Raw genomic sequence first — 141,629 nt, forward strand, 5'->3', positions numbered from 1 at the left:
CTAAATGTATTTTTAAAGGAAAAAAATCCCTGTTGGATGAAGGTTTTCCCAGCTCCCTTTGCTGCTTGGATTTCTTGCATTCTGAGGGCTGCTTTGCAGGATGTGGGCAGGCAAGGACAGACGAAGCTACAGTTGGGGGGTCTCAAGAACAGGGTCCAGGCAGTGTCATCACTGGGTAAAGATGGGTGAGGCTTTGTTCTTTGGATTCAGAGCCTCAAACTTCAGAGCCGGAGATAGAAAGGGTAAAAGAGTAAAGAGCCCTGAAATCCTTGCCTTCCTTGTGGCGCCCCCAATCCTGTGAAATGAGAGAGCCTCCACCTTCCCCATCCCCATGCCGAGGGAGAGAGAGGGGATTGTCTTTCCAGGCCCAAAGTAGAGAGAAGGCTGCAGGGTGGACCAGAGGGAGGGACTTGGGTACGGGAGCAGGGGCGGCTGCAGGTGACAGGTGCAGGGGCTTTGGGAAGGGGCAGGGATTTCCCTCGCAAAATGCATTCAAACAGACAGAGAGGGAACCTGATCCCAGGGAGGGAATTGAAGAGCAGGAGGTACCAGAGGGGCCCCCAGAGGGGTCCAAGGCTGGAGGGATGAGGGAGGAGAGATGAGAGACAGCAGAGCTTAGAGGGAGGGCAGGGCGGCTGAGTCCTGAGGGCACAGGGCATGGCAGCATGGAGGATTCCCAAGCTGCTTCCACAGGTTCAGTCAGGCCTTGCTCCAGGATCCACCCTGGTGGTCTTAGAATCATTTTTTCAGGGCTTATTTTTGTGCTAGGAACCCCCTCAGTTCCAACCCCTAGAGGCCCCCATCCTCCTGCCCTGGGCTGGACTGGCCATCAGAGGCAGTTCTAGGGCCTGGGTGAGGGTCCTGTTGTTGTCAGGGTGTGGCACAAATGTCCATGTTGGGACCTGGAACAGAAAACCGGGCCCTGAGAGGGGAAGGAAGTCCGGGGCAGAGCTCCCGGCTCCCCCAGCTGGGTTAAGAAGGGTGAGAGCAGATTAGGCAAGAGGAAGTGGGCTGGGCTGGACTGGGCTGGGACTGAGCTCCCGGGCCAGGGCCGGAGCAGAGTTAGGGCCATGAGCCCTGAGCAGCACCGTGAGCTGAGGCCCCTGCGAGCAGCCCTCCTGCCCCAAGCGTTCTCTCCCACAGGCCCCAGCACAGGGCAGAGGAAGGAGCCTGGCAGGACAGCAAGGTGGAGGCTGGTGGCTGAGGGGTGCTTGAAGCAGCGGTGTGTGTAGTGGCGGCTGGTCAGTGAGGTTTCAGGCCTCGTCCAGGTCCGGAGGGCCAAGAGGAGGGAGTCACGTGTGACGCGGGTGAGGGGCGCGATTGCCTCACTTGCACCTCATTTTCATGGGGAGGAAGCACCGAGAAGGAGGGGCTGGGTGTTCAGCAAACTTTGCTTATTCAAAATGCTCAGTCCCAGCTGGACCCTGCTTCTCCCTCAGCTCCCACCTCCAGGGTGGTCCCAGGCTCCTCGGCCTCTGAGAGTGACCCCTGTGCTCTGGGACCCCACCTCTGGGGGGGTCCCTTCCCCTCGTGAGCTCCTTGCTCGCCCCCCTCAGTGTCCACCTGGGCAGCAGTATCCCCAGCTGGCCCCTTCCCACATCTGACCAGGCATGACCCCTGGGATGGAGAGGCCCCTGCTCCAGGGCGGCCAGGCCTCCAGGACCTGCTTCTCAGTGCTGAGCAGCACAGAGAAGGAAGCCCTGAGCAGGAAGTGCTGAGGCACCGGGTGAGGGCGGGGGGCTTTGCAGAGGGGAGCCCGGCCTCCCTGGGCAGGAGCAGCGACCACAGCCCCCCACTGTGGGCAGGCGGGATGAGGTTGATTTAAAAGGCAGATGGGCCTCTGGCCGAAGCACTCAGCTCTGCACCCAGCTACTGCCCCCCGCGGGCTGTAAGAGCGCCCAGACTTCCGGACTAGCTGGGGCGGGTGCCATGTGAGCCCAGCTAGTCCCCCCCCAACCCCGCCCTCCTTCCTCCCCTCCTCCTGCGCGCTGTGTCTGCCCAGCCTCTCCTAAGACGGACGCTTGGCACTATGTCTCTGCTTAACCCTGTCCTTCAACCCCCCGGGGTGAAGGCCTATCTGAGCCAAGGGGAGCGCTTCATCAGATGGGATGATGTGAGTGGGGCTGGGCGGAGGGCTGCGGGGGTGGCGGCTGCGCTGCTTGGGGCTTTGCAGGGGGGTGGGCGCTGGCTTGGTTTATGTCTGCCAGGACTCAGGCGCCTCTGTGGCTTGGCCAGGCAGCTGACACAACTACCCAGATAAACAAACCTGGGTGGGAGGGTGTGTGCCCTGAGCCTGTGTCCCTGGGCTGCTGGGGCTAAGGCTCTGTGTCTGGATGTGGGAAGACGATAGCTGCCTGGGTGGTCATAGGAGGAAATTTCTTTGGGTCTGGGTCTTCCTTTCCCCAAAGCCCCCAAGAAGAGAAGGGTGTGTTGCTCCCGGTCTGGGCAGTGGGAGGAAAGGTGTCCCAGAGCTGAGCCAGGCCCCTACTCCCAGCACAGATAGCCCATTCCAGCCCCAGCCGGACGCCTGGACTGGAATCCTCGCCCCTCCCAACTCGGTCCCGGCCCTGTCCCTGTCCCTGGGATGCCCTGCTCTCCCCCAGCTGCTGTGGGGTGGCCACGAAAGGCTCCTGGACCCCAAGTGAGAACTGGAGGCTCTCCTCCCAGGGGCCTGGGAGGGAACGGATAGACTTCTGCTTCCGCCAGCTGCTCTCAGCCTGGCTCCCTGACGCCGGCCCGTCTGCAGGGAAGGGGAAACCACACTTTGCCCTGTACCTCTGTCTCCACTGTGTCTGCTGCTTCCCAAACTGGGCCTGCTTCCCAGCCTCCAGTCCTCCAGGAGCCTGAAGATGTGTGTGTTGCCATAGGCCAGGGATTCTCCTGGGCGGGTGAGAGGAACAACTTGGGGCCCCTCCTTCAGGGAGGTAAGACGGCTGGGCTGGCCCAGCATGACAGTCAGCACTGGCTGCTCCCAGGAAGGGAACCTGAAGCCTCTGGACTGGCTGCGGGGGGAGGAAGGGCCCTTAGGGCTGGTTCCTTCTCCTTACAGGTGGGATGAGGGAGCTCTGAGTCTGTGAGTTAAGGCTCTCAGGCCTTTGGGGCTGGGCTAAGCTGAGTAATCTGGTTGCCATGGCTCTGGGGAGTGGGCCTGTGGTGAGAGGCTTTCTGCTTCTCCACGAGTGGTGTGGTCACTGCAGCATGGTGGAGCCATGTCCCAGGAGCCCGTGGAATGAGGGAAGTGGCTCAGAATGAAAAGTGAAGCGGCCTCTCTCCGTTCCTCTGGGAAGTGCGTGTAACCTGACTGGGCAGAGGGTCACCAGGGATGGGGACGTGCTATGTGGCCTTCTCTGCAAGCCAGCATCCGTGTACCTGGCAGGCCCGCTGCCCTCCCCAAGGCAGGGCACTGCAGGGTCCTGGATCCTGCCTCCCACGAGCAGGAATCTTCCCCGTCACGGGGCACACACACCTGCCAGACGAGGCTCTGCTCTCAGACTGCCTTTGGCCCAGTAGGCAGATGACCTGGGTACTGGAAAAGCACAATGCACAGGATGTAATCAACTCCCAGCTTACTTTTGTGTCCCACAGCCCGTTTACAATGTATTCTGTGGGAGAAGCTCCCCCATGACCCATGGAAAGAAACTCAGCCAGTCATGAGATGTTCCATTTGCTCCTGGGGAATAGACAAGCCTAGGACACTTTTCCTCACAAAGCCCAGTCTTACTTCAGAAACTAGTTATAACTCACAACTCCAGTCTTAATTTAGAATGACATCTTCTGCCCCACCTCCAAGAATGGTTTCAGGTGGGCTGCAGGCCCTGTGGAAAGGCCTGTGGAAGGGTTCCCTGATCTTCCTCTATGCCCACTAGGGGTGGGGTGCCGTGAGGAAGGAGGGAAAGAGGTACCAAAGTTCTTAACTGAGCAGCTGCTATCACGAAGTGGGCCTGGCGGAAGTGTAAGGCTTCTTCTTTCTCTCAGGCGCATTTTTGAGGATTCTTAGGAGACCCTCCCACTGAGCTGGGGATCTCCTATTTAGGGTCCTCCTGCCATCTCTGTTTCAGGAGCTCACTTGAAATTACTTCTTTAGCCCCGCAGAATCCAGTTACCACCCTCAGCTTCCTGCACCTTCGGCTTTGCCCCTTTCTCCCACAGGCCCACTCTGGACCCAGAAAATACTCACGAGTTCATTGCCCCACAGACTCTGGGGGTTCAGGCTCACCTAGCACACCAGCATCTCTCTCACCCGCTCAGTTTCCTGGGCAGGAGTCAGACCCCAGTTTGCCACGCACCACAACTGCAGGGGTGACGAAAGCTCTCCAGGTGCGAGCTTAAGGTGAGGGGTCAGGTACCCCGACCCTCCCTTCGGGAGGGAAGGGAGCTCACAACACAGCTTTCTCCAAAATTAGGTTCCTCACACAGTATTCTCTTTCCCCCCATATCCTAACTGCCCCTGATCTGAGAACCTTTTTCTGGGCCATCTCCTTTGTAAATTCTGCATTTGGTCTGGTTTGGTGTGCAGCCAACTATCAGGCCTTGTTGGAAACTTCGATTTTAGTATCTTGTTATTTGTGCACACAGAGACCATTTAAATAAAAGGTAGGCTGTGTGCTCTGTGAGCGGAGCAGGAACTCAGAAGCGAGTTCATTTTTCATTCACTTGCTCCTTCAGCAAACATGGCGCATGCAACTCATGGTCTAGTACAGGCTTGTTTCCCGGGAGTCCGGGAGCCCCTTGGGGATTTCCTGGAGGGGCTTCCAGGTCTGAGAACTGGCCCCCGCCCTGTTGTTGCAGCATGCTTCAGGAAAGGCTTTGCAGAAGCTAGTCTTTGATGGTATTTTAGGCAAGAGGGGCTGGGTGCTGAGGCTGGGAGGTGGGAAGGCACTTGGGACAGCTGGGGGGTGGGGCAGTGGAGGTTCATGGATGGAAGGGCTGGGCAGGCAGGAAGCTTAGGCAGCTTTGCGGGAGTTGGGCTCTCAGCTCTCACCGTGTTCAGCTCTTCTGGGGGTAGCATGGAGTCTTGGTGAGGGACATTCTACCTCTTTGGCTGAGCTGTGGGCCTTGAAAATAGTGTGAGGTGGGGGCCAAGACCCTGCTTGGGGTCTAGAGGGAGATCTTCTGTTTGGGATTTAGAGGGAAACCCTCTTCTCTTCCAGAAATGTCATCTCCAATCCTCTACCCCTCCCCACCCCTGGTTCAGAGCTTTTAAGGCTTATACCCAGACCTTAGCTCTGGAGAACAAAGAGAAATGCCTGCAGATCCCTGGGATGGCCACCTCCTAGGCAGATGGTGAGCTCTGAAACCCCTGGCCTGGGCCAGGAAAGCTCGGCCTGAAGTCTCAGAGCAGGGAGCTGACTCCTTCTCTCTGCAGGAAACAACAATAGCCTCCCCGGTTATCCTCCGTGTGGATCCCAAGGGCTACTACTTGTACTGGACATATCAGAATAAGGTGAGGCGGCCCCTACCTACCATGGCCCTGAGCTCCTGCTGTTCCATTGAGTCCAAGCAGCCTCCCGATGACACAGGGGTGGAGGTGTGGATGCCAGGAGTATAGAGTGACCCAGAAGGGTGGCTCTGGGGGGATCTCCTGTGGGCAGGGGCTATTTGCTTTGTGGGGGAGGATGCAGTCACTCCATCCATGGCTGCCTTGGGCCCAGATGCTTCAGCTTTAGTGTCCCTTGGAGAGAGAGAGAGAAAGGAATTAGAGCTACTGCTGAAGGCTGATTCCCTGCCTGTGGTTCTGGGTAAACTTGAGGGCTCAGAGAGATCAGAGAAGGTCCTCGGCACCTGGGCGGAAGGAAGGGAGGGGGAACCTGGGGAGAGTCCAGGATGGTGGAGGGGAGGCTGGAGGTCACAGCTCCCAAGTAACTGAGTGGCCAGGGAAGGAGTGGCCAGAGGGGAAGGGAGGAGCGTCACCATGAGGAAGGAGAGCCCGATCGCTGAGGAGGGAAGGCTGGGGTCTGGGAAGCCCCACAGTCCTGGCATCTAGAGAAGGCAGCTGGCCAAGGTGTGAAGGGCTGTGAAGCTCCCTCCTCGCTGCCCTTCATTCTTGACCTGATGTCTTTGTCCACATCCTGTCTTTGCTCCTACCAGGAGATGGAGTTTCTGGATATCACCAGCATCCGGGACACCCGCTTTGGGAAGTTTGCCAAGATGCCCAAGGTAAGTGGGCCCAGTAGCAGCCCAGGCTCAGCAAGGCCACCAGCTCCACGGGGCTGGGGCAGGAGTCCCTGTGGGGGCAGGGAGCCTGATCTCTGGAGCCAGGGAAGGGTCTGTGGGCTGAGCAGAGGGTCTCTCCCTGAGCTGAGGAAGGGGTATGACTGCTCCCTGGCTTGCTGGGGCTTTGGTATCAGGGCACAGTGGATGGAGATGTTGCGTGGCCACCTACTGCCCCTAGAGCACCCCAGGCTGTCTGAGAGGTGTTGCTTGCATCCTCTCCCCCTCCACCCCGACTGCTTTGCCTATATTTGCCTAATGCTGGTAGGAAAATTGGAGGAAGGGATTGGTGGAAAGCAGGATTCCCTGAGACTGGGGACTAAGAATCTGTCTTCAAATGAAAAATGGCAAACAAAATCCACAGAACTCCCAGGCCCCAAAGTCTTGGTTAATCTCTTCCTGTGGGCCTCTCCCTCCCATGGCTCCTAAGATGGGCATGGATGGGATGCCACCCCCGTGGGCCAGATTTCAAGTGGCTGAGAGGGAAAGACAGGGAGAGCCACAGTGGGCAGGGATGGGGGCACACACCTCTGATCCTAACTGTGTCACGACCTGCTGCAGAGCCAGAAGCTCCGGGATGTCTTCAACATGGACTTTCCTGACAACAACTTCCTGCTGAAGACGCTCACCGTGGTGTCTGGCCCCGACATGGTGGACCTCACCTTCCATAACTTCGTCTCCTACAAAGAGAACGTGGGCAAGGTGCACCGGGGGCGCCTGGTCTGGGGCTGGGCACCTGGGACAGCCTGAGAGACGGGCCGGGGCCACGACGTGGGGCGGCACCTTTGTGGTTGGGGGCCTGACTGCTGTGCCCTGGGGTCCTGCAGGACTGGGCTGAAGATATCCTGGCTCTGGCCAAGCACCCGCTGATGGCCAACGCCTCCCGCAGCACCTTCCTGGACAAGAGGTAAGTGCCTGCCTGCCTGGCCTAAGCGCATGGGGCTAAGTGTGTCAGCCCGGGCCTTGACGGGCTGCTTTCTGCCCACCAGCCTGGTGAAGCTCAAGATGCAGCTCAACCCTGAAGGGAAGATTCCTGTGAAGAAGTGAGTCTCCCCTCCCCCCTCCCCACATGTCCTCTGAGCTCCCCAAGGCCTTCCCTCTCCAGGCCTGACCCCTCTCTTGGCCTGGTGCTTTTCTCTGCTTCTTCAGTTTTTTCCAGATGTTTCCTGCTGACCGCAAGCGGGTGGAAGCTGCCCTCAGCGCCTGCCACCTCCCAAAAGGCAAGGTGAGTGGTTCTCCCCTCCCCAGCCCACCCCCAGCATTCTCCTTCTCATCTGAGTTGCCTTGGACTGGAGGGCACCCTGGGCAGGCCTGGTGGGGATGGGGAGGGCAGGAATGACAGTTCAGTCCCAGCCAAGAGCCCGAAAAGTCAGTTCACTCTAGAGCCACCGGTTCCTGATACAAGGCACAGTGACAGAACCGGGGCAGGGAGTTGAGGTGCCGGGTTCAGAGCAGGTTCGTCTATACCTCTTCAGCTCCAATAGGAAAACATTTTTCCTTTCTTTTTACTTAAGTAATTTTTAATTACAACTCGTATGCTGGGTCACCCCATGAGATGCCTTATGTGACTTACAAAAAGGAGCCCTCTGGGCAGATGCAGCCCTGAGCCAGGGTTCCTGCCTGGCGGGGGTAGATCTCAGGCCCCTGTCCTCCCTTGGCCGGTGCCTTTGTGGATTCCATGGAGTCTTTTCTCCTGGTAAGAATTTGGAATGTTATAAATAAATAAAACTAAGGCCTCATAGATCACTTCTCCACATGAATCCCAGAAGGAATACTTCCCCCACACTCAACTCTACGGAGCTGGTGACCCCTTGGTGCAATGAGCCACAGGGGATGCAAGCTTGGGGTTGGGGAGAGGGTGGGAATGGGCTGCTGCTGAGGGCACCACTTGGGCTGTCACATCCAGCCTCCTTTTCTCCTGCCTCCTGAGTTCCCACCTTGGCTAAGTCCTCCTTATTTATCAGCTCTCCTGCATCCCGGTAGGAGCCGTTGAGCCATCTTTGCTTGCAGCTGATGGGTCCAAGATTCGGTCTAGCTATCCTGCTCAGAGCCTCTGTTCCAAACTAAGACTGATGATGGCTTTCCAGAATGATCCTGGAAAACATTTGATGGGTTTTTCTGGAATGGAATGCAAAGGCACAGAATCCCTGAATGCCACCAAATCTACTTTCTGTTTCTGTTTCTATGGATTTGTCTATTCTGGACATTTCATGTAAATGGAATCATACAATATGTGATCTTTGATGTCAGGCTTCATTCATTTAGCACAGTGTTTTCAAGCTTCATCCATGTTGTAGCATGTATCAGTAGTTCATTCCTTTTTATTGTAGAATACTATTCCATTGTGTGGATATACCACATTTTGTTCAACAGTTGATGGACATTTGGGTTGTTTCCACTTTTGGGCTATTATGAATAATGCTGCTATGAATGTTTCTGTCTGGACGTATGTTTTCAAGTCACTTGAGGACATACCTAGGGGTGGAATTCTTCGGTCATATGGTAACTCTATACTTAACATTTTGAGGAAATGCCACACTGTTTTCCAAAATGACTATACCATTTTACAATCCCACCAGCATTGTATGAGGGTTCCAATTTCTCCACATCTTCATCAACACTTGTTATTGTCTGTCTTTTTTTTTTCTTTTTTTTACTTTAGTCATCCTGTGAGTGTGATGTGGTATCTCATTGTGGTTTTCTGTTATTTATTTATTTATTTTGGCCACGCCACCCATCTTGCGGGACCTCAGTCCCCCAGTAAGGGATCAAACCCGTGCCCCCTGCAGTGGAAGTTCAGAGTCCTGACCGTTGGACCGCCAGGGAATTCCCCTCATTGTGGTTTTGATTTGCATTTCCCTAAGGACTAACGATGCTGACTGAGCATCTCTTCATGTGCTTCTTGGTCATTCGCATATCTTCTTTGGAGAAATATCTATTCAAATTCATTGCCCATCTTTCAGTTGGGTTTTCTTTTAGTGTGAAGTCGTCTACTACTGGATATCTGATTTGCAAATATTTTCTCCCATTCTTTTTACTTTATTGACAGTATCCTTTGGAACACCAAAATTTTTAATTTGGATGAAGTCCAATCTGTCTATTTTTTGTTATTGTGCCTTGTGCTTTTTGGTGTCTCCAACTATGGTTGTTGAATTGTCTATTTCTCCCTTCAGTTCTGTCAGTTTTGCTTCGTGCATCTTGGGGTTCCGTTGTCAGGTGCATTGTTTATATGCAAATTGCTTCTTTTTGAAAATTTATCCTCCATTTAAAAAGAAAAAGATAGCCCACAGCTCTGGCAAACAGCGAAGCTTGCTTCTGAGCTCTTTTCTTCCCAGTTCTGGTCATTCTTAGTTTGAATCCTGTCCCAGCCAAGAGACTAGCCAGTATCAATCCAGGGGCAAAGCAAACCAGCTAAGATGCTCTCTGCTCAGCAACCAGGGCCTTGAAAAGTGGGGGCTCAGGGTGCCCTTGATGCTCTTCTGTCTGTCCTGAGCCCTCTCTCTCCCCGGGCTGCCTCGCGCAGGGCTGGGCCTAGTCTGTAGTGCTGGAAGGTGGGGGCAGGAGTCATCAGGTGACTCTCTATCCCCCAGAATGATGCCATCAATCCCGAGGACTTCCCAGAATCCGTCTACAAGAGTTTCCTCATGAGCCTTTGTCCTCGGCCAGAAATAGATGAGATCTTCACCTCCTAGTGAGCTTCTTGGGCTGGGCTGGTCTTGGGGAAGGGGTGGTGGCTAAAATTCCCACCTGCCATGCTGACAATTAGGTAGCATTGCTGGAGAAGGGGGTTGTCCTAGCTCCCACCACCCACACCCCAGCCCCCAGCCCAGGGGATACAGAGGAGACCTGTGCTCCTCTCTTTGGCCTGCAGCCACGCCAAGGCCAAACCCTACATGACTAAGGAGCACCTGGCCAAATTCATCAACCAGAAACAGCGCGACTCCAGGCTCAACTCCCTGCTGTTCCCGCCTGCGCGGCCTGACCAGGTGCAGGGCCTCATCGACAAGTACGAGCCCAGAGGCATCAACGTGCAGAGGGGTGAGGACTAAGGGAACTTCTGATCCTCCACGGTCCTCTCCGGTCCTGGCAGCCGGGCTGCTGCCCTGACAACCACCCCTGTCCCCCAGGCCAGCTGTCCCCCGAGGGCATGGTGTGGTTTCTCTGCGGGCCAGAGAACAGTGTGCTGGCCCAGGACAAGCTGCTGCTGCACCACGACATGACGCAGCCGCTCAACCATTACTTCATCAACTCCTCCCACAACACCTACCTGACAGGTGGGCCCTGGCGACCTCACTGCCAACCTCTCCTTTTACGGGGGCTGTTCCTGCTCCCTGAATCCCCTGCAGGGGTTGCCCACAGGGCTGCCCCATGATGGAGTGGGGCGGGGCAGAGCTGGACTGCCCTTGAGTGAAGCCCCCGCCCCTCGCCCCTCCTCTGGCTCAGCCGGCCAGTTCTCAGGCCTTTCCTCTGCCGAGATGTACCGCCAGGTGCTGCTGGCGGGCTGCCGCTGCGTGGAGCTGGACTGCTGGAAGGGGAAGCCTCCTGATGAGGAGCCCATTATCACCCACGGCTTCACCATGACCACAGACATCTATTTCAAGGTGAGACTCGTCGTGTGGAGGCTGGTGGCAGTGGCACTAGGGAAGGGCCCTGGGCCATGAGCTTTTTGGGGTTGGGGGGAGTGAGGCCTGAGAGGAGGGATGGCTGGGAGGCCTTGGACCAGTGTGGGTCCAGAGAGGACCAGAAGAGACACGGGGCCAAGAGTGGCCCTCCAATTCTATGTGTGTGTTGAAACTGGGGAGTGGGGAAGGATGCCGTTGAGGGAGGCGAAGCCTGGAGGCACAGCACTGACCTCCCCATGGGGTCTCCTTCTCCTCCAGGAAGCAATTGAAGCTATCGCAGAAAGTGCCTTTAAGACCTCCCCTTATCCGGTCATCCTGTCGTTTGAAAACCACGTGGACTCGTGCGTATCCAGGCCATCCAGCCTCATTCTCTACCCTGTCCCCATCTCCCGCCTGCAGCTGCCCTCCCCACAACTGTCCCCAGCCTCTAGCCATGCCTTCTGGCTCTCTCCCGGGTCTCAACACAATCTCCTTGGGACCCCAGGCTCTCCTGCCTGTGTCCCTGCCTCCCCAACATCTTGAGCCCCTGATCTGGGTCATCAGGGGGCACAAAAGGATGGACAAGAGGGTGGAGTGGAGCTGCTGAACCACATCCACTTCTGCTCCCTGCAGACCCCGCCAACAGGCTAAGATGGCCGAGTACTGCCGAACGATATTTGGGGATATGCTGCTCACAGAGCCACTGGAAAAGTTCCCAGTGAGTGGACTTCACTGTGGGGCATCTGGGTCTGAGGGCTGGGGAGCCAGAGCAGGGTGCCAGATTAAGGAGGCAGATGTCCCCAGAGGATGCTGGGGTTCATTTGGGAGGACTGGGGCTGGGGTCCTATCATCTACCACGTGTTAGGCACTGTGCTGGGCTTGGGGGGTATGTCAGTAGCAGAGGGGCAGTCCCAGCCTTCAGATCACTTACCCTCTAGTCAGGAGGCAGACAAGTAACCAGGCCATTACCACCAGTGGCTGCTACGAGAGCACCTGGGGCTTCAGATCTGGTCTTGAGGATCAGGGAAGGCTTCCTGGAGGAGGTGATGGCTAAGCTGAAACCTGAGGGAAAGAATGGATTTATCTTGGTGAGAGTGGGGAAGGGTGTTCTAGGCAGGCTGAGTAGTTGAGAAAAGATCACTGAGGAGCTGGGATAAGTTGGGTCAGGCAGGGGTTTAGCGCACGAGGTGGGAGTGATGAGGGGAGAGGATGGAGAGTTAGGCCGGGGGCAGGTGCAGCGTAGCTTGCCATGCAGGAGCTTGGGCTACACCCTGAAGGTGCGGAGATAGTGCTGAGGACCCTCTCTCCTCTCCCACAGCTGAAACCAGGCATCCCCCTGCCCAGCCCTGAGGATCTCCGAGGCAAGATCCTCATCAAGAACAAAAAGAACCAGTTTTCTGGTCCCCCAGCCCCCAGCCAGGAGCCGGGTGGGGAGGCTGAGGGGAGCGGCCCACCCAATGTCCCTGTGGGTGAGGACACAGGTGAGTCCGCCTGGGAGGAGTGGGGGTGGCCGTGGAGGAGCATCTGGAATGGGAGAGAGGGGCTGGGCCTGGAGGGGAGAGCCAGCCTGGTGTGGGGGTCTCCCCCGCCCCCAGTGCTGATGGAGCTGTATGTGGCAGTGTGGGCTGGTGAGGAAGGGGCTGAGCTGGAGGAGGAGGAGGTGGAAGAGGAAGAGGAGGAGTCGGGAAGCCTGGATGAAGAAGAGATGAAGAAGATGCAGTCAGATGAGGTGTGTGGGGAGCCCCGAGGCCCTTCTGCCAGCTCCACTGCAGAGCCCTCCAGGCGGGGGCATGGGACCGGGTCCCTGGGCTCTGAACTGGCCTCTTCCCCATCCTCCCCCCTTCTCCCTAGGGCACAGCGGGCCTGGAGGTGACGGCTTACAAGGAGATATCCAGCCTAGTCAATTACGTCCAACCCACCAAGTTCATCTCCTTCGAGTCCTCTGCCCGTGAGTTAGCATGCGGTGGTGGTAAGCTGGAAGTTAGGCTAGATTCAGGAGAAGGCCCTTAGGAAGCGTGTCCAGATGCCACAGCAGCCTGATGGGTGGGGGTGAGGGCGAGGCGGGTCCTCCCTCTCCTTGGGCTGGGGGCCCTGTTTATAAATACCCAGCAGAGGAGCCAGGCAAAGGCATGTTTAAGTGGCAGTGGCTCCCAGTGTCCCATCACTGTACTGAGAACTTGGCACCAAGCAGAATGCTCTGGAGTGTGTCGGTGACAGGCAGGTCATTTACCAAGGGCCACCTCGGCCGGGCGGCCTGGGGCTCCTGCAGCTTCCTTCTGTGGCTGCCTGGGCATGAGAACTCCTGGGATGGGGAGGAAGGCAAAGAAACCAGCCAGCGCACATCTGCCCCTTGTTCCCTTCCCTTTCTGAGCGCGTCCATGCTGTTTACCTTTATCTTCTCCGGACGTGCGCGCTAAGAGTTCCTCTCACCCTCTGTGCACAGCCCCGACACGAACACCTTTTTCTGTATGCGCTCTGCAGCACTGGCTCCTCATCCCTGAAGCCCCAGCCTGCACCCCCTCCTGTGCACCACCCTTGCTGTGTGCCTCTTACCCCTGCACCCTGCTCCCTGGGCATCACAGCGTGTTCCTGACCCCCTGGGCTCATTGCTGTGTGTTTCCCACACCCTCTGCGTCCACCCAGGGCATGTACCCCACCCTTTAGGACTCTGGCACGCACACCCCATCCCTGTGCGTATGTATCCACTGTGCGTACCCTTTACCTCCAGCACACACTGCTACCCACACAGATCTGCACATTCCCCACCCCAGGGGTGGCCCCTCAACCCTCAGCCCTCGGTGGAAACGCTAGGTTGGAGGCATCTCTGTGCTGGAGGGAGCCGCACCACAGGGGAGGGCAAGTCTGTGGGAGGGGTCAGGCTGACGCGGACTCTCCTTCCTCTTTCTCCCCTACACAGAGAAGAACCGAAGTTATGTCATTTCCTCCTTCACGGAGCTCAAGGCTTACGACCTGCTCTCCAAGTCCTCAGTGCAATTTGTGGAGTATCCTTGAGACCTCAGTGCCAGGGTCCCCGGTGGGGTGGAGGGAAGGGGGAGGCCTGGGACGGGGCTCGCAGGGGGTCTGTGGGTCTTCGCGGTGCAGGTGGCTTTGCTGGCTCCTATACCCTGCGGCAGCTACAACAAGCGCCAGATGAGCCGCATCTACCCCAAGGGCACCCGCATGGATTCTTCCAACTACATGCCCCAGATGTTCTGGAATGCTGGTTGCCAGATGGTTGCCCTCAACTTCCAGACGATGGGTGAGGGCATGCTCAGGCCCTTAAGAACCTTCCCCTGCCCCTCCCACCTTTACCCCTTCCCTGGGGAGGGGGTGTCTTTGGAACAGACCTGGGGGCCGGGGGGCTGATGTTCATTTAGGCTCTGGGCGCATGTGCATGTGTGTGAGCGTTTAGTGCATCCCCTCATGCCTATGTGACTGCACGTATACGAGTACGTCTGTGATGATGCCAGGGTGCTGGCATGGGTTCTGGCTGCTCGGCCTGAGTGGGTCTGTGGGAACACCTGCTCCACTGGCCTCAACTCCCACTGTGAGCTTGAGGTCCGGTTGTGGCTTTGCTCCTGCTGACTCCAGGTTGCGGGCCCTTCCTGAGAGATGAGACCCTAAGGAACCAGGCTGGGACATGAGAAACCCTCATCCTCACGGTCCACCCAACCTCCCCATTTGCGAGGCTGGGAAATGTGGAAAGAGAGGCTGCGTGCAGACCCAGAGCTGGGCCGCCCTTCCTGAGTGCCCTTGTCCCCCCAGACCTGCCCATGCAGCAGAACATGGCGCTCTTTGAGTTCAACGGGCAGAGTGGCTACCTCCTCAAGCATGAGTTCATGCGTCGGTTGGACAAGCAGTTCAACCCCTTCTCGGTGGACCGCATCGACGTGGTGGTAGCCACCACCCTTTCCATTACGGCAAGGCCCTGAGGTGGACAAGTGGCCGGGAGGGCTGGGGTCTTGAGGAGAAAGACACAGGAGCCCCACTCCTCCATTCCCAACCCCCTCCCCGATATCCCGAAAACTTCAGCCCCAGCCAGTTCGTGCAGTAGCAAGTTGCCTTGGAAACTGCCTCCTCCTCAGCACTGGAGGCTGCCTCTTGGTCCCCATGGAAACCAAGGGGAAGGGCTGAGGCTGGGGTGGGGGAGGGGAGAAGAGTGGGGCAGCAGGAGCCCCAGGCCCCGGGGGCAGGGCCGTGCTCCTTCCTCGCTGGGGAGGGAGGTGGGGAGTCCCACACCTCTTCCCTAAATGCTGGAAGCACCCTGGGTGCCAGAGCTTAGCTGTAACCCTTAAGCCACACAGCCTCTACTCTGTGGCCAGACGTGAATGGGGCTCTTCACAGTATCCAAGAATGGATGTTTCAGCTAGGGGGGCTGGAGGCCCTAAGTTCTGGGGAATGGCCTGGGTGGGGGAGCTGATGCTGGTCTCCCATGGGCCCCAAACTCCAGGTGATCTCTGGGCAGTTCCTGTCAGAACGCAGTGTGCGCACCTATGTGGAAGTGGAGCTGTTTGGCCTTCCTGGGGACCCCAAGAGGCGCTATCGCACCAAGCTGTCACCCAGTACCAATTCCATCAATCCTGTCTGGAAGGAGGAGCCCTTTGTCTTTGAAAAGGTGGGGTGGCTAGATCAGGGCAGGGGCTGGGATCTGTCCCTGGTTCTTTGTCTCTACTTGTAGAAGAGAAAACACATAAAGGGATTTCCTTGATCCTCCTCCTCTCCCCACCCATCTGTGCCCTCCTGAGTTTCAAGAGTCCAAAAACCAAGTTTACAGAAATTTACTTTGTGGGCAAGTTTTGTATGCGTGTGTACATGTGTGTATGTGCATGCTTGTCCATGTTACGATTAGAGGCAGAAATGTGAACTCCCAGACCAGGGTGCAGGGACCCAAGGAATCATGGGGGCCTTTTGCTCCCATTGGATACTTGTTGACAAAGCTTCCAAGGGCTGTCTGCACCAGGCCCCCTGGAGCCCTGGGCTGCACATCCAGCTGTCTGCCCTGTGTGGACCAGCCATGACATGAGCCGTTAGGATGTCTATGTGTGTGGCTTAGAGTGGGCCCTCTGTCCACACCAAATCCAGTAAAGCCTGCCATGTTCTCACACTGACCCTAGATTTCTGGAATCAGGGAAGGGGGGCAGCTTGGCCACTCTCTCCCTTCTCCAGCTTGTCCTGTCCTGAACTCTCCCCAGATCTTGATGCCTGAGCTGGCCTCCCTCAGGGTGGCTGTGATGGAGGATGGCAACAAGTTTCTTGGACACCGCATCATCCCCATCAATGCTCTGAATTCTGGTAAGGATAGGGGTTCTTCTTTGCTGTTCCCAGTGGGTCTGAGACCAAGACCAGCATCAGGATCCCGTCCAGAGTGTGAGGCAGCTTCAGGGAGGTGGCCTTGTCATGTTATCAGCCCGGGAAAGTGGGGCAGGAATAGGACCTCTCCAGGAAACTGACAGAGGTGGGGACTCTGCCCACCCAACACAACGTCTCTAATTCTCTGGAACTACTGGGGCGGTTTCCCAAGTAGCTGACACTTATTGGGCACTTAAAATGCTTTACGGGCTTATAACACTTTCTCACTTAATCCTAACAATAACCACATGAGGTAGAGCCAGACTGAAGCCAGAAGTGTCGAGCACTGGGCTGCTGGTGAGCAGTGCTGGGCAGCAGTGGGTTCTGCCTCACTGGCCACCCGGTCATGCCCCACAGGATACCACCATCTGTGCCTGCACAGTGAGAGCAACATGCCGCTCACCATGCCTGCACTCTTTGTCTTCCTGGAGATGAAGGACTATGTACCTGACACCTGGGCAGGTGGGAGGCCCGTGGAATGTTGGAAGCCCCAGGGTGTCCATCCCCCCGCCCTCCGCAAACCAGCCTCCAGAGCGGGGCAGGACAGGGTATCCTGGCATAGGTGAGGATGGGGGAGGCTCCCAGGTACATCTCCTTATCAGGCCCACCATGTCCCTGTGCACCCAGATCTCACGGTGGCCCTCGCCAATCCCATCAAGTTCTTCAGTGCCCATGATAAGAAGTCTGTGAAGCTCAAGGAAGCCATGGGAGGCCTGCCTGAGGTCTGTGTTGTTAGGTCCACTGCCAGGGGCCCCCATGAGCTGCACCCTCTCTGTGGGAAGATGAGGGAGGGGGCAGAGTCCAGGGCTCAGGGAGAGAAGCACCTTCCTAACACGCCCTCCCTACACAGAATCCCTTCCCTCTTGGGAGTCCAATTGCCCGCCAGGTCAATGGGGCATCGGCTCCAACAAGCAACGGGTCAGCAGGTACGCACTGCGGGGTCCCCCCACCTACCAGAAGGGTCTTGATCTCTCCGCTGCACCGGTAGGTACATCCCAGACAGGGGCAGATCTCTATAAAAACAAAAACAAAAACAACCCCGAAAACTTTCACCTGGGGAGGGAACGGCTGCATGTGAAGCCTCGGGCTAGGCAGTGCGCAGCAGGGGGCCCACACCGACACCCCCGGGAGGCGCGGGAGCGGCCGAGCCGAGGGCACCGGAGAGCCTCTCCTTTGGCTCTTGCAGCAGCCGGGGCCAAGGCCAGGGAGGAGGCCACGAAAGAAGCTGCGGGTAAGGCCTGCTGAGACCGAGGGACGTTGGGGTCGAGCCCGGGGAGGGTCCGGGACTCGGGGTGGGGGGCGGTTCCCGGGGGGCGCGCGCCTCACCCCTGCCCCAGCAGAGCCGCGGACCGCCAGCCTGGAGGAGCTGCGGGAGCTGAAGGGCGTCGTGAAGCTGCAGCGGCGGCACGAGAAGGAGCTGCGGGAGCTGGAGCGGCGCGGCGCGCGGCGCTGGGAGGAGCTGCTGCAGAGGGGCGCGGCGCAGCGGGCCGAGCTCCGGCCGCCGGGCGCTGGGGGCGGCGGCGAGGGTCGGGGCCGCAAGCTCGGCCCGGGGAAAGGCTCCCGCAAAAAGAGGTAAGGGCGGCGGGGGCATCCGGCCCCCCGCGGCTCGGGCGCGGGCGGCCTGGGGCTCACGGCTTGTTTCCACACGGCCTCCGCAGGACCCCGCCGGGCGAGGACCCCGCCGGGGCGGCGCCGGCCGAAGGCCCCGAGGGTGCGGACGCGCGTCTGCGAGAGCTGAGGGACAGGCTGGAGCTGGAGCTGCTGCAGCAGGGCGAGGAGCAGTGCGAGTGTGTCCTGAGGCGCAGGGCGCAGCAAGTGGCCGAGGTACCAGCGTGAGGGAGGGGAGGCAGCGAGGGCCCGACCGACCCCACACCCTCTGCACAGCCAAGGGCATCTCTTCCGTCTTAGCTCAGCCGGTCCTTCCTCTCCCTCAGCAAATAACCAAGATGATGGAGCTGGCCAGAGAGAAACAGGCTGCAGAGCTGAAGACCCTCAAGGAGACTTTGGAGACGTACGTATGCCTGCCTCCCTTCTACGCCTGACTCTTACCTCCCAGGAGGGCCCAAGTCTCAGGAAGCATCTTCCTGATGCCTGTTTCTCTGCAGTGACACCAAAGAGGTGAAGAAAAAGCTGGAGGCCAAGAGGCTGGAGCGGATCCAGGCCATGATGAAGGTCACCACAGACAAGATGGCTCAGGAGAGGTGAGCCCTGGAGGGGAGGCGCAGGACTCAAACTCCAGGCCCGGTGCTGAGCAGGAACCACACTGGGTGGGAAGGGGCCTTCCTACACGTGGGTCCTGACTTGCTTCCCAGAGATGTGCCTGTCTCCTGGTTCTGGAAAGTTAATTCTACTTCCGTCACCTCTGATCAGAGAATGTCCTCCTTAGGCAAAACACAGATGCCACCACTATTTGAGGAGAGAGAAGAATTTAAGGGAAAATCAAGTGTGTAAAGAGGGAGGTGAAACCTTGGGAGAGCTGATTCCCACCTGCACTTTCCCATGCATACCTTGAAGAACAGTGCATTTTAGTGAGGAAGCCCTTCCCTTAAAGGGCCCCCAGGGCTGCCAATATCTCCTTAGGATCCTCCTTGGGTCCCCATGTTTACCCCTCTGGCTGGTTCCCAGACCAGACATAGATGCATGCCAGCCACAGAGGGTTCTACGATGGAGTTCTCATGTTGCCTACACCCTGTGGAGGCTTTGTCTCATCCAGCTCTTCCCAGGGGCCTCCTGCCCTCTTTGAAACTCTGATCACCCCAACAGGTTGAAGAGAGAGATTAACAACTCCCACATCCAGGAGGTGGTGCAGGTCATCAAGCAGGTGTGTAAGAGCTGTGCCCTTCCCAAACACACTCTCTCTCTCTCTGAGGGAAGGAGTGGCCCCAAGGCCTTTACTTTGCCCTTACTGAGATGCACTCAGCTGATGGGCTGAGTGGCCCATCAGCTAGGGATGGGGGGAGAGGCAGTAGAGGGGAGGGGCTTCCCCTAGGCCATCCAGGGTTCTGACCTTTGTGCAGAGGTTGGGATACCAGCCTAAAGGAGTCTGTCTTTGGCCAGCTGCCCTCGATGGAAATGATATGGGCCAGCTGGCCAAGGGGAGGTGGGATTGGGGTGGGTGAGTAAGAGGGAGCAAGGGGGCTTCCAGAGTCAGGCTTCCAGGGAGTCAGAAGAGGAAGGAAAGCCCTGTGGAGAATGTCCCTAAAGCTCCCTGGGGATTACTAACAACAGTAACAGAGCTACCAGCTCCTGAGTCCCGCCCTTGTGCAGGCACTAAGCCGGGTGCTTCACAGGAACCGTCTCATATAATCCTTCATAATCCAGCAAGACAGGTACTATTATCCTCATTTTACAAATTAAAAAACAAAACAAAACAAAAAACCCAACTTTTCAAAGGTTAAGGAATTTGTCAAAAGGCTCACAGCTGGTTGACTGGGATTGTAGCTGGATTTCACCCCAGATTGCCTGCTTATGCTGTCCTGATTCTCTGTCTCTCACTCCTGCCCAGATGACAGAGAACCTGGAGAGGCACCAGGAGAAGCTGGAAGAGAAGCAGGCAGCCTGCCTGGAACAGATCCGGGAGATGGAAAAGCAGGTGACGGGGGGACCACTACCCTGGCCCACAGCAGAGCTGGCTTGGCTCCAGGGTGTAAAGGGACCCAGCTCTGGGGAGCTGCCAGTCAAGAGGTGGATGGTGGTGGGGGACTCGCCCCTCTCCAGGGGGTCAGGGCTCTGATTCCCAGGGGATCATGAGGCAGCTCTGCAGATCTCTTTGCTTGATTGGAATTCCCTCTCCTGAAAGACCCCCTGATGGGCTCCACTACTCCCACCACCCCCCCTGATCTCCTGGGAGGTCTGAACAAACCAGGCATCTCCTGGTTCCACTGTTCAGGTGAGGAAGAGTGGGCAGGTGGCCCATCCTGAGCCAGGGGGTGGTCCTTGCTGTCCCCACAGTTCCAGCAGGAGGCGCTGGCAGAGTACGAGGCCAAGATGAAGGGCCTGGAGGTGGAAGTGAAGGAGTCGGTGAGGACCTGCCTCAGGGCCTGCTTGCCCTCTGCGGAGGAGGACAAGCCTGAGAGGCCCTGCCGGGTCTCCAGGGAGCTGTGTGAGCAGGATGCACTCACAGAGAACACAGATGCCCAGGAGAGCCTCCTCTGATGCCCTCATGCCCTTGGGACATTCTGCAAGGACATTCACCCTTCTCTGGGACGTGGGTCCATTCCCCCTGGAGGAAAGGGCCCCAGCACCGTGAAGCTGCGGGAAGCTGGAGCTCCCTTGGACACTGGAGCCCCTTTCTCAACAGCCAGGCTAAGTAGGAGGCAGGAAGCAGGCCAGCTGGGGCCCATCTGGGGCCTGAGGTCCTCTCCATCCAACATCCTGCCCCTCCTGCTTCCGCTTCCCTTCTGAACAAGCGTCTGTCACATGTTTGTTGAGGGCAAAAGAATATGAACTTGGAGGCATGAAATGGGGCCCTGGCCCCACTCTGCATTTCCTAGTGTGCCACTCTGGACTCAGTTTCCTCACCTGGAGGGTTAGGCCCGGCCACCTGGAACCTCCACTCCATCACGTGTAGTTCAAGCAGGTCCAAACTCCAAACTCTCCTGCCATAAGGCGGGCAGCTCACCCTGGCTTCTAGGCCCCATCTTGGGCTTGCCCTGAGTTGGCCTCATGGTCAGCTCCCTGATACAGAGTCCAGCTCTTCCTTCCAGCTCCCTGGGGACAGCTGCTCCCAGGATCCCAGGCTAAGGTGCCTTCCCTGCCTCCTGCCCTTGGGGGATGGCAGGCTGATGTGGAAAAGCTGCCTCAGCTGTGTGGCCCTCAGGCCACTGAGACAACTGGGGCTGGGGGTGAGGGGAGAAGGACGGCCTTTTGGGCACTCTCCCACCCAGAGCCCAGCCACCCCTTTTCCTAGGCCTGGGGGGTACTTCCCAGCATGTGCCTCCGCTCAGGCTGTCTGACAAGGTCAGCACCATTTTCTCTCCTGACTTTATGAGGTTTATTTATTTTTCTCTTTCTTACTCCTACTAAAGAACCCTGTCTCAAGATTTCCTGCCTAAGCCTGGCCTCTGTTCTACAGCTAAGAAAGAGGGGGGTGGGCAGGGCTTCACTGGTGCCGCAGTGGTTAAGAATCCACCTGCCAGTGCAGGGGACATGGGTACGAGCCTTGGTCCAGGAAGATCCCACATGCCACGGAGCAGCTAAACCTGTGTGCCACAACTACTGAGCCTGCGCTCTAGAGCCCGTGAGTCACAACTACTGAAGCCCGAGCACCTACAGCCTGTGCTCTGCAACAAGAGAAGCCACTGCAATGAGAAGCCCACGCACCGCAACTAGAGAAAGCCCGTGCGCAGCAACGAAGACCCAACCCAGCCAAAAATAAATAAAAGAAATGGGGGGGGGGGCAGCAGAGTAGAGTGCCCCCCAAATGAAGTGGGCTGGGGAAAAAGTCCATGAGAATTGACCCGGACACGAGGTCCCTTCTAGAGCCCAGTGGAATGGCCCTGCCTCTCGGCTTGAAGAGGATTCACTTCCCCATCTGCCGGCCCTGATGCCACAACCACTGGAAAGTGATGTCACCCTTCTGCTCCACTCCTCCAGATGTGGCCCTTCCTTGTCTCCACCCTCAGGGCTGGAGCAGAAGAACCTCCTGCAGAGGTGCCCCCCACCCTCTTGGGGAGTCGCAAGCTGTCAGGCCACCTGGGCCCCTTTAGGCAGACTTAGAGCGGTGGTATTCTCAGGCTCCTGTGGCAGTTATGGTTGACCCAAACACAGGCTGTAGAGAGGCTTCTGGGCAGCCATTCACTGCACCTATTGACATAGTCCCAAATCCCAAGTGAAAACAGACACTGGCTTTGGAGAGGCAGGGTGGGCGTTGATTCTGGGAAGAGGCTGTTTTCTTATCAGAGTTATAGCAAATGCCATTAGCCCCTCCCCCCATCCCTCTGGGGGCTTGATCTCTGGGATGCTAGCAGTCCCTGGCTGCAGGGTGAGGCTAGGGGGCCTGCGCATTCACAGGAGTAAGGCCTGTCATTGGTCAGCCTGCATACACACTGGAGACAGCGGAGGGCGGGACACCTACACCCCAGGGCAGTGCCCTGTCTTCAGCACTCCAGCTGAGCACTCAGCTACCCCATCTCCTCCCCAACCCAGGGGTATAACCTCACAGGGATGAGGATCCAGGTCTAGAGGAACTCACTGACCTGGGCATGGGGCATAAGCCAGAGCCAGTGCCAAATAGGGCCCACTGGGCAGTCCCCAGCTTTGACCAATGACCGCTCAGGGGAAGAAGACTGCCTTCTCTTTGCCCCTCAGTCAGGCTGGGCAGAGCCTCTAGGCCTCCAGTCTGGGGCTGAGAAGCCCAGGAATGGGGAAGGGGATGCAATCCTCCCTCCTGGAGAGGCCTCTGCACAGCAGGCTGGGGGCTTCCCAGGAGGACAGGGCAAATACCCACCTCCCTGCTTTCTGTCCTCTCCCAGGGGCAGGGTGCCCCTGGGAAAATGCCATAGTCCTTGGGCCCTGGACGTGAATTAATCTCTGGCCTCAGGGGATGTGCAGAGGAAGAACTGATGCCCTCCCTCAGGGCTCTAGAGCAAGGGAAGAGCACGTGGCTTCCACTCCTGCCACAGATCTGTGGGGCTGGGGCCAGCTTCCCTATCCACTTGGCATGCCTCAGTTTCACCTTTTGCATAAAGAGAAGGGTCCCTACCCCCTTCCCAATCCCACTGCTGACTCAGACGCCAGAGTCCCCTGCTGACTCACCCCCCTCCCCAGCTCTCTGGATCTCCCAGCCACGTGCCACCAGGCCCAACCCTGCTGAGCTGGTGCAACGTGACAGGGTGAGGGGGCTGGTGACACTTGAGGAAGAAAGAAGGGGGCCTGGGAAGGGGGGCAGCTGCAGACAGAGTGACAGACTGCAGACCTGAGCCGCCTCTGGGAGGAAGCCCTTTTGCCAGCCTGGGGCCTGCAAGGGGGAGGCTCAGCAGGTGGGGGGGAGGGGAGTGTGGCGTGCCTGCCTGCCCCCTGCCTGCCTCAGCTCCATCGCCTGTCAGCCTTCAGCTCCCTAAGCGACAGCTTCTAATTCCGGCTGTTGGTGCCTCGGTGCTCCGCAGCAGAGTCTCAGCTTTTTTTCATCGTTGCTATTTCTTTTCTGCTCAGAACATGCTGAGCCCACTGGGAAGTCAGAGCAAAGGCTTTAGGGCATGAGGCGTGGCCCTGCCCCCCCTCCCCCCATCCCACCTCAGGCCTGGCTGGGTTGGTAGTACCAGCTGGGGCAATGGAAGGGCCGCTCCTTCCAGAGAGTACCCAGCACAGCACACTCTGACGGGCCAGGGTGAGGCCCTGATTCGGCTCCTCTCCTTCCCTGGAACTCTCTCCATCCACCACAGAGAAAAAGCACAAAAATGAGGCTGAGCTGGCTCGGGGAGGAGGGGCAGGGCTCTTTGGGACCGGTGCCCCTTCGTGTTCCTGCTGCTTCTCTCCTCCACCTGGGGGTGTCACTGCCTGGCTTGTTGGGCTGGCCTGCCACACAGCTTCCTGGGATACCCCCTCCCCTAACCCTGGAAACAGAGAAAGAAGAGAATAAAGCAATTTCCTTCATGCTGCAGAAAAGGGAAATTGAGTCATGAAGAGAAGAAAACCTTTCTTCTGCTACCTGAGTAAACAGGGAGAGCATTCCTGCGTCCTTACTAGGCTTGGCGAGTCTATTCCTACTCCAGGTGATACCCCTGGTGGGGCTCGCAGGTCTGGGTGTGGGATTGGGCTTTCTGCACTCTGAATAACTGTGCAGCTCTTTCCCTGACACTCTCTAGCTTGCTGTTGCTTGCAGCAGGCAGGGTTGGTGTTCTTGGCTTCCTTTTGCAGATGAGAGTATGCAGGCCTGGAGCCACACTGCTAGTAAATGCCTTCAAGCTGGGACTTAACTCTGCTGTCAAATACGGTGCCCTTTCTGTGACACCATGAGAGAAAAGTGGCAGATCTCAGAGTAGGGGGGGTAAAAAAAAGTCAGAAGGGGGGGCTTCACGGTGTGCACAGGCATACATCACATGCTCTGCCCAGGAGAGAGGGAAGTGGGAGTCCCTGCTTCACGGCTGGCCCCGATGCCATGTGGGCATCCCTGAAGCCTGGGAGCTGGAGAGAGGTGAGAAGCTCAGGGTGCAGAGCTATGTGCCCACTTTGCCACTCCCCCATCTGGGCCCACGGGCTTTTCCCAGAGGCAAATCCTCTCCTTGCCCATACCTTTCCCCAGGCAGAGCCTGCTGCAAAGCTTCTGGTCACTGCTTTGCCCAGGCTGAGGACACCTTTATTCTTCCCTTAATTTCCTGTCTTTCATATAAAGGGACCCTTTAAAGCAGCCCTCAGCACTAAAGGTGTTTTTCCTGCTTACGTGCCCTTGCTTCTTAGCAGCCAGATCCTACACATCCTTGAAGACCATCTCAGAAGCCCTATTCTCAGAAGACCCTAGAATCCGCCTTTCCCCACAACTCCGTTTTCTCCTCCAGGGACTGTCTCCGTTTTGTATTTAACATACGTATTCAGCCCCCAGGCGATAAACTCGACTTTTTATGTCCCGATCTTGTTTTCCCGCTTGAGAGGGGAGGTTTCTTCCATCCAGAACCGAATTTCCGCCTCTGTATTTCCCACGGCTGGGAACACACAATACCTAGCTCACAAAAAGTCTCAGTAAATTCTGTAGTCGATACCTGACTCACTTCTTTTGTCACAAATATCCATTCCAACCCTACACACCTTCCCACCCTCTGCAGCTCTTAGGTGCTCTGACTCCCCTCCTCCGAGGCCTGCTCCTCCCCCCCCCACCCACCCAGGGCGGAGCAGCGGGCCGGAGGGAGAGGGGATGCGGTAGTTTTCTCACACTCTGTTGACTCGTGCTCTCTTCTTATCTCGGAAGGGTTCAGCTAGTGGTCAAGGTCAGAGCCCTGTGGTCTGGGGGTGGTTTTGTGCTCAAGAGGGAGACGGGGACCCTGGGGGAGGTTTGCATGTCCCCTCGCTCTTTCCGGGGTGGCGATGGGTCCTGAAACAGCGGGGAGGCGGCGCCGAGGAGTTGCTAACGCGGCTTCAGTACTCCCGAATCTTAAGGCGCCCGCTCCGGTCGCCGCGTCTCCGCACCGCCAGCTTCTCAGCCCCCCGGGAGCTGGCAGGCGGGCGCGTTGTCTCGGTTGGAGACGTCCGAGATACGAGAGCGCACTCCCCCACCGCCACCCCCGCGCCGAATCAGCGTGTGCGGGAGGAACAATTGTGTGTGCGTGCGTGATTCGCTACACTTCCAGTGGCGGTTCCCAGCCAGACTGAGGGCCCCCAACCCCGCGCAGCGTAGGTACTCCCCTCCCCCGATTTGGGGAGTGATTTACTCCCCGCCTGCCTTTCGCCACCACCCCCAGCTCGCTTATGGTCCACTTCTGCCCTCATGGGGTCCCATTTCCTTCCAGCTGCACCGATGGGGGCAGCCCTCGTCTTCTCCGACGGGCTCAGGGTCCCGCCAGTTTCTAAGGAGCCCCGGGCACCGACTCCGGTGGGGGCGGAGGGTGGGGAGAGAAGACTGTGACTGGGATTGGCCCGGTCGGGTGCATGTGGCCCCCTGCGAGCAGCCCCCGCCCCGCCCCCGCTGCCGCAGCCCTAGGGAAGCGCGGAGGAGAAGCTGCTCCCCGACGTCGTGGCCCACCGAGAGGTGGGTGAAGGTCAGGGGCGGTCTCCGCCGCCCCGTCAGTTTCGGCCCTGACGGCTCAGCCCGCTTCCTGAGTAGCCATAGCCATGCAGACCCCCGAGACTATAAAACCAGGTATCTAAACGGGCGGCGACTCCCGCGCCGCCAAGCCCCCCAAGTAAGGAGCAAGCGCCCTGGCGTGGCCCGGCCCCCGCGAGAGGGGAGGAGGCGGAGGAGCGGCGCCGGCAGATTGAGGAGCGGCGCGCCCCGCCAGGGCTAGAGGCAGGCGCGCACGGCGGGCGCCACCGTCTCAGCAGGGGAGCGGTGCTGCCCCGGGTGTGGGTGAGTGCCGCGGCTCCCAGCCACGACGGACTGAGGGGCACCGGACACTGGGAAGGCAGCGGGAGAGTCAGGAGGGGCCCGAGCTTCGGCTCCCGTCGTCTTGTGGCGGGCCAGGCGCGGAGCCCGGAGTAGCGAGCAACCTACACCATCAGGCGGGAAGCCCAGGAAAGGAGCAGCGAGACGCCGGGCGTGCGGCCCAGGAGCGGCGGGGCAGCTGGAGGACAGAGTGGGAACCTCAGGACCCTCGGCCGCAGCCGCCCACGCGCGGAGGGAGCCATACCCGAGCGCCTGCGGGGGCCGGAGCCCGGCGGGGCTCAGGAACAGGGGCGCCCCCGTGCGGAGCTGCCGGGCCGCCTGGGCGCGGCGGCCGAGGCCATGCTCAAGCCCAAGGACCTGTGCCCCCGAGCGGGTACGCGTACCTTTCTGGAGGCCATGCAGGCGGGCAAAGTGCACCTGGCCCGCTTTGTGCTGGATGCGCTGGACCGCAGCATCATCGACTGCCGCGCGGAGCAGGGCCGCACGCCGCTCATGGTGGCCGTGGGCTTGCCAGACCCCGCGCTGCGCGCGCGCTTTGTGCGACTACTGCTGGAGCAGGGTGCAGCAGTGAACCTGCGGGACGAGCGCGGCCGCACGGCGCTCAGCCTGGCGTGCGAGCGCGGCCACCTGGACGCCGTGCAACTGCTGGTGCAGTTCAGCGGCGACCCCGAGGCGGCCGACTCGGCGGGCAATAGCCCGGTGATGTGGGCGGCAGCGTGCGGCCACGGGGCGGTGCTCGAGTTCCTGGTGCGCTCTTTCCGCCGCCTCGGCCTGCGCCTCGACCGCACCAACCGGGCGGGCCTCACGGCGCTGCAACTGGCCGCCGCCCGCGGCCACGGGACCTGTGTGCAGGCCCTCACCGGGCCCTGGGGCCGCGCAGCCGCCGCCGCCGCGGCCCGGGGCTCCAACTCCGACAGCCCCCCTGGCCGTCCGGCTCCCGCGCCCAGCCCGGAGCGCAGAAGACCCAGCCCCCGCCGCCTACCGCGGCCTCTCCTGGCGCGCTTTGCTCGAGCGGCCGGCGGCCATGGTCACGGCGGCGAGGCTGGCTCAGGGGTTAAGGGCTTCGGTCGGCACCGGGCGCAGGGCAGCGAGCGGCCGGAGCTGGGCCGGAGCATGAGCCTGGCGTTGGGTGCCGTGACCGAGGAGGAGGCGGCTCGACTGCGGGCGGGAGCCCTGATGGCACAATCACACTCGCCCCAGTCTTCAGGCGTTGGGCGGTGGCGTTCGCAGGAGGTGCTGGAGGGAGCGCCCCCAACCTTAGTGCAAGCCCCCGTCGGCCTGAGCCCCCACCCCGAGGGCGGCCCCGGCTCTGGCCGCTTGGGTTTGCGCCGACGCTCTACAGCTCCAGACATCCCCAGCCTGGTCGGGGAAGCACCTGGGCCCGAGAGCGGCCCAGAATTAGAGCCCAACGCTCTGCCCCATTCGGTGCCTGGGCCTCAGCCTTGGCAGGCGGGCACGGAGGCCGTGGTGCTGCACGCTCAGCGGTAAACAGCCTCGAGGCCGAGCCCTGCTCCCCCCACCTTCCCCTGTCTGCTCCACTGGGGTTTCTTTTTCCCAGGTCCCTCACTTTCCTGGCAGTTTCCCACCCCCAGATCCTAGCACCTGTCCCTACTGCCAAGGTGAGACCTCCCTCAGCCCTCTCTCCGAAACGGACCCCTATCTTATTTCTTTTTTGTGCTTGTTGGTATTCCCTGCCCGAGTCTCTCACCTTTTCTAAAGGCCCGCCATTTCTGTCATGGAAGCGAGGAGTAGAAGACTGGATCCATAGGCTACAGCTTTCCAGCTGGACCCCCTTCCCTGAGCGCTAAGGCGCACTCCTGCGTCTTTCAGGCTCCTGCCGGGTTTCCTTCCCCTTGCCGGGTTTTCCCACACCCTAGTCAGCCAGGCAGGCAGAAGAGTTGTCCTGTAGAACAAAGGCCTAGTCTCCCTACCCCCCCCTCCCCCAACCCCTGCCCCTCTACCCCAGTGACGCTGACAGTAATGCCCCACATGACCTAAGTATCCCTTCCCCTTGTGTTGGAGTGAAGGAGAAGGGGAGCCTGGAGATGGGCCTCGGAGCCTTTCTGAACGGGAGGGAAGGAGTCTGGAGGTTAAATTTTTGGGGGGAGAAACTCCTGCCTCAAGACATTGAAAGCATAGTTTGGGGGTGGGAGGAATGCTAGTTGTCCCTTGAACCAGCTTCTGGGTAATTCCAGCTCCTGCCTCAGCCGGAGGCAGACCCAAGATTCAACTTCATCGGCAATGTGGGGTCATTCCCCCCACCCCGCTCACGCGCCCCCCTCGCCCCCCTTGCCCAGCCCAGCTCTGGGCTCTTGAGCCTATTTCCTCTCACTCTCAGAGGCCTGAAATGGAAAGGACTTATCACTTCCCCTGCCCCCACCGCCTCGCAGCTCCCGGTCTTGCACGTGGGTGCTCCCGCAGGGGGGAACGGTTGCGAAGGCTTTGATTAATTGTATTTCTTCCAATCCTCAAAGAACTCGTGTTTTGAGTCTTTGTATGTGAAGCAGAAAGCAGCGGGTCTGATCCGAGGCTTAAGAACCTGACAATGTCTCTTTAAATAGAAGCTCCGCGAGGGGGATAATTGACTGAAGTGTTTGCCACGTTAAAGGCGGCGGCGCGCGGGAGTCTGAAGCCCACACGAGCCGCAGGTCCGGGTTTAAATTATATCAGACTCCTTTGAGAGCTGGAAGAGGGCTGTTAAACGGTTCCTGCTTCTCTCTGGGCCGTTAATGGAGGGCAGGGTGGATGATGGATGCTAGAGCTCGAGACCAAGGACCCCTGCGTCTGCCCCAAAGCGTGGGACGCAGGCCCGGCTCAGCTTCAGTACTGGGCAGATTAGTGAGGCAGAGGCAACTGCGGAGAGGTGGTTAAAGGCCTTTTCCTAGCCTGGCCCTTCGTCCCCATCCCTCCTCGGCCCCGCTCTCATCTTTGTGCCGGCCTAGCGAGAGGGGTCTGGAGGGTCTGGCGAATCGAGTGCCCTGGGATCCTGCTGAAGCGCCAGCACACGAACCTGTGTGCCCAGCCCGTGGGGTGTCGGCACGTGGGGAGTTTTTTGTGAACCCCGAAGGTTGAGCGTGCAGCCTCTCAGCTGCCGGCCGTGGGGTCTTTTCAAGACGTCGATCTATTCATCTTTGCAGAACGGAAGGTTTCTCACCAATAACTCTAAGGGAACTGCCCAGAGCGAGAATGACCTGTGATGAGAAATTGGGCCTGGGGTGAGGGATGGGTGATCAGGGGCCGGCCTCGTGTAAGTGTCAGACACCTCCCCAATGCTTCCACCGCTCCAGGGTCCGCGAGGCCGCGAGGGCCCAGACACTGGACGTGATCTCTGGTGCCCCCTGGTGGCAAAGTTACGCTCTCGCTGCGCCCAGGCTCGGAGTTCAGCCTTGTGGTTTTATTTGGAGCCACCGCTGTGTACTTCTCCCTCCCTGTGCACTTACCCATGGAATCCTCTTCCTCTTGTAGTGTATTAAATCCGGATACTTGAAGTCATTTCACAGCAGTGAAGTGAGGGAAAATGAACAAAAAACTCGCATTTAGAGTAGCAGGAGGCCAGACCCTTTACTTAGGACACCAAGATCTTCCAGGTTAAGGCTCCATATAGAGAGCTCCTGCTGTCTTCTGAGAAACTGGAGCTTCCAACCCATCCCTTATGATTTCTGAACCTTGAGACCTGCTGATTATGCATTATGCAAAACATATGCATTATGTTTTTTTCTGATGCGATTTGCTTTCGTTTCTGGGGTGTTTTGCCCTTCCCCCATTTTTCTCTCCCCAAATATCTGCCTCTCCTCAGTCCCACTGTCTGGGTGGCGGCTGAACTGAAAAGTTCTGAAAAACGCCCGAAAAGCCAGAAGGAGAGGATCTGGGGTGGGATGGGTGGTAATTGGACGCCCCAAGTGCAAACTCCTTTTTTCTGATCCTTGCTTGCTCACTTACCCTTTTCCAACTGTGTTTAATTTTTATGGTTTAATTTTAATGGTGTAAGAATACAAGTACTTTGGCTTCTTCAAAATACCACATTGAAGACATGGGTCTGGGTTGCACGTTGTGTTGAAGGTGCTGTCATGTTTCAAGTGTTGCTGACGTGGGGCTTTCTGGTCGAACGTCACCTTGGGCCCTCTTTATTGGATAAACAACCACGAGGGCTCCTCTCTGGAACTGCCAAGGGTTTGGTGGTTGAAAGTGATGTCTCTAAAAAACCACAGCAGATCTTTCCTGTCTGAACTGAATTGTGTGTTTGACTGCCTTGCTGTTCTTGCAGATTTCTTACCAGGCCCAGCTCTGTGCAGAACTTAGATGTTTCACCACATTTCACTATCCTGAACTTCCTCTTATTGTCAGCCCCAAGGCATTGAGGCTGGGGTCCCCTCGAGCTCAATCTGGTTTAGAAGAGACTTTTCTAAACATTTTGTTTTTCCAATTCTTGTTGCTTTCATCATTGTGAAGTCACCTGTGCCACTGGAGCTGGTACTCTCGGGTCAAGCTCAGAACCGGTCTCTGTGTGAGGCTAAATGACATACGCACATGCTTTTGGAATGACACTGTGCAGTGGAAGGACTCTTAGAGCTCAAAAGAATAGTTAATAAATCCAGTGTTATTCAGTTGCAAGAACTGGCCTCTTTTTGCCTTGCCAACCACTCCTGACCGTGGGCTTCGGTTGGGAGGTGGAAGGTTCCGCCTTCCCTCAGCCTCCATCCCTGCCCAGCCCACTGTGGCTGCTTCCTGGAGGTAAGACTCAGGTGCTGTTTCAGGCTGAACTGGTGGGACAGGGGCCCTTAGACCAGGGCAGCTGTCTAGGTGGGGAGCTGTGGGGAGGAGGTCTGCAGGACTCCTGGGTAGAAGGTTTCAGTGATCCTGACAGAGAGGGGGTGGAATGAGACCTCAGGAAGTAAGTGCTGGAATCAGTGTCAGAGCTGGAAGTTTAAAGACCCAGGTCTCTTGGTTTCCAGTTGCGCTCTTTCACAGCTCCTCACGGTCGCCCTCTGTTCTGAGAACCGAAGCAGAGACTGCTTTCTCACTGGAAGCAGTTCCAGGCCACTTCCTATGGACAGTGTGAGGAGAGCAGCCTCTGACTTTCCGGGGAGGTGAGGGGGGAGCAAACGGGGGGAGGGAGATGCTGCTGCAGAAAGTGGTCATCAGCCCTGGTGGCTGCCCCAGAGCCCCTGTGGTGCCAGCAAGCACAGCCCCTGGCCCTGGCTTTCTGGGTTGGGTTCTTCTGCCCTGGGAAGGAGCCCTGTCTATTTCTCAGCTCTTTCAGTCCCGAAGGCCTTTCACTTCCTGTTTCCCTTCTTCTCTGCCCTCATTTCAGGCCCACATGCCACCAGGGAGTAGGATTTTCTGCGGATCAGAATGACCGTCGGGGGTCTCACAGCAGGGAAGAGGGAGGGCCACCCTGGACACCCACTACAGCGTGTCCAGTTTGAAAACAGCCTGGCTCCACTCCCAGGGACAACAGGAAGGCCAGAGGTTTTGAACACTCCGTTTAATTTAAAACAGGCACAAGTGCAAACAATTCACAAAAGGGACAATGCTTTTGTTTTTAAAACTCTGACCCTTAAAAAAAGTCTTTTTTTTTTTTTTTTTTTTTTTTTTTTTGCCCCAAAGCAGGCCACTAGGGATAGAGGAATCTAAAAATATTATCTAGATAGGGTCCAGACACCTGGAGTTCTTCCCTGGGATTCCCTGTCTCACAACAGCCCTGAAGGTGGAGAGGGGAGGGGGACAAGGAGACAGGTGTCTGAGGAGGCAGCTAGGGGCAGGTGGTTCGCACAAATGGGGTACCCATTCCAGTGACGTGATAGAATCGGGAGCTGGTTCACCTCCCCCAGACCAGGATTTTGAAAAGAACAGGTCCCCCAAGCACACAAAAGAAGAGCAGGTCCCCAATGACCTGGTTGTTGAGATGAAGCTCACAGGTAAAACAAGTTTGTTCCCTCACCATTCTGGTCCCTGGCTCTCAGATTCCACAGTACAGGAGAAACTCGGAAACCGGCCAGGCCCCCAGATGTGTTCGACTCAATACAGACCTCTTCACTGGTCAGGTAGAACCCCGGGACTTAAGAGGTGGGAAATCGGGCCAAGGAAGCAGGTCACCTTCAGAGCAGAGTTTAGTGGAAGAGAAGATGGAGAAGCCTAACTGAAGACAGTCGTGGGTGACCTTCCTCCACACCACACACACACACACACACGTGTGCGCGCACACGCATCCTGTAAAGTGAGACCACTTTACCACCAGCTGCCTTCTTCCTCTTTCACCCAGAAAGTTCCCCTCCCCCTCACAGCCTCTGAGCAGGCTGTTCACAGTTGGGCGCGGGCTGTGCAGGGAGTGTGTTGTCAGCTCAGGTGGGTCGGGAAGCAGGTGCAGGTGGGACTGTGCCTTCAGGAAGTCAGACACCAGGGAGGAAGATGGAGTCAGGCAATAAACACCTTCCAGACCCCAGGATTTGGAATTGGAGCTGAGAACAGCAAGCATCCTGATGAAGACAGGCAGTCTGCCTCTTGCGTGACCTGGGATGCTCGTGTACTACTACTTTAAAAAAAAAAAAACCGCAGCAGCCTTTTCTGCTGTGTTGGCCACAGTGGCCAGAAGCACTGGTCTCCATGTTTCATAGAAATATCCCTGTGCAAATAACAAAGGGTCATCCTGCAGAAGGGGTCTCCTCATCCCAAAGGCAACTGGGGACTCTTGGGAGGGAAAGTGACTGAGGGGCAGGTCCGGCCTGGCCCAGTGGGCTGAGGGGCAGGAGGGCAGGGTCGGGGCTTCACATTCAATCTTTGGAGAGAATACTGAGAGAATGAGGCAGGCAGCCAGGCCCTGTTGGCAAGTTGGTGGCCCAGTGTCCCCTGCCTGTGGGCACAGGTGGCAGGCGCACTCAGGCTGGGCTCAGCAGGTGGAGGTCTGCTTGCGGTAGAGCTGGATCAGGGGCACCAGGCACTCGGGCAGCCCCGTCTGCAGCAGGAAGGGGTGGTCCAGGAGCTCCTGGGCCGTGGCTCTCTCCTGGGGGTCTCGCACCAGCATCTGTTCCAGGAAATCTCGCAGCACTGGGGAGACCTGTGGAGGCAGGGCAGTGAGAGGAAGCCACAGTTTGCAGCCACTTTGGGGTGACCCAATCTGCCTGGCCCCACTGTCATTTGAAAGTCTTAAATTCTCGTTTCTTACTTCCTGTTTCCTCCCAGGCTCAGTACTTTCTGGACTATCAGGTAGGTAAAGAAAGTCAGCATCAGTCCGGGAAAGGTGGCCAGTTCACCTATAGGGGGTGCTGGTGAGCCATGGAATTAGGATACCAGGAGAGTTGGGGAGCTGGGCTCCAAATACAGCCCATGCACCACGCTGCTTCTCAGGGCTCTCAGTGTTCAGGCTCTGTGAAAAGGGGCACGGGATTGGTACCCAGTGATCCAGTCCTGGGTCTATCCCTAACCTCCAGTAAGTTGTACTTTTCTCTAGAGCTCAGTTTTGTCATCTGTAAAATGGGCTAATGATAAAATGTGCTTTCCCTGTCTGCTACATAGGGCTTTAGTGAAGATAAAAAAAGAGGTCAGGGAGGAAGGAGTGTTTTGAAAAATAGAAAAGAACAAAGTGGGACCTGATAAAGGAAGATTCCTTTATTTCTCTAAGCCTTAGAGTCTAAGTCAAGGGCTTACCCTGGTTCAGTTTTAGTCAATATTTTGGGATAAGGCTGAGTCTTAGGCTGTAACGGAAGGCTTCATCCTCTGGGGAATTAGCCAATTAGAAATATCTGCTAGTCTAGGGGGTCAGGAGTGTGGGTTCCAAGGACCAGCTGTCTTAGAAAGTGTTTCCTGTCTCTCCTCGCATCCAGCAGGGCTACAGAACTATTTTGCATTTAGAGACTGAGCTTCAACCCTCTGGGACATTTCTCACTCTGGCCACCAGATGGCAGTGCCATTCTGCAGCCCTGTGCTGAGCTGGCTACCAGCAGGGGGTGCCCACAGGTAAGGACTGTGGGTTTGGGTGGATTTGGCAGAAAAGTGTTACACACACACACACACACACACACACACACACACATTGGTTTTAAGGGAAAAGCTGGCTCAGATGTGGTTAGGATGTACATTGATGGAGGGCAAGCTAATTCTCTGTGATGGACTGGAACACTGTGCCTTGGTATGCCTTCCCTGACAGATGGGGTAGAGGCGTTACTGCTCAGTTAACTTCTCTAGATTCTTTCCCAGGGCATCAGGGACTCCCACCGGCCTTGCTTTCCCTTCTTTCAGGCTCCTGTCAGTTATCTGCAGGTGGAAACTTGTTGGAGTGACCATGGGAGTTTGTGACTAGGCTCCACACCAAGGTGCGGAACTTGTGTGGAGAAAGACGAGCCTCTTCCGGGACCCCGGGCCCTCTGGTTTCTGTGGGAGGGAGAGGCTGGGCCTGACAGCCCAGACTCTGATCCTTGAAGCCTCAGGAAGAATGGGGCCCGCAGGGTCACACCCTGTGTACCGACTGACCTTGTGAGAGTTCCTCAGCTTGGGTGGGGGGCTGTCCCGGAGCCTCTTCATGGCTTGCACTGGAGAGTCACTGAAGTAGGGTGGCTCTCCATCTACCATCTCAATCACCATGATGCCCAGAGACCAGATATCCACCTGCAGGAGGAGAATGTCCCTGACTCCACCGGCCAGAGTCTGGCCCCTTGGTAGCAACATGCTGCAGGGGGAGGGGAGCAGCTGGTCCCAGGTTTCCTTGGTGAGTCGGCCTCCTTCCTGGTCACCTCCCCTGTGGTCAGTTACTACCTGCATGAGTGACCACTGACTGCAGGGACACAGCTGTCAGCCACTCTCTTAGAAAGGCCACCACACATGGGGAAGCCTGGCCATACCCCAACCTGCCCTTGTGCTTGGGGGAGAGCCTTTTGGGGACCAGTTTGTGGCAGCAAAGTCACAGGCCAGAGAAGATCCGACCAAGAGTGGGAAGGGGGCAGTGGACGTTGGCGTAGGGTATTGACTTAGTGGGAACCCGACAAACGGGGCTATTCGGGGTGGAGGGCTCTGGAGAAGACCACAAGTAGAAGAGCTGTGTGTTCCCAAGCCTCTTCTGGGAGGACTGGGTGATGGAGGGAGCCGTTACCTCAGTCGCATACAGACACCTGGAGATCACTTCGGGAGCCATCCAGTAGGGGGTTCCCACCAGGGACTTCCTCTTAGGGACATCTTTGCTGATCTGTGCACAGAATCCGAAGTCCGAGAGTTTCACCTGAGGTTGGGGTGAGAGGGAGAAAGGGGAGTGATGGCGAACTAGGGAGGAGGAGCCGTGAAGTGGGGTCGTGGGTGTGCCAGGGTGGGAAGGGCCCTACCCTGCCGTCGAGGGTCAGCAGGATGGAGTCGCTCTTGATGTCCCGGTGGATGACACCCTGGGCGTGCAGGTAAGCCAGGGCCTGCAGCACGGCCTCGCACACGGTGGCGATCTGCTCCTCATTCAGCCTGGACGGGGAAGTCAGGGCCACCAGCGGAAGAGCATGTTAGCTTTGGCGGGGCTGCAGGGCAGACGGGCTGGGCAGAGTAGGTGCCCCTGGTAGGGGGCCCCACAGCTCCTGGACGATGTGTGCGGGAGCCCAGTCAGGCCAGAGCCCTGGTGGAAACGGGCCTGGGCCTAGGCTGGAGACCTCGTGTCTTCCCCACTGCCCTCAGACCCCTGGGTCTGTTAACCCGAACAGATGGGGGTGGGCAGGGTGGCTCAGGACCACGTGATGGGCACCCCAATCATCCGGGCCTGAGGCTGCCTAATATCCCTGCCAGGGCAGTGGCGGGAGCAGCCAGCGCTGGGTCCCAGCCCTCCCAGCTGCCCACCTGACTTGGGAGATGATGTCCGTGAGGGCCCCGCCCTGCAGGAACTCCATAAGCACCCACAGCTCCTCGCCCACCAGGTAGCTCTTGTACATCTCCACCACGTTGAGGTGCTGGTAGTCCCGCATGATCACCACCTGGGGGCAGGAGGGGACGCCTGAGTGCCGGGCACCCTCCCCACTGCCCCTCCTTGCAGACGTCCAGCCTGCCTCTGCCATCACTGCCCATCCCAAATGCCCCGCCACGCCCTCTCCTCCCACCTCATTAAAGAGCAGCTCCCTGCGCTGCTGCTTCCTGAGGTCCATCATCTTGACGGCCACCTGGCGGCCCGAGTGCTTCTCCCGGGCCAGGCAGACGATGCCCGTGGAGCCCTCGCCGATCTTCATGTAGCTGTCCAGCAGTAGCCGGGGGTCACCCTGGTCCACCACCATCCTGAGTGCAGCCTTGAACTGCTCGTGTGTCACAACGCCCGTTTCCTCACCAGCCAGGGCACCCTTGGCCACTGCGGGGTCCTGGGGCAGGTACAGGTTGCTGGTGCTGATCTGGGCATGCCGGTTGCGGGGGGAGCCTGCCGGGGAAGACCGTCCTGGAGGAGGGCAGGCAGCTGGGGCTGTGCGGAGGGACTTCTGGGGGCTGCTGGTATCCGAGGTGGCCAGAGGGCTGAAGGTCCCCACGGGCTGGTCTGAGGGCAAGGACTGGGCCTTGGCCACCAGGCTTGGGGGGCGGTCTTTCTGCAGTGGTCTGAAAGAGGAGTTGGGCTGCAGGGAGAAAGGAAGAAACAGAAAGGGGTTTGGCTGTGGGAGCATCTGGAGTACCCTTCCCAGAGGCAGGGGGTGGCTGCCGCGACCTCTGGACACTGACAGGGTTGGGCAGAGCCGGGCTAGGTATCAGACTAATGTGGGAGGTGCCGCAAGCAAAGATTTTCAAATGGAGCTGAAGCCAAACCATAGTCCTGCTTGAGAAGTCAACCCCCAGTGTTCCCAGGTGAGCAGACAAAACAACAGCTCTTTATATCCACACTGTCCTTCCTGCGAAGACAAAGCCGAGTCCCTGGGGTGTCCTGGGCCGGTATTTCTTCCTTGGGTGACTGACAGCCAGACCCCAGGGAGGCCACCAGGAGGCAAGCTGGGTCAGAGGCGATCACAACTGTGGCTACCCTACCCAAGGGCCCATGCGGGCAGAAGAGGCCCTGGGCCTAGGGGTGGGGGCTGCAGTGAGGCAGCTGTGACTGACTCCCAGGACAGGGCGGGGAAGCCACGGCACAGGGCTGCCGTCTGATAGTCCTGCTTGTTCCTGACAACGGGGAGTCTGCGTGTCTGCAGTGAGATTAGGTCCCCAACAGAGGACCACAGAGCCATGTTACCATCTTGGGAGGTCCTCAGGTGTCTCCTGGGCTGGGGATCTGGTGCTAGACAGATCTGGAATCAGGAAGGTAGGTCCAGCCAAACCCAAGCCTTGGGGCCAGGGGTGAGAGAGTTTCCTCAGGGCTCCCCAGAGCAGCTCCTCCACTAGCCACATGGAACTCCTGGCTGATGACCCCCAAGAAGGAAGAGAAGGCAGGGGGCCTATCTTTCTGGTCTCTGGCAGGGAGGGAGGGAGGGAGGGAGGGAAGGTGGAACTGAGCAGCAGGCTTGGCCCCCAGTGAGTCTTGCTCAGGCCCAGCCCTCCGGGCAGCCCAAGCAGGAAAGGGTCCCATCCCTGGGTTTCCCCAAGGGGCTGGTGAAGTGCAGCGGGACCCTTCCCAGGGACTGTGTATGTTTAAAAGGGCCACCTGGAGAGGGCCATATGCGACCTAACGGGGGACACCTGAGGAGCTCGAGAGAGGCCTTCCTGGAACATCTCAGAGCCCATCTCATAGGCGGTTGTCTAGGTGCCCAGAGGGTGCTTGCTGGTCCTCAACCTCAAAACTGAATCAGCTTCCAGGGAATCTACTCAAGCATTCAGCTTGGGCTGGGCTGCTTGAATCTGGGCCTTGGGCGCTATCAGGCTCAGCCAGAGCCTTTTCAACCTCTTCAGCACCCCTTACCCCCTAGACTTCGGGGTCCTCATCCCAGTCCCTGGCCTTGCCTAGGATAGGGCATGTGCACGGTGCCTCTTCTGGCAGAGAGCCATGCTGTGGCGGGCTCCGCCACCCCCAGCCCCGCAGGACCACTGAGCGTGCTCCAGCCTCTGCCAGGCCGTGCCTTGCTCGTGCTCAGCCCTCGAGGTGAAGGAGCCAGGAAAACCTCCCGGGACTGCCGAGACTACTCCATCCCTGCCCGGCAAGCACATCTGTGCAGTAAATGGATTGTCCCTGCCAGCACCAGCACCCAACTTCACCGCCCTTTCCCTACTCTTTCGTGGCGGAGCAGTGGGAACTCCAGACTGGGGGGTCAGGACCTGGGTTCCAGTCCTGCTCCGCTCTGACTTGTGATAAATCTTAGGCCATTACCCCTCTCTGAGCCCCAGTCTCCTCTGTGAAGGCACAGTGATCTGGGGAGCTGGATAAAATGCAGATTCCCTGGCCTTGGAAACGGCTTCAGCAGGTCCCTAGAGCAGGGGCTCCGCATTTTAACAAGGCCCCTGGCTTTGGATGTGGGAGGAACCTTGGACCACAATTTGAGCAGCTCTGCAATTCCATGGCCTTGGGGAGCCTGTGGGAGGGCTGGGACTCGGGGTGGAGGGAGCACGGCCACCACCAAGGCTGTGAGGCCACAACCAGGAGCAGAAGGACCATGAGATGTCACCTGGTAGCAGCCTCCAAGGCTCTATGAAAAGCCTGCCCGCTGGCCTGCGAGGCAGGGACCTAACACAGAAAATGTGCTCTCTGAGCATCTGTGTGGGGCTGGGCAGAGACTGGGGATCCGAAAAGCTCCTAAAGCTGCTCTTGAGATTGCTCTCACGGCCCTTGACCTCTCTCCACTCTGGATTTCTAAGGAAGACGGTAAAACAGTTTCCCTCTCCTTCTGGCCTCCTGGCCTCCCGCATGAGCTCTCTGCTCTGAGGATGAGTGGACACGGGGAGGGTGGGGACAAGTCAGGCAGAGGGGCTGAGGAGGTGGGTTCGCTTCCCCCCTGCTGTCGAGGCCCCCGTGGAGACCCTGACGCAGGTGCTGGCTGAGCTCAGGGGCCGAGGCTGCAGCAGGTGGATGGAAGCAGCAGACGGGTCTGGGGGTGGTGGGCAGCACTGACGTGGCCTGGGACATGGGACATAGGACACGGGGGTGGTCGGGCCAGGCTTGGTCTTCACCTCAGCATGGCCTGGTCCCAAGTGTCCCTTTGTGGGCCTTGCTGCCTGTCTCCACAAGGAGGGAGATTTTACTTAACGTAGCCACAAGAAAGGACCAGATGAAATGTGTTAAACCACTCCAAGAAAGGGAAAGGGGGACAAAAGGTGGAATTAATTGTTAGGGGCTCTGGATTAATTCTGGAGTTACTTGTGTGACTGAGGCCTCTTCTTGGGCAGGAAGTCACTAGAAAGAAGAGTTGTACATGGAGTTACGATGATGCCTCATGTTCCCTTCCCAGGCTAAGAAGACAGGGCCAGGCTCTCCAGCTGTGGGCTCAGGAGGCTGTTCTGTTCTGTTAGTGCCGCCCAGGCAGAGGCCATTTCATAATATTTAAGAAATACTAAAGCCATTTTATTGAGGGCTTACCACTTTGACAAGGGCCTTAAATGCATTATCTCATTTAATTCTCATAGCCCTGTGGACTGTTTTATTAGCCCATGGGTAATATTATTATCTACATTGGTAGATGAGGAAACAGGCTCAGAGAGGTTAAGTAACTTGCCTAGAGTCACTAAGCAGTAAGGGACAAGGCCAGACTTCAGCCCTGGTCAGCTTAACCTCTGATCCCTATGCAGTGGTCCTGTTGGGGATCCTTGGCATGTAACCGAGTACATGGTACACAGTAGGTGCTTAACCAAGGTTTGCTGATTGTTGAGGTCTTTCTGATGTGGCCTTTCTGCCGCTAAGTGGGACCACTTTTAAATCTCCCAAGGTCCTAACTGTCTTACCTCTTTGGCCTCTCTGTCCCCACTTGAGGTCTCCTTTTGCTCTTTAGCCAAAGCGAGTCAGTGCAGGCCAAGCTGCCTGGGGCTGAGTACAAGAGCTCTAGGGTCACAGACCCTCCTGCAGCCATGCCTGGCACGCTGTGGCTATTGGTGGCCTGCCCTCCCAGGGCACTAGTGCATGGACTGCTGCTTTAGGAGTTGCTGTGAGTGTCCAGAGCCAACCTCTGGGATGTGCTGAGTGCGGAGGGCTGGCTGCTGGCTTGGTCTGGGTTCCCAGGGCCCAGGCCTTGGGGGAGGAGGAGGAAACTGAATGCTTCCCAACCATACGGTAATTTGCTGAGAGCAGTGGTTCTCAACTGGGGGTGATTTCTTTTTCCCTCAAGGAACATTTGGCAATGTCTGTAGGGATTTGGGGTTGTCCCATCTGAGGGGTGCTACTAGCATCTAGTGCGTAGAGGCCAGAGATGCTTCTAAATAGCCTTCAACACTCAGAAGAGCCCCTGCAACAGAGGATTATCTGATCCAAACGTCAGTAGTACAGGGTTGAGAAGCCCTGGCCCAGAGCGGTTGTGGGGTAGTCTCAGCCCCGCCTTTCAGAGGCCTGGCTTGAGAACATCCATCTAGAAAGGTGTGCCCAGGGGGCCAAGAAGGAAACCACTCCCCTGGACTTGGAACTGTGGTGTTTCTGAGCCACGGATGAGCACCAACTGCCTCCTCAGCTGCAGGGGAGACCTCGTACAGCCCACAGCAGTGGCCCACAGTAGGTGCTTTGTGGGTGCGCAGGGATAGGGGCGGTTGGCCTGCCCCCTGCTGTGGGGTGCTGGCAGGAGCCCAGGACCATGCATACCAGTTCTGACATCCCCTTTCTCTAAATCCCTGAAACCACCCCCCACCCCAGCAGGACTCTCGAAGTGCACTTCCTGGCAGGGTGCACTGTCCTGCTCCCACCTTAGTTTTCTGGGGAATGTCTCCCCAGGGGTACAGCCTTCCAGAGACCCCTCGGCTCACAGGCACTCATGTTTTCTCACGGGCATATCAAGCCACGTCTCATCTGTTCCTCCCTAAAGCCCCCGCCCCACAGGGGATCCCAGCCTACCGTCCTTTGTCCCAGTGGGGACTGGAGGGCACAAAGCCCAGAACCTTCCCTGGGTGCCTTGGGCTGGCAGTGACTTATATGGGGTTGAGGGTCCAGGACACCCCTCAACCCCCCACCGCCCCTCCACGATTGGGCTGGACACACTGACGCCATCCCGGGAGGGGGGACTCCATTACTCATGCTGCTGTCGGTGGCGGTTTCTTAGGTGAGACTTAACAACCCTTGTGCTGCAGCCTAAGCTCATTTCTGCCTGACCCTCAGGGAGGAGCTAAAAGATGCCTTCATGGAAAAGCCTTCCCTCCCACCTTCGGCTGACCCGTTCGTGACACCAGGGGGTTGTCCCACGCTCTCTGAGTCAGTCTTCTCATCTGCCAAATGGGAAAGGATGTTACTGTCACCACGGACAGGATGTCATAGGGCACGTAAGAAGCAAAAATGTTCTCCTCGGTCTGCTAAAAAATGTCACCATTAGGGCTCCCTTCACTGTTTCCTTTTTTACAAGAAAAATATGTGCATTTGAGGCTGTCACACACCAAAAGTCAGCTCTCCTGTTGCTCCCAGACCCAGGCAAATTCAATCCTCTAGCTTTTCATATGGCACACAGTATGAGAATAAATAATTACAGGAATGTCAAACAAAGCAAGAACTACTAGAAAAAGGGAAGGAAGGAAGGGAGGGAGGGAGGGAGGGAAGAATCCTCACTAGAGAAGGGGTAACATAAGCCTATGGGAGAAGCAGGGCAGAGAGGCTGTGCGTGACCTCAGGAGAGCACTGGGACAAGCTGGGGGTCCAGGCAGAAAAAAGATCAGAAAAGGGAGCCAGAGAGACCCTGCCCCGCCTCCCTGCCCCCCAGGGCTGGAGCACCTACCTCTGCTGGGGCCTGGGTGGGGTCGCTGGGTATTGGGGGCAGGGGAGGGTCTGGGCTTGTGGTTAAAGGTTCTGCTTTTTCAGGGGTGCCTGCCTCCCCGTGTGGTCCGCCTAGACACACCCCAGAGGGCAGGAATGTCAGCTGAGGCGTACCATAGCCCCTCAGAGGCCCCCGGAAAATGACCTGGCTTGCAACATCTGACTCACACGTGTGGAGCCTTTGGAGCACTAGGGCTCAGCTGGTTCAGGGTAGAATCCTCAGCTGATGATCTGTTTGCCTCATGCTTTCCCCAACCCGACCGTGTAAGTGGGGAAGGCCGGGCAGGGCCTGTGTCCCCAGTGGATGCTGCTGGGCCAGGCTCCCTGCCCTGTCAAGAGTGGCCCCAGCGGGGGCCGTGGCCTGACCTACCTTGCTCTGTGGTGGAGGGCCTGGCTTGCTGCTGCTTGGAGGAGCGGCGGCAGGAGCAGACAGGAACATGCTTCGGAACAACCTGCGCTTCAGGCTGCTCTCCAGGGTCTTAGGGCTGGGGCTGCCCTCCCCCCCCGGCCTGCCTGCAGCCGAGCCCACCAGGCAGGACTGTGGCCGGGCCTCCTCAGAGCCATGCCCGGCAGTCTTGGGCCCCCGCCTGCCCACAGCCGTGGAGGCTGAGGTGCCGGTTGGGGAGCTCTGTAGGCGGTGCTGCGGGGCACCCTGGAACTCGGTGGGGCCCAGGGACTGTGCCTTGGTGGCCAGCCCACTGGGCAAGACCCGCGGGCTCTGTGGCTCGGGCCATGGCACGTGCCTGCGCCCTGCTGGTGCGGCCCCGTTGCAGCTGAGGTAGAGGCCGTGGGGGTCCCTGCGCTCAGACTGGGGGCTCTGCAAGTACATGTCCGGGTCGGCGGCCCACTGCTCATCCCCTAGCAGCCCCAGGGACTGTGCCCGCCGCCGGCTGGTGGGGCTGCGGCCACGCAGGGTGTTGGAGCTGATGACTGACAACTTCTGGATATCGTTGAGCAGCCCCGAGATGTAGCCGTCCGTGGGCACCGCGCTGCCCCGCACCACTGTCTGCAGGGGAGGGGGAAGAGCGTGGTGAGCCTCCTGTCGTGGCAGGGAGGGGGCGCTGGGCGGGGACCAGGTCAGAGAGCCTCCCCGGGGGGCCTGGGGGAGGACCTCGCTTGCTGTGTCATCCATCTATTCTTAATTTTTCAGCCCCTTCCCAGGGCCCACAGCAGGCCAGGCCTGTGCTAGCGGACGGATACAGGGAGAAGCCTCATTTTCACGGGCCCACAGTCTAGCAGGGCAGACAGGTGAGTAGCCATGGCGTTCAATCCAGCGTGCCTGATGGTGCGGGCAGCTGAGCTTCGGGAGCTGGAGAGACTGCAGGCCCTGCCTGGGGCCCGCTGCCGTTCTCCAGCTCTGTCTGTGTGTGGCCTTCCAGGGGACACGCACCAGTCCAGGGCTCTCCTCCACACGTACTGGCTTTGTGGCCTCCAAACCCTGACAGGGCCCTGACCCCAAGCCCTATCAGGCTCTTGCATCAACCCCTCCTGACCCACACAACTTAATCCCCCGGGTCTGTGAGAGCCCCCAGCCCCACAGGGGCTACATGTCCAAATTTTGCATGGGACATACTTAAAGATTATTTGTTATCTGAAACTCACATTGTATTGGGCATCCTGTATTTTTATTTGCTAAATCTGGCAACCCTACCACCCTGTGGAGAGGGACTCCCCAGGATCCTCCTCCCTGGGTCACCCAGGGAGAGAACGAGAGGCTGATTAGCAGGGAATGAAGACATCCTGGCTAATTGATAGCTGGTAATCAGGTGGTTCTTCAGGTGCCTGTGTGGTCTTGCCAGCAGCCCTCTGTGAAGGGGGATGGTCTGAATCCTCCCCCTCCGCCATCCCTGATGCCCCCCTCACCTTCATGGGCTGGAGTTGCACCCGGGTGATGCGTGAAGGGTCCACCACGGGCTTGGGTCGCCGCAGTGTGTCCAGGATGTTCTGCCATTGTGGGGGGAGGCCCACGAACTTGCCTTCTTTGGGGTCGAAGGAGGTGTGGACGCGGTGCTGGAAATTCTGTGGGGCCGAGATCTCAGGGCGTTTCTTTTTTTTCTTGCGGAACATGGTGCCTGCGTGGGGAGGGTCAGACTGAGTTCCAGGGGGCGCTTCACAGGAGCCTGGACCCGGGAAGGACAGGTGGCCGCAGTGGGTGCTGGGGCCCCAGGCTCCCTCCCCCGCTTCAACCCCCTGCGCTGGCCCACCTCTCAGGCCTACTCCCTCAGGGAAATGGCTAGCTCCCCGCAGAGCGGTCCCAGAAGCAGCAAAAGACCCATAAATAAGCCAACACAGACTACAAAGGAGGAAAAGAGGTGTCTGTCTTCTCATCTGCGCCAAGTCCCCTGCTGAGGAGGCAGACCCTGGGGGTGTGTTTTTATAAGATCCAAAGCCCATGACAAATAACATTCCACCGTTGAAGAATTAAAAGGGGGTGGGGAAGAGGGAGGAAAGCTGGCAAACTCATTTTATGAAGTATGATCTTGATTCTTAAACCAGATAAGAATAGTACAAGGAAGCCCCCGGTGGCGCAGTGGTTAAGAATCTGCCTGCCAATGCAGGGGACACAGGTTCGAGCCCTGGCCTGGGAATATCCCACATGCTGCGGAGCAACCAAGCCCGTGCGCCACAGCTACTGAGCCTGTGCTCTAGAGCCTGCGAGCAACAACTACTGAAGCCCACGCACCTAGAGCCTGTGCTCTGCAACAAGAGAAGCCGCTGCAATGAGAAGCCCGCGCACTGCAACAAAGAGTAGCCCCCGCTTGCCACAACTAGAGAAAGCCCACGTGCAGCAACGAAGACCCAACACAGCCAAAAATAAATAAATTAAATAAATTTAAAAAAAACAGTAAAAGGAAAGGAAAATTTGAACCAATTTCACTTCTGAACATAAATGAAAATCCTAAACAAAATTAGCAAATTGAATCCAATTGTTCGTTAAAGGGTTGTTTTTGTTCGTTTGTTTCTTTCTTTTATATCACAGTCAACTCGGGTTTGTCCCAGGATGGTTCAAAAACAAAAACTGTTAATGTGACATACAACGTCATAAAAAGTCAAGCTGCTGATTCAGAGACATGTTGCCCCATCAGGGACCAAACTAAAAGGGCCTTCATGGTCCCCAGGTGCTCGGCCCTAATTCTGGAAAGGCCCTGAGCTAAGGCACTGCTGCGGGGGGTGAGGGCAGCTATCTTAGGGGAAAAGCTCTCCAGGAAGAGAGAGCCCACCTCCCTCTGGGTCCCCTTCTCTCTGGTCTCAGAACTCTGATTGTACAAAACATCACCTGCAGTCAAACCTCCATCCCTCGCCTTGCTGGTTTGGGTTTGCCTTAGGTCCTATTAAGCTCTAACAACAGCTCTGAGTGACACCGGCATGCAGATCTGAGAGAGGGAGACTGGAGACCCAGGAGGCAGTGACTCTTCCAAAGTGCTGCTCTGGCCTCACCTTCAGGGAGCCCTGGGCTGGGACCACATGGAAGACAGGGTTGGGGGTACCCACTAGAATGCTATTGTATTTGAAGTGGCTCAGAATAGCTCAGTGCATTTGTGTGGGGCGATGGGTGCTAAGGACACTCGGGCTCTTGTGTCAGCTGGAAAAGTCACTTCTAGGTTTGTTTCAACAAGACACTTTTTTTTTTTTTTTTTTTTTTTTTGCGGTATGCGGGCCTCCCACCGCTGTGGCCTCTCCCGTCGCGGAGCACAGGCTCCGGACGCGCAGGCTCAGCGGCAATGGCTCACGGGCCCAGCCGCTCCGCGGCATGTGGGCTCCTCCCAGACCGGGGCACGAACCCGCGTCCCCTGCATCGGCAGGCGGACTCTCAACCACTGCGCCACCAGGGAAGCCCAAGACATGTTTGTTTCTTGAATTGAATGCTTGGATCATTCATCTATCTACAGAACTGGATAGATCTGTGCCACGGCACTCTCTTTTTTTTCCTGCTCCAGAGAGAGAATTTTCCTGGTCACATTCACAGGTTTGGAGCAGGTCACAGATCTGGGAGGCAGCTGGTGCCACTCGGGAAGGCAGGGGGCTCAAACAGCCAAGTCTCTCCACTAGGCATTCACCAAGCATGAATCAATTTGAATCCATGTCATACCTCTTGGAATGGCAGCCACCTTTTGGGACCTTGAGGTTCAGGAAATCTACCAAACATTCCCACCAGGCAAAGCCACATGTGCAGGAGCCCCAAGGACCAAGGACTTGGGAATGAAATATAACTGTTTGAGTTACAGGTGAGTTGCAGGGAGTCTTCCACTAATTTGGGGAGACTTTGAGCGAGCTACCTAATGATTTGAGCCTCAGTGTTCTTCATCTATAGAATGGGGTTAATAAAAAATAATGCACAGAGTTTAGGGAGTTTTAAGTGAGTGAATTCCCAGGAAAAAGGGGCTGTTTCTCTTGCTATGTTACCTCTCCGTGCATCCTGTCTCTCAGCTCAGGTCCCTGCAGACATCAGAACGTGAGCAGATCCAAGTCTGGGAGTGACGCCCAACTCCTGTCCTCTCGGAGTCACCTGGCAGGGGTCATGCCTGATTTCTCATTCTGGGGCCCTCGTCACCTCTCCACGACACAGACTCTTCATGGCTTGGTAAAGCTTGACCTCCTCCCTGTAGTCTTTGGCTACAGAAGAGTCTCAGTTCTGCAATTCTGTCCTGACAGACCCTCTATCTCTGGATTAGCTCAGCTGATGGTTTCACTCTCCTCCCCACTCTGTAAACCCTTCTGGAGGTGTAGGGACACAGCCTAGAGTTGCAAAAGAGGTGGCTAATACTTCCCTTTCCCCCCACCGGAACATCCCTGGCCCCAGCTCCCCAGACGCACCCAAAGGCCCAGCGTTTGCTGCAGGAATGCACGGGGAAAGCATCTTTTTTGTTTTTGGTTTTTTTTTGGTTTTTTGTTTTTGGCTGCACCGCAGCATACGGGATCTTAGTTCCCCGACCAGGGATCAGTGGAACCCTCGCCCCCTGCAGTGGAAGCATGGAATCTTAACCATTGGGCTGCCAGGGAAGTTCCTGGAAAGCATCTTTAGCAAATGGTCTACATGACTCTGGGATGCCCCTCCTGAGTCCACCCTAACAGCAATTCCAGAATAAGTTCTTCCCACAGGCAGCAGGAAGGGCCTGAGGAGAAAGAAGGACAGTGCAGAGTCCTAGGATCCAGGGGTTACAGGGGAGGTGGGGAGCTGACAGAAGCAATGAACTGAGCTCAGGCTTTGGGGGAGGGGGAGTAGAGATTTAGAAATCAGAGCCAGCCACTTAGCTAGCGGGAAATCCACACCTAAAGGGAGGCTGCCAGGACTTGCCCAAAACCATGGTGAGGCCAACACTGCCTGGGACAATATGACTGTGTACATAGAAAAATCTACATACAAACTTTTGGGATTAAATGTGAATTTTAGAAGTCCCCAATTCAAGGTCAATATAAAAAAAATTGTATTTTTGCATACCAGCAACAAACAAGTAGAAAATGAAATTTAAAAACAGATTCTGTGGTACAATGGGAAATAGACGTTTGGTCATTGTACACCCCACACCCTGCCCCCTATTCCTGGCACAGAGCTCTTAAACCTCTTGGAATCCCCAGAGGGACAAGAATGTTGGAACTTTCAGCCTCCCCATTCCCACCTCTGGGGTGGGAAGAGGGGCTGGAGATTGAGTTAATCATCAATAACCAATGATTTAATCAATTGTGCCTACTTAATGAAACCTCCATAAAAACTCCTCAGAGATAGGATTCAGGGCTGGTGCACGCCTCAAGGTCCTGAGAGGGTGACGCGTCTGGGGAGGGCATGGAAGCTCTGCACCCTTCCCCCATACCCTGCCCTATGCGTTATGCATCTCTTCCATTTGGCTGTTCCTAAGTTGCATCTTAATGAACTGGTAATAGTAAAGTGCCTTCCTGACTTCCACCAGCCATCCTAGCAAATTATCAAATGTGAAGAGGGGGTCGTGGGAACCTCAATTATTAGCCAGCTGGTCAGAGGTACAGGGACCTGGGCCTTGGAACCTGAGTCCAAAGTGGGGGGCAGTTTGTGGGGCTGAGTCTGAGGAGTCTGTGCTAATCCAGGTAGTTAGTGTCAGAATCAAATTGAATTGTTGAACGCCCAGTTGGTGTCAGAGAGTTGGAGAAATGATCTCAGGAGGAGAAAACCCCTCTCATTTGCTGTCAGAAGTGTTATTAGGGAAAAACCCCTCAGACACCCTTTCCCGCTTTACATTAAAAATATCAGATACCTAGGAATAAATCTAATCAAAGATGCGCGAAGTCTGTAAATTGAAAACTATCAAACATTAAAGATAATAAAGAACGTTCATAGATTGGAAGCCTCAATATTATAAAGATATCAATTATTCCCAAATTAACCTACAGAGTTATTGCAATCTCAATCAAAATCCCAGCATACTTCTTTTGGTAGAAATTGACAAACTGATTCTAAAATGTACAGAGAAACATAAAGAATCAGGAATAGGGCTTCCCTGGTGGCGCAGTGGTTGAGAGTCCGCCTGCCGATGCATGGGACACGGGTTCGTGCCCCGGTCCGGGAGGATCCCACATGCCGCGGAGCGGCTGGGCCCGTGAGCCATGGCTGCTGAGCCTGCGCGTCCGGAGCCTGTGCTCCGCAACGGGAGAGGCCACAGCAGTGAGAGGCCTGCGTACCGCAAAAAAAAAAAAAAAAAAAAAAAAAAAAAATCTTGAAGAACAAAGTTGGAGGGTTACACTACTAGATATCAAGATTTATTATAAAGCAACCACAATTAATACAGTGTGAAATTGGCACAAAGACTGATGAGTAGGCCAGTGGAACAGAAGAGAGACTCCAGAAATAGACCCACTCGCATAAGGTCACTTAATTTATGACAAGGTGACACTGCAATATGGTAGGGAACAGATGATCTTTTCCATAAATGTAGCTGGAGCAATCAGATATCCATACGAAAAAAAAAGCAGTCTGGAAAAATGAATTCATATCATATCCCCAAACTAATTGGATCTAAATGTGAAAGGTAAAAATACTAAAGCTGGTGGGAGTGATGGTGGGGGGCAGGAGAGAGGGTAACCCCTAGTCTGGCCATCCCCTGCCCCAGGTCTGGTGTGAGTGACTATGGCGAGCCCAAATTTGATGGGCTCTCCTGGAGCCCCTGACCTGCTAGGGCCCAAACCTATTCACACCCATGGGTCCCGAGGACAAATTAAACTATCAAGGTTTTCTTTGTCCAAAGCAGGCCTAGGTTAGGAGTAGGAAATTCTTTCTAAAGATTTCACCTAGACTAATTTGTAAATGCAGTATGAATATAATGAATATTTGAAGGAAATACAGCAAAACATTCATTGTTGTTGTGTTTGACTGGTGGGGTTCCAGGTGACTTCCTCCTACCCCATCTTTCTACTCTTCTGAACTTTCCTTAAAGATGATGGGCTGCCTTTCTAAAGAAAACAAACTATCTTTAAATAAAGAAAAGAGTGATCCACGAGCAGAGCTTCCTAAGAGATACGCACCCACTTAAGTATCCGATGTTGCCAGGTCACAGGGTGTCAATCACCTGAGACCCAATCTTCCCCTACATCTCTCCAGCTCCACGTCCTGGACACGCACACGAATGCCGAGACAGGGGCCCTCACTTGCCATTCCTAGGTCTCCATCTTCCACCCAGCTTCCCGCCTTCTGACAAGCCCAAGGACCCCGGGGCTGAGGGAGAGGGGGTGCTGAGTCAGCCGTGAGGTTAAATCAAATCAGGCCATGCCCGCCTTTAAAACTGCCATCCGAGAAGCACCACCTCTGTGCATCCACACTCCACTCACCTAGTGGAAGAGCTTCCCCTAAAGAAGGTACTCTGGAGGAGGAAGGAGGATGCTGTTCCCTCAGAGAGCCAGTCCCTGCCTTTCCCTCTGCCTGACAGAAATGATGTGGGCCTTGGCCACTGAAGTAGAAATGGGCAGAGGCAGGGCGCCAGCTCTGGCTCAGGGTGACCTCCGCTGCCCGAGCCCCTCCAGCGCAGTGCGGGGAGGTGCTGAGGAGTCTTTCTCAGGCTGGGATGCACCTTTATGATTGAGGAATGCTTTGAACATTCCTCTTCTGAGAATGGCCGAGGACATCACCTTCCAGCCAGCAGGCTGGCCCATGACTGGACCAGAGAAGGATGCCCATCACTGGGGAGGGGAGGGGAGGGGAGGGGCAGGGAGGGGCAGGCTGCCCCAACCAGCTTTAGAAGGAAGCTCCCCCCCACCGGCACAGCTCCTGCTGAGGCTGCTTCCTCCAGCCAGAGCCTGGCAGATGGGGAGCAGGTCAGTTCCTGGCAGAGGCTTCTGGAGGAAATGCTGTCACACCCAGTAAAACTGAGGGTGGAGGTGGTGGGAGAGTTCAGGGAGCCACAGGCCTGGGGTCACTGAGGGGTGGGACCATCATGTCAGAGGAGCAGGAGACTCCAGAGAGAAAGGGAAGTAACTTTTCTTGAGCACCTACTACATGCTAGGCCCTTTCCAAGCACCAACTAATTTAATCCTCACAACGAGCCTGGGAGGTAGGAGCTATTATTATTATCCACAAATTCAGATGAGGCTCAGGGAGGTTGAATAACTTACCCAGGGTCACAGAACCAGGAAATGACCGAGTTGGTGTTTAAACCCAGATCTGGTTCCAAAGCCCTGCTGCGTCCACCATGCCCACTCAGAGGGACTCAGGCTGTTGTTAATCTCCTTCCCAGGGGTCTCTGTGAACAGGAAGGGGGCTGGGCAGTCTGTGTACAAGGGGATGGGCCAGGGCCAGCTCCCTCAACCAAGATTACTAGGTGCTTTCCTGGGCTGATCTGTGAGTCAGAGGCCAAGGGAGACTGGCGCTGTCTTGACTTGCAGGCTGACCCTTACTTTGTTTGGAACCAGGGCTTGTTTGTCTGTTTTCTTTGCCCTGCAGTGGTGGTGGTGGGGTGTTCTAAGGAGCTTGCCTTGGCAGCTATGATGTCAGGGCCTGGCACACATGGAAAGAGCCGCAGAAACAGCAGGAGGGTATTTTCTCCAGCACAGGTCCACGTCCCCTCAGTAGGGTCTCAGCCCCAAGTCAGGCAACCAGCAGGCCTGGCTTGAGGAGTGGTGGGCAGAGCTTTGCGGCTGATGCTAGTGTTCCACGGTGCCATGGGGTCTGGGTGGTGAGGGCCCCCAGACCAGGCACTTTGGCTCAGCTGGTCCAGGGTCTACAACAGGGACAGCAGACAGCTGTGCTGGGTGGGTCACCCCCTCAAACTGCTTTTCCTCTGGGGGAGGAGACACCCGTCTGCCAGGGCCTGGGGCTCCAGGGCCACCAAGCTGTTGGTTCCCCAGCCAGAACCATGGAGAAATGAGTCTGCACTTAAACCTCAAACCAGAGCACAGACTTTCCAGTGAGCACTGCCATTTGAGGCAGACCCTTGGGAGTGAAACTGCCTGTTGCAGACGTGCTCCAGGACTTCCAGAAGTCCTCTTGGGAATCAACTTTGGGGCCCATCTTGGGCCAGCATCAAGTGTTTTCCTAACCTGTGGCCTCTGCTTTTCACCAGAAGAGCTGGTGTCCAATGTGGTTGCCTTGCCACCTAGACCTGGCTTCCAGTGAGTTTTGGCTGTTCCCACACATCGAATTCCTTTCAAGGAAAGGACACTCAGCCCACTGAAGGGAGTCACAAGAACGCACTACAGGCTGGGAAGGTGGTTTCCAGAAAGCAAGTCTGAAGGAGCTTGCTGCCACTCTGAGGGGAGGAGGATGTGGTTGGTTGTGTGAGTTCTGGGATGTAAACTTTCTGTTAGGATGAGGCTGGTGAGATTCCCCTCCATTTCCAGACGAGTGGGAAGAGAGAAGGCAGCTGCATCTGGGGCCCTGTTCCCTCTGAGGGCCAGAGAGTGAGTGTGGGGTGCACGCCTAGGCTCCCCTTGAGGGAGGCACGGTCGGCTTGTCAGGGCTGAGTGCGGGCTCAGCATGGACCTGGGGCGTGGCGTTCCTAAGTTCCGCTTGTGATCCTGGCCCACTCTTCCTTTCTAAGCCTCAGCATTTCCGGGGCCAACAGGGGTACGGACTTACTCACTTCTGCCAGCTTCTCCAGGTACAGTGAGGAAAGAAACAGCATCTGTCCTAGTTGGAGGGGCTGTTTTGGGTATTTTTAGTAATTGTCACTCAGGGAGTGCCTAGTATAAGCACCAGGCTCTGGGCTGAGCATTTCACACACAGAATCCTCGCCACAAGCCGGTGAGGTGGGCCTATTATTGTACCCATTATGCAGATGAGGAAACCCTTGTTCAGAGAGATTAAGTGATTTGCCCAAGTGGAGCAGCAAAGAAGGGGAAGACCCCTGTTAATCTGATCCAGATGTGAACAAGGCTGCAGTTAGCTGTCACCTCCCACCACCCCAGCCTGTCATTCTCAGACCCACGCAAGACGCTCTGTGACATCGAGATAGAGGTAAGCCCCTGAGTCCTAGAGCACTTACAAAGGTACCCCCACTACTGCCACCATCCAGTCACAGAGGGGCTGATGGAGGACCTGCCACCTCCAGAGCCGGGCCCTTTCACCCCGAGGTCTGCCGCCCAGCCCCTTCATGACGGCCTTTGGGAACTGACATCCCACACCCTTCCGTGAAGAGGCATGTCCTCGAAGGCCCCTGGTTGAGAAAATCCTGGACAGAAGCCAGTCTTTCATTGGAATATTCTCATGAGCCAGGAAGATCTTTCTCAAAGTTTAGTTTCTGGAGTTAGTTTAAATATGACATTATATTATTCATTCGCTTATTTGATAAATGCATTTGTTGTGCATCTGCTCTGTTCCAGGCTCTGGGGACCATGGTGAACAAGACAAAATCCTTGCTCTCGTGCAGTTTAGCTGGCTTTTCCAAACAGATGTTGCCAAACCCCACCCTGACCTGCGCCACCCACCTGTGGGACTTACTGATGGGGTATGGCCTCCCCTTTGCCCCTGCCCAATTTTCAATCCCTCGGTGGCATTCCCGACAGGAGCTGGTCCACGCCCTGCTCGCCTTGCTCCAATGAATTCAGTGATGGGGGCTCCTCCCCCTTTCGGAGGCCCCTGCCCTCTGTCTCTCTGTCCCCTCACAGCTCATCCTTCATGTGGGGCTGAGCTCTGTTCTCCCTCAGCTTCCACCAGGGGTCCAGGCCTGCCATCTACCCTCTTCACGTGACATGAGAGGTGGCACCCCAGCACTCTTCCTGTCCCCTAGAAATACACCAGGGGAAGGGCCTGTAGAGAATTTCATTCGCTCTTCTGCCCAGCTGTCCCGTGTAGGGTGGATGGGTCCTAGACCCAGGCTGTGGCCCTTACTGCCACTGCCCACAGGCACTATTTAAGATCTGCCCAGGGCCGCTGTGTGGAAGTGTGGAGCATCCCCGGGATGTACAGCAGTACCCTGAGGTTCTGACACACTCGAGTGGCCCAGAGAGAAGCTGAGTGTGCAGGGCAGGGGGCACTGTGCACAGAACGCGCCCAAATGTCCGGGCTCCCCACCCTTGTTGTCATTCCCACACTACAGGTCCCAGTGAATCCCCAGGGGAAAGATAATGGGGCTGTTGTTGAAAAGAATATGATAATAAGTCTCATTCAATCACTTGTGTCAACACTCCAGCTGAATGAGAGGCCGAAGAGCTAGGCTGGCCAGCCAGGGAAGGTCAATGTTGACTCAGGCCTGCCTTTTGGGCCCAGCTCCAGCCTGCAAGTGCTGTGCTGCCGCCGCCCAGCAGCAGCTCAAGCCAGAGCAGCCCTCTGACCTCTGTTCACTGTACTTAGAATCCTAACCGCTTCCCCAGTCCACAGCACTGGGGTTTCCTGGGCATGGCATAATCTCCAAGGGAGGAGTGAAGACTGGGAGAGCTGCAGGCCAGGCACCTCTTCACTACCCCAGATTTTCTTTCTTTCTTTTTTTTTTTTTTGCGGTACACGGGCCTCTCACTGTTGTGGCCTCTCCCGTTGCGGAGCACAGGCTCCGGACGCGCAGGCTCAGCGGCCATGGCTCACGGGCCCAGCCGCTCCGCAGCATGTGGGATCTTCCCGGACCGGGCATGAACCTGTGTCCCCTGCATCGGCAGGCGGACTCTCAACCACTGCACCACCAGGGAAGCCTACCCCAGATTTTCAACAGCTTCCACATATAGAGGCTCGAGACCTCATCACAGAACCCTCAGTGCCTAGCCAGAAAGAATCTCCAGAGTCCCCAAGTCACAGGATTAAGTCCCCTAGTCACAAAAAGATTATGTTTTTACAGGCCTTAACCTTCTGTATCACTATATTGTCCCCCTCGTCACTCCAACTTCACAATACTGCAGTGACATGGGCCAAACCTGTTTTACTGGGTGCGTTGTTTTTTTTTTTTGTTTTGTTTTGTTTTTGCGGTACATGGGCCTCTCACTGTTGTGGCCTCTCCCGTTGTGGAGCACAGGCTCCGGACGCGCAGGCTCAGCAGCCGTGGCTCACGGGCCCAGCCACTCCACGGCATGTGGGATCTTCCCGAACCGGGGCACGAACCTGTGTCCCCTGCATCGGCAGGCGGACTCTGAACCACTGCGCCACCAGGGAAGCCCTGGGTGCGTTTTAAGAATGGCAAGTGACTGGGGAGAGGAAGGAGGAGCTGAGAAAGGGAAGCGACACATACACGTGTATAAAGTGCCTAGCATGTGTCAGACACTGTACTAGGTGATTTTCACTAGTGCATTTAATGGTCACAACTCTATGAGGTAGGTTTTATGAGCTTAATTTTACAGGTGAAGAAACTGAGGCTGAGAGAGAAGTAATTGTCTGATATGGTGAGTGTGTAGCTGGGAATCAAATCCAAGCTCCAAGCTCTTGCACCATGCCTAGTGCACCCAGAGAAGTCAAATGACCTGCCCCAGATCACACAACTACTCTGGGCAGCGATAGGACTGGAAGCCTCAAGCCAGAGTCTCTCTCTCTGCCCCAGGCTGCGCAGGTGGTAACAGTGTGTCCAGGGTCACCTACGGACAGGTGAAGCCGTGTGATGTGTACAGAGCACGCTGCTGTTTCTGCTTCCGAAGCGGGATTCCCTTCCAGAAATGGACCCTTCTCTGGGGCCACCTTACTACCCACCCTGCCAGACCCTCTGCCGTTACTTTATTCCCATTGCTTTGCTCTAATGTCCTCCACAATCTCTTGCCACACAGCCAGACCATTCTCAAAGTTCTCCAAGAAAGGAGGGCTCGGGGAGCTTAACCTTTCCCAGAACTGGAGGCTAGGCAGGTAGCCTCCTGCTGGGGCTGTTCTCCTTTATCAGTTATCATTGTGACTTCTCACAACTGCCCTACGAGGAAGGCATGATCACCCCCATGTTATAGATAAGGACATTAAAGTTGGGAGAGAAGTAAAGCAACTTGCTTAAGGAATCAAAGGCAAAATGTCAGAATTCGAACCTAGCTCTTTCTGGTTCCAAATGTGTTCTCTACCACTGTCCTATCTATGGCCTGAGGAGAACTCACAGCAGAGCTCGCACCAGAATGGGGCAAGATACAGAAAACGCAGCCTACACCCTGGGAACTCCTCATGTCTTAGCCCTTGGTGCTCCCAGCAGCATCTCCCTCCCAGGGTGGATGCCACTCACTGGGTGTGGGCAAAGCTGGAGAGATTTTAGCAGGTTGGACAGCTGGGGAATGAGCTGACGGCAGGCTGGGATCTGCCCAGCAGCACCTCTGGCTGGGGCTGCCTCCTGGCCTGCTCAGCACGGACGCTGGGCCTGCTTCTGCCCTTCCTGTTGGGAGCCTCTTTCCCAAACAAGAATTTAGTGCACTGGCCTTGGTGACATTGCCTCGGCCCCTGACCGGCAGCGGATGGGAGGACAGGCGGAGGCTGGGCCAGGAGCCAGGGCGGGGAGTTTGAAGCCATGTGCGCCTCCAGTGGGCCGAGGCGGCTGAAGTAACAAGGCACATCCACTAAGGACTGAGAAATGGCACCTAGTAGGGACCACTGCCTAGGTCCCTAGGGGGACGGGCCAGCCCAGGAGGGCCACCTGCCCGCCCACTGTCCCAGCCTGTCCCTCACGGAGGTCCCGAGGGGGCCCCTGGAACCCTCTCAGGGCTACTCACCTCCAGGCCGCCTTCCCTGCCTCCTCTTTCTCCGGACTCCTCACTCTTCAGTGGGCAGAGCTCTCAGGCACCGAAGAGAGGGAACTGGGGACCTTCGCGGGCCAGTCCTCCGAGGCCTGGGTGGAAACAGGTCAGAAATTCATTATGACCGATGTAGTAAGGGTCCCCGCGGATTTCACGACTGGCCGGAATCCAGAGCATTCGGAACCCGCCCCCCACCCCCCACCCCGGCCGCCCGCCTCCGGCTGAGCCACCTTCTCAGGTGCGAGCGAGCGGAGGCGGCGGGCTCCCCGCAGGGCGCACGGGGACAAGGGGACAGCGGGCTCAGCGCTTCTGGCCCCTCTGCTCTCCTAGCTCCGACCCAGCGCGGCCACCGGCCCCGCCTCGGCCGCCCGAGTGAGGCGCCCTCTGGGACGAACCCCCCGCCAGCCTGGGCGCGAGGGCCGGGCGCCCACGCGGAGCGAGGTCCGCTGCCGGCGCTGCCGACTCCCCTCGGCCCGCGCCGGCGGCCCCGCACTTCGGGGAATGAACACCCGAGAAGCGGGAGCCGCGCGTGCGGGGAGGCCTGGTCCCCCGTCCCGGCCCCTACCCGGGCAGGGCTTGCAGCACCCCGGTGGTCGGGGCACCCACCTGCCGAGCGGGAAGCCCCCGGAGCTCTGGGAGAGGCCGCGGGAGCCCGGCCCGCCCTCCGCCGGGAGGCGCCGGGAACGACGAGGGGAGGCCGCGCTTACATGTTTGTGCAGCGCCGGCTTCACCTGCCGCGAGTTTGATTTCGGGGTGTGGCCTCAGGTAGGACGCCGCGAACGCAGAGCCCGGGAAAAGCCGCCGAGGGGCGCAGGGGCCGCGGCCAGGAGCTTCTCTGCCCGAGGGGCGCCCCCTTTCTCAACCCTTTCCCCCTACCCGCTCGGCTCCGGCTCCCGCCGGCCCTTTGCCTTCCGGTGCTGGCCCCGGCCGCCCGCTGTGACGTACACGTGGCCCCTCGGACCCTGGGCTGCGGCCTAAAGGCCTGACCTGGACTGTCCGCCGAGCGCCTCTGTGTAATTAGCTCCTTAATTTGCACTGCAGACGCACACTCGGGCGGCGCGTCCCACCCGCCCACCCTGGAGAGCCCGACTGGAATCCTGAAACCTACCACCTTGGCCTGTCCTGTCCCATCGCGCGACAAGGCCCTACGGCTGTCTTGGGGTAGCCCCCTTGTGCAGGCAGAAAAGTGGTGTTTAAAGAGATTCCAATTCCCTTGTCAGACCCTGCTCAGTTCTGAGAGCCCTCGGGCCTCAGGATTATAAGGGACCTCTAGGGAAAGAAAGCTTCCAGGAGCCCTGCACCCCCAAACAGAGGATAAGGCACGGTTCCAGAGTCAGCATCTCCTAGCTGTCCCCAGCAGTGTCCTGGCCTAGGATTAGGATGGCTGTCCCAAGTGGCTCATTCTGGGCTGCCCTTTGCCCTGCTGCTTCTGGATTGGAGGGTGGTTTCTCCTGCGTTTATTTGTGGAGGAGGGCAGGGGCCATCTGTCTCTTCCCCAAACAAGGAAGTGGGAAGACTTCCAGGTCCCCAGGGAGGGCTGTGTCCACCCGAGTGCTGAGGGGTGTCTGGCATGGAAATTCAGTATATCTAGACCTCAAATGGCTGCCCTGAAGGAGGAAGTGGAGCAATTTCTGTCATTGTTGGGCACCTCAAACTTTAGGTACTGAGGTCACTATTGCCATGTATTGTTTTTATTCACTGATTCTTTAGACATATCAGCGCAATTTATGGATAAAGATTTTGCATTATAGGCTCAATTGTTTATGCACAGTTTACTCTAGGCTCCCACCAAACAGAGCTGAGGTGGTCAGTGGGAATTCACTACCCCAAACAGGCCTGCACCCTGTCTGGCTGCATCCAAAACCCTGATGTCCTCAGCCTTCCGGGGAAGGTGTGGTGATGCCAGGTGGAGACGCTGGCTATGGGAAGGAGGTTGTGCTGGGTTGGGGGGTGGGTATGGGAATTGGTTGCTGAGGATTTGAAATGAACCAAGAACCAAAGCTAGAATGAAATGCATTACTTTATTGAACCTAGAATCAACACCCTAAATTATTTTTTACCGACACACATGAATGATTTCCTTTTGATACAAATACCTTATATACCAAAACCACGGCTCCAAGCAGTACTTTTGAACTGTTAAACTACAATGAAGTGTGAACATTAGAAGATTATCAGAAATGAACTGGTATTTAATTTGGTTTAATTCAGGCTTGGGTATCCCAAAAAGGCTACACACCCAGTCCCCTCCTTACCCCAAAGGGAGAGAGTCTAGGGTACCTTGGGGGGCCTCTCACCTTTGAGAGCTGCAGTGGCATTTGGTGCCTTGAGAGAGACAGGACTCCCAAATAAGACTGACTGAGGAGGTAATGAATCCCCCATCACTGAACGTATTCAAGAAGCAGATAACTGTCAGTCAGATATGCTAGAGAAAAGGTTCCCATAGTGGATACCAGACTAGAGTAGGGGGCCTCTTGGGTGCATCACAACCCCACATTTCTGCCCTTCCAGGTGGGTCTACGGTGAGTCGGCTGCAGAGGGTTGGATGACCCTCTGCATAGTGGAATGGCTGGGATGTGCAGAATGGGTTCTGAGTGATTAATTTCTGTGTGTGACTCTTCCCCCACCCCCATCTCCATCCTCCTCCGATCCACATCCAACTCGGCCCTGCCCAGGAGGAGGGGGCAGAACAACAGTTCCGGAAGTGGCAGGGACAGTCTAGAGACAGCTTCTCCAGCATCCACATGCCTCCTTCTGGCCTATTCCCAGGTTGCCATGCCAAGCACAGGGAGAGGGACCAGGCACACCCTCCTTTGAAGAGCCTTGGCAGCTGGCATAGGCCTTCTGGTCAAGGGCGTTGTCCACGCACTGCCATTGCACAAATTGGGCAGGAGTGCTGGACAGGGGCACTGAGAAGTGGCATTTCACCATGGGCAATGGCTCTCGGAGCTCCGCCAGTTCTTGGGCATTGGTCAACCAGCCTGGTCTGGGAGGGTGTCCGGGAGGGCACATGGGCAGGGCAGGCACTTCCTGGCTCTCAGCCTGTGGCTCTGGGGGCCTGTTGTAACATCTGAGTACCTACAGCCAGGGCTGAGAACCCGGGTTAGGGCCAAAGAGGAAAGATACAGATCAACTTGTGGTTTAGAAACACAAACACATTATCCTTTCCTGGCACCTTTCTGCTCTGTGACTTGAAAAGCTTCCTCAGCGTCCTTTCTCTGGATGACCGCCCTTCTCTAATAATTGTAATAATAATGCCTGCCGATTATTGAATGCTTCAGGTGGTCCAGGCCCCATGCTAAGCTATTTACACATGTCATCACTCAAGTCTTCACAACCACCCTGGGACAGAAGTACTATACTGTTATTATTCTCATTTTACAGATTAGGAAACAGATGAGGCTCAGACTGGTTAAGGAATCAGCTCAGGGTCTTGTAGCTTTTGAGCGATGGAGCCAGAATTTCAACCCAAGGGTATCTGTCCCCAGTCCGTTCTCTTAACTCTGTACTGCTCAGAGGTTCCTGGCGCCAGGGACTGTCTGATATGACTTGACCGTGTGGGGTCAGGTCCCTGGGAGCAGCTGGTGGGGGAGGTGCTGGTAATTTGCCTCTGTGCCAACTTGACTGCCACCCAGGACGGGTATGTCATGTGACACAGAGAAGTCGGGGGGTGGGGTGGGGACATCCCTCCTCCATTTCTGATGAGGGCATGAGGACGCCCACATGGCACTGGGTATGAGGGGCAGAGGGGGGCCTCAGTTTCCACCACCCTCTCACTGAGTCATGAGTCAGCACCCTGCCTGAAGTCCCTGAGTCAAGCCATCTGTCCTTCACAGACCCAGAATGTGCCAGGCGCCATCAGGCCCATATGCAGGCACTGCTGGGGAAGTGGGGCTGTACACCTGCTTGCTACCTGCTTGGAGGAGCTCCTTGGGGCCTGGGCTCCAGGGAGGTAGCTGCCCACTCACCCTGAGTCCCCAGCCCTAGGAGAGAGGCACTCTTTGGAGAAGATCCCTTCCTCCCCCTCTCTTTTGGGCTGTCCCACACCTGTCCCTTTCTGCTCTTGGGGTGGCCTGGGCCAGTGCCCCTCACCCTGATGGGACCATCCATCTCTCTGCTGATGGGGCTGGGAGGCAGGTGCGAACCTCTGAGGGTCTGGGAGCATGAATTGAGAATTGAGAATTGAGGTTGCTAAGCCCTTGGGGTCCTTAGGCAGGAAGGAGGTAGAATCTAGCTGCCGAGACCATGGGTTCCTGCAGGACTGGAGCCCTTCTGCCTTTCTAGACTTCCAGCATGTCTCAGCCTTAGTTTCTTGATGTGTATAACGGGGGAGAGGGTGCCCCTCTTCCTTGGGAAGGTGGTGGAATGATGAGATCTAGAGCATTGGGGTACAGGGCCCCCAAGGACCAGCACCCCCAAACAGGGTGAGAATTCTTGGCCCTCGGCCCTCACAGCTGCTGAAGGGACCGAGGAGGAAACTCCCCTCCCCCACGCCATGCGTGTACACAGCTGCCACAGGGAGCAATGGAGTCCGGTTTAGTGTGCCATGGGGGCTGAATCCCAGGGTTCTTCCAGAAGAACTTGTTATTAAATCAACGCAACAGGTCTATCCACTCCAGATCCTGGAGAGAAAACCACAGCTCCAGCTGGCAGCACCATCTGGGCCCAGTTAGGTGTTCGGGAAAAGTCCACTGGACTCTCCTGCCTGGCCGCTGGACAGATGTGTCCCTCTGCCACCCTGAACTTCAGCAGAAGGAAATGATCACACCCAGAAGACTCCAGCCTCTTTCTGCCTTTTTCCAAGTGTATATATGTACTAGGCTTCCTGTGCCAATGAGAATATATAGGCCTGTCTCCCCTAAATGAAAACTGACACTGGCGGCTGAATTTGCCTGATAGTCCCAAAGGGACCTGGTGACCTTGGGTGAGCCACCCAGATGCAGAAGCCACTGTCCACCCACCTCAAGGAGCTAAAGCAGGGGCAGGGCAAGCTGTGGCACCCTTCCCGGGTGCATGGGGGCATGAGCTACGCTGGGGGGGGGTGGCAACAGAAAGAGCTACCTCTGTGCTAAGGATGCTCATTTTAGAGACATGATGAATTCCTTTAATATCTTCTCACTATGATCACTTTGCAGCCCCTGCTCTTAATGGGCTCCAAAATTCCATCCAACTGTCTGTTGCTGGCAATTTAGCTCTCTGGCTGGCATTTCTGCTGGCAGAACTGACAGCTGGGAAGCTTCCTGAATGGATACCCTTCATTGTCCTTTCCTCTCTGCTCTGAGCCTCCAGCAGCTGCCCCCAGTCTAAGGCCAGGGCAGGGCTGTGACTGGCACCCACACCCTGGAGCCCAGGGCCTTACTTTCAGGAAGCAGAGGTGAGTTGGGGGAGTGGAAGGCTTGTGCCAGACCAGGTAAGAGCCCCAGCCAGAATCCAGGGAAGAAGAGTCTCAGGAAGCATGCTGTTGGCTACCCAAGCCCCATCTACAACCGTCTGGGGGGAACACCTTAGCTCTAAATGCACGGAGTTCACAGGCTCTGGGCCATGTGGCCTCTTGGGAACTTGCCGCAGAGCTTGTGGAACTCCACCTTCTGCGTCCGCCCTGGGTTAGAAGGCATGACCTAACTGCCACTTGGCTGGGCTGGGCTATGCTTAGAGGGTCCTAGGGTAGGGGGTGGGGCAGGCAGCTACTGCCATCCCTTCTCAGGGTCTTTCCTTCTTTAATCTCTGGACCACACCTTGACTGCCCTGGGGTGGGCCTGTGGGAACTTCATGTGAACACTGATGGAAGCAAAGGGTCCTGGTGTGCACTGCCCCGCCCTCCCCAGTGGCTCTTGCTGGGATGGTGGACAGTCTGAGGCAGCCCCTCCTCCTGTCTGACCATCCTCTCCTCTACAGAAGCCCTGCATGCTTGCTAACTCCTGGCCTTGCATTCTTGCCCCTGGGTCTGGCTCCACCCCTCCCCAGGGTCCGAGACCTCTACCTTTCTCCACCTTGCCTGACCCTTGACACACCATCTTCCAGCAAACCCCACTATAGTGGAATATAAAAGACTTCTTGTCCAGCTCGTGCCCGGGGTCAGGGAGACAAATGACAGACAACAGGCCACCTGCTTCTGGGATCTGACCTCTGATGGTGGGCATTTAAATTCCTGCCCGGGGTCATGGTATATAACTGGTGAAAAGACCACCTGAGGTAAAGGGGGTCTCCTGTGTTCCTCCAACTCAGGGTCTGCCCCAGAATCTCTTTCATTCCTAGATATTATCATCATTACCCACTCCTTTGGCTTAAGACATTAACAGGCTTATGTTTAAAAGGTAAAATGCTTCCTGGGACAAGAAATTGAGTCTATCCATTTACAAATTAGCTGGATCTGTTTATCAGAGAGTGGCCGGGTCCCAGGAGTGGGCGGAGCCTCTCCTTGGGGGGCACTGGTGAATAAGCATGGGCTGAGCTGGGGCTCCAGGTCCATGGAGATGCAGGGGCTGGGGGTGGGCAGGAGACACAGAGGAGTAAGGGGACCTGTCCTCCTACTGTGTTAGGCCAGGCCACCTCTCTCAGGCCATCTTGTTACCTGGCAGCTCTCACCTGTCCCTGCTTGGGGGTGCGTTTGCTGATACTGCTGATGGAAAGGCAACCTAGACTGGGAGGCGAGGACCCCCAGGCCTGAAGCTGACTCTGTCACCAGTTAGTTCTGTGATCTTAGGACCCCACTTTCCTTCTCTGGGTTCTGTTTCCCTCTATGAAATTATGAAGGCTGCAGTAAACATTCTTTGGGCCTCCCTTTGGCTTGAATGTACTACAGCAATCCAAGGCGGCTAGCTCCTCTCTGGGGCAGCCCTTTTCCTCCTCTGCCCTCCTCCCCATTTACCCGAGACTGTGCTCTGGATGCACAGTTGGTCCCCGGCTCCCTGCACTCTCTGTGCCTTCTTGCACAATTCCATATGGAGCCTCATTCGAAGCCGGAAGAAAGAAAATGGAGGCTGGAGGCTCCAGGCCAGGACTGAACCAGAGAACCAGTCCTCCCGGTTTTAACCCCGCTGCCACCGCTGCAGCACTCAGGAGCCTCAGGAGCTGGGTGGACAGGCAAGCAGCAGGGGCCTTGAGCGAGGTGACTGGTTCGTTGCTATTTGCCCTGGGGTGAGTGGGCTGGGTTCCGGGTGCACGGGGGTCAGAGACCAGAACAACGAACGAACCAGCTGACCTGAGCTTCCTGGGCCTGTTTCTCTGAGCACGCAGAGGCCGCCCCCAGGTCCTGGGCAGCCTGAGTGTGCAAGAGAACACAGCCCTGCCTTCACCCCGTTAGCCAGAGGCCCGGCACCCAAGGGCTTGGCAAACTCAGGCAAACCAGAGCCAGGCCGAAAGGTGCCAGCGTTTGCTGACTGAGGCAGCACTTCGAGGGGGAAAGCTTACCACGGAGAAACCACAGGTGTAAAAAAAAGGTCATCACTGTCCCCCTGTAAAGTCTCTGCACTGCCTGGTGGGTCAGAGTGAGGTTTTATAGAAAATGCTGACCAGTGTACGTGTCCCTTTGCTGGGGCTGATGTGGCCCCTTGCAGTTGCGAGGGAACGGTCCCTGCCTCCATGCTAATTCTCCCCAGGGTATGAAAGTCTGTCCTGTTCAGCTTTCCTTTCCACGGCTCTGTTGAAGCCTGTAAGTTCCCCCCCCCCCGCCCCTGCCCCCATCCTGCCACCAGTATTTGGTACTCCGTAGTCAGGCCATAGCTCTTCCCTGCCTGCAAGCCAGTGAGCCAGAACAAGGTGCCAGTGGTCACCACCTAGTGCTGCCTAGAGCCCACACCCTGCCCAGAAAAGATAAGTCCCCCTTTATCCCACACCTCACACCTCTCACCTTAGCCCCCAGTGGGCCCTCGGGCTGAGCTTGGACGGGGCAGCGTCTCAGGACCAGTCGGCCTGTTCACCCCGGGCAGGAGGGTCAGCCCCGCTTCCGGAAGTTGAGAGCTCTTCCGAAGCTTCCATTTTCCACGCTCTACTCCAACCTGTTGGCTAGTCCACTTCTTTCAGGGACAGGCTGCACAAGGCCTGCTAATAAGGTTTGCTAGCAGCCTTCCTACTGCCCGAGTCTCCTTCCCGCTCAGGTGTGGAATGCATCCTACAGGAAGGGCTCCACTTCCAGCCACGGGTCAGCTTCCCATGAGTCCTTCCTGCCTTCTGCGCCCAGGACACCGTGCGCAGAGGCGCCTCTGGGGCCGTTTGGGTGAGGAATGAGGTCTCTCAGGGTCTCCGCCTCCGCCCTGCCCGGCCCTCCCACTGAGGCGGTAGGTATAAGAAAGCCCTCGTCCTGAGCCCTCCCTGAGCTTTTCCTCTCCTCCTGGCCCGGCCAGCTGTCACCCTGCTGGCCTGCTGTTTGTCCGGTGTTCCCCAGCCTCTGCCACTCTGTCCCCAGCTGGGCACCAGCTGCTGCTCAGCTCTGCATACACGGGGCACTGCCAGGCTTGGAGTGGCCTTTTTCCAGGAGCTGGGAATACGCCCACAGCTGGTAACCCCATGGCTAGTAAATACCCCCATGTTCCTCTTTCTGGAGCCAGGTATGGGGATTCATTGAGTGGGAGACACTTGGGTTCATCCTGACTCTGGTCCCATGGGCTCTTCCAGGACGGGGCATTCCTGGTCATTCTTGGGAATTATGCACAGAGTGGGTTTGCCATGGCTGGAGGCCCCAGACCTGCCTGCACATTTCCCTGTGCCTGGCACATCCCAGGGGGCTCCACTCACCAAGAATGTCTGTCCTTGGGGGGCCGAATGGTCCATGCAGCCACCATACTCTCCTCTTGTGACCACTCTCAGGCGCACAGAGCTTTCCACCCAAATCAGGGGCGCCCAGAAAGCTTGCTTCTGGTGCCGACCCCTCTTGACTAGGCACCCTGGTCACCAGGGCTCCCAGGTTTGTCACTCCTGAGCTGCAGAGAGGACCCCTTGCTTGGCCCAAAGGCCTTATTCTAAGCTAGATGAGCTTCTGTGAGGCCGAGTCCCAGGCCCACCAGGGCCCATGCAGCCCAGAGCTCATCCTCTACTTCAGGAACCCGGTTCCCACCAAAACCACTCAGGGAAAGACCCCAAGCAGGACCTTCTAACCTTGGTGTGTGATACCAGGGAAAGAGCAAACTACACTGTATGGACCTTGCTTCTTGGTGGGGCCCCAGTGCTTTAGAAACCCGAGCTCGCTGGGCCTGACATCCCTGGAGCCAACCAGGTCCTTAACACTGCAGGGGAGTCTGAGGTCTGTGAGGAAACATGGTGCTCTCAGCCAGGCAGCCCCCTGAATCCGGCCTGAGGCTGAGTTTCAGAGTGAGAATCTGTGCCAAGTCAAGCTCAGCACAGGGGCGTGACTTGGATCCCGGGACCCAGCGGATGCTCCATAAATATCTGTGGGATGCACGCATGAGGGGAGTGTCCCAGAGGCGGTGGGGCCTCCTGGAGGGGCGTCCCGGTGGCACTGGCACGGCCCAGCAGGAAGGGGAGTTAAAGGCAGGAATAGCAGAAATAAGCTTATCTCTCTCTGGCCAGGGAGCCAGAGGCCAGCTTGGACGGGGGTGCTTCAAACTCCATCTGGGAAGGGAGTGGCAGTTTGGGCGGGGTGTGGGGTTCCTTAGCCCAGGAACCCACAGCTGCCCGCCCTGTCCCAGATGGTGGGCAACCTGGACACCTTGGCACCCCACCCCGCCAGGGAGGCCCGCGCCGCCATGGCAGCAGGGACCTTACCTTGGCCGTCCTCTGGGCCCCGAGCTCCCTGCTGCAGGCCGGTGCTTGCCTCTAGCCCAGGAAGCGGCACTCCCTTTGGGCAAAAAAGAGAAAAAAAAGGAACAGAAAAAGAAAACCTCAGTGCTTTTCTAGCCCAGCCGCTTCTCCCGAAGGCTCCTGGTTGGTGTCTTGCCTCTATGGGCACATAGCCTTCTCCCTCTAGCAGCTTACTCACTGGTGTGGAGGCGGGGGACCCACACCAGAGCACGTCCTGTGGGGTCAGGGGTCCGAGGCGTTGGCTTGAGCACCAGCCTGATCAGAGGCCCCGCTGTGTCCTGAGTATGGGCGAGCAGAGCCCTGGGCAGCATCCTTCCCAGAGATGCACCCGTGAGAGCTCGGCAGAGGACACACGTAGGTGCTGACGGGCACTGCACCGAGAGGGACAGAATTCCTGGTAGGAAGCTGTTTCCTTAGTGCCTTAGTGATTAGGGCTGTCAGAAGAGGAGGCAGCCCAAGCACCATCCGGTGCCCCCGGCGGGTTGGCTTCCATCCTTGGATCACCCCCTACCCTGGCACCCTGCCGTATCTCTGTCCCGTGGACTCAGTGGGGCCTGGGTCTGTCTGAGCTGGAGCTGCTCCTCACCTGCTCAGGCCAGGCACCTGATGTCCTTTTCCACAGCACCCATCTTGGGGCCTGGGCGGGCCCAGCATCAGTTAGGATGAACTGCTGCCAAATCCCTCATCCCCAGTCTCTGCCAGCTCCCCTGCGGTCCACTCTCACACACACACCTGCTCCTCTCACACACACATGGGGCCACACCCGGCGCAGAGCCACCTACCTGCCCAGGCCAGCCTAAGCCAATCCAGCCTCGTTCTCCAAATGCCACTCTGACCCTAGGAGCTGCTCATTTACAGAAATATCCCTTAGGAGGTGAGTTCAAAGCCAGCCCGGGAGGACGCCAGTCAGCATGGACCAGACTCCCCTTCTCCTGACACCTCCAGAGGACAGGCAGCCTCATCACCATATCTGCTGTTGCACTTTGCCGGCTGACATCTCTTCCCGGCCCCTCAGGCCCCCACAGCGTCTTCCATATCCTTAGCGGGTGGCGGCAGACTCGTGGCGGGTCCCATCTTCCTTGGAGCCCCAGGTAGGGAGGGGAGAGCTAGAAGGGGCGGGACTCAGGTGCAGCTCCAAGTTTCCAGTTCCCAAAATAATCAGTTGCAAAAGGGAAGGAAGAAACCTCCAGGCCAGCGGTGACTCAGTGCCCGTGGGCCGGCTTAGTCACCTGGATGGCTGCTCCTGGCTCCTGGCACATCAGGCAGGGAGCGATGTCCTCCCCCCTGCTGCCGGCAGCAGGCTGTCAAAGGGAGCATGGCCAAGGAGCCCCAGCTGGCCCAGGGCTCCTGGCGAGCGGCACTGGCAGGCTCTGGCCTCCACCCCAGCCGCACACGCCTCCTCCACGGAACACCTCGGCTCACTTTGGGATTTCTCCATTAAATCCTCAGGCATCAACCCGCTCTCGTTTGGGGCGCCGAGCTGCTCCAACGTTGCTTGGCAATTTTGATATCGTCGGAGGTTGCCATGGGGAGGAGGGTGATGTCATTGACACAAAAAACCCACTGAATTTACAAATCAGCTGGGGCTGGAGCTATTTATAAAAACACGTTTTTTTCCTGCCTTCCTTTACTGAGGGGGAGGTGGGGGGAAGGGCTGCCTGCCCAGCTCAGTGCAAGCCTACCTCAGCCCCTGGGAAGCCAGACCTCCCAGGCTTCCCACCCCCACAGCTGCAGGATTCGGAATTCGGGGTTGGGACCTGGCTGCCGGGCCACAGCTGGCTGAGCTCGCCTTTAGGGGTCTCGGCTGGTTTTGCTGTGAAGGGTGAGAGAGCGGCACGCAGGGGGTGGCAGGCAGCATGGGCCCCTGCCTCCGGGGTCGGCAGGGACCCTTTGTTTCCCAGACCCTGATCAGAAACAGGGGCCTTTGCAGGTGGGAACTTGAGCTCCCCAGGGGCCAGGCAGAGCTCAGCCTTCTACAGGCAGAGTGCCCTCCCGGTCCCCGGACCCACCTGTCCCCTCACTGGCTCCTTTTCTTCTCCCAGTGCCCAAGCCCAGTCTCGGCCCCTGCTCCCCTCCCCTACACTTGCCCACACTCCCGCTGGAACACCATCCTCTCCATGGCTTTGACCATCAAGCTGGAAATGCTCACTCCAGAGCCCAAGTCACAGCTGCCCCAGTGTAGGCACCACCCTGACCTGCCAGTTCCCGTCCCAGTGCCCACTGCTGCTGAAGATGGAAACCCACCGTTCCCCTTGACGCTTCTCACCACCCAGCCCAATGTGGCACTAAGCTGTTCGTGTTATTTTTGAAAACTCTTTCATGAATTTTCTTCCATAGGGAAACAACGTGGTGTTTGGTTAAAAGCCCAGGTTCTGAGTTTTTCCTCCTAAGTTCACACCCCAGCTTTACCATTCATCAGCTGAGTGACCTTTAACGTGTTATTCAACCACCTGGACCTCAATTTCCTCATCCATAAAATGGGGATGATTTCACCTGCCTACAGCGTTGTGGGAAATAAATGAACAAAGCTCCTGGCACAGGAACTGCTCATCCTGAGAGCTCAGAAAACATCAGTGTTCTCAGCTTTCAGCTTCATGGCTGTGCTCATTTTGTCGCTCATTCTTATCCACACACCAAACAGCAGCAGGTCAATCTTCCAAACCATGACTCCAGTCACCTCCCATGTAACAGTCTCAGGTTGCACACACAGACATTTTGATTGGACTGCACAGCATTGGACCATGTAGCATTAATCATAAAAACTCAGTTAGGTATTCTAATGACCAGCCATCTTGAGCAGGAAAGGGCTTTTTTTTTTTTTTTTTTTTTTTGCGGTACGCGGGCCTCTCACTGCTGTGGCCTCTCCCACCGCGGAGCACAGGCTCCGGACGCGCAGGCTCAGCGGCCATGGCTCACGGGCCCAGCCGCTCCGCGGCATGTGGGATCTTCCTGGACCGGTGAACCCATGTCCCCTGCACCGGCAGGCGGACTCTCAACCACTGCGCCACCAGGGAAGTCCCTGGAAAGGGATTTTTTGACAGCCATCAGGTAACTAACTTCCAGCACTGATGAGAAGTCTGGAGAATGAAGTCCAGGACAGAAGCCAGGCAGCCCTGAGGTCTCTAGATATCGGACCTAACTCCACAGTCTCCACGCTTCCCCCACCTGGACGGAAGGTGCTCCCACCACGTGCTCCACCTGATGCACCTCAGCACCTGGTCCAAGAGCAGGGGGAGTCTGGTTGGAGGCTCAGGTCACATGTCCACCTCTGGCCTGGCGGAAGGGGAGGATAGCCTGGTCAAGTGTTCCCATTACCCACATGAGGAGGGGAAGAAGATTAGGGTGCTGGAGGCCAAGGGTCACCATGGGTCTTGGCTACTTTTTCTCATCCTTTAAAATTCCTGAGCATGATTATCCGTCATTGTCTATTCTGTTAGTCTTGTCTTCAGGGACCTCTGAAAGCTGATGCCTGCACAGACTGGAACTCGTTCCTCTGCCATCATGTTGCATGGCTTCTTGATTTGGTGAGGACACCTGCCAACCTAGATCCCTTTCCTCACAGCTTGTAGAAAAGAGGGATCTGCCAGCCAATGGAAGAAATCCTGCAAAGCCTTGGCTGCCTGTTGTAGAAGGCAGTTGGCCAGATGCCTGTGTTCTTGGGCCAGTGGTATGCCCTGCGCCCTTCCTTATCCCAGCAGAGTCACTTCTGCTAATCCCAGCAGGCTGCGTTCTCGAGGGCAGGAAACCCAGCATGGTGCCCGCTACATAGTAGATGCCTTTGCAAACTTTGTTCAGTGAGTGAATGCATGAAGCGGTTCTGTGCTCTGGTCACCCTTACTTGGAATACAGTGAATCACGGCTGAAAGGGACTCTAGAATCATCAGCCCTGCCCCGCCTTCTGCAGGTGAGAAAACTGCAGCCCCCAGAGATTGACTCAGCAAAGCCACAGAGGAAATTAGAGGCAGAGTCAGGACTGCAACTCTGCTTTCCTCCTCCCAGGCCCGTTGTTCCCTTTGCGGCCCACGCAGCCCGTTCTAGGTCAAGCCCCGAGTGTGACATATCTGTAATTTAGTCCAAGGCAGCAGCGGTGCCGTCACTGTGGGCATTTCTGCCTTTTACTCTTGGCTCCCAGAGAGTGGCAGCATGTGAATCAGCCAAAATGGTGTTTTGACAATTACTTAAAGTCTTTCACTTTACTCTCCATTTTGCTTTTGAAAATAGAGATATACTTAAAGCCTCAAAAGCAACTTGCCTCATCTGTACCATTTTGGTGAGTCAGGTTCCTGCTTACACCGAAATGTCCCACTGCATGGTTTAAACAAATCGTCTGGGGATGGGTTTGGAAAGGCCCTCTAACAGCGAAGTCCCCACATTTTCGTAGACGCATGCTTCCCCGGCTTTCCTTAAGAATAACAAGTTTCAGAAACAAAGTCTAGGGTTCCAGCGTGTGGGAAAAATGCCTTTTTACTGCCAACTTTTGCTCGATCTTTAGATTCTTCCCCACACTTCCCGCCCCCCTTGTGCTGTGTGTATAGAGGGTGCTTCACGCGGGCCTTTCTGACGGCTGTGTGGGCCCGTCCCCACCTGCCCACACTCGTCAGCATCTCTCGCCGCAGGGCCAGGAAGGGAGGAACAGGTCTGCCTGCCTTCACCCCCTACCATCCCAAGCTGGGACAGGCTCCAGAAGGGCAGGGCTGGTATTAAGGGGCAGGCATTGTCACTGGGGCCTGTGTCCTGCGTTCCAGGGCTGGTATTACCTCAGAGGTGCCCCTCAGCCCTGGGCCTCCAGGTAAGAGGCAGGGGCCCCACCTTCAAGAGGTTTTCCTAAATAGCTTCCCGCAGGGCAGGTGGGGTTCCCAGGGAGCAGATGCCTCCAGAGAACCCACCCACCCTCCAAGGTGGTGGTAGCAAAAGGGAGAGTGACCAATCGAGTCCTGGGGGTGGTCCTCAGTGGGAAGGAAGCGTCAGGGCCTTGTCAGACAGGGATGCTTGGGCCCCTTCTGTGCCTCTCCTCCTGCCCTGCCCTTTCTCCCTCCTGTGGGTGTGGAGGGGGCAGGGAGGCCAGGGTAATCGGGTATTCAGGTAGGGGGCAAGGTATGTGGAAGACTCCTGACAGGGGGCTAAGAGTGTGACTGGCAGAATTCTCTCCACCACGCTCCATGGAGTAGGAGTGCCTGCCGGGCTGCGTATTCGGGAATTTCTCCAGGAACTCTTCTTCAACAAAAGCAAATTGGAAAAGCCCAGGAGTTATTACTGCTGCCGGCCAACGGCCTTGCTGCCCCGCCACTGTCCCGCTGGCCTTGATCAGAAGGCCCAACGCTGGCCCTCTGCCTAGAAGCAAAGAGGGAATGACGAGGCCTTCCGGTAGCCCAGGCTGGGCTGCGGAACCTGCCTGCACGCTGATGGGCAGGGGAGGTGGGGAGGAAGCCAAGGGGCTGCGGCACAGGCTGAGGGAAGACAGGTTGTTCCCTGAGAAGCTGGTCTAGCGTCCCCCATGCTTCCACCCCACAGTGCCCCGGCTTCTGGGGCAACTGGGGGAAGCAAGAAGAAAGGGTAATAGGGTCGTGGCCAACGGGGAGACAGACCCAGAGAAGATGGCGGTGTTAGCAGATGGCCTGGGAAGCAGAAGGTGGGCACCGCTTCGTATGGTCTTCCCTTCTTGCCCCGTTTGTCACAATGCTGCTGGGGACATGAGGGAGGGAAGCGTAGACCTGAATCTCATCAGGATTCAGAGTGATCCTGGCTAGGGAGTCTGCTGTTAACCTCCAGGGTTTCCTCTCTGGAGAAACAGGATTTTTCAAGTAAGTGAATAGGGAATGGAATTCTTTTTCCAGAATCAGGTCTATGGAATTGTGAAAATTCCTGGTTTTGTGAGATGGAGGTGGCCGCAGAAGAAAACATTTTTATCAAGTATTCACCATGTTCCTGGCACCATGTTCCTGGCATAGGATGGCTAGGCTCTTTCCACCTGTTAGTTCACTGAATCCTCAAAACACCAAGGGTTTTTAAATTTTATTTTATTATTATTATCCCAAATCGTACAGATGAGGAGTCTGAGGCTCAGAGTGTTTAAATAACTTTCCCCAAATCAGCTAGGAAGTGGCAAAGCCAGGATCTGTGCCGAGGCAGGAACTCCCTGGGGAGCTTTGGCATGACTGTTTCTGGGAGACACTGCACAGACGGCTGAAGGGAGCCACTCAGTTGGGGTCTGGCCACAACGTGCTCTGACGGGGCCGAGTGCTGCCTCTGGCTGGCTTTCACTGCTGTGCCACAAGGACAAGGCCTTTAGACTTCAGGGGGGAGTCAGCCCTCAACGCCCAGAAGTTCAGCTGCTGGCAGCAGGCCCAGCAGCAGCATTTCCCATACATGAGCCTTCCTGGGAGCTGCCTCAGTGGGAGGGGCTGGCCCCCCTCTGTCAGAGCAGGGAGGAGGGACTAGCAGAAACTGGCTGGGACAGTTCAAACTTCACATGAGACACAGTGAAAAAGAAAAGCCTTCTGTCAGGGAAATGGGTGCTCCCTCTTCACTGTGGCACATAGAGCCTTAGAAGTGAATTAGGCTGGTCTCCGGGGGGCTTTAGGGGGTTGACCCTGAGGGGTTAATGGTAACATGAGGGCTGGCTCAGAGGCTGGTCAGAGCAGAGTTACAAACTGCAGAGTTCCAAGTACACAGGCCTTTGCAAGTCCAGGCCCAGTCCCCCAGGAGCAGAGACTTCCTGCCACACCTGAGCGTCAGCTGCAATGAGCAAAGGCTAGTGATAAATCTGGCAGCACATGTGATGGCAAAGCAGCAAAAGGACATATATGGAGGATTCCCACTGTGTCAATGACTGGCTAAAAACTCATTTTCTTGAGCACATATTATAGGCTATGCACTGTGCTAGGCCTATGCCACAATAACTCATTAAATCCTCACAACAATCCAATTAATGAATCCATTCAATAAATATCTACTGAGTGCTTGCTGGGTATGAAGCTCTGTGCTAGGTGCTGGGGATAACTTCATGAAAAAGACAAGTCTCTGTCCTCATGAAATTTACAATCTATGTGAGAATTATTACTATCCCATTTCAGAGGTGAAGAAACGAAGACCTCCTGAAGTTAACTTACTTGCTCAGGTCACTAAGTGACAGGGCAGGGGTCTGAACCCAGGCAATCTGTTTCAGAGTCCAGGATGCTATTTTCCTATCAAGTTCTGCCTTTTTTCTTCCCAGCACCACCCATGCAGCAGACACTACTGGTTGCCTCTCTAAATCCATCTCATGTCCCTTCTTACTTGCTGGAAGAAACCCAACTTATTTGGATGTATACTCTTCTCCTTCCTGTGTGCTCAGGGAAGGGCCCCTCCCCAGCACCAGCCCTAGGGGTGAATCTTGATTAGTTTAAACCAATCTTGCTAATTCCCTTCCTTTTGCCAGGGATTGGTTTAGGCCCTAGGCATGTGACAACCGAGACAGGAGTGCAAGTTTGCTGGGAGAGTTTTGGGGAAAAATTTCCTTGTGCTGTTCCAAGTTGTAGAGCTTGCTGTGGTAGCCAACTGGGTTCTAGAAGGGGACCAGCCTGAGGACAAAAGCCAACATGCTGGGGATGGCAGAATAGGTGGAAACAACATGGGTCTTCCATGAATTGCTGGGTTCAGGCTGTTATGTGAGATAACAGATATTCTTACCTTTTACGCTAGTTTCGATTTTCTGATTTTTGCGGCTGAAAACTACCCGATACAGACCAGCTCCAATCCCTGCCATGCCCTGATGGCTCCCAGGACACCCTAACCCATGCTGACCCTCACTTCTTCAGTGTTCTAACACATCTGCTCCATTTGCCTTACCTTGAGATGTCCTTTGACTTCTCTCGATATTCTCTTGGCTTTTAACCTGTAATATCCTGTTCTGCTAACTAAATTATAAACTCCTTGAAGGGAGAGCATGTCTTACATTTCTTTATATCCTTCATGGTGCCTGTTATTAAATGTGGAGCCCCAGTAGAGTTTAAAAACATTCATTGGCTAAACATCTTTGCCACATTCCAAGAGATTATTTGCTGTCCTGAAGTGGGTAAATGAACATGTATCAACAGAGTAAAACAGGAGTCAACAGGTTGCAGCTGGAGGCCTGAGTGAATAAGAATGTCAGGCATCTCCATTGTAGCTTAGATTCCACGATGGATTACACCAGCTCCGGCTGCCTCCTGTGCCCGGCTCTGGGTTGGCTGCTGGGCAGACAGAGACAAATCCACTGCTTGCCAGGAGCCATGAAATTTTCATGTTTAGCAACTATACTGTGTTATTAATTCTCACAACAGCCCTTTGGGGTAGAAGCCTCAGCACTAATTTATAGATGGTAGATTTGCCCTGATCAAGAAGCCAGTATGGAGCAGAACTGGGGTTGGAGCCCAGGCTTTCCAGTTAATGAATCGAATTTATAGGGCTTCCTATGTTCTGTCTTTCATTTTTCCTACTAAGCAAGTGGTCACTTTTTATCCATTGGCTCAGGAGAGGGATGTAGCAGAGGGTAATACAGAAATAGTTCTGAAAGCCTAAGCTCTAGCAGCAAGTCTCAGGAAGAGACTAAATGTCTTGGCCTTAAATGGGGTGAGTAGACCCTGCTCCCTAAGTCAGAAAGTGCTTCCCCTGGTGGGGGAGAGGAGTGAGATACATCTGCAGGTGGCTAGAGGGAAGGGATCTGCATCTTGCTTCCCACTAATGTGGGCAGCAAGACCTGCCTGTTACGTACTGTCAGAGCAAACAGGACCAGAGGCAGCATTTAAGATTCCTGTGCTCTGAACATGGCACAGAAGCAGCAGAGAGCTGTGAGCCAGAGACCACCTTCAGACTAAAACAGCCTTGTGGGCTGAAGACGGGACTAGACGGACCTTCCTGATAGCTTGGCTTATCTTGAGACTGTCTTCTTGAAGTACAAATACTTGGTTCCTTGAAGGTCACTCCCAGTAGAAACTCATTTCCCCTTTAGATTAGAGAACACCATGTTTCTTTCACCTACCTTTATTATATTATAGATTTAGCTGTACTCTGTACTGTAAATTAATTCAAAAGACAGTAAGGCTCCAATCTAGCTGGGATTCTAATCTGCTCGAGAGCTTTCTAGAGAACTTTAGACCACATTAGAACTAAATCAATACAAACATCTACAAGCATCTGTACTAAAAGCTTTATTTAGTTCTCAAAACTTTGTAAAGTAGGCACTCGGGTTATCCTCATTTCATAGAGGACAATACTGGCTCAGAGAGGATAAGTAACTTGTTCATTGTCACACAGCCAGGACTCAAACCCAGGCATTCTGGCTGTAGAGGTAGCATCTCTAACCATGTTATTAGCATTTGGTTTGGCACCATAGGCAAGGGGCCATCTCAATACTGAGGAGGTTCTAGCAGGCCCTGGGCCTATGAAGTTGACCCCCTATAATGTGAGCACCACATGCAAGATGTAACTAGAGTATAAAAAGACAGTTCCTGTCCCAAAGAGCTCAACTGAATTAGAGAGGTAAGGCATGTACATGTACCTGTCCAAGGCAACTGACGATACAATGCAGGCAGGTGTTATGGGGCTGCCCCACTGGCCTACACCACTGGTCCACAAGCTAGGTAGGGTTCTGGATGTGCCTGCTTGGGCGAGTTCTGAGCAAGTGGCTTCCTTATCTGTTCAGTGACAGGGTAGTTGATCAGGAAGGTCTCTCCCAGCAATGCTAGTTAACGTCTGTCTGCTCTGCCTAGCTCCTATTTCTGTCTGCCTGATCCCCTAGATTCACTGGGACTCGTTGACTTACTGTACCACACATGTACTCACCCTTAGCTGTCTCATTTCCTGGAATGAGCCAGTCTCACTGAAACTTCATGTGTCATCCTTGTCAATATTTTTATCACTTTATTCTAGCATTACCAGATTTATTTTTCAATTTTATTTTAAAATGCAAAAGCAAATGTATGTTCGTCTTTTCGTTCACAGATTTTAATGGGTATTTGTTTTTATGAAAGCCATCCTTACTTTGTTAATTGCAGGACTGAAGCAATTAAATAAAACGCATCACATGACCAGGCCAGTAAGATTAAACTACTTTGAAACTGCAGCATACACTGACTCACGTAACTGTTTCGAATGAATGTGAGGCTGAATTATACACACACGGAAAATAAAGTACACATTTTGATGGAATAATCATACCTGTGAAAATAACATTTAATTTTGAAAAGAGTAAACAGTACAATGAAGTGTATCGTGATGTAAGGTCAGCAGTCGATTACAAGAGAAGGTTAAAGAAACATACACAAAGTGACACACTAGAAATGAAAGTGAGATTATGATTCCAGGCATATCTACAGCCTAGGATAGATTTTTCCCCCCTCGCCAAGACACTAATACAGCTAGTTTTTGAACTTGTGGCCGCTATTTTCCAACATTTTAATTCACTACTTATTTTTTTAACTCACTACGTATTTATTAATTCACCACTAATTTCTAGGACTATATAAAATTAATAGACATACAGTCCTTTGCTCACAAGGGGTTTGAGAACTAGCAGTGTGACTGGACAACCACTGCTCCCCATGGAGAAACCAATTTGAATTTAGTGGACAACACTGCTAGGCAGCTGAAAGTCTGACACAGGAGCCTCTAAAGAGAAAGACTACTGGAAGTAGTATGCTTTGATGGGAAAAAAGTATGTTTATAGACATTTAGCCTGAGTTCATCATTGTTTGTTCCTTTCTTAATCATACAATGTCAGTTTGTGGAAACTCAAGTTTTTATACGAAAGCCATAAAATGTATTTTGTTTTGAAAAAAGTCAAGTTTTATGTAATTTAATCCCTTGTTCACAGACATAGGAAGTTGTAACAGTAGGAAGATGATAATTTTAGAAAGCGTACCTTGAATAGAAACATTATAAAACATTTGAACATGTATGAATTTTTAGCATACTAAAAATAGAAGTTTAGATATATTATCTTCAATAATTTAAAACTGTTTTCACGCTCTCATTTTAATTCCAAATTAATCTTGCTTTTATATTTGGATGATAAAGTCTCCCAAATTTCCCACTATAAAAACACCTAACACATATTAGGCTTTTTGTTTTCTTAATGTAGAGAAGGGAAAAGATGACAAAACCATAGCCCATAATTTCTTAGCCTAGATTAACCCATAGACATAAAAAAAAGTGATCAGAATGTTCAAAATGCTCAGAAATGCACAAATTGAAAAGTAAAAGCCTTTATTTGTTCCCCTCTCCACCCTACTCTCCTCAAAGGCAACCACTTTTTCCCCTCAGCTTTTTTTTTTTTTTTTTAAACATAAGCTGAAATGTCTGGAATTCAACTTTCAAAGCCTAACTCAGGTTCTGCCATCTTTACAGGCTCATGCCAGATTGGAAGATTGGGCACCAATCTTCTTGGCACCAATGCCAAGGCATCCCTGCCATCTACAGAAATTGTCTGACTTCACCTCTGCATTAGTTCCAGGACTCCTCTTTTCGCAGGGTCTGTCACGTGGATTATCCCTCTGGGACTAATGAGCCTTGGAAGCAGGGAGGACAACTGTTACAAACAGTGCTTTATCTTTGAGCAACTGTGCCAATGCTTCTTTAAGATAAATGCTTAGGAAAAATTTCTCAGCTGAAGGAAATGAATATTTAAATTAAATAAACATTGCCAAATCACCTCCTAATAGTGTGCCAGTTTGCACTCCCACTAATAACATGAGTACTTATTTCCCCTCACCCTCACAAACACAATTTTCAACCATTTACTATCTGAATGATGAAAATTTCAGGTTTATTTTGCATTTTATTTAATTAGGAATGAGAGTGAACACTCACATGCTGGCCACCAAAATGTTTTTAGTGGATTGTTTATGCCCTTTGTCTATTTCTACTGGTTTTCAATTTTTTAAGAGAATTCTTTGTACCTTAGGTAAAATAGTGCTTTGACAGTGCTCTAGGCACTGGGGTTAAAACAAGAAACAAAGTAAATCCCTGCCCTTAAGGAGCTTAAATTCTAGTAGTGGGATACAGGGGAGAAGAACAGTATATATATATATATATATATATATATATATATATATATATATATATGCTATGGAAAAAATAGGTGATAGGTGCTATGGAAAAAATAAAGCAGGGTAAAGAGGGATAGAAAGTAACAGCAGAACATCAGTGTGTGTATGGGATGCTATTTTGTACAGAATAGCCAGGGAAGGCCTCTGATAAGGTGGAGATCTGAGAAGACATCTGAAGGGGAGTAGGGGAGTAATCCGTGTGAAGTTATGGGAAAGAACATTCCAGGCAGAAGAAACAAAGCAAGAAGTTCATAAAGAGGGAAACTAGTTGGCATGTTTAAGGACCAGAAAGGAGGCAGGCAGGCTACAGTGGAGTGAGAAAGGAAAAGAGGAATCAGGGAAGAGGTGAGGGAATAGCAGGGTTAGACCTGGTAGGGTCTTGCAGGCTGTGAGAAGTCTTCCGATTTTGTGCTGTGTGAGATGGGAAGCCATTGGAGGGTTCTGATTTGACTGGAGGTGGGTAGGGGAAGCAGAGAGACTAGTTATGAGACCTTGAGATAATGCAAGTGAAAAATGATGCAAACATGTGGCAAGTAATTTTTCTTAGTTTGCATTTAGGGTTTTTCTTGGGGGGGAGGGGAGAGACAGGTGACTTCGTTAGGTTTTATTTTTTTATCTATTATAGTAATAAATAGCAATCTTCCTGGATAAATCTTGGTGTTATGTCACAGACAAAAAATTACAAAGTCATCTACTATTTTATATTTTCAGTTTTTTACATTAACATTTTTGATCTAAAGTTTTTTTTGCAGGTAAGCTGTGAAACAGGAAAGACCACTACATATGGCCGTGCAATTTACTTACAAGGGTACCAGGCTGAGAGGGTAAGTGGGGACTGAAATCCAGTCAAGCTGTGGTGCACAGGGAGGTAGAGGAAGGGGCCTTTTTCTAATTTGTACAAAGGTGCTGTATGAACTAGTGGTGGCGCCGGTGAGAGTTCAAACTCTAATCCATTATTTCAATACCAGTTTTCTGAAATGCCACCTTTACCCTATTAAATATGCATAGGTTCTTGTGTCTTTGGTGGAAACAAGAACCTCATTAAGGTCGAAGTTGGCCATATTAAAAAGTGTTTTAAAAACGCATCTTCCTCACTAGGGAAATCTTACTTTTATGAGCCAGACTGGAAGTGAATTTGGTATAAGAGTTGGTGCAGCTGGAGGAAGAATTCCTCTTTTCCAAAAGCAACAGACAAGAAGCATTTCTTTGCTGTCTTTGCTTAAAGATTTTAGCCTGAACACAAGAGTCATTTCAAAGTGCTTTGTGCTAACCCTCTGAAAGGCTTTCTTATCTACCTTGAGATAATAGCCCAACTAATAGTCTAAAGTCCTAATGCTAAAGGAAATCTTTTTATCTCCAGATTCAGGTTTGGCATCAGTCAGAGCACTCTGACTTGGGTGGAAGGTTTCTTGTACAGCTGTCACAGGGGGATGAAGGTTCTAACAGCGGTAGAAGATTAGTGGATGTACACTTTGTGAATGGTGAGGCACTATATATTCCATGGTCTCTTTTCAAACAAAAGTGAAGATCCTGTCTTTTCAGCTATGTTCTTTTTCTCAGGTCTATCATTAGGCTATTTCTACCTTAGTGAGACAAGAAATAAGAACCATTTGAAGCTTCAGCCAACAAATAGAGGCTTCCGCTTCCTTCTCCCAAGACAAACAACATAAAATATAAGGAAAACGGAAATGTGCCTGCTTTGTGGTTTTATGCTCAGGCAAAGAGAAAACGAAGTCATCATAGGTCCTAACTGGTCAGGTGTTATTTTCTCCCCTCTACAAAGAAAGGTCAGGATTGGAGGGGATGGGGAAAGGAGGAAGAGGTAGCAAAATAGTTGCAAGTTCTCTAATAAATTAGCTTCCTCAGATTTTCCTCCCTCTCCTCAGAGTGGACTTTCAGAATCAAAGCTTTATCTATAAAGCAGTGGTTTGTCAGTCTTGCTGTCAAGGTTGCTGAAAAATTCACTAGATGGTAGCTAAGCCTATGTTGAGAAAGAATCTAAATTTACCATCCAGCCTCAAATGACTTTATGTGTCAAAGAGGTGGATTGAGAAATGAGGAGAGCAGCGGGGTAGATGGGTTCGATTACATAAAAGATACAGATTTATAATTTCATATCCTTAGTTGTACGAGAAACAAACATGAGAATGTTTGAAAAATCATATTTTGGTTAAGAGCAAAAAATTTCTAAGTTGCTTATCCTTCAGAGCCAAGTCATGTTTCAGTGCTTCAACTATATATGCTTAAATATTTTTAGCTGAGATATACTTAGAATCTTCTGCTTTCCAGCAATCTTAGAGCAGTAACAGTGACAACTAGAGTGAAAAAAAAATCAGGCAACAGCATAGAGGCACATTTGGTAATTCTGGTATTTTGATATGAAATAGTTAATTTTCATTGCCCTTTTCTAGTAATTTCCTTCCCTATACCCAAGACCTGGCGTAGTTCATGCTTCTGTTTAGCAGTCTAATACTTCACTTAGACCTATTCTCTCCCAAATGATTCCATGCTTCAAAGTCATCTTTTTATTCTAAAGTTCTGCCTCTTCAAATCTTCCCAACAACAAAGTCTCCTTCTACTCCTTCATTCACTGTGCCCCCACCACGTCATTCTGCAGGTAGCAGAATGGTAGTTATTCCATGTCTGAAAGGTCGCTAAAGCCCATTCAAAGCCTCTTTTCTAACTTGCGCAGCCCTCATCAAGGGGCCAAGCAGCAGCAGCTAGGTTATATGAGTAGACCAAGGGGCTGGTGGGTAAAACATGAAAACAGTAAAATATAATAAAAACAAATAATGTTGCCCCTTGAAAGGTAAGAAAATCTGGCCTTGTGGAAACCATTTTACCTGCTTTTCAATCTAGACCATTTAGTGGAAGGTCAGGAACACCTAAAGGAATGGTCGGCTATTCTGTCTCGTTACGATCCTATCATAACAGTTCCAAGTCTAGAATATATACATCTCCATGGTAAAGCAGCTCCTGTCTGCAAAATCAGGCCTTTATTACCTTAGTCAGCAAAAAGTAGATGAGATGTTAGAAGCACAAATTTAACAAGTACTATTTTATTATTTACAAAATACCTAGTGATCATAAGGGTACAGGTCACAAATTACAAACAGGAAAAGCACAGGGAAAAGTTGAGACAAATGCATTAAATGACAACAAAGTACCCATTAATATGGAATCCATTTGGAATAAAACAGTCCTTTGTTAAAGTTAGACAAGGCCAAGAGGAGGTACCTTGTTGAGTAGAAAATGCCAGTTACCTAGAAATATACTTCTACCAAAAAGCAGAAAGGTGTTCGTAGTGTACCTTAATTAAATCATAGCATATAGAGGTCCAGTGTTCCACAGTACCACCATTGGGTTTAGGCAGGAATCTGCGAGAGACTTGACTGCCTATCTTGCTGTAAGTGGAAAGCCCCAGGACTGATGAACTTCCCTACCTTCCATAAAGCTTTGTTCAGGTGACTTTGGAATGTGGTGTCAAACACCCCATTCATTTCTGCTGCAAGTTCCCTCAGAACAGACACTGTGGACTCATCACTGGCATTCAGAATCCGCACAAAGAATTTATTCCACAGTTCACCACCTTTTAGCCTAAAAATATATAAGACCATTTTCATCAAGATTAGGCATATAGGAGTTAGAATTCTTTCTGTGTTTAACTCAGTGGTACATTTATGCACCAACATGATTTAAGGTAATACCTAACTCTAGGGTTAGAGATCATTCAAGTAGTGTCCTTTGAAAACCCAAGGTGAAACTACAAAAAAAAAAAAAAAAAGAAGAAGAAGAAAGACTACCATAGTGGGAAAAGCCATAATATAATGCACATAGAGGGAAAGAAAATCTTTCATCTGAATCTATAAATTTCCTCCATGTACTAAGATGCAGCATTTCTCTTCTACAAATAGAAGAGAGACAAATTTTGTCTCCTCTCTTCTAACTTTCCTAAAGTCTAGGTCATTAGAAAAAGACTACAGCTTCCTCTCTCCCCTCGCCCAGTGGTTTATTATCTTCACAACCTTCTCAGAATCCTAAGCTCAAGTGAAGAAACAACTGCTTAAGTCTATGATGTTTGCACCTTTTTTTCTTTTTAAAGATCAGAGAAGCTTCTATTATTGTATAAGGCAAGGCTGTTAGGCAACCCCACCTGACCCCACTTGTTTCTGTTTGTGTAAGACCCACCTAGGACCATAACCAACTGGAGATAACCTGAATCTATCCTATATGCCTTACATTATATTTCAAACCTATTTTGAAAGTACATGTTAGAGACAAATAAGACTGGCCAAATTCTGAATAAAGAAAAAAATACAATTCAATTGTTGGGAGGGGAAAATGGAGGTGAAGGGGTGTTAAATTTTCAACACTGATTTTTCTTTTAACCAAAGAATGTATCAGTAAGTGATAGATTGGTAAGCTTATTCTGCGAAGTTAATAGCTATGATAAGGTAAGGGAGAACATGGGATATTTAATAAGTATTATGAGCAGGCTTGAAGGAGTACTAAGGTTCTGAGACCAAGCAGCTGTTATTAAGAGAGCATTTACTTCCTCACCAAGGAGATTCAGTTCTCTGCTTTGGTTTCACCCATTCATTAAATAAATAATAGCCTAAAATTAGTATGTAATTTAGAAATTTAACTTTCTTCAAGAGATGCTTATTAACTTTTGAAAAAAGCTATTAAAAAGGGCCATAAGACTAACACCAACTGGTTAGAAAATTATTCTCATAAAATGTTTCTATTAAGCCTTCTAAATTGAGAGGCTTCCATACTCTAGTCACGGTTTATATGTCTATGATACATCTAGGTCCAGAATGATGTCCTGAAGTCCAAATAGCTTGATTCCCATTTTTAATTAACAATTCCTTTGTCCTGCACAAGGTGCTCCACTGATACTCTAATGAAAACTGGTTAAAATTAATGAAATCATGGCATTTGGACTAAGAAATCAAGGCTGTCAAAGCAGAGAGAGCACCCAAGATAAAGAGAACATTATTTGGACAGGCAAAGACCCTGAAATCACCAATACTTACTCAGAAATATTTTGGCTAAGTCTCCAGAGGGACCCATCCCAGAAGACCTGCAGGTGTTCCTTGAACAATAGTAAATGTGCTAAATCTGCTATACCAAACAGATCTACCTGAAATCACAAAAAGCACCATCAGCTAAAATCATTCTCTGCTACTATCATGGCAATTTATTTATGTAGGAAGTTGACAAGTATCATAGTGCTTAGCTAAGTTTATTTTATGACGTACATTTTAGTATACTGTTCCTTATCCTTACAGTAAAGAGAGAAACTCCCCAAAGAAGTGATCAGTAGAGCCAACTCTAGGAATTATCCTAGAACAAAAGATGACAAATATATCTGGACTGTCAAATTCAAATTTGTACACCTACTAAATTTGCATGGCCTCTAGCTGTGATCTAAATGACTAGTTCAGGGCTATGTACATATTCAATCAGCAAAATGCCATATATCCAGAGCTGAGTCAGAAGGGATTTCTGAATATAATGCCACCATATAAAACACTTTATACTTGTCCTAATATCTTTTTTATATACATTATTTCATTTAATCCTCACAAGAATTCTGATGTAAACAGAGCTGATTATTATCTTTATTTTATAGAGAAGATCACAGAAAATGATTTACAAAAGACAACACAGGTAAGTGGTAGAAATGGCCCTGACACTTGGGTTACTGAGTTAGTCATGTGTCTGCACGTGTATGTGTAAATTCTTCAGTGTTGTGACAGAAAAATGGTACATTTTAATTGAGTTGGTGATATTTGAAAACTAGGTCATCTGTTCCAGGAGAGACAATATCAGTAAACACTAGCTTTCATGGCTTATCTAGGTAAGAAAGAGATTAAGAAACCCTCTCCATATTTGCTCAAGCTTGTTTTACACTTACCTGGTAGGGAGAAGAACAGTTAGCCAGGATCTTTTGTCCTTCCAGGATCTGTACAGTCCGAAAGCCGCTGAGGTTAAAAACATCTAGCTGTGCCCTAAGGTCAACACTGTAGGAAAAGTCCACTATCTTCAAAGCTTGATTGTTCTTATTACAATCATAGGGATCGTGGATTCTAAGCCCAGATGTAAGAGAAGGAGATAATAAAAATAGGCCATGAAAGAAGCTGCATAGCTGGTCTTTAAAAAAAAAAAAAAAAAAAGAAAGGAAAAAAAAGGTACTGCAGGTGTGCCTTAGCTATGCCAATAGCTCCCTCCAGTGGTTAGTTATGAAAATGCACCTGTAAGAGCAGTGGCAGTATCCACCCAACTGGGGAATGTTAAGATGAGTTTAGTGACCCAAGCTATATCTAAGCCACAGTGCATGGCCACCACAGAACATTTATCAAGTTTCCATATTATATAAACTAAATACTGGAAGTAGACTGCAGGCCTCTGTCTTGCACTGTACATATTAACATGTATAACAGCAATGATTTATACACTGACAAGAATTATGATGGAGGAAATTAAGCTTTGATAGATGTCACAGTCTTTCTTGTTTACTATTAGATTAGGCTTTCTGAGTGTCATTCAGATCCCTCCTTCCCAGAGTTTAACTGAAAACAACATAAGGCTGTTTTGTGGTAAAGTGATACCTTTACAAAATACTGTAAACCATCCTATTTATATTAAATTAATACCATACTCTGTTTTCCTCTTATATGTAATTCCAATCCTGTTTCCTTACAAAAAAAAAAAAAAAGAGGGCTTCCCTGGTGGTGCAGTGGTTGAGAGTCTGCCTGCCGATGCAGGGGACGCGGGTTCGTGCCCCAGTCCGGGAGGATCCCACATGCCGCGGAGCGGCTGGGCCCGTGAGCCATGGCCGCTGAGCCTGCGCATCCGGAGCCTGTGCTCCGCAACTGGAGAGGCCACAACAGTGAGAGGCCCGCGTACCGCAAAAAAAAAAAAGAGAAAAGAACTTTATAGCACTAATTCACTATTGATTTTCCTCAGGCTTATCTATTCCACGTAATAAAGCTATTCTCCAAAGAGATATAGGAACTATTTATGTGAGGAAAAAATGGATTATTTTTGTGTTCCTTCTGTTTCTCTGCTTTCTCAGTTGGTTTTTTTCAAATCCCTGATTGATATCAGTGGCAGGTCTTATATTCCTAAATACAGGCTTTGATTAATCCTATCACATATACCTCCACAGCACAGAATGATCTATTTTACTTTAAAATTTATGATTCCTTACTACAACTTGTTTTTGGCCATCATAAAACTATAATTCCCAAATATTTTCAAAACTTGGGAGAGGTAGGAAAAATGTTTCTGAGAATAATAAAAAGAAGCAGGAAGGTCTCCTAGCTCTCTAATCATCCATTCACTGTTACCCTGGGCAAGACATTCCACTTTTCTGGATCTCATTTTACACACACACACACAATGTAGAAACTGCATTAAATGATTTCAAAAGGCTCTTTCACACAGACATAGAGAATAGACTTGAGGACATGGGGAGGGGGAAGGGTAAGCTGGGATGAAGTGAGAGAGTAACATTGACATATATACACTACCAAATGTAAAATGTAAAATAGATAGGTAGTGGGAAGCAGCCGCATAGCACAGGGAGATCAGCTCGCAGCTTTGCGACCACCTAGAGGGGTGGGATAAGGAGGGTGGGAGGGAGATGCAAGAGGGAGGGGATATGGGGATATATGAATACATGTAGCTGATTCACTTTGTTATACAGCAGAAACTAACACAACATTGTAAAGCAATTATACTCCAATAGAGATGCTAAACAAAAAAGGCTCTTTCAACTCCTTGTGAATCTATATGAAATTTCCTATCAAATTTGAAAAGTTGTGACAAAGTAAAAGGCAATGTCTCTTCAACACTATGTGTTTTCCTGGAGTCCTCTAGTGACTGAGAGAAGGATATTTGAATACACAGCATACAAATGCCTAATCCCAAAAAGGCTTAGAAAATCTCTTTGCTTACAATTTCCATGAAAAGTCCTGAGAACTCTAGCACTATCCTCTGAAATTTCAGTGCTGTGAAATAGAACAAAAATAAAAACTATACCAGGGGTTCTCACATTTGGAAACATATGGGGAGATATTTGGTGATCACAATGGCTGGGGGATTGTAACTTGTGTTTGGGTGAGAGGTAGTTACGGGGAAATAGATATAAAACATCCTGACATGCTTGGACCAGACCTGCACAAAGAATTATCTCATTCAAAGTACCTGTGGTGCCCTGGATGAGAAATGCTGCTGTATTATGCCTGGGGAAGGCTTTAGGACTCTGCCATCTCAGGAAAGAAGGTAGGATGCTCTAGTTTTTTTGGTTATAATTGCAGAAATACATTGAAGGTTCTTTTAATTTCCATGCCAACTATGATTTAGAGTCTAATTCAGTTTCTTCTTACAGAATAAGTAGTCAGGAGAAATGTAAAGAATGATTCCAGCTTTTAGTGTACACCAATGACCTCAGAGAGAAAGTTAACTGCTTACCCAAGTCACAGGCTTGGGGCAGACAAAGCATCTTTAAACCAGACTGCTTCACTCAAATACCATGAGATCAATGCCCATTATTAGACGGGTGTGTTGGTCCTCTAGTCCTTTCCATAAAACAAAAATTATTGAGTATCTTTGCCTTGTTTATGCCTCAATGTTGTCTGTATTTTCTCAGTTCTTAGTATTTGGGCTTCATTTCTTATTTCCTGCTCTGTGCTCACCCCTTGAACCTGATGGCTAAACTGGATTTAATTTGAACACTAAGCCCCTTTTCTCAGCATGGTTTGCATTCGTACTCTGGTTTTACCTATTTCTCTTGGCAATTACCTCAATTTGGTGTGACTTAAGCTTTGGTCTTTGAAACTGAGCAGCGCCTCAGTTTTGTGAGCATCCTTGCTAGCTCTGCACTGGCCCCACACAAAGAAAGACTAGACAATCTACTTCACATTTCCCAAACATTCACATTTTACATCTCTTCTTTTTTTTTTTTTTTTTTTTTTTTTTTGCTGTACGCGGGCCTCTCACTGTTGTGGCCCCTCCCGTTGCAGAGCACAGGCTCCGTATGCGCAGGCTCAGCGGCCATGGCTCACGGGCCCAGCTGCTCCGCGGCATGTGGGATCTTCCCAGACTGGGGCATGAACCCGTTTCCCCTGCATCGGCAGGAGAACCCTCAACCACTGCGCCACCAGGGAAGCCCTACATCTCTTCTTGACAGGAATCATCACGATAGAGTTGTTAATTCTTTTTTTCTGAATTTTTTCCTCAACGTGTTTTTTTGTTTGAATTCTTTTAAACTATTCCCAGTGACTATTGACTTTTAGGTAGCAAATATTCTCTTAATGTACTGTGTTCATTAATATGGCATTTATCAAAAGGCAAAAGAGAATGGCAACTATCCATGTTTTATGACAAAGCTGATAGAGTTATAAGAGAATGAAAAGGACCAACCTGTTTCTAAGAATCAGACTCCTTGGACTCAAGTCACCATGGACTATTTCTGCTTTGTGTAGTTTCTCCATCATTGTCAAGAGGTTATAAATAATCAACACTGTCATTTCATGGGTAATAAATTCACTGTTTTGAAGAAGATCCTGGAAATAGAAGGATAGAAAACTATTTCTTAATTTGGGGTGACTTATACTCAATACCTTGCTTACCGCTGCCCTGTACTCTTCCTTGTTTTCTCTATTAGAATGTCAGCTCCTTTGTAGGTTGGGTTTTTGTCCCATTTTTAATAATGCTGCTCTCCAGTTAGATTGTTTATAAGGATTTAATGAAATAATGGATGAAAAGCATCAAGGGTGAGCCTGGCCCATAATAGGTGCTCTATAAATGGTAGTTTTAAAATACCATCATTCCAACCATTTTGGAGAATTTTTATTATCATCAAAATTGCAGCAAAACCATCACTATGTTGTACACCTGAAACTAATATAACATTGTCTATCAACTATACTTCAATTTAAAAAGAGAGGTGACAAATAAAAACCTCAGAAACACTAAACTAAAAAAAGGCAGTAAAACTTTCTTAAGAACATTCCAAAGAATAAAATGATATATTGTGGGGAGTTCCCTGGTGGCCTAGTGGTTAGGATTCTGGGCTTTCACTGCCAAGGGCCTGGGTTCAATCCCTGGTTGGGGTACTGAGATCCCGCAAGCCGTGTGGTGTGGCCAAAAAAGATATAATGTGTTTGGGTTCCAAAAATGATCCAGGGGGAAAGTATAGATAAGACAAGAGTGGCAAAAATAGACCTCTGGTTTCCATTCCTCACATAAGGAGCTTGGAAGTTACCACTGTCTTAACATGTAAAAAGCTGAGCCAACTGAAAAATCAACAACCTTTTAGGATCTGTAAGCATAGGGGGGCCCCACATTTTTGTGAACTTTACCTCTAGGAGCCAGACCAGGTTCTCACAGTAAATATCACAGAAAAATTCCCCTAGTGCTTCCAGCAGCGGGAAGGGAAAAAAGAACCATTTGAAATAGGCCACAGCACTCTGTTCTTTTTAACAAGGCCTGCCTTCAGGGGAAACTAGTTAACCAGAGCCTAACCTGCTGGGCCTGCTGGGGCATTATCAGAGCCTACCTGACCTGGGGAAGGGAAATAAACAATTCCAGCCCACTCCAGCCATCTTGTCCTACCTAAGCCGGGTGGTGGGGGGTATGGGGGTAGGAAACTGAGAAACTTGTGAAGTTCACAGTCCAAAGGCATAGGCTCGCTGCAAAAGACGATGAATCAGCACTGTACAACACCTTCCCTCCCCTCACACCTTATGATCATATTACTGAAGGCCTATTTACAGTAGTTCCTTTTACCCAGTACATCATGCCTGGCTATCAAGAAAAAATTACAAGGCATACCAAAAAGCAAAAAATGCAATTTGAACAAGCATCAAAACCAGATATGGCAGCGATGTTGGAATTATCAGACCAGGAATTTAAAACAAAAGTGGACATGAGCTGGTGATTGATGGTCACAGTTAGATGACCAGGTCATTACACAATTCTGTCTACTTTCATATGTTTGAAAATTGACATAATAAAAAGTTAAAGGAGGTTCTTGGTCAAAATAACTTGGAAAAAGAAAACAATGCTTTTAACTCATAATTTAATTGGTCTATTTCTAGAAGATTAACAGGAATTCTGTACTAAATTCCTTTGCTAAGTGGAGCACAAATCTCTCTACTTGAGGACTTTAAATGATATGTTTTCCTATTATTGCAAACCTGAAGGGTGAAGCAGTTTATATATTGGTGCCAAACAATACAGCCATCTTGGTATTGATAACAGATACACAAATTATCACACTCCTCATTCAAACGTTCCTTTAATTTGAAGTTGATATAAAAGTCCCATGGGACAGGTTGAGAAGATACCTGTAAGAAAATATATTTTAAAAATAAGAGTCATTAGAATCTATGGTTATCGTTGGCAGAATGAAAACACTCCCTCCAGCCCTTCCTATATCCCAACAGAAATAACAGTAACGGGATATTTTAAAAGGTAGAAATCTATAATAAAGGATGGAGCAGCAGGAAATTCTGAAAGCTGGAAAGAGAATAGTAAGAGGTAACAATCCACTTAACAGACCCAAGAAAGCTGATTCTAGCAATGGAGAAAGCTGAAAGCAACCATATTTATACTACAAGACCATCTCCCTGTAATATAAAACTGGTGGTACTAATTACCTATAGAAGTAAGGGTGAAGGTGGAGCTAAAACAGGAGTGGTTGAACTCCGTAAAGAGAACATCAGTCCCCAGATTCCCCTCCTGCTCCTGTAGCCCAGCCTAGCAACTGCCTCTCTCTCATTCTTGAAGACCAGAAGTTTATTTCTAGAGAATATAAAACAGAAGGGCTCTGGACTAGAGGACACCACGCATTGTTGAGGGTGGGAATACCATATGGAGAAGAGGAAAAAGTTTATTATACGTCAAATGTTAAGATGCATCTTCCTGCCCCTCTGCTCTCCAGACTAACTTCCCCATGCAGCTTTCAGGAGGCTAGCAGCCAGGATTACATGCTCTAGGCAGAAAACCAGAAGTTTTCTCTGAGGAATCTGATAAGCTCAAAAGACCCAAAGATTGAGGATTTTCCAACAAAATGACCAAGTGAGATCACTGTACAGTGAAGCCTACAGCTGTCAAGGTCCCACCATATAACAGAGCTTTCAAACTGGCTTTCTAGCAACCCACACTTAAATATGAAGAGACAGCCAAAGACTTGAAGAAAGCCTCTAATATGAAAGACAGAGATCAAAACAGACAAAAGGAGGGCTTCCCTGTTGGCGCAGTGGTTGAGAGTCTGCCTGCCGATGCAGGGGACACGGGTTCGTGCCCCAGTCCGGGAAGATCCCACATGCCGCGGAGCTGCTGGGCCCGTGAGCCATGGCCACTGAGCCTGCACGTCCGGAGCCTGTGCTCCGCAACGGGAGAGGCCACAACAGTGAGAGGCCCGCGTACCGCAAAAAAAAAAAAAAAAAAAACCAGACAAAAGGAAACAGATGATGCAGGGAGAAAAAAAAATTAAAGTATCATTAATATACTCAGAGATAAGGAATATTTCATCTTTGAAATGAAGAACAGAATGCTACAAAGAAAGAACTCTTAAATACATGATAAAAGAAATGAAAAACCCAGTAAAAAGACTGGAAATAAAGTTGACAAAACATTCAGAAAGTAAAGCAAAAAGACAGAGAAAATAGGAGAAAAAAAGATAAGGTTTTTAAAGAATCTGTCCAGGAGACCCCAAATCCTAATAAAAGGAATTCTAGAATAAGAGAACAGAAAAGACTGGGGGGAAGAAATAATTTTTTCTTTGAAGATAATTTCTCAGAACTGAAGGAGTCTCCAGATTGAAATGGCCATCAAGTGCCTAGCATATGGGTGAAAATACACTTTTATCAAAGCATGTAATTGTGAAATTTCAGAATGCTGGGGACAAACATAAGATCCTACAAGGATCCAGAGAGAGGGGGAAAAAAAAATCACACAGAGAATGGCAAAAGATTTTAAAAGCAAGGTTAGAGGCCAAAAGCTAATGGAGCTTATCTTCAAAATTCTAAAGAAAAAAAGTTTTGAACCTAGAATTCTAATATCCAGCCAACCTACCAATCAAATAAAGATGTGGAATAAGAAACTTTTTGACATGCAAGGTTTCAAAAAATTTACATCCTATGCATCCTTTCTCAGGAAGCTACTAAAATATGAGGACTTAAACCAAGAAAGAAGAAGAAAATGGGATCCAACGTAACTAGGCATTCAATATAAAAAAGAGGTCATGTGAATCCCTGGGATATTGGTGAATGGAAATTTCAAGGTAATATAGTGTGTGTGTGTGTGTGTGTGTACACGTGTCAAGCCTAGAATGTAACTTGTCCAGACTGGAGTGAGCCAGAAAATTTCAGATGTCCTCAAAAAGATAGAAATTGATGTAACACCTGACATGTTTGGACACATTGAGAGATTTACACAATACCCTCTCATTTCTGATATCTCATCTTGGCATATAATGGTGAGTGATTTCTCTATGTATCACTGACTTTCCTATAAGGAAGCTTATAGACTCTGAAAAGGATCTTATAGTACCATGGGGTCACAGTTACTACTTCAACCAACATTATTTACAAAGAAATTGAAATGACAGAGAATCAGTCCCACCTTTATTATGGTTAACTCTGCAGAGTTTCTTGGCGTCACCCAGAATAATTTGTAGTCTTCACATATCAGGTATTGTTGTTTAATGCAATAATCCTCATTATCTGTTGAGAAGGTTTGATTCCATTTCAAAATCACTGTGAATATGTATAGCCCCCCTAGCTTTTACTTCCTGGCTTAAGGGCTAAAGGCACTCACTTTATATTTGCCAGTTAGTAGCATCTAGAATACTTTTCAAAATCATTTGTTAAAAACTGAAAGAGGGGCACCATGATGAAGAGTGGCCCCCGCTTGCCACAACTAGAGAAAGCCCTCGCACAGAAACGAGGACGCAACACAGCAAAAATAAATTAATTAATTAATAAAAAAACTCCTACCCCCAACATCTTCTTAAAAAAAAAAAAAAAAAAAAAAAAAAACTGAAAGAGGGGATAAAAAAATTGGAAGAGGGGAAGACAATTCCTATTGTTACTGGGACATGAACTTATCAATGTGTCAATTTCTATAATGCTGTTTCTTACATTCTAGAAATATTGATTGTACTTAAGCATCAAATTCAAGTACAAATAATCACTTATTTGTATACTGTCATACACAAAAGGACATGCATTCAACGATACTTACCTAATTCAATTTCCTTCTCTATTTCCAAATTAGGCATTGGTCTATCTTCTACAATAAACTCTGTAGAGGTACTCAGCTCTGGTAGGGATTTTAGTAGTTGTCTGCGATACTGTGAACACCAGGGTGACTGAGTAGGGCTGTCTGGGGGAAAAAAAATGTTGAAAAAAAATTATCCCAAAACTTAAAATGGGTATTATAACAGAGGAGGGGGGAAGAAAAACCATGATCGCATGATCAATACTGCTAACCTAACAACACTCATCTATCTCAGGTCTTTATGGTACCGAATTCAGTTAGTACTCACTTATTCTAGAGATTTCACAATTTATGGCAACTTTTCTAGAGAAGAAATACTTATACCTTGGTTTGCTCTGATAAATAAGTGTTCACTGGACATGGATATAGATATTTGTTTACAAATGGTATATATGAACCTACCTGCAGTCTCACTAGTGAGCTCCAGTTTCTCAGGAATTTGAAGACATTTGATGGAGGAGGTGCTTGTAACTGAGGCAGAAGATCCAGAGAACCCAGAGGAGTGTGTGGCTTCACGGCTGTCTTCAATAATTGGGCTGAAAGAACCAGAGATGAGTCAATCCTCAAGGGGGTAATTTATATCAACTTATCTTTATTATACTTTTATTTGCTATTCAATAGTCTCAATTTTAAAGTCCATTATTTTCCTGAAAAAAAAAAGATTCATAATCAGAATCTAGGTTACTTTATCTACTCTGGTTGAAAAGCAATGCCAAGCATTAAATTTATGTTTTATTAACCTAATCTATAGGAAATGCCTTATTCTACGTCTATTCTAAACTGACTGAGAAAAACTAAGACACTAACTTCCTTCCTCTTTATCCATTCTTTGGACTTTTTAACTCTTCAATAAGCAAAGGTCAAGAAAGAAAAAGGGAAATTATTCAAGGTGAATACATGCTAGAAAATGTGAAAAAAGTTTGAAAATACAGTTTTAAAAGCACAAAATGGCAAATTAAAGAACATTCCTGGGCTTCCCTGGTGGCGCAGTGGTTAAGAATCTGCCTGCCAATGCAGGGGACACGGGATCAAGCCCTGGTCCAGGAAGATCCCACATGCCGCGGAGCAACTAAGTCCGTGCGCCACAACTACTGAGCCTGCACTCTAGAGCCTGCGAGCCACAACTACTGAGCCCACGTGCCACAACTACTGAAGCCCGTCCTGGAGCCCGTGCTCCGCAACAAGAGAAGCCACTGCAATGAGAAGCCACGCATCGCAATGAAGAGTACCCCCACTCGCCACAACTAGAGAAAGCCCGCACACAGCAATGAAGACCCAATGCAGCCAAAAATAAACAAATAAAATAAAAAAATTTTAAAAAGCAGCTTGCTCCTTAAAAAAAAAAAAAAAGACTATTCCTAAAACTGGAATAAGTTTGTTTAAATCAGGTGGCTTTTAAATATGGGGAGATCACAAGCCTTAGTCCCTCTCTATGCCATTCCCCTCTCTTCTTTATTCATTTCCATCTCTCTATCAAAAGATACTTAAAAAAACATGTCTCCAGTGGAGTCAAGATGGCTACCAGGAGGACGCGAAATTCGTGTCTCCTCACAACTACAGCACCTACCAGGAACTGGTGGGGGACCACAGACATCTAAGGGGACGGGAGGAACCCCCAGCCACCGGGTAGGATGTGGGGCATGGGGGGAGTAAAGGGGGAAGAGAAGTGGATGGGGACTGGACTGGTGCCCCTGAGGGGCAGCTGGGGGAGGGTAAGGGATCCCACCCTGAAAGGGGGAAACTGGGGAACCATTAGGAGGGCAGAGGATCAAAAGGGAGCATGGCCAGGTTTCCACTGCCCACTTGGACCCCCAGGAACCTGCTGAGATCCTGGGCCTGATCCTCTGCCCACTGAGGCCCTCTCCACACGTGCGGGTCCTGAGGGAGTGGGAGGGAGGGAAGGGGGAGCAAAAGTAAAGGTCGGACTTCAGGGACCAGCACCCCTGAGGGGTGTCTGGGGGAGGAGGAGTTCCTACACCCAGCAGGACGCACCCATGGTTAGGGGTCCAGTGTCCCAGTGGGGGGCGTGTGGGGGACACCCTGGCAGAGACTGTGGGGTCTGAATGAAACAGAAGGTAACACGGCCAGTGCCTTCCCTGTCCACTTAGGCACTGGGAAGCCTGTTGGACTCCAGGGCCTAATCTTCTGCCCTCAGAACCTCCCTCCTGCCCCGCAGAGCCCAAGCCCTGCCCCTATACCCTCACTCAGGGCCCTACCTCCAAACTCCCGAACGCCACACTCTAGAGGTCCTTCTTTCCACGTGCTGCCTACCCCCTTCTGTGCAGGTCCTAAGCAGAGGACCCGCCCCACGCCTGAACATCGCCCCGCCTAGGCCCCACCCCATGCTCAAACGTCACCCCCATGCCCTAGGTCCTGCCCTACCCTAAACCCCACCCCCCGCCTAAACTCCTCCCCCATAGTCAAGGCTTTTTTTCTTTTCTTTTCTCCTCTTTTAGATTGGGTTCTGTTTTACCTTGTTGATTCACTGTTGTTGATTCTTTTATATTTTTATTTTTCCTAATAAACCTTTTATTATTCTAATTTTATTTTATTCTTTATACTTTGTTAGTGACCTCTCCTTTTGGCTTCTTCCCCACCCCACCCCACCGCTTTTTTCCTTTTTTCTGCTGCGGTTTTATTTTACCTTGTTGCAGTTGCTTCAATTATAGTTTATTTTTCCTAATATATTTTTTATCTTTCTAATTTTATTTTTTTTTATTCTTTGATATTGTACTGCTCCTTCTTTTCTTTCTTTCTTCCTTTTTTTTTTTTTACCGTGCCACAAAGCTTGCGGGATCTTGGTTCTCAGGCTGGAGGTCGGGCCTGAGCTCCTGTGATGGGAGCTCCGAGTCCAAACCACTGGACTAACAGAGAACCTTAGACCCCAGGGAATATCAATGGGAGTGAGGCCTCCTGGAGGCACCAACGCCTGGATCTATCCAACTGCCTGCAAACTCCAGTTCTGGATGCCTCAGGCCAAACGACTAGTAAGACAGGAATACAACACCACTCATCAAAAAAAAAAAAGAAAAAGAAAGGACAAAATAACTTGTTACAGACGAAGGAGCAAGGTAAAAACCTACAAGACCAAATTAATGAAGACAAAATATGCAACCTACCGGAAAAAGAATTCACAGTAATGATAGTAAAGATGATCCAAAACCTCGGAAACAGAATGGAGAAAATACAAGAAACATTTAACAAGGATCTAGAAGAACTAAAGAGCAAACAAACAGTGATAAACAACACAATTACTGAAATAAAAAATACTCTAGAAGGAATCAATAACAGAATAACTGAGACAGAAGAATGGATAAGTGAGCTGCAAGATAAAATGGTAGAAATAACTGCCAGGGAGCAGAATAAAGAAAAAAGAATGAAAAGAATTGAGGACACTCTCAGAGACTCTGGGACAACATTAAACACACCAACATTCGAATTATAGGGGTCCCAGAAAAAGAAGAGAAAAAGAAAGGGTCTGAGAAAATATTTGAAGAGATTATAGTTGAAAACTTCCCTATCATGGGAAAGGAAATAGTCAATCAAGTCCAGGAAGCACAGAGAGTACCATACCGGATAAACCCAAAGAGAAACACGCTGAGACATATATTAATCAAACTATCAAAAATTAAATAAAAAGAAAAAATACTGAAAGCAGCAAGGGAAAAGCAACAAATAACATATAAAGGAATCCCCATAGGTTAACAGCTGGTTTTTCAGCAGAAACACTGCAAGCCAGAAGCGAGTGGAAGGACATATTTAAAGTGATAAAAGGGAAAAACCTACAATCAAGATTACTCTACCCAGCAAGGACCTCATTCAGATTTGACAGAGAATTTAAAACATTTACAGACAAGCAAAAGTTAAGAGAATTCAGCACCACCAAACCAGCTTTACAAAAAATGCTAAAGGAACTTCTCTAGGAAGGAAATGCAAGAGAAGGAAAAGACCTACAATAACAAACCCAACAATTAAGAAAATGGTCAAAGGAACATACATATCGATAATTACCTTAAATGTAAATGGGTTAAATGCTCCAACCAAAAGACACAGACTGGCTGAATGAATACAAAAACAAGACCCGTACATATGCTGCCTACAAGAGACCCACTTCAGACCTAGGGACACATACAGACTGAAAGTGAGGGGATGGAAAAAGATATTCCATGCAAATGGAAATCAAAAGAAAGCTGGAGTAGCAATTCTCATATCAGACAAAATAGACTTTAAAATAAAGACTATTACAAGAGACAAAGAAGGACACTACATAATGATCAAGGGATCAATCCAAGAAGAAGCTATAACAATTGTAAATATTTATGCACCCAACATAGGAGCACCTCAATACAGAAGGCAAATGCTAACAGCCACAAAAGGGGAAATCGACAGTAATAAAATAATAGTAGGGGACATTAACACCCCACTTTCACCCACGGACAGATCATCCAAAATGAAAATAAATAAGGAAACACAAGCTTTAAATGACACATTAAACAAGATGGATTTAATTGATATTTATAGGACATGCCATCCAAAAACAACAGAAGTGCTCAAGTGCTCATGGAACATTCTCCAGGATAGACCATATCTTGGGTCACAAATCAAGCCTTGGTAAATTTAAGAAAACTGAAATCATATCAAGTATCTTTTCCAACCACAACGCTATGAGACTAGATATTAATTACAGGAAAAAAACTGTAAAAAATACAAACACATGGAGGCTAAACAATACACTACTAAATAACCAAGAGATCACTGAAGAAATCAAAGAGGAAATCAAAAAATACCTAGAAGCAAATGACAATGAATACATGACAACCCAAAACCTATGGGATGCAGCAAAAGCACTTCTAAGAGGGAAATTTATAGCAATACAATCCTACCTCAAGAAACAAGAAAAATCTCAATTAAACAACCTAATCTTACACCTAAAGCAATTAGAGAAAGAAGAGCAAAAAAACCCCAAAGTTAGCAGAAGGAAAGAAATCATGAAGACCAGATCTGAAATAAATGAAAAAGAAATGAAAGAAACAATAGGAAAGATTAATAAAACTAAAAGCTGGTTCTTTGGGAAGATAAAATTGATACACCATTAGCCAGACTCATCAAGAAAAAAAGGGAGAAGACTCAAATCAACAGAATTAGAAATGAAAAAGAAGTAACAACTGACAATGCAAAAATACAAAGGATCATGAGATATTACTACAAGCAACTCTATGCCAATAAAATGGACAACCTGGAAGAAATGGACAAATTCTTAGAAAAGCACAACCTCCTGAGACTGAACCAGGAAGAAATAGGAAATATAAACAGACCAATCACAAGCACTGAAATTGAAGCTGTGATTTTAAATCTTCCAACAAACAAAAGCCCAGGACCAGATGGCTTCAGAGGTGAATTCTATCAAACATTTAGAGAAGAGCTAACACCTACCCTTCTCAAACTCTTCCAAAATATAGCAGAGGGAGGAACACTCCCAAACTCATTCTATGAGGCCACCAGCACCCTGATACCAAAACCAAACAAAGATGTCACAATAAAAGAAAATTACAGGCCAATATCTCTGATGAACATAGATGCAAAAATCCTCAACAGAATACTAGCAAACAGAATCCAACAGCACATTAGAAGGATCATACACCATGATCAAGTGGGGTTTATCCCAGGAATGCAAGGATTCTTCAATATACGCAAATCAATCAATGTGATACAACATATTAATAAATTGAAGGAGAAAAACCACATGATAATCTCAACAGATGCAGAAAAAGCTTTTGACAAAATTCAACACCCATTTATGATAAAAACTCTCCAGAAAGTAGGCATAGAGGGAACCTACCTCTACACAATAAAGGCCATATATGACAAACCTACAGCCAACATCGTCCTCAATGGTGAAAAACTGAAATCATTTCCACTAAGATCAGGAACAAGACAAGGGTGCCCACTCTCACCACTATTATTCAACATAGTTTTGGAAGTTTTAGCCACAGCAATCAGAGAAGAAAAAGAAATAACAGGAATCCAAATAGCCAAAACAATCTTGCAAAAGAAAAACGGAGCTGGAGGAATCAGGCTCGCTGACTTCAGACTATACTACAAAGCTACAGTAATCAAGACAGTATGGTACTGGCACAAAAACAGAAATATAGATCAATGGAACAGGATAGAAAGCCCAGAGATAAACCCACGCACATATGGTTATCTTATCTTTTTTTTTTTTTTTTTTTTGCGGTACGTGGGCCTCTCACTGTTGTGACCTCTCCCCTTGCGGAGCACAGGCTCTGGATGCGCAGGCTCATGGGCCCAGCTGCTCCGCGGCATTTGGGATCTTCCCGGACTGGGGCATGAACCCATGTCCCCTGCATCGGCAGGCGGACTCTCAACCACTGCGTCACCAGGGAAGCCCTGGTCACCTTATCTTTGATAAAGGAGGCAGGAATGTACATTGGAGAAAAGACAGCCTCTTCAATAAGTGGTGCTGGGAAAACTGGACAGCTACATGTAAAAGAATGAAATTAGAACACTTCCTAACACCATACACAAAAATAAACTCAAAATGGATTAAAGACCTAAATGTAAGGCCAGACACTATAAAACTCTTAGAGGAAAACATAGGCAGAACACTCTATGACATACATCACAGCAAGATCCTTTTTGACCCACCTCCTAGAGAAATGGAAATAAAAACAAAAATAAACAAATGGGACCTAATGAAACTTCAAAGCTTTTGCACAGCAAAGGAAACCATAAACAAGACGAAAAGACAACCCTCAGAATGGGAGAAAATATTTGCAAACAAAGCAACTGACAAAGGATTAATCTCCAAAACATACAAGCAGCACATGCAGCTTAATATCAAAAAAACAAACAACCCAATTCAAAAATGCACAGAAGACCTAAATAGACATTTCTCCAAAGAAGATATACAGAATGCCCACAAACACATGAAAACATGCTCAACATCACTAGTCATTAGAGAAATGCAAACCAAAACTACAATGAGGTATCACCTCACACTGGTCCGAATGGCTATCATCAAAAAATCTACAAACAGTAAATGCTGGAGAGGGTGTGGAGAAATGGGAACCCTCTTGCACTGTGGGTGGGAATGTAAATTGATACAGCCACTATGGAGAACAGTATGGAGGTTCCTTAAAAAAATAAAAACAGAACTACCATATGACCCAGCAATCTCACTATTGGGCATATACCCTGAGAAAACCATAATTCAAGAAGAGTCATGTAGGGGCCTCCCTGGTGGCGCAGTGGTTGAGAGTCCGCCTGCCAATGCAGGGGATACGGGTTCGTGCCCCGGTCTGGGAGGATCCCATATGCCGCGGAGCGGCTGGGCCCGTGAGCCATGGCCGCTGGGCCTGCGCATCCGGAGCCTGTGCTCCGCAACGGGAGAGGCCACAACAGTGAGAGGCCCGCATACCGCAAAAAGAAAAAAAAAAAAAGAGTCATGTACCACAATGTTCAATGTAGCAGTATTTACAATAACCAGGACATGGAAGCAACCTAAGTGTCCACTGACAGATGAATGGATAAAGAAGATGTGGCACATATATACAATGGAATATTACTCAGCCATAAAAAGAAATGAAATTGAGTTATTTGTAGTGAGGTGGATGGACCTAGAGTCTGTCATACAGAGTGCTGCAAGTCAGAAAGAGAAAAATAGATACTGTACACTAACATATATATATGGAATCTAAAAAAAAAAAAAAGGTTCTGATGAACCTAGGGGCAGGACAGGAACAAAGTCACAGATGTGGAGAGTGGACTTGGGGACATGGAGAGGGGGTAGGGTGGGCTGGGACGAAGTGCGAGGTTAGCACTGACACGTATACACTACCAAATGTAAAATAGATAGCTAGTGGGAAGTAGCTTCATGGCACAGGGAGATCAGCTCAGTGTTCTGTGACCACCTGGAGTGGTGGGATGGGGAGGGTGGGACAGAGATGCAGGAGGGAGGGGATATGGGGATATACGTGTGCATGTAGTTGAGTCACTTTGTTGTACAGCAGAAACTAACACAACACTGTAAAGCAATTATACTCCAATAAAGATGTTAAAAAAAAACAAAAACATGTCTCTAATTGCCTATTTGAAATTAGCATCAACCTACTCTACCATTATTTTAAGCTCAATATTAAAGGAAAAATAAATGCCTCGTCTCTATCAATCAGGTACACTTTGCTGAGTTTCCTCAAAGATACCATAACCAGCAAAATTTACTTTTAACCCTTAGAATCAAATCAGTTACTAAATCCCATTAACACTTTATCTGGAGGAGCCCAGCTGTCAGGTAAAGCACTTAGCACAGTACCCAGCAGGTAGTAAAAGCTTCATAATTGATTGCTATAACTGACAAGCACACACAGAATAAGGAAGCCCTCAAACAACCTGATTTGTACAACCTATAATCACCAGTCACCTCAGCTTCTTGATGCTGAGAGTTGGATTGTAGATAGTGCCAGAAGCAGTTTGCTGGTCCTCAGAAGTCTTCACATCTAGGTCCTCTTCCTGCAACAGTCTCTCAGGATCAGAAGGGAGATCCTTCAAGGATATTATCTCATGAAAAGGAGTGGATGCAAAACGAGCTGCTCTAGCGAAGTCACAAGTGTCTTCTGGGTTAGGACCAATAGTTACATTCCTGAAACCTGTGATAATAGCATCCTCACTCAAGGGCTCAATTCCTGTAAATTCATCCTGAAAAACCACAAAAAACTTGGCTCAAACATTTCAGTGAGCATATGAATGGCCTATCTTTTTTAGTGAAAGAGATACATATTAGATAAGTGATTTTTAACACAGGGTGCAAAAGTATCATATCAGAATCTCTAGAGAAAGACAAATTTAAAAAGCACATCATTACATTTGAGGAAAAAGGTTTTGTATTATGAAAACAGCAAATTATATTTCATCAAAAAATACACTGCGAGGATTCTCCATACAAAGGAAAAATACTGGACAATGTTTTTTTCCCAACCAATTTCACCTAGGAACTAGAGGACTAATGCTATTTTTCTTCTGGCTTTGGCCTAAATATGTTCAAATAATCTGCTATCCTCCTTGCTTTTAAGTCTTTTTCTTTGACAAATGTTTAATTTCTATTTTATTTCTTAAAGGTAATTCATGAGCATGGTAGAAAATATGGGAAAAAAAGTATAAAATAATGGAAAACATTTAAAATACACCTTTGTCTTTAAAAGTAATACAGTATATAGTTTTAAAAAGTCAACTAGTTTAAAAGGATATATAGTGAAAAAGTCTCCTTTCCACACTTGATTCCCCCTGACATCTCCACTCCAGTTACTACTCCCCAGAGGCAACTGCTGTGACCATATGCATCTGGTAGGATACATGCACAAGCATATTCTATGCGTTTAAAAAGGAGGTTTAAAAAAAATAAAAAATAAAAAAATAAAAAAGAGGTTTTAAACAAGTGAAATTATAGCATCTATGCTAGTCTATATTATTCCTTCTCATTATATTTTTTAGTATATTTTCTGTGATATTAAAAATTCTTTAGAAACATGATGGTAACATCGTGGGTTTATCAGAAGTTGACCAAATGTTTTAGGTTATCCCCTGTTTTTCACTGTCATAAAACTATTTTAAATATTCTTGTAGATTTAAATCTTTAAGAATATGTTAACTTTCTTAGGAATAATTCATATAAGTAGAACTATCAGGTCAAAAAGGTAATTGAACACTAAGAGTCTTTATACATACCGCCTAACTGCCCTCAGAGGGACTGTACCACTTTATACATTTACCTGAAGTACACAAAAATGCCTATTTCATTTAACCCTTATAGATACTAGATATTAATTTTCTAGATCATTACCAATATGATACATACTCTGAATTTCTGACTCAACATTATTTAGTAGAGGTGAGATACATCTAGAAGAAACAATAAGTGAAACTAAAAAATTGTAAGATTAGAGTAAAATAGATGTCTGCAGTCTAAGAATACATTTTATGCAAATTCTACTTATGGCCCTATTAGTTTAGACACTTAAATTTTTTTTTTTTTGTAGGGGAAAGAGTCCTGGTAGGTACCTATTAACATAATTCAAGTAAAAGGTTTAAGACAAAAAAACTAGATTGAGATTTACCCCTTTAATAACTTAGTCCATCCTTGAACAGCTGAACCTAGAACCACTACCTCCAAATCTAGCCTATCCATCTATTCTCTGGTGGTATTCTCCAGAACACAGTATGTAAAACTTACTCTTCCACATCATTATCTTTTCATAGCAGTCAGTGGATTACCTATATTAGAATTACTTGGGAAACTATTTAAAACAAATAATAATACATGCTTGGGTTTTATCCCTGGAAATTCCAATTCAGTATAGTTGGAATGGGGCCTGAGCACCTTTAGTCATAAATGGCTCCCAAGGTTCCTCTGGGTTGCTGGAAATTTTCTGTATCTTGACATGGGTGAAGACCGCATGGATATTCACATATATAAAAATTAATATTTGTGCAGTTTATGAATATAAAATATACCTCAATAAATAAGTAAACAAAAACATGTTTGAGTCATTCCCTAGGATGTGGAGAATATACTGTTTTAAATCACTGTAGCTACTGATCATGTCTCCCCTTAAAAGTCTTCAGATTAAACATACTCAGTTCCCTTCAATCTCAAGACAAGTTTCCAGATTCTGGTTTAAGACTTCAATGAAATGTCACCGATAAAGTTTATTTACTTTGTCTTGAATGTCTACACAGCGTCTTTTTCTATCCTAAGTATTATCATGTCAGTAGTCCACAGTGGTTAAAATAAAACATTACCACAAAAAAAAAAAAAAAAAAGCTTGGTTCACATAACTCTTTCATTGCCAAAGTTTCATAAACATTTTATAAGATCTTTGGCTTTCAAGGCAGTGATTTTTCCCCACTTAAAAAAATTGAGATATAATTAACATATCAAAAACTTCACCCCTTGGGCTTCCCTGTGGCGCAGTGGTTGAGAGTCCGCCTGCCGATGCAGGGGACATGGGTTTGTGCCCCGGTCCGGGAAGATCCCACGTGCCGCGGAGCGGCTGGGCCCGTGAGCCATGGCTGCTGGGCCTGTGCGTCCGTAGCCTGTGCTCCACAATGGGAGAGGCCCCAACAGTGAGAGGCCCGCATACCGCAAAACAAACAAACAAAAACAAAACAAAACAAAAAACTTCACCCTTTAAAAGTGTGCATTTCAGTGGTTTTTAGTATATTCATAGGGCTTTGCAACCATCACCACTATCTAACTCCAGAACATCTTCATCACCTTAAAAAGAAACACCATATCCATTTGTAGTCACTTTCCAACCCACTCTCTCCCTAATCCCCTGGAAATCCCTCATCTACTTTCTGTCTTTATGGATTTGCCTATTCTGGACATTTCACATAAATGGAATCATACAATATGTGTTCTTTTGTGTGTGGTTTCATTTTAGCAGTGTTTTCAAGGTTCATTCATGTTGTAAGATATATCAGTACTTCATTCCTTCTTACGGCTGAATAATATTCCATTGTATGGATACACAACATTTTGTTTATCCATGCATCAGTTGACGAACACTGGGTTGTTTCGTTTTTGGCTATTATGAAAAATGCTGCTATGAACATTCATGTAGTTTTTTGTGTGAAGATATGTTTTAAATTCTTTTGGATATATACCTAGGAGGGAATTGCTGGATCATACGGTAAGTCTATGTTCAACATTTTGAAGAACTGCCAAACTGTTTTCCAAAGAGGATGCATCATTTCACATTCTCACCAGCAAAGTATGAGGGTTTTAGCTACTTCCCATCCTCACCAACACTTGTTATTTTGTCTTTTTGATTATAGCCATCCTAGAGCATGTGTGCAATATTTCACTGCAGTTTTGATTTTCATTCTCTGATAACAGGTGGTTATGAGCGTCTTTTCATTTGCTTATTTCAAGCCAGTAATTTTCATTTTAACCCTAAACTTTTGTGAGAATTGAATGAAACTATCCACTAGTCCATTTATATAAACTTAGGGATATTTGCTCCTTACGCAAACATCTGGAGACACATCCTCATTTGAGGTGATGCTTTCTGAAGTTTTGAGAATTGCAAGGGGTCTTCGTTGGGCTAAAACCCGTGGGGGATCTGCAGAAGGACTGGAAAAAGACATATTTCATTTAGCAATTTTTCTCTTAACATAGATAACAGTAACCTCCTATTTCATCCTCATTTATAATAATAGAAAACTTTTAATTGTCAAAACAAAACAAAACCAAAACCCCCCTCAAACCTGATAGTCTTTTTTTCTGAAAGAAGAAATTCATCAAAAATGGAGAAAGGTACACTGGAACCTATAGAAAGAGAGACTAAATTTACACTCTTAAGAGTAAATGCCCTACTCTTCAAGACAACTAGGTCAATTAACATTTTTGCTGTTTGAAAGCAGAAAGACAATTGTTTATCTTTTATAATAAATAATTTCAAATATATAAAAGTAGACATCATTTAATAACAATTACCTAAACATGGATGATCTTGTTTCATCTTTATTTCCCACTACTACTCCCCCAAACCTAACCCAATTCTGGATTATTTTGAAGCAAATACAAAACCGTATCATTGCATATGTAAATATTTTAGCACATATTTCTTAAAGAGATAGCCTCTTTTTAAAAAGCATAATCTCAAAACATGATCATACCTATAGAATTAACAATTTCTGTATTCAAATATCCAGTCAGAGGTTTCACATTTTACCAAAACTTTTTAGAAAGTTTGAATTAGGAATGCAAAGTAGATTCATACACTGTGACTAGTTGAAATGCCTCTTAAATTGCTTTTATTTTATAGGGTTTTTGTTTTTGCTATTAATTTTTTATTTTAGAAACTGGGTTGTTTGCCCCATAATGCTGGATTTTTTGCCAGTTATATTCTGTTTCACATGTTCTTCTATGCTTTGCATTTCCTATAAATTAATGGTTAGAATTAGAGGTTTAATCAGATTCTACTGAATTTTTTAAACTACTTATAGATGGATATTCATGTTTCTACCACTTTTAACATGTTTCTGAAAAGACAACAAATTTGAATATAAAATAGCTTTAGTTTTAAACTTTCTCCCCTCATTCTTCCAAAAAACCACTTTCCACTCTTGGCTGGGTACTACTGATATGCTTAGCTAGAGTACATTAACTAAAGTGGAAGATTATTTTGTAGTTAGTACAAATTTAAATTACATTTAAACCAAATATTTTAAAGCAATGAGTTATTTTATAAAAATATTCTTTCAAAAAAAATAAAAAAATAAAAAAATAAAAATATTCTTTCAAATGTCTAACATATCTTGAATCATATGCTTATAACTGAATTCCATGATTCAAAGATAACAGTACCTTTGTCCCTCTCTCTGCTTTCTTTCAAATCCTTTTACCACAATCAAGAGAAGTATTTACACTTATTACATAATGCATTTGTATCAGTAAGTTCTTCATGAGATTGTCAAATAAAACTCACTTTTAGAATGAGGCTGTTCTTGCCAAATGTTTTCTGCAAGTGAAGTTTCCCTGTGAAGAAATTTGTTTTAAAACATGTGCTTAGTACCCACAGAAAGAATTATTTAATTCTTAAAAGTCCAAGAGGTCTTTTTATTAAATATAATCTTCTTCACTCTAAGATAAAGAAAATATTCTAGTACCATTAAACCAAATTCTTTAAGATAGAACCTTCAGTCATTAAAATTGTCATAGAATTATATTTGATAACAGATGTTAAGTTACATTAAGTTACTTTAACAGTATAAGCAGATTACAAAATGGTAAGCTTTCATTTTTATAAAACAAAACCAAAACAACAAATAAGAAGAAATATATCTATGTTAATACTAGTCATCTCTTGGTAGTAGAAATGGGTGGTATTATCATTTTAAAAATTATTTGATTGTTTTTATAAGAAACATGTATATTTTTTAATGGAAAAAAAGCCAGCACCCAGACCTCCCTCATCAGCATCAAAGCTTATGTTGTGACAAAGACTTGTAAAAATCATGTCTCAATACTATAAAAGTTAAGGAGACTTCAAGTCACTAGAGAGTCAAAGGTTGGTTCTAGATGCCCTCCTATAAGCACCATCCCTCCCACCAATGCGGTCCTACCTGGCACAAGAGTTTACTGGGCAAGCAGAATTGCATAGAGCCATTCCTGGTATTTCCTGAGACTCTGAAACAATTCGCAGTTCAGCTGTCTCCTCTGTAGACATCTTCTCTTCTTGCTATTTGCATTAAATAAACAAAATCAATGTGTCCCTCCTACGTAGAAAATGCTACCTATTCTCAAGTTTTAGTGCCAAAATTAACTTTACTATACTCTTCCCCTAGACATATATTAACCATATAAAATGCCTGTACCACAAAAGTTCTTCCCAATAATTTATGTTCCCAGTATAAACTGGTACTGTTGTACTCAACTGAGTAGTGGCAAGGAAATAAATACACACTAAATTTCTTTAGCTAATCTCATTTTAATGGAACATAACTAGAATAAAAATCTAAAGTCAGAAGTAACAGAATAGTGATTTAGAGTATAACTAAGAAGTCAATAGTCAATAAATTGCATCACTTATATGCCGCAAATTCCATTTGAAGTCACCTGTTAAATTACTTTCCTGCTCAACTTTACTGATACTAATAGTGAAGAAACTATCAGAAACTGAGTGGGTCTGACAGGACTTTTTACTTTCTATATTTTTATATTGTTTAAATTTGTTTCAATAAGCATTAGTTGTACGTATTGAAAAAGAGAATGACCTGATCACTTGCTCTTTCTTGCTGAGTAGTTTGGATTTCTTTTAGCTTCTTCTCCATCTCTTCAATCTGCTTCTGCATTTCTGCTCTCTTCTCTGCACTGGTCAGTAGCTCAGCTAGAAACAGTGAAGTTGGCTGAGGCATTATGCCTCATAGCAATTTATCCTGTCAAAAACTGTCTTTGGGGCTCATGTCCTCAACGTATGTTAATATTACAGATAAGAATGATACAAATGGAGCAAAGCCCTCAACTTGAGGTCTAGGTCTCTATTATTTTTTTATTTATATATATATTTTTTGCGGTACACGGGCCTCTCAATGTTGTGGCCTCTCCCGTTGCGGAGCACAGGCTCTGGACGCGCAGGTTCAGTGGCCATGGCTCATGGGCCCAGCCGCTCCGCGGCATGTGGGATCTTCCCAGACCGGGGCACGAACCCATGTCCCCTGCATCAGCAGGCGGACTCTCAACCACTGCGCCACCAGGGAAGCCCATGATCTGACTTTTTTAAAAAGATAATTTGCTGTGAATAAAATGGACTGTGTTAAGGCCAGAATGAGGGTAGAAAGTCTAATTGCAGTAGTCCAGCTAAAAGACTGTGGTTTCGATTGAGATAATAATAGGAGTGGTGATAAATGAAAGACTTATGAAATTTTTTGGTGATAAAGTTGATAGGCTATTCATTAGATGTGGGGGAATGGTAAGGAAAGAGGGATCAGAGATGACTTCTGGACTTTTTTTGGCTTGAACCAACTGCGTGTATGGGGATGCCTTTTATTGAGATAGGGAAGCCTGTGGTACATTTGCATATTGGGGTGTGGTTTGTGACAGAAATCACTAACTTTGTTTTTCTTTAAAATATTTATTTGGCTGCACCAGGTCTTAGTTGCAGCATGCAGGATCTTCCCTGCGGCATGCGGGATCTTTTAGTTGAGGCATGTAGGATATTTAGTTGCGGCATGCAAACTCTTAGTTGCAGCACATGGGATCTAGTTCCCTGACCAGAGATCGAACCAGGGCCCCCTGCATTGGGAGTGCACAGTGTTAGTCACTGGACCACCAGGGAACTCCCAGTAACTGTTTTTGGTTAGGTTGAGTTTAAAATGTCTATTAGGATAGCCAATAGATGCAGGCAACTAAATGTGAGTCTGCGGTTTAGGTAAAATGTCAGGGATGGGGATATGAATTTGAGAGTCCATGACTTGAAAACAGTATTTAATCTATTACCTAAAGATAGCTGTTGAAAGAAAAGATAATTGGGATACTTCAGAACTCTCCTCTGGGCCTCAGGAAGAGGTCCTGAATGAGAAGAACAGCAGTAAAGGAAACTGAATGGGAATACACATCAAGGAAGAAGCCAAGAGAAGCATTTCATAAAGTAGTATTTCATCAACTGTGCCAAATGAAGCCAAGAGGTCAATAAAGATCAGGACTGAGAAAGAGCCATAAGATTTGGCAAAAAGGAGGTTTCTGGTCACTGTGATCACTGGAATAGAAGAGATGCTTGAGGAAATAATAGGCAGCAAAAGAAGATTACAATTCTCCCCAAATTTTGCTGTGAAAGAGAGTATAAAAATGGGGTAGTAGCTAGAGAAGAATATGAGGATAATGGAGATTTTTTTTTTTTTTAAAGAATGGAGACATTAGAGTATATACGTATATATTAGTGAGAATGGTTTAGTAAAAAGGGAAAATGCTGGAAGGGGAAGAAAAAAGGGCCACTCCTTTGATAGGAACAGAGAAACATTAATTTTTTAAAAATATTTATTTATTTATTTACTGGCCATGTTGGGTCTTCATTGCTGCCCACGGGCTTTCTCTAGTTGTGAGTGGGGCTACTCTTCGTTGTGGTGCACAGACTTCTCATTGAGGTGGCTTCTCTCGTTGCAAAGCATGGGCTCTAGGGGCACAGGCTCAGTAGTTGTGGCACACGGGCTCAGCTGCTCCTCGGCATGTGGGATCTTCCCAGACCAGGGCTCGAACCCGTGTCCCCTGTATTGGCAGGTGGATTCTTAACCACTGCACCACCAAGGAAGCCCCAGAAACGTTAGGTTTAACAGAAAGAATGAGTGTATAGGTACAGATTGCAGATATGGCAAATTTGGTGGAAGAAAATGGAGTTACCATTACATTCCTTCTATTTTCTCAATGAAATTGGAAACAAGATTATAGGTGAGGAGGGAGAGGGATGCAGATTTGAAAATATGAAGGAAAATTAAATTAGTTGTTTAGCAGAAAGAAGAAATTTACCTACCAGGAAACTAGAATGATTGTTAGGCACTGGTAAATGTTCATTTGAGATTTGTGGTCAAGAATTTAAAATGACTGGACAGCTACATGTAAAAGAATGAAATTAGAACACTCCCTAACACCATACACAAAAATAAACTCAAAATGGATTAAAGACCTAAATGTAAGACTGGACCGTATAAAACTCTTAGAGGAAAACATAGGAAGAACACTCTTTGACATAAATCACAGCAAGATCCTTTTTGACCCACTTCCTAGAGAAATGGAAATAAAAACAAAAATAAACAAATGGGACCTAAGGAAACTTAAAAGCTTTTGCACAGCAAAGGAAATCATAAGCAAGACAAAAAGACAGCCCTCAGAATGGGAGAAAATATTTGCAAACGAAGCAATGGACAAAGGATTAATCTCCAAAATATACAAACAGCTCATGCAGCTCAATATCAAAAAACCAAACAACCCAATCCAAAAATGGGCAGAAGACCTAAATAGACATGTCCCCAAAGAAGACATAACAGAAGAGGCACATGAAAAGATGCTCAACTTCACTAATTATTAGAGAAATGCAAATCAAAACTACAATGAGGTATCACCTCACACCAGTCAAAGTGGGCATCATCAGAAAATCTACAACAACAAATGCTGGAGAGGGTGTGGAGAAAAGGGAACCCTCCTGCACTGTGGTGGGAATGTAAATTGATACAGCCACTATGGAGAACAGTATGGAGGTTCCTTAAAAAACTAAAAATAGAACTACCATATGACCCAGCAATCCCACTACTGGGCATATACCCAGAGAAAGCCATAATTCAAAAAGACATGCACCCCAATGTTCATTGCAGCACTATTTACAATAGCCAGGTGATGGAAGCAACCTAAATGTCCATCAACAGATGAATGGATAAAGAAGATGTGGTATAGGCTTCCCTGGTGGCACTGTGGTTAAGAATCCACCTGCCAATGCAGGGGACACAGGTTTAAGCCCTGGTCCGGGAAGATCGCACATGCCGTGGAGCAGCTAAGCCCGTGCGCCACAGCTACTGAGCCTGTGCTCTAGAGCCTGCAAGCCACAACTACTGAGCCTGCATGTCACAACTATTGAAGCCCGTGTGCCTAGAGCCTGTACTCTGCAACAAGAGAAGCCACCGCAATGAGAAGCCTGCGCACCACAACGAAGAGTAGCCCCTGCTTGCCGCAACTAGAGAAAGCCCACGCACAGCAACGAAGACCCAATGCAGCCAAAAATAAATAAATTTATATATATAAAAAAAGATGTGGTATATATATATACAATGGAATATTACTCAGCCATAAAAAGGAACGAAATTGGGTCATTTGTAGAGATGTGGATGGAACTAGACACTGTCATACAGAATGAAGTAAGTCAGAAAGAGAAAAACAAATATCGTATATTAACGCATATATGTAGAATCTGGGAAAATGGTACAGATGAACTGGTTTGCAAGGCAGAAATAGAGACACAGATGCAGAGAACAAATGTATGGCTACCAAGGGCGGAAAGTGTGGGGTGGGATGAACTGGGAGATTGGGATTGACACATATACACTAATATGTATAAAATAGATAACTAATGAGAACCTGCCGTATAGCACAGGGAACTCCACTTCGCTGTACAGTAGAAACCAATACAACATTGTATAACAACTATACCCCAATTAAAAAAAAAAGAATTTAAAATGAGACCAATACACACAGCTGCGTTTTTCTCCAGCTACATTTAAACGATCAATACTTGGATGCAGGTACAGAGTGTGAGCAGAGAGCTGGATTTAACCAGGGTTGAGGTTCTGCCAGGTGAATACAATATAGTGGATGATGTAGGGAGTAGAAAGTAAGATATGAGCCAGGTGCTTAGTCAGTTAATGAGTGATAGGGAGTGACTAAAAAGTCTGAGGTGAGAACACTAAGGAGGCTCAAGAGGTAGAAAAAAAAAATTGGAAGACATGAATCCGAAAGCAGCTTTTTGAAGGAGGGGGAATATGGTTTGGAAGTAGCAATGGGAAGAAAGGATAACAGCCTTGTCTTTAGGACCAACCTGTGGCTTCCTCATTTCTCATATCCCTACCTGAGAGTGAAAGTCTGCAACAATCTTTGAAGCTAGTTTTCAATATAAGAAGAAACCTCTTTCTTATAGGCATAAGGATTTATAAGAGTACAAACTAGATTCAGAGACAAGTTTAGGAAACGAGTATTAAAATATCCTCAAAGGTCAATACTTCTTTTTAACTACTCAAATCCCAACTAACTGTAGCTCAGGTCCTTCTTTGGCTAGTTGAGAATAATGTACTATTTTACTTTTATATACTTGGTATAGCTAGAGCCTTCCCTTTAGGAAACAGTAGTTTTAATCTAAGTACCTAGTTCCTTTCCCAGATCATATTTGGCTACTCTGCTAGCATACTTCTTTGCTGTGGTGGTTCCCACTTTGAAAAGCTTTACACAACCAGCTCCTTGCTTTTTAACCATTCCCTGTCTCCTACCTAGACACGTAGATTCCATTTTTCAATGTATTATTTGAGCCCAGAGCACTTCTGTCAACCTTGGAAGGCACCAGTTGATGTAACAAATAGGGCAATTCCAAACGTACAGTCTGCTTTACAGACGTTTGCTTCTAACTTGTCACCTGGAACTCTGAAATATTTTTTTCTCAAACAAATTATAAGTGATGGTTAAGTTTCCCAGCTAGCCTTATGAATGCCACATCTCCTTAAGTGAGCTGAGCTGCAATAGTAGGTTACTCTGTATGCCTGTGTTTAAAAAAAAAAAAAATTTCTTCTTTCTTGGTATAGATCCTAGTCAAAATGTCTAAATGAATGAAATTTATTTCTGGACTCTACCCTACCTCCTTTTCTGTACTCTCGCGCATCTTCTAATGCCTTAAGCTCCAAATGCTATACTTCCCTACTTTCAGCCTATTCTGCACACCTCTTGCCCCCAAGTACTTCTAGGCTTCAGAATCAGAACCACTTCCCACTTCCCCCAAATTCCCAGTTTTTCAATTTATAGTGAAGCTTCCCTTAACTTAGAAAGAACATAATGTCTTTAATAAACAGTACACATAACTATCATCTAAATGAGTGAGTATGTTAACCTAAATAAGCCCTGGGAGAAATTTCAGCCGAAGTATCAAAAGTAAAGTGAAATATTTAGGAAATGTTAGGAAAAGCACTCTGTCTGCCAATTGCAGGGAAATTATGAATTGGTAATGCAGTTCCTTTACTTTTGAACACAAACTTAGTTGCTTAACATTTTTCCTCAGGGGTTTCATGGAAAGCAACAATGGAAATTCAGCCTAAATGGAGAAACACAGAAACCATACAAGCATCACATAAAGGTACACACAATGGGGTAATTTTCCTCAGGCTTAACATATCAACTCAATCTTCCTACAACTAAGTTATTTTTACAAACTTGAACTAGATCAATACACATACCTTCTCTTTGCTCTTTTAATTTCTTTCGGAAAACCTCAGCCCGGATCTCCTCAAAGGAGAATTCCCCCACTCCTGCATAAATCTTCTCCTTACAATACATCATTTTCTCTTTCTTCTCCTCAGACTCTTGCTGAAGGCTTTGAACTCTTTGCAGGAGATCTCCTTCTTCCTTTCTAGGCTTTCTTGTGCTTAGAATGTGGTTTATACTGGGTTCAATTTTACATGGTGTCCTAAAAGAAGCAAGATAATTATTATTCACCATACAGATCAAATGAGTTATTTCTTACGTTTTGACAGAACACAGGGACAATGTCAGTAGTGAGGCTATATGTGATCGATTCCAAAAAAACAAAAACAAAAAAGACTGAGAAAACAGGCTAAAAATAATTTACATGGTCCATCAACAATTATGTTCTGAGTACTACTATGATGAAGAAGGAAATTATGTGTAAGTTAGGGTCATCATATAGCTTTTATTACTTATAGGTAAAAATAAATCTGAATACCATACCTTTTTTTAAAGGAGGTAATATTTTTATTTTTATTAAAAAAATTGTTTTTATTGAAGTATAGTTGATTTGTGTGTTAGTTTCAGATGTACAGCAAAGTGATTCAGTTATATATATATATATATATTTATATATATATATTCTTTTTCAGATTCCTTTCCCTTATAGGTTATTACAAAATATTGAGTATAGTTCCCTGTGCTATACAGTAGGTCCTTGTTGGTTATCTATTTTATATATAGTAGTGTGTGTATGTTAATCCCAACCTCCTAACTTATCTCTCCCCTCATCTTTCCCCTTTGGTAACCATAAGTTTGTTTTCTATGTCTGTGGAAATATCTAAATCAAAGCCAGTGTATGAAATGAAGTTAACTTATGCAATACAGCCCATTTTCCATTGTTTAGCACCCCAAAGAATTAGAGTTAGGAATATAGCATTTAGGGAACTGATGATGTGAAATTCAATGTTCTCAGCTGAGGGGGAAGAATGAGAGTGGTAATATAGGTTTGAAAAGAATGAAGCATAAAGTACCTCAGTCGGGATAGGGCAGATGTTCTCAATCCGGACAATGGATCAGAATCACTTATATATCTTTTATTTTCTTATGTACCTTTTTACAACTAAAGATACCTGGTCTTCACCTCAGATACACTAGATCAGAACCTTTAATGGCCCAAGCATCTACATGCTTAAAAGCCTTCCTCAACTTGCTCAACTGATAAAAGACCCTATGAAAATCCTACACAAACATCATACCTAGCATATATGAAGGGTTATAGCTTAGTTATGAGGAAACTCTTGCAATGGGGCGCAAAATACGACCTAATATTAGAACTCCACAATGTTACATATTAGACTGAATCTCAGACTGCCTGATTATTTAATCATCATCTATCATATTTTTTCTTATAAACAGAAATGCCAAGGGTAGGGAAGAAAAAGACATCCAGAAAGAAAAAGCAGGTTACGAGGAAAAACTGCCATAATTTCTCATTACTGTCAATAACAAAGGTAGAACACCTCATTTAAATCACAGTGACTGTCTTTGACTACAGCAATGTAAATATAAACCTATTGAGTTTATTCCTTAATAATACTAACAAATAGTCTTTTAGCCCTAACATACTCAAAAAAATATAGATGTAAAGGAAATAAAACTTTGGTTTACCTTCATCCCCACAAAGAAGAAAATGCCTTTGGGAACTAGGATAGGTGCCCCTGCCCACTCTTCATAATTCCCACCTCAAAATATCTGGAAACCAAACTCACATAACTGGCTGTTGTGCAGTCTCTTCCACATATGGAGTAAAACTGGGAAGCACAGAGGGTACAGCTGTCATAGAAGCTGTATTGCCACGAGGCTGGCGATGAAGAAGAAAACTAAAATTACCATGGTTTTACATTGACACAACATATGCAGACCATGCCTAATTATTCAAGAGGAATTAAAAGAGATGCTAAAAATACTCCCCTACTCTAACTCTGAAGTCTTTGTTATGTCAGCAAATAAACTGGATCTAAGAGTCCTTACCCTGTATTCCAAAGGCCTGCCTGTGTTCCAAGGGCCAGCTTGCAGCTCATTCTCTTTGGCCCTGGACACAGGAGGTGCTATCCATGGCTGCCCTGTAGGCCTAGATGACTCCGCTCCAGAAGGTTCATCAGCATTTTCATCAAAAACAGTAATTCTAGAATTACTTTGCATCTGTTGAGGAACTGGATTTTGGAGTCCTCTGTTCTGCCTTGGAGCTAAGAGAAAAATATTAAAACTTCATGTAAAATCTTTAATTATCAATTTAGATGCCCAAGAAGGTATACCTACTTCCTTCCCAAATCAAGGAGATTACTTCTACTACCACAGAATCAGAAATTTTTAAAAATAATAATTTTAAAAACCTTAATGGATCAAATTAGTAATTTTTAAGTCCAGTCTGTATGTTACTTGTACCCTACCTCTTTTCCCTCACCTGTAATCTTTTATGCATAGATGTCCAAAAAACAAATTCTACATCTTCCTTCAGTCATCATTCTAACATTGCCTAATTTTACCAAACTAACTTAATCTTAATCTTCATTTTTCAGTTTAAAACTTTCTCTCAATGGAAATCAGTTGAAATGCACTGAATCTAGACAAAACAAATTAGCCCACTTATTAGTGGTATTCTCTTTAGTGGGGCTGCTTATTAGAATCAAGCTTCATCATGATCTGGATGAAATATTCTTTAAGACTATATTCCTTATACCCTAGTTCTCAGATCTCCAAGGAACATTCTGAGTATTAATTTTTATTTATTTTTGGCAGCGTTGGGTCTTTGTTGCTGCACACGGACTTCTCATTGCAGTGGCTTCTCTTGTTGGGGAGCCCGGGCTCCAGGGCGCACGGTCTTCAACGGTTGTGGCGCACAGGCTCTAGAGCGCAGGCTCAGTAGTTGTGGTGCATGGGCTTAGCTGCTCTGTGGCATGTGGGATCTTCCCAGACCAGGATTCAAAACCCATGTCCCCTGCATTGGCAGGCAGATTCTTAACCACTGTGCCACCAGGGAAGTCCCCATTCTGAGTATTAAAAGTTGATATCAGGAAAGGGATAAGAGATCTTTTAAAAATCTGGTCTACATGTCTAACTGCTATAAATTTGGTTAATAATTATTTATCTTTGTACCTTCCACTCAATTTTGCTGTAAACCTAAATTTCCCTAAAAAATAGTGAATTTTTAAAAAAGCTACTACCGATCATCTTTAGGTATACAAAGAGAGCCCAATTTCTGACCCCTCAAAAGCTGAAGACCAAGTTAAAACATTCTTTGAGGATTTGGTACATGTAAGCTTTACTTTGATAATACTTGCTATATTATTGCATATATTCTTTCAACTAACAACTAAAACTGAGAAACTCTAGATGCTCCCTGTATATTAGGTTAGGTTTTTTTCTCTCTCTCTCTCTCTTTTTTTTTTTTTGCATTATAAGGGCCTCAGAATGGGGTTTTCTTAATTAAGAGACAAAATGCTGACATGTTTTAGTGATACTGCACACTGTGATCTCAGTTCTCCTTAGACTTTTCTTTTTTGCTACCTAGTACTCAGAACAGAAGGACAATATCCACATATATATTTATACATGTTCTCCTTACATAATTTGCCTACCACCTGAGACTAAGAGCTTCCCATAATAACATTTAACAAACTTACCCTTGAGAGCACCTCCTACACGGCTGATTGGAGCTCTTGCTGTCTTTTTCCCTTTGCTTTTTAGTTCAGCCAATGTGCTTCGTTGTGGTACAGAAGTTCCAAAAACTTCCTCCTCCTCTTCTTTCTCAAGTGCCAACAGAGTTTGCCGAGACACTCGAGCTTGGAATTGTCTAAAGTAAGAGAATGGACAATTAACATTTGGTGAGATGAACACTACTCACCAGATTCAAATTTCTTAATTTGTTAAACAAGGGCGAAAAGTGGGATAGGGGAAGAAATATATACAAACAGCCAAAAGAAAGTGTTTACTCTCTCAGGAATAAAGAAAGCCACCTTGAAATCAGAAAAGGTTTTGGCTAGAATGATTTAGCTCCCCCTCTGTATGTCCAAATTTGACCAATTAAAAATACTCTGAAGAGCACCAGTAGGTTGATCTCAGGATCAGATCAGGATGTCTAAGATTAAGATCATAGAATTTATTAAGATCAGAGTTTCCCATCAACTTTTTAAATTCACAAAATAGTTGAAAGAGTAAATGAGCACCCATATACCCTTTACCTAGATTCACTAATTGTTAACATCTTGCCACGTCTATTTTTATCGCTGCATGTCTTTCTCTCTCTACATAGAATCCCCACCCTACACCCTACCCCACCATTTTTCCTGAATCAGATGAAATGAAGTTGCATCCAACAGGACATTTTACTTTAGCAAAGCTGGCAGAAGTTCGAAAATTAAACTTCCTGTGCTGCTGCCCAAGTTTCAAGCATTATCAAAAGAGTAAAAAAACCGAATAAACTGCAAATGCTGGCCAAGATGGAACGAGCTCATGATAGCTTCTCTCTCTCTCACTGATTAGAATTAAAAACTCTAGACAAAATACAAGAAAGCAACTGAGGCCTCTGAGACATAAACAAAAGCAAGTGGACTGTGGAGAGGGGTCAAACTTGAAGAAACAACCCACACAGGGCTGCTTCCTGGTTTTGTTTTGTTTTGTTTTCCCCTTCATCTCTTTTCCTTACTTTGAATTGTTACACTGGTGCTGTGGGAAGCTAAAACTCCTAGAGAAACTTCACCTTTCTGGCCAGAGGACTGGGAAAACGGGACTCTGAGGGCCAATGAGTATGGGAGAAACACTGGAGAGGATGAGCTGAAGAAAGGGATCTCCTAATTCTATACATGAATTGGCACAAGCTCTGGACTCACCCCTGAGCTATGCATACACAGGGCAGACCCAAAGCAGCAGAGAAAAGGCTTTGAGAATTGAACTATAGTATAAACCACTGCTCAAGTCCTAGACTAACCCCAGAGCAACAGACACATGGGACAGACCCAAAGGTCTGTGGAAAACTGAACTGACACTGGAACCGCTACCCATATAAGATGAAAAAGAAATTATGATATCTGAAGGTTAGTTACCTAATAAGACAAAAACATCAACATTCTCCAGAGAACATCAACCAACAGGACCTAGAGTCGAATAATTCAGGATAAATGTCCAGGATATAATCCAAAATTATGTCACACACGAAGAACTGGGAAAATGTGACCGATTCTCAAAGGAAAAAAAATCAACAGATACAAATATCAAGTGACCCAGGTGTTAGAGTTTTCAGACAGAGATTTTAAAGCAGCTATTATAATGATGCTCCATAAGATAAAGGTAAAAACATTTGAAATGAGTGGAAAGATAGTTCTCAGCAGACACACAGAAAGTATGAAAAAGAATCAAATGGAAATTTTAGACCTGAAAAACATAGTATCTGAAATAAAAAATTTACTGGATATACTCATTATCAGAATGGAGAAGACAGAAAAGAGTAAATGAACCTGAAAACAAATAAATAAAAATTGGCCACCCTAAAGAACATAAAGAATAAAGGTTAAAAATTTTTTTTAAATGAACAGAGCTTCAGGGACCTGTGGGACAATATCAGAAAGTCTAATATGTGTAACTGAAGTCCCAGAAGAAAAGGTATAGACACGTATTTTTTTTTTTTTTTTTTTTTTGTGGTGTGCGGGCCTCTCACTGTTGTGGCCTCTCCCGTTGCGGAGCACAGGCTCCAGACGCGCAGGCGCAGCGGCCATGGCTCACGGGCCCAGCCGCTCCACGGCATGTGGGATCCTTCCGGACCGGGGCACGAACCCGTGTCCCCTGCATCGGCAGGCGGACTCTCAACCACTGTGCCACCAGGGAGGCCCTAGACACGTATTTTTAAAATAATGGCTGAAAACTTTTCAAATTTTGTGAAAGGCATGCATTTACAAATTCAAAAAGTGCAGTAATCCCCAAATGGATTAAACATAAAGGTAATCACACTTAGACACATCACGATCAAACTGCTGAAAAGCAATGTTAAAGAAAAAAATCTTAAACATACCCAGAGAAAATCAACACATTACAAAAAATGGGGAAGAGCCATTCAAATGACTACAGGTTTCCCATCAGAAATCATGGAGTCCAGAAGACAGAAACATGTTAAAAGAACTGTTACCCAGAATTCTACATCCAGTGAAAATATCCTTCAAGAATGAAGATGAATAAAGACATTCTCAGATGAAAATAAAACTAAGATAATTTTTTGGCAAAAGACTCATTCTAAATGAATGGCTAAAAAAAACCCTCACTGGGCTGAAAGGAAATGATACCAGAGGAGAATTTGGAATTTCAGGAATAAAGAAAGAACAAAAATGGTAAATATAAAAGATTATTTTTCTCCTAAGTTCTTTAAAATATGTATGGCCGATGAAAGCAAAAATTATAACATTGTCTGATGGGGTTTTCTTTTTTTAAAAAAATTTATTTATTTTATTTATTTATTTTTGGCTGTGTTGGGTCTTTGTTGCTGCACATGGGCTTTCTCTACTTGCAGCGAGCAGGGACTACTCTTCCTTGCGGTGCGCAGGCTTCTCATTGTGGTAGCTTCTCTTGCTGTGAAGTACAGGCTCTAGGTGCGTGGGCTTCAGTAGATGTGGCACGTGGGCTCAGTAGTTGTGGCTCGTGGGCTCTAGAGCACAGACTCAGCAGCTGTGGCTCACGGGCTTAGCTGCTCTGGGGCATGTGGGATCTTCCCAGACCAGGGATCGAACCCGTGTGCCCTGCATTGGCAGGCAGATTCTTAACCACTGCGCCACCAGGGAAGCCCCTGATGGGGTTTTCAATGTATGTAAATATAATACATACAACCAGTATATCAAAAAAGTAGGGAAGATAAAGAACCTATATGGTTATAAAGCTTCTATATTTTACATGAAGTGGTAAAATATTAACTCTAAGTAGACTGTGAAAGGTTAGATATGTGTATAATATACCCTAGAGCAACCACTAAAAAAGTAACAAAAAGCCAATAAAATAAATTTAAATGAAATAATAAAAAAAATTCAAATAATCCAAAAGAAGACAGGAAAGGGGCAACAGAGGAACAAAAGACAGAGAACAAACTGAAAACAAATAATAACAGATCTAAATCCCCCAAAATTGATAATTCCATTAAAATGTTCTAAATATACCACATAAAAGATACTGCGAGAACTGAGAAAAACACAACACCCAACTCTTTAGTGTGTAAGAACCACTTTAAATATAAAGACATTGACAGGTTAAAAGCGAAAGGAGCAACCTGATTAAAAAATGGGCAGAAGACCTTAAAAGGCTTTTTTCCAAAGAGGAAATGCAGATGGCCACAAGGCACATGAAAAGATGCTTAACGTCACTAATCATCAGGGAAATGAAAATCAAAACCACAATGAGGTATCACCTCACACCTGTCAGAATGGCTATCATCAAAAAGAACACAAATCACAAATGTTGGCAAGGATGTGGAGAAGAGGGAACCCTTGTACACTGTTGTAGGAATGTAAATTGCTGCAGCCACTATGGAAAAGAGTATGGAGGTTTCTCAAAAAACTAAAAACAGAACTACCATATGACCCAGCAATTCCACTCCTGGGTATATATCCAAAAAAACCAAAAACACTAATTTGAAAAGATAAATGCACTCCAGTGTTCAGAATAGTGTTATTTTCAATTGCCAAGATACGGAAGCAACCTAAGTGCCCACCAACAGTTGAACGGATAAACAAGATGTGGTATACATATACAGTGGAATACTACTCAGTCATAAAAAAAGAATGAAATCTTGTCATTTGCAACAACATGGATGAACTTGGAGGGGATTATGCAAAGTGAAATAAGTCAGAGAGAGAGACAAATACTGTATGATATCACTTATATGTGGCATCTAAGAAATACAACAAACTAGTGAATAAAATAAAAAAGAAACAGACTCACAGATATAGAGAACAAACTTGTGGTTACCAGTGGGGAGAGGAAAGGGAGAGAGGCAACATAGGGGTAGGGAATTGGAAGGTACAAACTATTAGGTATAAAATAACCTACAAGGACATATTACACAACACAGGGAATATAGCCAATATTTTATAATAACTATAAATGGAGTATAACCTTTAAAAATTGTGGATCACTATATTGTATACCTGTAACTTTTATAATACTGTACATCAACTATACTTCAATAAAAAAAAGAACTTCCTTTGTTAAAAAGAAAAAAGTAAAAGGGAATCCACACAAAAACCTGTAATGTAAATGTTTATAGCAGCATTATTTCATAATTGCCAAAAAATAAAAACCTAAATGCCCAATAAGTGATGAATGGATAAACAAAATGTGGTATGTCCATAGAATGACATATTATTCAGCAATAAAAAGGAATGAAATACTGATATATGCCACAACTATGTTCATCTATGATGAACCTTGAAAACATGCTAAGTGAAAGAAGCCAGTCACAAAAGACCACATAATGTAGGATTCCATTTACGTGCAATGTCCAGAAGAGGCAAATGCAGAGAGAGAAAGCAGATTAGTGGTTGCCTGGAACTGGGGTGAGTGGGAATGGGGAGTGACTGCTAATAAGTATGGAATTCATTTTGGGGTGTTAAAAATGTTGTAAAATTAGATTGTGGCAATGGCTGCACAACTCTAAAACTGTTAAAAAAAAAAAAAGTAAAGAAAGGAAAAAAATGTAACATGCAAACTAAAGAAAGCTGGACTGCCTATATCAATATCAGATTAAGCTGATTTCAGAACGAGTATGATCAGGGATAAAGATGAACATTATATAATGATAAAGGGATCAATTCTAAATGTGTATAAACCGAACAAGAGAACTTCAAAACATATGTAGCAAGACTAATATGAGCTCAAAGAAGAAACATAAACTCACAATAAAAGAGGGAATCCCCTGGTAGTCCAGTGGTTAGGATTCTGCGCTCTCATTGGCGAGGGCCCAGGTTCAATCCCTGGTTGGGGAACTAAGATCTCACAAGCCACGCGGCAAGAAAAACGAACAAACAACCAAACAAACAAAACAAATAAAAGAAACTTCGAAATTCCTCTCTCAGTAATTGACAGAACAAGTAGACAGAAAATCAGCAAGGATACAGAAGACCAGAACAGATTACCAATCAACTTGACCTAAATGACATTTACAGAACATTTTACTCCAAAACAGCAGAAAAGACATATTTTTCAGGTATACAGAAAACATTCACCATGATAGACCATATTCTGGGCCATAAAATGAACCTTAATAAATTCAAAAGAATCGAAATCATACAAATTATGTTCTCTGATCATAATGGAATTAAACTAGAAATCAGTAACAGGGAGATATCTGAAAAATCTCCAAACACGTCCTAATTAAACAATACACTTCTATATAACCCGTGGATCAAAAGGAAGACATAAAGAAAATTTAAAAATATTTTGAACTGAATGAAAATGAAAACATATTATATCAAAGTTTGTGGGATACGGCTAAAGCAGTGCTTAGACAGAAATTTTTTATATTAGAAAAGAAAGTTCTAGAAATCAGTGCTCTAAGTGTCACCTTAAATTAGAAAAAGAAGGGCAAGTTAAACCCAAAGCAATCACAGAGAAGGAAATAATAAAGAGCAGAAATTAATAAAATTAAGAGCAGAATATCAATTAAGAGAAAAATCAATGGAACCCAAAGCTGATTCCCTAAAAAGATCAAGAGAAATCAATAAACTTCTACCCAGACTGACAGAGGAAAAAGAGAAGGCCAATATCAGGATTATCAATATGAAAAATGAAAGAAGGGGGGTTACTACATAACCTACAGACATTAAAAGGATAATAAAGGAATACTATGAACAATTCTATGTCCATAAACTCATCACTTGGATGAAATGGACCAATTCCTTGAAAGACAAAAACTACCAAAGCCCACTAAGAGAAATCAAAGATCTAAATAAATGGAGAAATATACCTTGTTCATGCACAATATTCATCAAAATCCCAGGAAGCTGATTCTAGAATTTATACACAAAGTCAAAGGAACTAGAAGACTTAAAAAGAACAGTTAGAAGACTCATATTACCTGATTTCCAGACTTACTATAAAACTCCAGCAATCTAGATAGTGTGATATATACCAATGATAGACAGAGATCAATAGAACAAAACAAAGTAACAGAGATAAACCTATACAAATATGATCACTTGCTTTTTGACAAAGATGCAAAGGTAATTCAATGCAGAAAGTCTTTTCAACAAGTGGCACAGGAATAAATGGAGACTCATATGCAAAAAAAAAAAAAAACCCAGCCTTGATATCTTCTACAAAAATTAACCCAAAAATGGATCACAGGGCTTCCCTGGTGGCGCAGTGGTTGAGAGCCTGCCTGCAGATGCAGGGGACGCGGGCTCGTGCCCCGGTCTGAGAGGATCTCGCGTGCCGCGGAGCAGCTGGGCCCGTGGGCCGTGGCCGTTGGGCCTGCGCGTCCGGAGCCTATGCTCCGCGGCAGGAGAGGCCACAGCAGTGAGAGGCCCGAATAACGCAAAACAAACAAACAAACAAACAAAAAAAAACCTTCAGGATAGGGCCTCCCTGGTGGCGCAGTGGTTGAGAGTCCGCCTGCCGATGCAGGGGATACGGGTTCGTGCCCTGGTCTGGGAGGATCCCATATGCCGCGGAGCGGCTGGGCCCGTGAGCCATGGCCGCTGGGCCTGCGCATCTGGAGCCTGTGCTCCGCAACGGGGGAGGCCACAACAGTGAGAGGCCCGCATACCGCAAAAAAAAAAAAAAAAAAAAAAAAAAAACCTTCAGGATAAAAACATAGGAGTGACCTCTGTGACCTTCAGCTAGGTGGAATTCTTACATATACCAAAAGCATGGTCCATACAAGAAATAATTGTAAGTTAAACTTCTTCAAAATTAAAAACTTTTGTTCTATAAAAAACACTCCCAGACTTAATTTAAGCTGGGAGAAAAGATTTACAAATCACTCATCTGACAAAAGGCTTGTATTTAGAATATATAAAGAACTCTTAGGGCTTCCCTGGTGGCGCAGTGGTTGAGAGTCCGCCTGCCGATGCAGGGGACACGGGTTCGTGCCCCGGTCAGGGAAGATCCCACATGCTGCGGAGCGGCTGGGCCCGTGAGCCATGGCTGCTGAGCCTGCGCATCCAGAGCCTGTGCTCCGCAATGGGAGAGGCCACAACAGTGAGAGGCCCGCGTATCACCAAAAAAAAAAAAAAAAAAAAGAACTCTTACAACTGAAATGCATTATGCTAAATGAAAGCAGCCAGAATCAAGACTATATACTGTATGATTCCATTTATATGACATTATGGAAAAAGCAAAACTATAGGGCTGGAGAATACATCAGTGGTTGCTAGAGGTTGGGATTGTGAGTAGGTGTTGACAACAAAGGGATAACGTGAGGGAATTCTATGGAGTGATGAAATTATTCTATATCTTGATTATGGTAATGGTTACATGTCTCTACTCACTTGTGAAAACGTATAGAACTGTACACCAAAGAGTACATTTTACAGAATGTTAAATGGAAAATATTTAAATATGTCTTTTAAAAAACTGAATAGTAATGAAGTTAACTTGCCAATCCATAGAGAGCACTTTATTCAGATGCAAAACGATTGTTATTAGTTTTAACAAGTTAAGACAAGCTCCAGAGAAGCAGTTTACCGGTGCTGGGACTGCAGTCTTTCCAGTGGTTCAGCCTTCTGTTGAATCCCTTCCTGAAATATCACATCTGCTTTCTTAAAGTTTTCTCTAGCTTCATATTCTTCAGCCCATGAGATATAGAACTGAGCAAGTGAAATGCCAATTCCCTGGTTATGTAAATAACTGTACATATCCAAAGGTTCATTGCATAAATGACCCTGTAACAAATGAAAAGCATTAGCAGTTAACCAATTTCTCTTCACTTACTGAGTGTCTATTATGTGCCAAACAATCATTGGAGATACTATATGTAGTTTCTGCACCGAAAAAAATATATCTATTATAATACAATGTCATAAGGAATATATTGGGAGGACCTAAAACATAGACAAAAGTAAGAGATTAATTTGTAAGAAAAAGAGATAGGGAGGAAAGACTTTAAGGTATGACATTTGAGTGTGGTGCTTAAGGAAGAATAGACTTACATAAGGTAGACAATGGAAAACGAAGGGCATTCTAGGCAGAGAAAATAGCATAAGCAAAGACACTGAAGACTAGAAATTTGTAGGTGTGTAGGCAAGACAGGAGTTTGGGAAAAAAAGGTCTGAACAGTCTTGAAAGTCAAGCTAATCAATTTTAAATATACTTGGTAGTCAATGTTATATGTGTTGGGGTAGGAGAGCTATAAGCAAAGAAATGACATGGTCAAATCTATATTTTAGAAGGGACTTTATAAGACCAGATACAATGTAGATAATTCTAGTAGCAAGAAGGGGAGGAGAGAGGGATCACTAAAAATCCCACACCACTAACAGTTTTATGTATTTTCTTCAGTCTTTGTTTTTCCCTTAGGGAAAAAAAGGAACATATATCATTTTACCCAGGATAAAAGGATTTTACAGTTTTAATCATAATTAAATGTTTTTATTCCATTTGACAGTGCATCATTCATTTTTCCATGCAGCTACTTACTTTTCATTATTATTTTTAAATGGGTGAAAAATGTTCCATCTAGTAGATCTTCCATCATTTAATTATTCCCCTATTTTTTGGATAAACCACTTCTAATTTTGCCTAATATAAATAATTGTATAATAAATATCTTTAAGCATACTGCCTTTCACAATTTACATTATTCCCTTAAATTCCTATAAGTAGAACTATGTTAAAAAGTAAATTGCTTTCTAAGATGGTTGTACAAATTTAAAATGTTAGCAGTTATTCCCAAATATAATTTCACAGATAATACTTATTTTTAAGTTTCTCCTTTCATACAGAAAGTAGCATTTCAGTGTTCTAGTTAGGAGTTCTTTTACTACTGCAGAGGATAACATTTTCTCCTGTTCATTTACCATCTGTCTTCCCCAAAAAAGTAAACTCCACAAAGGCAGAAAACATTGTTATCTACTATATTCAGGTCCCTACCCAGGGTCTGGTAGAAAAAGGCTGAAAAAATGAAATGCTCCATTTATATCTTTGACAAAAACAATTAGTATTTTAATTTATTTATTTATTTATTTATTTATTTATGGCTGTGTTGGGTCTTCGTTTCTGTGCGAGGGCTTTCTCTAGTTGTGGCAAGCGGGGGCCACTCTTCATCGCTGTGCGCGGGCCTCTCAGTATCGCGGCCTCTCTTGTTGCGGAGCACAGGCTCCAGACGCGCAGGCTCAGCAATTGTGGCTCATGGGCCCAGTCGCTCCACGGCATGTGGGATCTTCCCAGACCAGGGCTTGAACCCGTGTCCCCTGCATTGGCAGGCAGATTCTCAACCACTGCGCCACCAGGGAAGCCCCAACAATTAGTATGTTATACTTTAATTTTGCAGTAATTTAGTAAATGCAATTTTTCTGCTTATCCAAATTAGAGATGTTTTCCCATATGTGATGGTGTTTCAAGCAAAGTTATAATTCTCAATGCATTATCAGTATAAGATCCAGTCCTCGATATCTATTACTACAAAAATAAAGCTTAAAATTGACTGCACTTCGTTAACGGCTTTCTGAATAGCTGTGGTACAGCATGGGATAGCCAATACGGATCAGGTTATTCCAGACTGCTGAATGAGATCACTTAAGAAATAACATAAATATCAATAAAAGGATAAGACGGTGAGATTAATAGATTCAAAAGTTAAACCTATCTTTTTGGTAACCTTAAAAAGCCAAATTAAAACAATTTTACATTTTAAACTAAAAATACTGGATATTTTCTAAGAACAAATTTTTCCTTAGCTAGATTGTAGTTATCCTTTATAAAAATAACTCTGGGGCTTTCCTGGTGGCCAATGAAGGAGACACAGGTTTGAGCCCTGGTCCGGGAAGATCCCACATGCCGTGGAGCAACTAAGCCCATGTGCCACAACTACTGAGCCTGCGTGCCACAACTACTGAAGCCTACGCGCCTAGAGCCCGTGCTCCACAGCAAGAGAAACCACCACAATGAGAAGCCAGAGCGCTGCAACGAAGAGTAGCCCCTGCTGGCCGCAACTAGAGAAAGCCGGCGTGCAGCAACAAAGACCCAACACAGCCAAAAATAAAAATAAATAAAATAAATTTAAAAAAACCCTCTGACTGCAGAAATCTTTCTGCAAAGCAAAAGAGTAGTGTGAGAAACCCACCTTTACTCCTCTTGACTAAGAAAGACAGCAAAATAGTTTCATATGGACCTTATTTTCCAGGTGCAAAGTTTAAATTACTGCTGATTACTCTAGGGCTGATAATTTGAATTTGACGGTTATCTAGACCAGTCCTTCTCAGATTACCTGTGGTGAAGGAGACGTGTGTGTGTGTGTGTGTGTGTGTGTGTGTGTGTGTGTGTGTGTGTGTGTGTGTGTGTGTGTGTGTGTGTGTGTGTGTGTGTGTGTGTGTGTGTGTGTGTGTGTGTGTGTGTGTGTGTGTGTGTGTGTGTGTGTGTGTGTGTGTGTGTGTGTGTGTGTTAAAAGTTTCCATTCCGTCGCTGATTTTTTTTTTCCATTGCATTCATCTACTGGTGTATCATAAATTACCACAAATTTGGTAGCATAAAACAATTCAAATTTACTGTCTTACAGTTTTTTGAGTCAGGATCAGTTGGGTTCCCTGTTCAAGGTTTCACCACACTGAAATCAAGGTACTGACTGATATTTTTTTAAAATACAATAAAAAGAGAAGTCACCAGAAAAATGAGGATGTGCTTAGATGTTGTGCCAATGCTAAACTGTTAACAAAATTTCTAAATGCTTACTCTCAATTTTTGTACTTATCTTGAACAGTCTACAGACCATTCTTTCAGGAGTATTGGTTTAGACTATGTCTTTTACTCTATGATAATCACTGCTTTTCAGTACAAGCACCAGGTTAACACAAGTGAACAGAGAAATTATTCCAATTGTTACTTTTAATAGCTCCAACTAAATATAGTCCTAGAAACCTGAGATTAAAAGTCACTTTAGAGGTTTATTTAGTTCAACCTTCTAATAAATCACACATAAGAATATTATATAGAATAGAATGAAGAACAAAATCCATTAGTATACCACCAGGAACCACAGTCTCCATACTAACAAATCTGTTTAGAATTCTTTGTGTGCCATCCTTTGTTATAAATTCCCCTAACTACTATCCCTAAGGTAATTTCACCAACTTGTATAAGGATGCCAAGATATGTCAAATGTCCTGCAGAAATCAAGATAATTATGTCTTCAGGATTCACCTAACTTCCTGTATTAGTAACTATTTGAAGTTTAAGTTAAGTCCTCCCCAAGAGATATATTTTAGCCAGAAATCTTATTAATTTCCAATGTCAGTATTTTATCATATTACAATGGTTGTAAATATTCTGTTATTTAGAATTATCTAATTACTTATTTTTAATAAATTTTTAATTTTAAAATGTATTTTTAATTTTTAATATATTTTATTAAAAAATTTTTTATCCAATATCTAATTCTGTCATCTAAAATTCTATTCTAAATATTTATCACTTGCTTTTTTTTCTAATCTCTTTTAGGATAAAAGCAATGAAATTAATGTCCAAGAAACCCTGGCCATAATTTTTACAAAGACATTTTCATAAAAAAATCCTCAAGAGTGTTCTTAAAAGAACTACATGTCAAGTAAGATAGTACAAAGTGGTCAGGTCAATATTTTTAATTGTAGCAACATACTAGGTGAAAGAAACCCAAAGACAGATGAAAAAAAAACATGACTTTTTTTTTATGGTGAAGATTCAAAAAATGGGAGAAAGGGACACCAGAATCACCTACAAAAGCTTTTCCCCAAACAATCGTACTGCTGCCATGTGTTGGCTCCTACACATCCTCCCCCAGTACAGTTGCATGGCCCAATGATGTTTAAAATCAATAAATAACCCACTCCTACAGAGAAATAAGACAGGCCTTATGACCACTTTTAAAGGGATAAAAAAAACCTTATAGTAAAATCCACCTCTAAAGTAGAAACAATTTAACAAATATTGAATATTTATTAAATGTTTAGTATCTACTGAACGGCTCAGTTTTTTGGTGTACAAGATACCTCTAGAGAAAATCTCTTGGTTTAATATTTTAAACTCAGATGGCACTTGAGAAAGACTTACCAGCTTAAGCCAGAGACTAAGAAATCGAGGATCATTATAATATCGTTTTTCTCCTTGTAGTGCTTCTACAGCTCTTTCTAATAATGTTGACATATTACTCTCCTTCCCGCCCTGAGGATAGTTCTGCTCTGTCCAGTTAATATACCTGAATGAGAAGAGAGGAAAAGAATATTTTTCAAGTTTAACATTATCTTGCTCCAAGACCCATTCTGGACTTTTTAAAGCAGAAACATCTAATATACTGAAAATGTTTATTTAGAGGTCCTCAATGACATGCCCTAAGCCTGTATACCTCAAACTTTTCCAAATATTGCTGACATATACCTGTGGGAAATAATGGGGATGGTGATAGACAGGTATAGCTCACAGTCACACCTCAGGAAGATACACTATGATTATTCTGCTTATTTGTGTCTGCAAAACACTACTCTCTACTCTAACACACTGCTCCACACACCCCAGTTTGAGATGCCTGGCCATAAGGACTCACCTGTTAAGCTTCTATGGCCCTTGTTAAATAAAAAGACTCACCTATCCCAAACATCCAGAGGGTCATTTCCAGCATAAAATCGAATTTCAGATTCAAATGCCCTGAAATTTAAACAGAAAATGTGAGCATAAGCAATAGTGATAAAAGCCAAATGAACAAGTATCACCTTCATTTTTTTTTTCTTTCTTTCTTTTTTTTTTTTTTTTTTCTTTTTTTGCGGTACTCGAGCCTCTCACTGTTGTGGCCTCTCCCGTTGCGGAGCACAGGCTCCGGACGCGCAGGCTCCGCGGCCATGGCTCACGGGCCCAGCCGCTCCGCGGCATGTGGGATCTTCCTGGACCGGGGCATGAACCCGTGTCCCCTGCATCGGCAGGCGGACTCTCAACCACTGCGCCACCAGGGAAGCCCTCACCTTCATTTTTATTCATTACTAAGTGTTTACTATCAACCTAGATAAGTGCACTGGAGTTTGAGGGTTTATTAAACAGAAAGAAAAAGAATAGAAACAATCAGGATTCTGCCTGATAATATAACAGGAGAGATAAAATATACAGAAATTAGAGAAATTCCAAGACAACATATAGAAAAGAAGTATTACACAGCAGTTTAAATCTCTGGAACAAGACTCCCTAGGTTCCAGTGCAGCTCTAGTAATCACTAGCTGAGTAACATTAGAAAAACTATTTAAACTGTTTTCAGTTTCCTCATCTATAAAATGGGGATAATAATACTATCTATCTTATTAGGTTGACTAGTCTTAAGTGTAGTGTTTAGACATAGTAAGTACTCAATAAATTACAGCTATTATTTTATATGTATCTGATAGTACTGAAGAAAAACTAAACACACATACATACAGATATATATAGAAAAAAGAATCTTAAAGTTAAAGAAAAATTCCATGGGTAACATTAGAGAAGAATTAGACCACATATAAATTGGAGGAACGCTTCAGAGAAAGTGTGAAATATGACTTTGTAAAGAGCTGGGAAAGCAGAGGGCTAAGACTACGTTAAGACTGACCAGTTAGAATAGAGGGGAAGTATTGGGTAATAAACCACAATTTAGATAAATGCTTAATCAATAAAAACTGTATAAGGGGTTATGTTTGACATAAAGAATAGTCCCTCACACAAAGGAATTTATGCCCTAATAAGAAAGCAATACATAAATGAAAAATTAATAACACAGAGCAGTATATTACAGTTGCCAAGAATGGATAGTAAAGGCTCTATGAAGTCAAAAGGAGGTATCATAGAAGCAATCTTAGAAGGTGGGACTCTGAAGGAACCATAAGATTTGAAAGAAAAAGGGAATTTTCCAAGAGAGAGGGAAATCAGTATTGAATAAAGTTGTCAAAATGGGACAGTTAACCCAGAGGGGAATTAAGCTATAACATAAAGTCAGTATTGGGAATAAATGGAGATATCTAGAGAGGTAAGAAGGGAATGCTTTAAATGTAAACTTAAAGAGTTTGGATTTTACCTGTTCAAGCCAGTAGTGGTTCTTCAATTGGAGACTACCTTGAATATGGTAAGTAAAGATTTCAAAAAGACTAATCAGGTAACACTGAGACAGGCTGGGACCTGGGACCCTTTGCTGCAGTGCGGGCACCTGGACAAAAGTCTCCTTGTGCAACAGAATACAAAGAAACTATAAGGGACTAAAAATAACTGTGTACATTTGCAGTTGGGGCAAATTATGAACAATAAGATCCAAAAAGACCAAAAACCCACCACTTCTGAGGTTTCAGGAACAAAAGCAGAGTACTGCTAATGATCCCTGCACACAGCACCAAGGGGGTGGGCAGATCACCCAAGTCACCCCTCTGGCCCAACCCTTGGACCCGCTCCTACCCTCACCCCATTTAAGAAACCAGATCGCCCCAGCTCAGGGGAACCTGTTATTTGGCTTTGCTCCCTGCAGCACGAGTCCCAATAAAGCCTTCCCTGAATTTCTGGTCTGGCCCCTTATCAATTTCTATTGATTAAAGAGTCCAAGAGCCCTGGGTGGTAACAACACTATAAGAAAAGGAAAAATTAGAAAAGGGTACACAATTATGTAGCTAAGGGGACACAATTATGTACACTACTGATAAAAATCAGCAACCCTCCAAATTTATCTATGGATTCAATGCAATCTAAGCCAAATCCCAGCAGTCTCTTTTCTAGAAACTGAGAAGATGATTTTAAAATTTGAAAAGGCAAAGGACCAAGAATAGCCAAAACTATTTTGAAAAAGAACAAGAGTTGGAGAACTCACGCTACCTAATTCTAGTCTTTACTATATAAAGCTAATCAAGACAATATATAATTGGTGAGAAGAAAGACAATTAGATCAATGGAACAGAATAGAGAGCTCAGAAATGACCCACACATATACAGTCAAATGATTTTTGACAAGAGCCCCAAAGCAATTCAATGGGGAAAGAAAAAAAAAATCTCTTCAACAAATGGAGGCAGTACAACTAGATATTCACGTGGGGGTGGGGGTGGATGCGGAAGACCTTTTACTCCAACCTCACACCATACTCAAGGATAAATTTAAACATAAAGCTAAAACAATAAAGTTAGAAGAAATCACAGGAGAATATCTTTGCACCTTTGGGGCAGGAAAAGATTTCCTAGAGAAGATACAAAACTCACTAAAAGAAAGACACTAATTAATTAAACTTCACCAAAATTAAAAACTTCTGGACTTCCCTGGTGGCACAGTGGTTAAGAATCCACCTGCCAATGCAGGGGACATGGGTTCGAGCTCTGCTCTGGGAAGATCCCACTTGCTGCGGAGCAACAAAGCCCCTGTGTCACAACTACTGAGCCTGTGCTCTAGAGCTCGTGAGCCACAACTACTGAGCCCACGCGCCTAGAGCCCATGCTCAGCAACAAGAGAGGCCACTGCAATGAGAAGCGCATGCACCACAACGAAGAGTAGTCCCCGCTCTCCGCAACTAGAGAAAGTCCGCGCGCAGCAACAAAGACCAAATGAGGCCAAAAAATTAAAAAATTAAAAACTTCTGCTTGTCATATGGTACTGACACAAAAACAGAAATGTAGATCAATGGAACAGGATAGAAAACCCAGAGATAAACCCATGCACCTATGGTCAACTAATCTATGACAAAGGAGGCACAATGGGGAAAAGGATATACAAAGGGGAAAAGGATATACAAAGGGGAAAAGACAGTCTCTTCAATAAGTGGTGCTGGGAAAACTGGACAGCTACATGTAAAAGAATGAAATTAGAACACTCCCTAACACCATACACAAAAATAAACTCAAAATGGATTAGAGACCTAAATGTAAGACTGGACACTATAAAACTCTTAGAGGAAAACATAGGAAGAACACTCTTTGACATAACTCACAGCAAGATCTTTTTTGATCCACCTCCTAGAGTAATGGAAATGAAAACAAAAATAAACAAATGGGACCTAATGAAACTTAAAAGCTTTTGCAAAGCAAAGGAAACTACAAACAAGATGAAAAGACAACCCTCAGAATGGGAAAAAATATTTGCAAACGAATCAACGGACAAAGGATTAATCCCCAAAATACATAAACAGCTCATGCAGCTCAATATTAAAAAAACAAACAACCCCATCCAAAAATGGGCAGAAGACCTAAATAGACATGTCTCCAAAGAAGATATACAGATGGCCAAGAAGCACATGAAAAGCTGCTCAACATCACTAATTATTAGAGAAATGCAAACCAAAACTACAATGAGGTATCACCTCACACCAGTCAGAATGGGCATCATCAGAAAATCTACAAACAACAAATGCTGGAGAGGGTGTGGAGAAAAGGGAACCCTCCTGCACTGTTGGGTGGGAATGTAAATTGATACAGCCACTATGGAGAACAGTATGGAGGTTCCTTAAAAAACTAAAAATAGAACTACCATATGACCCAGCAATCCCACTACTGGGCACATACCCAGAGAAAACCATAATTCAAAAAGACACATGCACCCCAATGTTCATTGCAGCACTATTTACAATAGCCAGGTCATGGAAGCAACCTAAATGCCCATCAACAGATGAATGGATAAAGAAGATGTGGTACACATATACAATGGAATATTACTCAGCCCGAAAAAGGAACAAAATTGGGTCATTTGTAGAGGTGTGGATGGATCTAGAGACTGTCATACAGAGTGAAGTAAGTCAGAAAGAGAAAAACAAATATCATATATTAATACATATATGTGGAACCTAGTAAAATGGTACAGATGAACCGGTTTGCAAGGCAGAAATAGAGACACAGGTGTAGAGAACAAACGTATGGACACCAAGGGGCGAAAGTGGTGGTGGGAGTGGTGGTGGTGGGATGAGATTGGGATGGACATATATACATTAATATGTATGAAACGGATAACTAATAAGAACCTGCTGTGTAAAAAATAAATAAAATTCAAAAATAAAACAAAAACAAAAAACTTTTGCTTGTCAAAAAATACCACCAAGAAAATAGATAGCCATGGACTGGGAGAAAATATCTGTAACACATACATTTGATAAGGGATTTGTATACAGATTATATAAAGAACTCCTGCAATCCAATTTTAAAACTAGGCCAAATATCTAAACAAATGCACCACAAAAGAAGATATATAAAAGGCCAACAAGCAAGTGAAAAAGTGCTCACCATCATTAGTCACCTGGGAGTTGGGAAGCAAAACCATAATGAGGTACTATTATACACTCACCAGAATGGTTAAAATGAAAAAAAAAATGACCACATCAAATATGGGAGTGGATTTGGAGCAAATAGATTCTCATACATGGCTGATAGGAGTGTAAAATGTTACAACCTCCTTGGAAAACCAGCAGTTTCTTAAAAAATTAAACATACATTTATTCTATGACCTAGCAATTCTATTCCGAGAGAAATGAAAATCTATGTCCACAGAAAGCCTTATGCAAGAATGTCCATAGCAGCTTTATTCATAAAGCACATAATTAGAAAGAATCTACTTGTCCATCAACTGAATGGATAAACAAATGGAATACTACTCAGTAATAAAAAGGAAAAATCTACTGATACATGCAACATGAAAAAGGCTAAAAAACAAACTGAAAGAACTGTAGGATTCCATTTATATAAAATTCTAGAATAAACAAAAGTAACCTATGGTGATAGAAATCTAATCATTGGTTGCTTCATGAGGGAGAGGAAGACTGATTGGGAAGGGGCATGAGAGAACTTTCTGAGGTAATAAAAATGTTCTGTGTCTTGAAATGTCTTAAAACTAATTAAAAATATGAGCATTTCACTGCATGTAAATTATCCTTTCAAAATAAAAATCACATGGGCTTCCCTGGTGGCGCAGTGGTTGGGAGTCCGCCGCCGATGCAGGGGACATGGGTTCGTGCCCCGGTCCGGGAGGATCCCACATGCCGCGGAGTGGCTGGGCCCGTGAGCCATGGCCGCTGAGCCTGCGCGTCCGGAGCCTGTGCTCCGCAACGGGAGAGGCCACAACAGTGAGAGGCCCACGTACCGCAAAAAATAAAAATAAAAAAATAAAAATCACAAATCCTTAGTAATTGACTAAATAAAATTAGAGTGAGAGGGCAGTGAGGTAAGATCATTCAGTTGAGTTTTGGTACCATTAATCAAAATGGAGTAGAAAAAGATAGGTCATTTATGAGAGAAGAGATTCAGTATTTAATACATTAGTGAAACATTTATCTAATTATGTTACAGGTAGATAAAAAGGCATTTATCGATAGAAGGCAAGTAAGAAATGTAAATAGTAGTTAAACAATCCTGGAAAATTTGCATATGGAATGAGAACGGAGGACAAAGAACAGAAACTTAGGTAAAATGCAGTAGGAAGCCAACAAGAAAAAAGGAAGAGTAGTTAGTGACGTGGAAGAACTACTACAACATCACAGAACCAAGAAGCTTTAAGAATAGAACACCATCTGTGAAACAAAGCCATAAAATTCAATGCTTTTAAAGATCTAAAGAGATGAACACGGATATTCACCACATTCTATCAAAGTTATGATAATTTGGGGACTTCCCTGGCCATCCCGTGGTTAAGACTCCGTGCTTACACTGGAGGGGGCGTGGGGTGGATCCTTGGTCGGGGAACTAACATCCTGCATGCCGCGTGGTACGTCCAAAAATTAATAAAATAAATAAAGTGTGTATAAAAAATATGACAATTTGCCTATAATATCAGAATTTTGTCATGAGATTGAAGGTAGAAACTGATACTTTACTTTTTTGAAAAAAGTATATTTATCAAAACATTTGTCAGAGGAGAGCAAGTTCCATAGGTCCATTTGAATAATGCAGTGGTATTTTTCAGCTTTTCATTATCCTGAGTTTGTTAAATTCAGTTTCTCTGAGGTTTACATTTTCTTTGGAGACCACTATTTCTTTTTGGCACATTCTCGAAAATACTTTCCTAGAAAGTTAATAATTTAGTACACATAAAAGATAGCAGATTCACTCTCCCTCAGTACTCAGAATCCAAAGAAGCAATTTCATTAACTGATTACTCTCAAAGAGTTCATTCTGCTTAGGGATCCAGAATGACATAATACTTTTGTGAAATATTGTAAAATGATACTTGCTTTACTTATCAGTTCCCCCTGTATGAGAAATATTTCTATTGATACAAGAGTTTGGCTGCTCCACAATGAAATGAAATCCTATAGCTCTTGTTCGTAAGTGCACTTGAGGAGATCTTTAGATAGCTGTTGTGTGATGAGAAAGCAGGAGGGGAACAGATTCTCATCCTACCAGCTTTTGAAGAGTAGTTTAGTACTCCTCATGCCATACTGCACGGGTCCACACCCACATTACCTACCAAACTGGGGATGAATGACGACAGGTTGAGCCCCAACCATTCTACCTACCGTTTCTGTTGCTGAAGAGTAGTGTTACAAGCAGATTCTTGCTGTGCCAGTGCTCCCTGAAGTGTGGACATGATCCGCCCCTGCCTTAAAGGTTGGACATTTTCTTTACTCAGCTCCCATTCATCTCCCTCCAAGGACATGACTTCACTGCGAAGAGGGAAACAAAAGTAAATCTCATACCAACACTGAGTTATTATAACACTAGATTATTGTAAATGTTTTCAGAAAAGTGATCATGATCTTTGGGTTGAATATAGTGGGTTGGCACGTTAGTAGTGTTATTATACTCCTAAGCTTCTGAGCCTTTCTGTGACCTGGTTTCCAAGTGTATGGCTATACTATTGCCTAATGGAAGAGAGAACAGGGCTAGGGTATTGTGAACAATATTATAAGAAGAAAGTTTATGGCAGGAAGAAAAAAAGGGAAAAAAGTATTATAAATTTGGTAAAGTAGACAAAAAGCAGTTCGCTGCCTACCACTGAATGCATCATCTAGTTTAATTTAAAATTAGCATCGTGTTCATCAGGCTAACACCCCATGTTTCAACTGATGACTTAAAACTGAAGTTTATGTATATGGGTAGCCAAGAGCAGAAGCAGACAAAAATACAGTTTACTGGTCACAAATGGCTCCCCCCATTCTATCAATTCTATGGGGGGAATCCCCAAAAGTTTTTTGGAGGTAATCACCACAAAGGGTATGTACTCTGAACTTCAGAGCTCTGCAGTGGTCGAAGAGAAGCTTACTTCTGGGTGAGAGACACTATTTCTGGGTTTAAAACAGATAGGCGGGGCTTCCCTGGTGGCGCAGTGGTTGAGAGTCCGCCTGCCGATGCAGGGGACACGGGTTCGTGCCCTGTTCTGGGAAGATCCCACATGCTGCAGAGCGGCTGGGCCTGTGAGCCATGGCCGCTGAGCCTGTGCTCCGCAACGGGAGAGGCCACAACAGTGAGAAGCCCGCGTACCGCAAAAAAAAAAAAAAATCCAGAAATTAATCTCTTCTCACCATCTCCACTGTCTCCAGCCTGGCTCAGGCCACCATCTTCTCTTGCCTGGAATATTTCAATAACCTCTAAACTGGTCTCCCTGCTTCCACCCTTTTCTACCTTTAGTCTTTTCAACACTGCAGCCAAAGTGATCCCATTTAAACACATGTCAGATCATGTCTTTCCTCTGCTCAAAACCTTCCAATAACTTTCAACTACAGAGTAAAAGCCAAGTCCTTACAATGCCTGCATCCTCACTTTTACTTTGCTTCCTTTTATTCTCTGGTTCATTCTGCTCCAGCTACTGGCCCAGTACGCCTCCCTCCCGCAACTCTCACCCTCCAGCCTTTGTACTTCCCCACTCCCGCCCCCAGATCTATGCAGGACTAGCTCTTGAGTTTTCTTCAAGTCTTGACCCAAATGACACCTTCTCAGTGAGGCCCTCTGTTCAAAACTATCGAAAATTGCACCGCCCAAGTGTTTTATTTTTTTAGTACCGACCACCATCTAACTTTTAGTTTATTTATCTTGTTTATTGTCTGTTGCCCCTACCCTCATCCCACCCCAGAACTTAAGCTTCAGGAGGGTAGGAGTAAGAGCTTATATATGTATAAATAAGGAAGAGCAGCCAGCATGCAGACAAGGGCTTTTCAGATTTCTAACTATGCTACTAGCTTAATGCTAGCATCTACCATGTGCTGAGCACTTACTTGGAGGCAGTTACTTTACAGATACTTTGAATTCTCCCAGAACCCGGCCTGGTAGCGTTAATAGCAGCGTTTTCCATATTAAGACGTGTCCAAGGTCAAAGAGCTAGCAAACGTCTGGGCTGAGATAACAACACAGACCACACGACAAATTCCAAGCTCTTTGGCCCTGAGAGCTGGCGTCCCACAGCCTCCTTGGCTTTGAAGCTGGATGCAGCATGATTCTCACGCGCCCTCACTCCACTGAGGTCGGTGCTAACCCTGCTCTGCGCCTTCACCTCCACCACTTGCGTCCGACTCCAGCAGGGAGGAGGATCCGGCCGGGCCTGCTCTTCTCCTGACCGTGCCGGTGCTCTCCTGGGCTGCTCTGAGCGAAGCCTCTGTCACCTGCCAGGCACCCTCGGGGCTCGCAGGCCCAGCTCCCGGCCGCCCTTCTCCGGTACCTACCTCGGAGCACCCGTTTCCTTCTGCATCGCCGCCATCCTGCATTCCCGGCTCAGGGCCTCGTCCTGCCGCAGGCCTTTCTTCAGGGCCGCAGACCGCCTGGGCCTCCTTCTGCAACCTGCCCTTCGAGGTACTGAAGCGACCGGAGGGCGCTCCCGAAAAAACCACGCACCTGACTCCCTCGCGAACCAGCCACCTCAAGCCCTCACGCCAGCCGCCAAGTTTCAAATTTAACGGTCCCGCGCCGACAACGGGCTACACCCCTCCGCTCCACCGCGCTCGCGCCTCCAACCCAAGGAATTCTGGGACTTGTAGTTTACTCCAGGTTTAGTCCACGCTATCGCGGTGCATAGTGGGAGTGGTAGTTTCCGGGGGACTGTGGCTGTCCAGGTGCTGCAGATTTAGGAAGTGTAAATTCTCTCCAGGTGCTCTCTGTGTCCAGGCTCTAGAGCTAATCTTTGAGCCTAGCGAGGGACATTTTAAGCACCAGGATTCTCTGATGTCATGAGCATAGTGAGATATCTTTGAGTGCTTGCGCTTGGCCTGACTCTTTTCTGGGGTGGCTGGCCAGGCTATGACCACCCCTCTGCCCCAAGTCTCACACATGTCCTGAGCTCTTAGGGCGGCTCTGACCCAGCTGTTTCCTGCCCCACGCTTGAACTGAGAAAAGCCGGATTTTAGTTCTGTAAGAATCGTACCAAATGTGCAACCTTAGGCAAGCCACATAATCTCTCTGACCTTCGATTTTCCTCGTCTATAATGCGGTGATATTGCATTGCTTTCTCTGCTGCACAGTCCCAGACAGAAAATGCAGCTATTGCACAGCTCCCTAGGTTTTACCTCTTTTCCCCTTCAGCAGACCAGCCTCCACTGTTCTGATTTCCTAAGGAAGAAACTATGGTAGCCTCAGATGTGGCTGGGAAGCTGAACAAGCCCAGCTACACTGGAGTCCTGAAAGGCCCTCTAGAGCCCTTAATAGCTAAAGCACACCATGAATCTCTGAGGGAGGGGGTGTACTCTGTCTTCTAATGCTGCTCTAAGAAACTACCATAAACTTAGCAGCTTAAAACATCACAAATTTATTACTTTGCAATTTGGTAAGTCAGAAATTAGACTCGAGTTTCACACTAAACAAGGTGTTGGCAGGACTTTGTTTCTGGAAGCCCTTCAGGAGAATTTGTTTCTTCCTTTCCAGTTTTTAGAGACATTCATGGGTATTCCTTAGCTTGTGTCCCCCATCCTCATCTTCAAAGCCAACAACATAGCATCTCTCTGACCCAGTGCCTGTCATCACATCTCTTTCCCTGACCACAGTCAGGAAAATCTCTCTGCTTTGAAGGACTCATGTAATTATATCGGGCCCATCCATATAAACTGTCTCAGGGTCCTGAACCTTAATCACATCTGCTAAGTTTCTTTTGTCATGTAAGTTGACATATTCACAGGTTCCATGGATTAGGAATGCACATCTTTGGGGGCCATTATTCTGCCTGCCACAGGGAGTGCTAAAATATGTTGGCATCTCTAAACTTATTTGACCATAAACCTTTTCACACATCTTTCAGAACAGATTTTGGGCTCTTTGTGTTTAACAGTAGGTCCCAGGAGAAGAAAATTCATAACGGAATAAATCTTTTTTTTTTTTTTTTTTTTGCGGTATGCGGGCCTCTCACTGTTGTGGCCTCTCCCGTTGCAGAGCACAGGCTCCAGACACGCAGGCCCAGCAGCCACGGCTCACGGGCCCAGCCGCTCCGCGGCATGTGGGATCCTCCCGGACCGGGGCATGAACCTGTGTCCACTGCATCGGCAGGCGGATTCTCAACCACTGCGCCACCAGGGAAGCCCCGGAATAAATCTTAATGGTGGAATTTCAGGTACAGTGGGAACTGGTAGCATTTGGGGACTAGCAAGCCTCTCATTTTCACCCATTTATATGCAAAGCCATACCTATGTGCATCAGTGGCTGTTAGAGGGATTTAGGTGTCAGAAAATCTATGATCTCTTGCTTGGTCTTGTGGAGATGTGTGTGTTTTTGATTGTCAAAGGCTGATTTTCCCCAACTTTGCCTTCATGGGTTAGGCAAAGTCCTACTTTAGCAGGCTAAACGCTACAAAGATGAAAACCTCTGGGTCTCCAGGGAACCCTTGGACGAACTGCTTGTTTACTGTGCAACCACAGGAAGAGAGAGGGACTATCTGGGGGTGGGAGGAAGGTCAAGAGAGACCGAATGAGGGTGTGTGTGTTCAGGGCCTGAAGGAGACCACATCTGGCAAAGCAGCATCACCAAGCTGGCCTTTACCCCAGCAACAGATCAGCCAATCAGAGCAGCAGCTGCGTCTTTTATTTACCAGTGATGAGGTAGAAGAACCAATGAGAAGGAGGCATAATAATCCAAACCATCTTGTGTTGCCAGGAGGAAGGGAGGTGAAGGGTGAAAAGATGCATTAGCCCCAAGGCTGGAGGCTACTGGCTGCTGCCTAGTTGCATCTCACAGTAGCTGTTATTACAGGGTATTAGGGAATCTCCTAGGGGCTAGGTCTCTCTCCAGTTCCATGGAAACTTCTTTCTGAACTCTGTTTTTGCTTTTCTGCAGAACCACCCTAATTTTCATGGGTCTTCTCAAATCATTGGAAATTGCCTGACCCACAATGTCCACACTGATATATGTAAAAAATATAAACACTGAACAAGAAGATATCAGTTATCAACTTTTCTGCATCTGGCAGAAAAGGACCAAAAGGTCAGAATGGACCACAAGCTGAGAACAGAAGCAGTCATATGGCAGGGCTGTTAAGATACAAGTTAAGATGTAGAGCTAAATAAGCTATGTTGCTAATAAGAAGTACAAAATTAGGCTCTTTTGCCCTGGAATTAGGCTGACCAGAGTTTTGTGCTCCAAGGAGGTCTTGGAGAATCTAGAAGCTTCCCAAATATTCATCATTGTGCTCAATTTGCACATGAGCTGATTCAACCTCAAGGAAATAAAGTGTCGATGAGAGTCAGCTATTAAGGAAGAATAGAGTAGGATCTGAATGCTGCCAGCTTCTTACTTCAAGCCCAGTACTCTGGGCCCCACAAACCTAAGCTCTAAATTAAGGGATTCAACCTTAATTTATGTTTAATTCATTCAACCCAAGTTTATGTTTAATAAACGTCAGCTTCTGGGT

The 141,629-nt window shown here is 48.2% G+C and overlaps 4 protein-coding genes across 16 annotated transcripts; 2 read left to right on the forward strand and 2 right to left on the reverse strand.

Annotated features, from left to right (window-relative positions):
* Positions 1-2,004: 2,004 nt before the first annotated feature.
* PLCB2 (phospholipase C beta 2) lies at positions 2,005-21,060 on the forward strand. 13 transcript variants are annotated; one of them, XM_082619189.1, is made up of 32 exons: positions 2,005-2,113; positions 5,366-5,443; positions 6,088-6,156; positions 6,772-6,912; positions 7,038-7,117; positions 7,200-7,253; positions 7,360-7,435; positions 9,801-9,901; positions 10,082-10,248; positions 10,338-10,484; positions 10,654-10,811; positions 11,091-11,173; positions 11,445-11,529; positions 12,130-12,292; positions 12,431-12,540; positions 12,663-12,759; positions 13,729-13,813; positions 13,946-14,070; positions 14,577-14,731; positions 15,262-15,426; positions 16,004-16,103; positions 16,518-16,622; positions 16,788-16,882; positions 17,011-17,086; positions 17,347-17,391; positions 17,498-17,732; positions 17,819-17,984; positions 18,095-18,171; positions 18,266-18,361; positions 18,924-18,981; positions 19,666-19,752; positions 20,112-21,060. In XM_082619189.1, exons 1-32 carry the CDS (start codon positions 2,030-2,032, stop codon positions 20,313-20,315), a joined length of 3,567 nt encoding a protein of 1,188 aa, XP_082475315.1. In that variant the 5' UTR covers positions 2,005-2,029; the 3' UTR covers positions 20,316-21,060. The 13 variants fall into 13 exon arrangements, 11 of the variants coding, with proteins under 11 accessions (XP_082475315.1, XP_082475316.1, XP_082475317.1 ...); XM_082619190.1 differs by having other exon boundaries at positions 17,501-17,732; XM_082619191.1 differs by having other exon boundaries at positions 17,350-17,391.
* Positions 21,061-26,532: 5,472 nt separating this feature from the next.
* ANKRD63 (ankyrin repeat domain 63) lies at positions 26,533-27,726 on the forward strand (the record flags this gene model as incomplete). Its single annotated transcript, XM_082618843.1, has 1 exon — positions 26,533-27,726. The coding sequence occupies one exon, from the start codon at positions 26,533-26,535 to the stop codon at positions 27,679-27,681; it is 1,149 nt and encodes a 382-aa protein (XP_082474969.1). The 3' UTR covers positions 27,682-27,726.
* A 5,257-nt stretch (positions 27,727-32,983) lies between these two features.
* On the reverse strand, positions 32,984-56,157 carry LOC309802431 (serine/threonine-protein kinase PAK 6). Its single transcript, XM_082617987.1, has 9 exons — positions 56,039-56,157; positions 43,850-44,058; positions 42,357-42,992; positions 36,252-36,749; positions 35,995-36,128; positions 35,502-35,628; positions 35,276-35,401; positions 34,660-34,794; positions 32,984-33,247 (listed from the first exon to the last, which is right to left on the reverse strand). Exons 2-9 carry the CDS (start codon positions 44,051-44,053, stop codon positions 33,080-33,082), a joined length of 2,028 nt encoding a protein of 675 aa, XP_082474113.1. The 5' UTR covers positions 44,054-44,058; positions 56,039-56,157; the 3' UTR covers positions 32,984-33,079.
* Positions 56,158-80,926: 24,769 nt separating this feature from the next.
* Positions 80,927-138,726, reverse strand: BUB1B (BUB1 mitotic checkpoint serine/threonine kinase B). Its single transcript, XM_082617910.1, has 23 exons — positions 138,466-138,726; positions 136,327-136,473; positions 129,494-129,553; positions 128,963-129,107; positions 124,409-124,605; positions 116,374-116,543; positions 114,722-114,936; positions 114,460-114,551; positions 112,681-112,910; positions 106,981-107,093; positions 106,330-106,445; positions 105,693-105,742; positions 104,470-104,530; positions 104,230-104,335; positions 100,625-100,899; positions 92,587-92,720; positions 92,149-92,289; positions 91,528-91,628; positions 89,097-89,246; positions 87,319-87,461; positions 83,807-83,978; positions 82,923-83,029; positions 80,927-81,480 (listed from the first exon to the last, which is right to left on the reverse strand). The coding sequence occupies exons 1-23, from the start codon at positions 138,498-138,500 to the stop codon at positions 81,249-81,251; spliced, it is 3,192 nt and encodes a 1,063-aa protein (XP_082474036.1). The 5' UTR covers positions 138,501-138,726; the 3' UTR covers positions 80,927-81,248.
* Between the last annotated feature and the right edge of the window lie 2,903 nt (positions 138,727-141,629).

Source organism: Mesoplodon mirus (assembly GCF_964341445.2).
Source record: "Mesoplodon mirus genome assembly, chromosome: 4".
NCBI classification, from domain to species: domain Eukaryota; kingdom Metazoa; phylum Chordata; class Mammalia; order Artiodactyla; family Ziphiidae; genus Mesoplodon; species Mesoplodon mirus.

Bases quoted from the DNA above. Each gene is read 5' to 3' on its own strand.
- LOC309802431 (XM_082617987.1), bottom strand. From the start codon at position 44,053: ATGTTCCGCAAGAAAAAAAAGAAACGCCCTGAGATCTCGGCCCCACAG. The intron at 35,402-35,501 runs GTAGGGCCCTTC...CCCCAACCTCAG, and splicing joins TGCTGACCCTCGACGGCAGG to GTGAAACTCTCGGACTTCGG. The intron at 34,795-35,275 runs GTAACGGCTCCC...CTCCTCCTGCAG, and splicing joins GGTGTCTGTATGCGACTGAG to GTGGATATCTGGTCTCTGGG.
- PLCB2 (XM_082619182.1), top strand. From the start codon at position 2,030: ATGTCTCTGCTTAACCCTGTCCTTCAACCCCCCGGGGTGAAGGCCTAT. The intron at 5,444-6,087 runs GTGAGGCGGCCC...TGCTCCTACCAG, and splicing joins ACTGGACATATCAGAATAAG to GAGATGGAGTTTCTGGATAT. The intron at 18,982-19,665 runs GTGTGTAAGAGC...ACTCCTGCCCAG, and splicing joins TGGTGCAGGTCATCAAGCAG to ATGACAGAGAACCTGGAGAG.
- BUB1B (XM_082617910.1), bottom strand. From the start codon at position 138,500: ATGGCGGCGATGCAGAAGGAAACGGGTGCTCCGAG. The intron at 107,094-112,680 runs GTATGTGTATTG...CACTGTTTCTAG, and splicing joins ATTAAAAGAGCAAAGAGAAG to CTGAGCTACTGACCAGTGCA. The intron at 87,462-89,096 runs GTTTGCAATAAT...TTCTATTTCCAG, and splicing joins TAAACTGCTTCACCCTTCAG to GATCTTCTTCAAAACAGTGA.